Raw genomic sequence first — 144,179 nt, 5'->3', positions numbered from 1 at the left:
AAAAGCTTTGATGAGTTGCACAATTCAATGACTGATATGCCTGTGCCAACTCTTCGGAATGGAAAACCGGGTATTCTATTCCCGGAAGAGGTAATTTCTTCCCTGGCAGAACCTTTCAAATTTGCTCTGGTTGGAAAAATTTCCGGTAATCGATCTCTAGTTCCAAATTCTGGTATTTCTGCGGCTTTTGCTAAACTGGGATTAGTTAGATCGTTTGACTTGAAATTTATGCCTAGGGGTTTTCTTGTTCTCACACTAGCTTGTGAGGAAGACTACGCTTTATTTTGGACTAAAGGCATTATGCAGGTGGGACCTCTGTCGGTCCGCTTCTCTAAGTGGACGCCAGAGTTTAATCTTCAGGAGGAGTCACCCATTGCACCTGTTTGGATCCGTTTCCCGGGTCTTCCCCTTCATTTGTTTTCTAAGCAAAGTCTCTTTGCTTTGGCTAAAATTGTGGGGAAACCGGTGAAAATGGATGATCATACTGCGGATTCGACTCGGGGTGCATTTGCTCGAGTCTGTGTTGAAATTAATGTGATGGAACCGCTGGTCAAAGAAGTTTGGGTGGGTTGGGGTGATCATGCTCAAGAAATTGAAGTCATTTATGAGCGCATCCCTGGGTACTGCACGGATTGCAAAATGCTGGGTCATTCGACCAGTGTTTGTTATTCCCATGGCAAAAACCCAAAACCCGTTCGTCCTAAGCCTGCTGACCGTGCTACTGGTCAGTCTCCCATTTCTACAGAGCCTGCCCCACCAGGGGGTGTTGCTCCTGCTTTTAATTTGGGGACCCAGCCTCAGCTTCAGAAAATTGGCACGGGTCCCCGACGTAGAGGGAGAAGGAGGCCAGTTCGGCAGGTTCTTCCCAGGAAGAATCCTCTTGAGTTGAATCCTTTTGAGGTGCTCTCGCATGAGCAGGATGCGGAGCCTGATCCTGTTGGATTACATTGTGTTGATACGGATCCTCCACGTGGTAATCTGGAGGATGCTGGTGTTGGGACTTCTGGCAAGGATCAATTGGAGTCTGTTCTTGTTGAGGGTGTGATCCTCAGTGATGAGGTTATTGATGGAGGGTTACAGTTGGGTGATTGTGTGGATGGTACTGGGGTACCGTCTACTTCTGAGTTGCCTGTGTTTGGTTCTCTGGGGCCTTGCACTTTGAATCACAGTAGTCATTCCATCCCCTCTGTTCCTTTGTCTCCTGATGATGCTTCCTCTGCGGTCGAGGAATTGGTTGCTAGGCAGGGGCCTTCTGTCAGTGAGTTGGTCTTCCGGCTGGAATCTGCTGGAGATACTGATCCGGAATTTGATCGGCATTCTGAGTCGGGTGATGGCTCTAGGTCTGAAATTCGTATTCTAGATGCTGATATGGGGGATATTAAGAAAAGGAAGGAGAATGCTTTTCATAGGTCGCGTAAAAAGCGACAGGGCGGTTCTGGTGCCCATTCTCCATGAATTTTCTCATATGGAATGTCAGGGGGCTCCGGAGCTCGGAGTCTCAACAGAGGCTACATGCCCACGTTAAAGAAAAGAGAGTCAAGATCTTGGCTATTTTGGAACCCATGATTGATCTTGATGTTCGTTTTATGACTCGTCGTTTTGGTTTTTCTCGAGTTGTATCGAACTCATCGGGTCATATCTGGGTTTTTTTTGCTGAGGATGTGATGGTTGAGTGTCTCCTTGATCACCCTCAATTCCTTCACTTCCGGGTTTCTGCTAGTTTTTTGCCTACCACTGTGTTTTGTTCCTTTGTATATGCTAAGTGTGACTACATTGAGCGCAGACAGCTTTGGACTTCTTTGCTTCAGGTGAAGCCTGATCAGGGTCCTTGGCTTGTTGGTGGCGACTTTAATGTAGTTAGAAATTCGTCGGAGTGTTTGGGTTCTTCTGGTGGGCGGTTGCTTCCCATGGAAGAATTTAATCACTTTATTTTGGATTCTGGGTTAGTGGATGCTGGTTTTGAGGGGTCTTCGTTCACGTGGACGAACAAGACCATTTGGAAGCGTCTGGATCGGGTTTTTGTGTCTGTTGATTGGGGTGACCATTTTCATTCTATTCGTGTGGAGCACCTCATTCGGACAGTCTCTGATCATTGTCCTCTTTTTGTGTCAGTCCCGGTTTTTGCTAGTGGGCCGAGTTCTTTTCGCTTTCAGAGCATGTGGCTCAGGCACCATGGGTTTTTGCAGACGGTGCGGCTTAATTGGAATTTGCCGTGTCATTTGAACGGCATGCACCGTCTTTTTGTGAAATTGAAGCGCCTCAAGAGTCATCTGAAGTGGTGGAATAAGAGTGTTTTTGGTGATCTTTTTGCCAAACTTGCTGAGGCAGAGCAGGCTGTCCGGGTTGCTGAGGCAGTTTGCGAGGCTGATCCTTCGGATTTGCATTGGACTAGTTTGTCCAATTGCAATGATGACCTTGCTCGGGTTACCACCATGGAGGCGGATTTTTGGCGGCAAAAGGCCGCTTGTAGGTGGTTAGAGGATGGTGAGAGAAACACCAAACTCTTCCACAATATGGTCAAGAAAAAACGGGTGGCTAATAAGATTTTTCGTATTTGGGACAATGGCTCTTGCCTTACTTCTCCTGATCTTATTCAGCAGTCAGGGGCCGCCTTTTTCCAAAACCTGCTTACTGGGGACCCTTTTGTGCTTTCTTGCCCAGATTTTTCTGACTTCCCCTTGGTGATCTCGGATTTGGAGAACGCCAATATTGCTGCCCCCCCTTCTTTGGAGGAAGTGCGGGCAACTGTTTTCTCCATACATCGTGCTAGTGTGGCGGGGCCTGATGGTTTCTCTTCGGCTTTCTTTCAGCATTGCTGGGAGATTGTCCATCAGGATGTTTTGGATGCGGTTCTTGATTTCTTTCGGGGTAGTCCCTTGCCACAGGGGTTTACTGCCACCACGATCACATTGATTCCCAAAGTCATGGGTGCTCAGGCTTGGTCGGACTTTCGTCCTATCAGCTTGTGTAATGTGACCAATAAGATCATTTCCAAACTTTTATATTCTAGATTGAAGGTGGTGGCGGAGAGGCTTGTTTCGTGGAATCAGAGTGGCTTTGTTCCAGGGCGGGTGATTTCGGATAATATCCTCCTTGCTCAAGAGCTTACTCATAGTCTTTCTCTCCCCACCCGTGGGGGCAATGTTATTTTGAAATTGGATATGGCCAAAGCCTATGATAGGGTCCAATGGTCTTTTCTGTTGGATGTTTTGAGGCATTATGGCTTTTCCGAGCAGGTTGTGTCGTTGATATCTGCCTGCATTTCTCATTGCCATTTTTCAGTTAATATCAATGGTTCACTCACCGGATTCTTTGGATCCACTAGGGGTCTCCGGCAGGGGGACCCTTTGTCCCCTCTTCTTTTCATTCTGGGGGCTGAGTACCTTTCGCGTGGGCTTGATCGTCTTTATCGTCAGTATCCTGCGATTAGGTACCGATCTGGTTGTGATCTCCCTCTTTCCCACCTGGCTTATGCTGATGATTTCATTATTTTTGCCACTGGTGGGACTCGTGAGATGAACAGTCTCATGGCTTTTTTGCATCACTATGAAAACTGCTCGGGGCAGTTGGTGAATGCATTTAAGAGCGCCATTATTTTGCCTCCGAGGTGTTCTGGTCGTACTCGTTCCCGTCTCCTTCGTATCACTGGGTTTGGGGAGGGTCATCTTCCTATCAAATACCTCGGAGTTCCTTTGTTTCGTGGGAACAGAGTTTGCTCTCTTTTTGATCCCCTTGTGCAGATGGTGAGTAAGAAGTTGGAGGATTGGGAGCTTAAAACTCTTTCCCCGGGGAGTCGTATGACACTTCTTAGGAGTGTTCTTCTATCGGTTCCCCTTTACATGTTCCAGGTAGTCCAGCCACCTCTGGCAGTTATGGAGAGGCTTGAGAATGTTTTCAATGGTTTCTTGTGGGGGTCCAGACCCTTGGATAAGAAATGGCATTGGGCGAGGTGGTCTCGTGCATGTCTTCCTATCTCTGAAGGGGGTCTTGGGTTTCGCAGGCTTAAAGATATTGTGGAAAGATTTTCCATTAAATTATGGTTCCGTTTTCGTCAAGGTTCATCCCTATGGGCCAAATTCATGATGAGAAAATACTGCCAGTTGGTGCATCCAGCTTGTGTTTCATCTGTTGGGTTCATTTCTCCCACTTGGCGTCGTTTGCTTAAGATTAGGCCTCGTGCTGAATCTGGCATTCGATGGAGAGTTGGGATGGGAGATGTTAATTTTTGGGATGATATCTGGTGTGGGGATGTTCCATTATCTAGTCAGTTACAGGTCAGGGGGGATCGAGGTGTCCGTGTTTCTCACTTTATTTCAGATGGGGTTTGGGATTTTGATTCCCTTTGTTCAGTTGTTCCTCCCTCTGTTGTCGAGAATATTGCTATGATCCCTATTGCATTGGGTGAGCCCGATTTGGCTCTTTGGGTGCATAGTTCTGACGGTGTTTTTTCGCTGAAATCCGCTTGGGAGCTTGTCCGCCTGAGAGACCAAGTTTCTGATATATTCACTCCTTGCTGGGGAAGTTGGCTGAGGCCTACTATGTCTTTCTTCCTATGGAGGTTTTGGCATCAATGGCTTCCAGTTGATGATGTTCTCCAGCGTCGTGGCTTCGAGTTGGCGTCTAAATGTCAGTGTTGTGAGATGCCTGAGACATTCACGCACATTTTCATTGACAGCCCTATTGCCAGATCTGTATGGCATTTTTTTGGGGCTGTTTTTCATGTCCGTATTCCCCTTACTAGTGATTTCAGACTCTTCCTCAGTGCTTGGAAGAGGCATCCGGGGTGGACACCTAGAGGCCACGTGAAGGAGTTTTTGCCTTTCATTGTTTTATGGTTTCTCTGGACAGCTAGGAATGATGCGAAACACCGTCACTTGCACATTTCTGGGGAGACTGTTAAGTCACAGATTTTGTCCTATTTACGTCTCGCTCACGCTGCGTCTACTGTTAAGCCCATGCACTGGCGTGGTGTTTTGCAGGCTGCGAGGTCGCTAGGGTTTTTTGTGGACATGCGCAGGATTCATAAAATGGTGATTGTCCGTTGGTTGAGACCGCCGGTTGGGTGCTTCAAACTGAATGTGGATGGGAGTTCGAGAGGTAGTCCTGGAGATTCTACTGTTGGTGGTCTTGTTCGTGACTCCTCTGGTCAGGTGCTGGTTTCTTTCAGTGAGTTCATTGGAGTTGGGACCAATATCCGAGCAGAACTTTGGGCTATTTGGAGGGGTCTTCTCATTTCTTCTGATCTTCATTTCTTCCCTCTTTGGATTGAGACTGACTCTCGTATATCTCTTCTTATACTTCGCTCCCGCCGGTGTACTTGGGGTCTTGAGCATATTGTTACACGGATTCTTTTGCTGATGAGGGGGCGTTCTGTTCATCTATCGTATATCTACCGGGAAGGGAATTCAGTGGCGGATGCATTGGCGGCGAGGGCTCATTTACTCAGGAACTATACCTTAGAGTTAGGTCCTTCCCTACCTAGTGATATCTCCATCCTTGCCCGTTCGGATCGTTCCGGGCTCCCTTACCTCAGATATAGATACTCTTAGCCATTTGTGCCCTTTCCTCTTTTTGGATCTCTTTCTATATCACATATGTCTGGTATATATATATATATATATATATATATATATATATGTATTTTATTGCAGGTTTTTTGCTCTGGGAGTTTGTTTGTCATTTTCATTTGCTCTGTGCTTGTGGGTCCAGACACTGGCACATGATGTGTTTGTCCTGATTGGTTCTGGGTGGGCTACAGCACTCTTTCTGTTTGTGCTTATCCATGACTTATTCCTGGTTCTTGGCGGGCGTTTACTGCAGGCTTCTCCTTGCCCGCTGCTGATGTTATTACATAGATGTTTGATGGAGGTTGTGGTGGTTCAGGGGTTCTATCTGGATGACCCTCTGCATTGTTGCGACTTTAGTCAGACTTATACTTCATGGGCTTTATCACTTTATTCGCTTGCTTCAGATGGCGGATCTTTTGTGTTCTGGCTGGATTGCGATCTTCTTTTTGTTCTTTGATCGCCATTGTACAGTGGATTCCAGGCCAGGTCTTCTTTTGACTGGTGGGCTTCATACCGTTATCAGATTGACTTACCAGGGTGATAGCTTCAGGATGAGAGCTTCTGCTTGGTTTCTGTTTTCATCTCACAGCTATCATTTTGATTTCCTCAGTATGTGGTCTTTAGCGCTGCTTGTATTTGTTTAGTTTGGCGCTCTTTAGTAGTATTCTAGGGTTAGTTTTGCGTTTGTCTTTACTTCCCTAGATTGCTTTGTTTTTCTAGTTTCTATTACTTTAGCCTTTTTGAGGAGGTTTCGGTTTTTGCCACCTCTTCTTTTAGGTTTTTATTCTGTATTCTGTATTTTGTTAGGGTTTATTTTGTGGATAAAAAAAAAAAAAAAAAAAAACCCTAAACCCTAAACCCTAAACCCTAAACCACCATTTTGCCCCCAAAAAATTTTCTCTGAAAAAACACACATTAGTAGGTGCGAAAAAACACACTAAAATTGGCACTATTCACGCCTTAACTTCGCCGACCATGCCGGAGCCGGTTCCCGGCCGGTTCACCGGACCACCTGAATTGTCTTCTCATGGCGACAAACATATCCAAAAATCAGCTTCTTCGGAGGTCATTTTCCCAACCAAATCGACGGTCAAAGTTCCTCAAATTCCGGCCGATTTTTCGATTCCGGCGAGTTCAACTCTTCTCCGATCAAATAATATATCAATGGATTCGTCTCCTCAAGGCGATGCTACTGTCCAAAATTCAGCTCAATCGGAGTCCGTTTGCCTTTCCGATTTAATGGTCAAAGTGCCGACGGCACTGTTCACGAAATCGCCGTCCGCGATTTCTTCAATTCCGGCCGACTCCGATGTCATATCTCCGATCAAGGACCCGATCTGGAATACCCATGGACAGACGATCAATATGGTACCTTCCCCGTCGCCTATCGTTTCGCCGTTCACCGGCAATTTCAGATCTACGTTCACGGTGGCGGGAACCCTAGGTGCGCAGGCTTCTATCGGAAATTACTCCGGCACGGCGGCGTCTTTTTCTAATTCCTCTTCACCACAGACTATACTGATGATGGGTAACACAAATATGCAACCAATTTCAGAAATGGATCGGTCAATCAAAAACGCCCAATCCGTAGTGAGTCAACCCATTTTTCCCGAGTTTCCGGTTGATTTCGCTGGTTTCTCGACCGGTTCTTTTCGTTTCTCCACCGGTTCCGTGCCCCTGCCACCTTCGCCGGCCCACGCCTCAGCTCCGACCGGTCGCCGCCGAGTCAACTCGGTCGAGTTGCCGAGCCAACCCGCCATCAAACCTCTACCGACCTCTCGTGCGACGTCTTCTGGCAATCCAGGTAATTTTGTTACCCCTACCGTATCTTTTAAGGATGCTCTAACACCTCCCTCGCCCCGCTCTATTAAAAAAAGTTTTGATGACGTGCGTCACGGTATGTCTGATATACCGGAACCCACTTACGTCAACGGGAAACCAGGTATTCGGTTTCCCGATTCTGTTATTTCATCTCTGGCCGCTCCCTACAAGTTTGCCTTGGTTGGTAAAATCAATGGGAACCGGTCGATTGTTCCTAACTCCTCTATATCTGCGTCTTTTGCGACCATCGGCTTCTCCCGTCCTTATGATTTAAAATTCCTTCCTCGTCGCTTCCTTGTCATTACTCTTTCTTGCGAGGAAGATTATGCTCGCCTCTGGTCACGTGGGTCCTTGCATTTTGGTCCTCTCAGTGTTCGTTTTTCCAAATGGACCCCTGAATTCCAGTTCCAAGAGGAATCTCCCATTGCACCTGTTTGGGTCTGCTTCCCTGAACTCCCCCTTCACTTATTCGATAAGACTAGCTTATTTGCGTTAGCAAAAATTCTAGGGAACCCAATAAAAATCGATGATTTCACTGCTGATGTCTCCCGAGGTGCCTTTGCTCGTGTTTGTGTTGAACTTAATGTTTTGGATACTCCAATCAAACAGGTCTGGGCGGGCTGGGGTGAACATACTTTAGACATAGATGTTGTGTATGAAAAGATTCCAGAATACTGTACTGACTGTAAGATGCTGGGTCATTCTACTTCTGTTTGCTATTCCCATGGCAAGAATCCTAGGCCGGTTCGTCCCTCCCGATCCTCTGCGTCGGCCTTTCATCCTAACAAAGAGTCAAGGGGTTCCCAACCTGAAGATCATCCTTCCTCTTCTTCCCCCCCTGTGGTTCCCGGTCAGAAGGATGGTATTCCGTCTTCCCATGTGATCCCTCCTTTGGGTCCTCAGGCTCCGGCAGTTCCTGCTGTTAGACGACCTCGTCGTCGTAACAGAAGAACTGCCCAGCATGTCCCTAACATTTCATCCCCTGCTTCTGGGAATGCCTTCGAGGTTCTTAGGAATTTAGAAGAAGCTGATTCCACTTGTTTTCTTCCTCCTGATCAGTCCCCTCAGACGGTCGCTGAACACCTTTCTGATTTGACCCCAGTTGCCCCTTCGCCCCCCCGTGTCATTCCTCTCCCTGTTGCCAATGACACTTCGCTCTCTAGCCCTGCCCAGTCATCCCTCTCGATTAAATGTGCCCCTCTAGCTCAACCACGGGCCAAGGAGGTGGAGGAGGAGGATGACGTTCTTTTTACTGACTGTGCTGAGGATCTTGGTTCCCCGCATATCAGTGCTCCATTGGGCGTGATTCGCACTTCTCTTTGTGTGGAGAACCATAGCAGTCATTCCATTCCTTCTAGTCCCTCTACTCAGGATGATGTTTCCTCCAAACTCCTTGAGACCTTAATTTCCCAGCAAGGATTAGTCTCCTCCGAGATCAGTCTTTTGGTTTCTGAGTCAGCCCGGGATCTTTCCCTCCAATCTCCTCGCGGCTCTGCATCTTGTGATGGCAGGGATTCTGTCGATCTTGATAGGGACTCTGACATGCCTGACCACACCAAAAAACGTCAGTTTCAACAGCTATCTGATTATGCAGTTAAGAAACGGCACCCTTCTCGTGGCCGTTCCCCATGAATTGCCTCATTTGGAATGTCAGGGGTCTTGGGAACCCGAGCTCCCAACAAAGGCTCCATGCCTATTGTTAAGAAGCATCGTGTCAAAATCCTAGCCATCTTGGAACCAATGATCCCGCTTGATCATAGTTTCATGTCTCGTAGGTTGGGGTTTCGCAGTGTCATTTCTAATATTTCTGGTAGCATCTGGGTCTTCTCTTCTGAGGATGTTCAGGTTGAGTGTGTCTTTGACCATGCTCAGCTTTTAAACGTCCGTGTTTCTTCTTCTTTTCTCCCTATTTCTGTCCTTTGCTCTTTTATCTACGCCAAGTGTGATTACATTGATAGGCGCGATCTTTGGGCTTCTTTGCTCCAGATTAAACCTGACATGGGTCCTTGGCTTGTTGGGGGGGACTTCAATATCGTTCGTGATTCCAGTGAATGCCTTGGTTCTTCTGGAGGGCGTCGCCTACCCATGGACGAATTTAATGATTTCATTCTTCAGTCTGGTTTAGTTGACGCTGGTTTTGAAGGTTCGTCCTTCACTTGGACGAACAAAACCATCTGGAAGCGTCTGGATAGAGTCTTCGTTTCGACTGATTGGTGTGATCATTTCCACTCTATCCGAGTCCAGCATCTTCCTCGTACTGTTTCGGATCATTCCCCCCTCCTTATCTCCACTCCCATCAGTGCTCGTGGGCCGTGTTCTTTTAGGTTCCAGAGCATGTGGATGAGACACCACAATTTTCTTCAGACGGTGCGCTTGAACTGGCATAATCCTTGTCATCTTTCGGGTATGACTCGGCTTTTTGTCAAGCTCAAGCGACTCAAGAGTCACCTCAAGTGGTGGAATCAGGATGTCTTTGGCAACATTTTTGATAAAATTTCTGCTGCTGAGTCTGCTGTGAAAATAGCGGAAGTTGCTTGTGAGACTGACCTTTCTGATTTACACTGGACTCGCTTGTCCAAGTGTAATGAAGATCTTGCGAAGGTTACTGCCATGGAGGCGGATTTTTGGAAACAAAAATCTGCCTGCAAATGGTTAGTGGATGGTGAGAAAAACACCAAACTCTTCCACAACATGGTCAAGAAGAGGCGTGTGGTTAATAAGATTTTCCGTATTTGGGAGGATGGGGTGTGTCTGACCTCCCCTGAACTCATCCAAAGTTCTGGTGCCGCCTTTTTTCAGAACCTGCTTAATGGGGAACCTTCTGTTCTGAGTTGCCCTGATTTTTCTGATTCATCCCTCTGATCTCGGATTCAGAGAACCGCCATCTTACTTCAGACCCTTCTTTGGAAGAGGTTCGTGCTGTCGTCTTTTCTATCCACAGGGATAGTGTTGCGGGACCCGATGGGTTCTCCTCGGCTTTTTTCCAGCACTGTTGGGACATTATTCAGGATGATGTTCTTGATGCGGTGTTAGACTTCTTTCATGGGTCTCTGATGCCCCTGGGTTTCACTGCCACCACCATCACTTTGATTCCGAAAGTTGAGGGAGCTCATTCCTGGACTGACTTTCGTCCCATAAGCCTCTGTAATGTCACGAACAAGATCATCTCGAAGTTGCTCTATTCGCGTATGAGCAAGGTTGTCGAGAAGATCATCTCTCTGAATCAGAGTGGCTTCGTTCCTGGCAGACTTATTTCTGATAACATCCTTCTTGCCCAGGAACTCGTTCATAGTTTCAATCTTCCCTCTCGCGGGGGTAATGTCATCATCAAGTTGGATATGGCTAAGGCTTATGACAGGGTACAATGGCCTTTCCTCCTCCAGATTCTCAATAAGCTTGGCTTTTCGGATACAGTTGTCAGCATGGTATCGGCTTGCATTTCCCATTGCAAGTTCTCTTTGAATATCAATGGCAATTCTGCCGGCTTCTTCAGTTCTTCCAGGGGTCTTCGTCAAGGAGATCCCATATCTCCGCTCCTCTTCATTCTGGGGGCGGAATATCTCTCTCGGGGGCTGAACCGTATTTCTCTGCATTTTCCGGATTCTCGTTTTCGATCGGGGTGCGACACTCTGGTTTCCCATTTAGCCTATGCTGATGATTTCATTCTTTTTGCTAATGGGGGGACCCGTAGCATTCGGCGCATTATGGATTTTCTTGGGCATTATGCCAACTGTTCGGGACAGATGGTCAATGTCTCTAAGAGTGCTATCTTTCTTCCTCCTAGCTGCCCTGCGAGTTCTCGGCTTCGGCTTCTTTGTTTGACAGGCTTTAGAGAGGGGCAGCTTCCCACCATATACCTTGGAGTCCCTCTTTTCCGAGGGAATCGCAAGTGTTCTCTTTTTGAGCCTCTTCTTAAATCTGTTATGAAGAAATTAGAAGGTTGGGACTCCCGTACCTTGTCTCCTGGGAGTCGTATGACTCTTATTCGTAGTGTGCTCCTTTCCCTCCCCATCTATCTCTTCCAGGTGATCCAGCCTCCTTTGGCGGTCATCGAGCGACTTGAGCTGATTTTTAATGGTTTCTTATGGGGGTCTCGACCCCTTGAGAAGAAATGGCATTGGGCCAGATGGTCTCGTGCTTGTCTCCCTGTCCTTGAAGGGGGCCTCGGGTTCCGCAAGTTGAAGGACTTGGTCGATGGCTTTTCGATCAAGTTATGGTTCAGATTCAGGCAGGGCATTTCCCTCTGGGCGAAATTCCTCCTGAATAAGTATTGTAGGACTGAGCATCCGTCTTATGTCCCCATCCGTGGGCTCATTTCTCCTACATGGCGCAGGATGATCCATATTCGTTCTAGGGCTGAGTCTGGCATCCGTTGGCGGATCGGCACCGGGGATTTATCCTTCTGGGATGATACCTGGTTCGGTGATGCACCCCTATCCTCTCTGCGTCAGGTCTGTGGTGCCCGTGGTGTTCGTATCTCTTACTTCTTTTTGGATGACGGATGGGATTTTGATAGGCTCTCTCTTGTTGTTGGCCCAGTTCTTGCTGAGGATATTACTCTGATCCCCATTGCTTGTGGTGAGCCAGATGTTGCTCGCTGGATTCTGAGCCCGGATGGTGCTTTTTCTTTCCGTTCTGCCTGGGAGTTCGTGCGTGCGAGAGCTCCCATTCAGGATATTTTCACCCCCTGCTGGGGTAGCTGGCTGAGACCCACTATGTCTTTTTTCCTATGGAGATTTTGGCATAAGTGGCTTCCTGTTGATGAGATGCTTCAACAGCGTGGGATTACTCTGGTTTCTCGGTGTCATTGTTGTGACATGGCAGAGACGTTTTCCCATTTATTTCTTGACGGCCCGATTGCCCGTTCTGTGTGGCATTTCTTTGGGGCCATCTTCAGGGTTCGTATTCCTCGAACCCTTGACTTCAGTTTGTTTTTCAGTGCTTGGAAGAAGAACCTTAACTGGTCACCTGGTGGTCATGTGAAAGAGTTCCTCCCCTTCATCGTTCTGTGGTTCCTTTGGACTGCTAGAAATGATGCCAAGCATAGACAGTTGCATATCTCTGCTGCGACTGTTATTTCCCAGATCACGTCTTACCTTAGACTGGCTTTTTCTGCTCATATCATCAAGTCTAGCCATTGGCTGGGCTTCTCCCATGCTGCCAGTCTCATGGGCATCTCGGTTCGTCATCTGAGAACCCGAAAAATGACGATTGTCAGATGGCTTCGTCCCCCGGCGGGTTGTTTCAAATTGAATGTGGATGGTAGCTCTCGTGGCAACCCCGGTGATTCTTCTGCAGGTGGTATTGTTCGAGATTCTTCAGGCAGGACCATCCTTTCCTTCACCGAGTTCATTGGTGTCGGGACCAATGTCAGAGCAGAGTTGTGGGCCGTGTGGAGGGGTCTCCTTATCTGTACTGATTTCAGTTTTTTCCATCTTTGGATTGAGACCGATTCCATGATTACTATTCAGACTCTCAGATCTAGGAGGTGTAGTTGGATCGTGGATCACATTGTTACCAGGATTGTTTGTCTTTTGAGTGGGCGACATGTTCATTTTTCCCATATATTCCGCGAGGGGAACTCGGTGGCGGATGCGTTGGCATTGGAGGCTCACACGTTCAGGCGATTTTCCCTAGTTCTAGGACCCTCCCTCCCTGACCATGTTTCCGCCCTAGCCCAATCTGATCTCTCTGGGCTCCCTTACCTCAGAGCCAGATGATTCTAGCCTTTGTTCCAGGTTGTAGGATTTAAAAAAAAAAAAAAAAAAAAAAAAAAAGAAAAAAAAAAAAAAATCGGAAAAAAAAAAAAAAAAAAATATTTATTGTTTGAGTGCGTGAGTGTGTGGGTGTGTCTGTGTGCGAGATTTCGTGTGCGCCATCTGCGTATTTTGCTTACTGGGTGTGTGCGTTTTTTTGTTTGTGTTTCGTGTGCTTTTATTTTCTTAGATGTGTTGCTTCATTGGATGAGCTTCTACACCCGATTCATCTACAGTGTCTGGGTCGATATTCTTGATCCTACTGTTGAGCCATTCTCTGGACTTGGAGTTACTATTGGTTTACATTGTTGGAGTGTTGTCTGCTTGCTCCTTCTGGTAGGTCTATCATCTCCTGGATTTATCCGAGATTTTTCAGAGGTTTTACAGTACCAGCTTTCCGGCTTCAGCACCTTCTTTGTTGGTGATTATCTCTACACCACTACTGCTATCTGGCGAGCGTTCTCTGCAGGCTTCTCCTTGCTCGCCGGCCTTTTTCTTCTATGATTCTCTTGATGCGTGTTATAGCAGCTCCGGATGATTTATCTCAGTGGTATTTCTGGCCCCGAGCTACATTTATATTACTTTTTGCGGTTTCTTGTTGCTTTATTATTATGCGCTTTTCCTAGGGTTTAGCTTTTGCTGATGTATTTGCTACCTTAGGCTTTATTTGTTGTTATTTGTTTAGTCGCCTTTTGGAGAGGTCTTGGTCTGGTCCCCCTCTTCATTTAGGATTTTATTTTTGTACTGTTTTATTTGGTGGATATATACAGGTAGGGGTCCGCCTAACCCCCCCGCTTCCGGCGGTGCTTTATTTAAAAAAAAAAAAAAAAAAAAAAACCCTAAACCCTAAACCCTAAACCCTAAACCCTAAACCCTAAACCCTAAAACCCTAAACCCTAAACCCTAAACCCCCCGCATCCGGTGGTGTTTTCCGGAAAAAAAAAAAAAAAAAAAAACCCTAAACCCTAAACCCTAAACCCCTAAAACCCTAAACCCTAAACCCTAAACCCTAAACCGTATATCATACATTTAACGATTATTTTGAAACCAAAAACCATTTGACCCCAAAAAATTTTTCTCTGAAAAAACACACACTAAAAGGTGCGAAAAAACACACTAAACCCGTCACTATTCACGCCCACCCTGCCGCCATGCCGCCGCCGCCGGATCCCGGCCGGCCAACCACCCCACCTGAAGCGCCTCCTCACGGCGACCACCCTGTCCAAGTTTCAGACCGAATGGAGTCCGGTAAAGCCTCCTATTTTCCAATCGAAATATCCCCATTTCCGTCCACTTTTTCGTCGGCGCCGTCCACTGCTCCAACCGGCGCCGAACACCCACCACTAGACTCGCCTCGACCATACGGTACGTTTGGTACCAGCCCCACCTTCAACAACACCGTATATTCACCGCAATCTCCGATCAAAGTCCCGCCTGTACTGTTCACGAGCTCGCCGGAGTCATTTCCTTCGATTCCGGCCGACTCCGACAACCTTTTTGAAAAAGGGCTCCCGATCTGGAATGCCCACTCTGAGACGAAGCTTTTGCCTCAAGAATCAGGCCCAATGGTGTTCTCCTCCGGCGGGAATTTTAGATCTACGATTTCTGGTCCAGGCTCGCCGTCACGTCACCTTCGTCTTCAAATTCCGGCGCCGTCACGGTGAGTTTTTTCAATTCCTCTGGCCAACTTCATCGTCCAGTCATGGGTAGATTTTTGCCTCCATCAATTTCCGGTTTCCGGCCACCGGTCGGAAACCCCCAATTTCTAGGGCAAACTCGATTTTACTCTCATCCTTTGATGCAATCGGCCCCTCTGCTGCCCGGTTCTAGTGGATTGAAGACCGGTTCCGTGATCTCCTCGCCGTCGCCGATCTTTGGTACATCTCCGGCGGTCAACTCGGCGGTCAACTCGGCCGGGTCAACTCAGCGAGTTGACCGAGTCAACTCAACAGTCAACAACTCGGGTTTGGCTTCTAATTCTGATTCTCGTGCGACTAAGACGTTTTCGGTGTCATTTAGGGATGCTCTGGCTCCTACTTCCCCTCGCTCGGGGAAGAATGGCTTTGGAGATGTCGTCAATGCTATGGAAGAAATGCCCCCACCGACTCTAAAGGATGGGAAACCGGGTATTTTATTCCCGGATGAGGTAATGTCTTCTCTGATCGAGCCTTTTAAGTTTTCTTTAGTTGGGAAGATTTCTGGTAATAGATCCTTAGTCCCAAACTCGGAAATTTCTAAGGCATTTGCTCGTTTGGGATTGAAGCGATCTTTTGATTTGCGGTTTTTGCCTCGGGGTTTTATGATCCTCTCACTTCATTGTGAGGAGGATTATGCGTTTTTTTGGACGCGTGGGCAGATGATGGTGGGACCTCTCGGGATCCGTTTCTCCAAATGGACCCCGGAATTCAATCTACAGGAAGAATCTCCCATCGCCCCTGTTTGGGTGCGTCTCCCAGGTTTGCCCATTCACCTGTTTAACAAGAAAAGTCTTTTTGCCCTTGCTAAGATTTTGGGCAACCCGGTGAAAATGGATGACTTTACTGCTGACTCCTCTCGGAGCGCTTTTGCTCGAGTCTGTGTGGAGATGAATGTGTTGGAACCACCCGTTAAGCAAATTTGGGTGGGTTGGGGTGATCATACCCAGGAGATTGATGTTGTGTATGAGAAAATACCTGGGTATTGCTTGGATTGCAAGATGTTGGGTCATTCGACCGACGTTTGCTATTCTCATGGTAAAAATCCTAAACCTGCTCGATCCAAGCCTGCTGATCGAGATCCTCCTTAGCCAGAGGCCCCTCCTGCTCCGGCACCTCCTCAGGGTGCTGTTCCTGTCATTGTCCCGGGACCACAGCCCCAGCTTCATGTCAATGGCCACGGTCCCCGACGTAGACAGAGACGGAGGCCTGTTCGTCAGGCTCTCCCGAGGGATGATCCTCTTGCGTCGAACTCTTTTGGAGTTCTTTCCCATTTGCATGAGACAGAGGTCGGCTCTGAGGAGCTTGGATTAGGTGTTCCTGATCCCTCTGTCGTTTTGAGTTCTCATCAGGAGGCCCCTATTCCTGACCGCCCTGAGGTCACGGTGGCTGATGACGATGAGAGTGTTCCTTTTGTGGACTGCGTGGATGACCTTGGGTCTCCACGCCCGGATGTGGTGACTTTGTTTGTCCCCCCGGAGGCTTGTGTTGAAAATCATAGCAGTCACTCGGTCCCATCTTTTCCTGCATCCCCTGCTGATGCCACTTCTATGCTGGACGAGTTGATTGCTCGACAGAGACCCCCTACTCTCGAGATGACCCCCAGTCACATGTCGGCTGATGATCCTGATCAGGATTTTGATCGACATTCTGTGTCTGGAGTTAGCTGTGGGTCCGAGTGTAGTATTTTGGACACTGACATGTCCAACCCCAGAAAAAGACCTCAGGATGATGGTCGGCGATCGCATAAAAAGCGATCGGGTCCTTCTTCCACCCGTTCCCCATGAATTGTTTGATCTGGAATATCCGGGGACTTCGGAGTTCGGAGTCCCAGCAGAGGCTTCATGCCTTTGTGAAGGAGAAACAGGTTAAGGTTTTGGCTGTTTTGGAGCCCATGATTGATCTGGATCCGAGATTCATGACTCGCCGTTTGGGGTTTTCTGGAGTCATTTCTAATCTCTCCGGTCATATCTGGGTATTTTTTGCTGCTGATGTGAGGGCGGAGTGTGTTTTTGATCATGCTCAGTTCCTTCACATCAGAGTCTCTGCCTCTTTCTTACCGACAGAGATATTTTGTTCTTTTGTCTATGCTAGATGTGATTATGTCCAGCGTAGGGATCTTTGGGCTTCTTTGCTTTTGGTTAAGCCTGTTTTGGGTCCCTGGCTGGTTGGGGGCGATTTTAATGTCGTCAGGGATGCGTCTGAGTGCTTGGGCTCCCGTGGTGGTAGGTTGCTACCCATGGAGGAGTTCAACAATTTTATTATTGATTCTGGTCTTATCGATGCTGGTTTTGAGGGGTCTTCGTTCACTTGGACGAATAAGACCATTTGGAAGCGGTTGGACAGGGTCTTGGTTTCTGTTGACTGGGGAGATCATTTCAGCTCGATTCGGGTTGAGCATCTCGCCCGTACTGTCTCGGATCACTGTCCGCTTTTGGTTACCGCTCCTGTTTTTGCCCGTGGGCCGAGCTCGTTTCGCTTCCAGCGAATGTGGGTTAGGCACCATGGTTTTTTGCAGACTGTGAGGCTTAATTGGAATCTGCCATGCAGTCTGAGCGGCATGCCTCGGCTTTTTGCCAAGATGAAGCGTCTCAAGCATCACCTCCGGTGGTGGAATCGGGATGTTTTTGGTAACATCTTTGATAGACTCACTGAGGCTGAGAGGGCTGTTCGTTCAGCTGAGGATGTCTGTGAGGCCGACCCTTCTGACGCGAATTGGACTTCCCTGTCCGATCGCAATGAGGATCTGGCTCGTATCACCGCCATGGAGGCGGATTTTTGGAAACAGAAAGCGGCTTGCCATTGGCTTGAGGATGGTGAGCGGAACACCAGACTCTTCCATAATATGGTGAGGAAAAAGCGTGTGGCGAATAAAATTTTCCGCATATGGGAGAATGGGGTTTGCCTGACGTCTCAGGATTTGATTCAGCAGTCGGGAGCCTTGTTTTTCCAGGATCTGCTTACCGGGGAGCCCTCTGCGCTCGATTGCCCTGATTTTTCGGGTTTTCTCTCGGTTATCTCTGCTGTGGAGAATGACGGTATTGCTGCGATTCCCTCTTTGGACGAGGTCCGCGCGACCGTCTTCTCTATCCACCCTGATAGTGTTGCTGGCCCTGATGGCTTTTCTTCGGCGTTCTTTCAGCATTGCTGGAAGATTGTCCATCAGGACGTTTTTGGTGTTGTTCTTGATTTTTTCCAGGGCTCTCCTATGCCTCAGGGCTTTACCGCCACCACGATCACTCTTATTCCCAAAGTCGAGGGTGCACACGCTTGGTCGGACTTCCGTCCGATCAGTCTGTGTAATGTCACGAACAAAATCATCTCGAAGCTGTTGTACTCTCGATTGAGGGATGTGGTGGAGAGACTTGTTTCCCCGAATCAGAGTGGCTTCGTTCCGGGTCGGATGATCTCTGATAATATCCTCCTTGCCCAGGAGCTCACTCACAGCATTACTCTCCCCTCTCGTGGTGGTAATGTCATCTTGAAGTTGGATATGGCCAAGGCCTATGATAGGGTCCAGTGGCATTTCCTATTTGACGTTATGAGACATTTTGGTTTTTCAGAGCGTGTTGTGGCTTTGGTCTCGGCCTGTATTTCCCATTGTCATTTCTCTGTGAACATCAATGGCTCTCTCTCGGGGTTTTTTGGTTCCACCAGAGGCCTCCGGCAGGGCGATCCATTGTCTCCCCTTCTCTTCGTTTTGGGGGCGGAGTATCTCTCTCGTGGCCTTGACCGACTCTACCTGCAGCATCCTGCGCTTAGGTATCGTTCTGATTGTGATATTCTGATTTCCCACCTGGCTTATGCTGATGATGTCATTATTTTTGCCAGTGGTGGGTCTCGTGGTATGCAGCGCCTTGTCGATTTTCTACATCACTACGAGAACTGTTCGGGGCAGCGTGTGAATGCTGCCAAGAGTTCTTTGATTTTGCCTCCGAGGTGCTCTGAGCGCCTCCGCTCCCGGATTCTGCGCATCACCGGGTTCGCCGAGGGCCATCTGCCCCTCAAGTACCTCGGAGTTCCCCTTTATCGGGGTAATCGCACATGCTCCCTTTTTGAGCCCCTCCTACAGTCTGTTCGTAGGAAGTTAGAGGGTTGGGAGACTCGGACCCTCTCCCCGGGTAGCCGCATGACCCTGATACGTAGCGTGCTCCTCTCCATGCCGATTTATCTGTTTCAGGTGGTTCAGCCACCTCTGGCTGTCATGGAGAAGCTTGAGCGGGCCTTCAATGCCTTCCTCTGGGGGTCGAGACCCTTGGAAAAGAAGTGGCACTGGGCCCGGTGGTCCCGGGCTTGCCTCCCCGTAATTGAGGGGGGCCTTGGATTCCGCAGATTGAAAGATCTCGTGGAATGTTTCTCTATTAAATTATGGTTCAGATTTCGGCAGGGATCCTCTCTTTGGGCGAGATTCCTTCTACGGAAGTATTGCCGGCTGGATGCTCCTGCCTGTGTCCCCGCCCGTGCTTCTATTTCCCCCATTTGGCGTCGTCTCCTCAGGATCCGCCCTCGCGCGGAGCCTGGCATTCGCTGGCGAGTTGGTCTCGGAGATGTTTCCTTTTGGGATGACACTTGGTTTGGGGACGTTCCTTTGTCCTCCCGGTGTGTGGTCCGCGGGGGCCGTGATGTTCGGGTCTCTCATTTTCTGTCTGAGGGGTCCTGGGATTTTGATCGCCTTTGTGCGGTTGTTGCTCCTTCGGTTGCCGAGGAGATTGTTTTGATTCCTGTTCTTTCGGGAGACCCTGATCTGGCCTGATGGATCCATAGCTCCGATGGTGCTTTCTCTGTGAGATCTGCTTGGGAGCTGATCCGTCAGCGTGCTCCGTCTTCCGATATATTCCGCCCGTGCTGGGGGAGTTGGTTGAGGCCTACCATGTCGTTCTTCCTTTGGAGATTCTGGCATCAGTGGCTCCCTGTTGATGAGGTGCTCCAGCGCCGGGGTTTTGCATTAGCCTCGAGATGTCAGTGTTGTGATATGGCTGAGACATTCACACACATATTCATTAGCAGCCCGGTTGCTCGGTCTGTCTGGCACTTCTTTGGCGCCGTGTTTCGGGTTCGTATTCCCGACACTGAGGATTTCAGTTTGTTCCTCAGTGCGTGGAAGAGAGACTTGGTCTGGTCTCGGGGGGGCCATGTGCGGGAGTTTCTCCCCTGCATCGTTCTGTGGTTCCTCTGGACTGCGCGGAACGATGCGAAGCACCGTCACCTCCCTATTTCTGGGGAGACGGTGAAGTATCAGATTTTGTATTACTTGCGTCTTGCCCACTCTGCGTGTACTGTCAAGCCCAGACATTGGCTGGGTGTGTTTCAGGTGGCGAGATTGCTGGGTATTTCGGTTGCACTCCACAGATTCCATAGGACGGCGATTGTTCGCTGGCTGCGACCGTCGTCCGGGTGCTTCAAGCTTAATGTGGATGGGAGCTCGCGTGGTATTTCTGGGGACTCCTCTGCTGGTGGTGTTGTTCGGGATGATTCCGGGAGGGTTGTGCTCTCATTCAGCGAGTTCATCGGAGCTGGGTCTTCTCTTCGGGCTGAGCTTTGGGCGGTTTGGAGGGGTCTTCTCCTTTGTTCTGATCATTCTTTTTTCCCTCTTTGGATCGAGCTTGATTCTCTGACTTCTATTCAGCTCATTCGTTCCCGTCGATGTTGCTGGGGTCTTGATCACATTGTATCCAGGATTCTGGTCCTTTTGAGGGGGCGGTCTGTTCATATTTCGCATATATTCCGGGAGGGTAATTCGGTGGCGGATGCGTTGGCGGCGAGGGCCCATACCCTTAGGCACTTTACCTTAGAGTTAGGTCCCTCCCTCCCTAGGCACATTTCCATACTTGCACGTTCGGATACCTCCGGACTTCCCTACCTGAGATATAGATGTTCTTTGCTGTTTGCAGCCCTTCCCTTCACTTGGATCCATTTCTTCTGACTTTCTATATATATATATATATATATATATATGTTTATTTTTTCTTTGCAGGTACTGTTCTTTTGGGGGGTTCTCTTCTCCCCCGTCTTGCCAGTCTGGTGTGAGTGGGTCCAGACACTCGCACACTACATGTTTGGTCTCCTAGGGATTGGGTGGGCTCTTGCACTTACCCTATTGGTGCTTTTCTTTGGCCCTCTCATATTCCCTGGAGCGCTATTTCTGTTTGTGGCTCTCTTTGGTCCATTTCTGGTTCCTGGCGGGCGCTTACTGCAGGTTCTCCTTGCCCGCCGTATCAGTTCTTTTACAGGAGTTTACTGGATGTCGTGGTGGTTCCAGGGATTATTTCCGGACGATCCTCTTCATTGTTATGATACCTTCGTCAGATTTATACTTCAGATGCTGGATCCTTTTTGTCCTAGCTGGATTGCGATCTTCATTTTGCCCTTTTATCGTCATTGGACAGTGATTTCCTGGCCAGATCTTATGATCACTGCTGGGATTCATACAGTTACCTGGTCTCAGATTAGCGTCGTTCTGACAGACCGGCTTCTTCAGGGTGATGGTTCAGAGATGAGAGCTTCTTCATGGATTCCGCACTCATCTTACAGTTATCATTTGATCTTCTCGGCGTGTTGCCACTTAGCGCTGCTCGTATTTGATTAGTTTCTGGCGCACTTTTTGTCGTAGTCTAGGGTTATTTTGTTTACGTATTTCTGTCCCTAGGCTACTTTGTCTTTATGTTTCCACTGCATTAGCCTTTTCGAGGAGGTCTTGGTGTAGTCCCCCTCCTCTTTTAGGTTTTCTTTCTGTTGTTACTTTTTATTTTGTGGATATATACAGGTAGGGGTCTGCCTAACCCCCCCGCATCCGGCGGTGTTTTCCGGAAAAAAAAAAAAAAAAAAAAAAAAACCCTAAACCCTAAACCATAAACCCCAAACCCCAAACCCCAAACCCTAAACCCAAACCCCCAACCCCGAACCCGAAACCCGAAAGCCTAAACCCTCAACCCTGAACCCCGAACCCCGAACCCCGAAACCCCAAACCCTAAACCCCCAACCCCCAAACCCTAAACCCGAACCTCCGAACCCTAAACCCTAAACCCTAAACCCAAAACCTGAACCCTAACCCCTAACCCTAAACCCCAAACCCCAAACCCGTCATTTTCAGGCTTTAATTCCGGCGTCGTCCAGGCGACTTTCTTCAATCAAACTTCCAGTTTGCTTCGTCCAGTCATGGGTAAGAGTCCTATGTCTTCAATTGCGGAAAATTCGATCGGAGTTGAAAACGCCAAAATTTCGATTTAAAATCAAATTCCGAACACTGTTCACTCCGATTTACCCCTGCCGCCACCCGGTTCTTCTTCGGTTGGTTCCGGTTCTGTGCTTATCTCGCCGGTGCCGTTCCACTGTGGTGCTTCGTTTGAAAAGTCAACGGCAAAGTCAACAGTCAACACTTTGAAGTCAAACCCGCGCGCTCGGCCAGTCAAATCTGCTATTCAAGGTACTTCTTCAGGTTTTTCTGGCCCTTTTGCTACTGTTACACCACCACTGTTATTTCGCGATGTTTTGGCCCCGTCGTCCTCTCGGACGACCAAGAACAGTTTCGAGGATGTTCGTGGGTCGATGGATAAGATGCTTGCGTCGTCATTTAAGGACGGTAAGCCTGGCATTCACTTCTCGGATGAAATTATTTCATCTCTATCTGCTCCGTTTAAGTTTGCTTTGGTCGGTAAAATTTCTGGCAACCGATCGATGTGCCCAATCATGCTATATATGTGGCTTTTGCCAATTTCAGTTTTGGGCGACCGTATAACTTGAAATTTTTTCCAAGGGGTTTTCTTGTGATTGTCCTCTCCTGTGAGGACGATTATGCTCGTCTCTGGACCAGGGGCAGTCTGTTTATCGGTCCACTTGGTATCAGACTCTCCAAGTGGACCCCGGAGTTCAATTTCCAGGCAGAGTCTCCACTTGCCCCGGTTTGGGTCCGAATTCCGGAGTTACCACTCCATCTTTATGACAAGAAGAGCCTTTGTGCTCTTGCGAAGCTTTTGGGCACTCCTATTAAGATTGATGATCACACAGCAGATGGTACTCGGGGGGCCTTTGCTCGCATATGTGTTGAGATCAATGTCTTGGAGCCCCCTGTCCAGTCTATCTAGGTGTCCTGGGGCGATCACTTACAGGAGATAGCGGTTGTCTATGAGAAGATCCCAGCTTAATGTACTGATTGCAAGATACTGGGGCATGCGACCGCTGTTTGTTATTCGCATGGAAAGAATCCCCATCCAGTCCGGACCAGGCCTGCTGGTCCTGTTCCCCCGACTCAGGTAGCGATCGTGGGCCAGACACACCAGGAGGGTGTGGCCCCTGAGGTTGTTAAGGGTCCTCAGGACCCGAATCCTGAGCAGTTTGTTGGCCCTATGCGTAGGAGGAGGAGGCGGGCTGCTCCTCATGTTCCTCTTGTGAGAGCTCCTCCTGCTGGTCATGTTGTCCCGGCGGGTACCTCGAACGCTTTTGATGTCTTGTCACCTTGGCAGGCGGAGGCGGAGAGAGGTAGTGATTCCATAGTAGTTGGAGACAATACTGATGCTATTTTTCCTTTGGGGGATGTGGGAGCTGGTTTATCTGGTGATGCTCCCTTGGAGCAGAGTTCTCCTGTGGGTGTTGATCTTGCTCGTTCGGGCACTTCCCCCATTGAGGTGCTCCCTTCGGGCACGGTTGGTGTGCCTGCACAGTCTCTATGAGGATGACCCCGGTGCGGGGTTTGATAGACACTCTGCGTCTGGTGTTTCGGACATTGATATGGCCGATGCGAAGAAGAGAAAAAAGTACGTTCTTGAGGATTCGTCCAAGAGGCGACAGGGTGATCCTGATGCCTATCATTTATGAATTGCATGATATGGAATATCCGGGGACTTCGGAGCTCGGAGTCCGAGCAGAGGCTTCATGCCTTTGTGAAGGAAAATCAGGTTAAGGTTCTGGCTATTTTGGAACCGATGATTGAGTTGGACCAGAGATTTATGACTCACCGTTTGGGCTTTTCTAGAGTCATTTCGAATCTCTCTGGTCATATCTGGGCTTTTTTTGCTGCCTATGTGCGGGCTAAGTGCGTTTTTGATCATGCTCAGTTCCTGCATATCAAGGTCTCTGCATCTTTTTTGCCGACTGAGATTTTCTGCTCTTTTGTTTATGCCAGATGCGACTACATTGAGCGTAGAGATCTTTGGGCTTCCCTTCTTCTGGTTAAGCCTACTTTTGGTCCTTGGCTGGTTGGGGGCGATTTTAATGTCGTCAGAGATGCTTCTGAGTGTTTGGGCACCCGTGGTGGTAGGTTGCTACCCATGGAGGAGTTCAACACTTTCATTTTGGATTCTGATCTGGTCGATGCTGGCTTTGAGGGGTCTTCGTTCACTTGGACGAATAAGACCATTTGTAAGCGGTTGGACAGGGTTATGGTTTCTGTTGATTGGGGTGATCATTTCAGCTCCATTCGAGTTGAACATCTCGCCCGTACTGTTTCTGATCACTGTCCGCTTTTGGTTACCGCTCCATTTTTTGCCCGTGGGCCGAGTTTGTTTCGCTTTCAGCGTATGTGGCTTTGGCATCATGGTTTTTTGCAGACTGTTAGGCTCAATTGGAATTTGCCTTGCAGTCTGATTGGCATGCCGCGTCTTTTTGTCAAGTTGAAGCACCTTAAGAATCACCTCAAGTGTTGGAATCGGGAAGTTTTTGGTAACATCTTTGTAAAATCACTGAGGCTGAGAGTGTGGTTCGTTCTGCTGAGCTTGCCTGTGAGGCCGATCCTTCTGATTCGAATTGGACTGCTCTGTCCGATCGTAATGCGGATCTGGCTCGTGTCACCACCATGGAGGCGGATTTTTGGAAACAAAAAGCTGCATGCAACTGGTTAGAGGATGGTGAGCGGAACACCAAACTCATTCATAACATGGTTAAGAAGAAGCGTGTGGCGAATAAGATATTCCGCATATGGGATGATGGGGTTTGCCTGACGTCTCCTGAGATGATTCAGCAGTAGGGTGCCTCATTTTTTCAGCACTTACTCACTGGGGATCCCTTTGTGCTTGATTGTCCTGATTTTTCAGGGTTTCCTTCGATGATTTCTGATGAGGAGAATTATGGGATTACTGTTACCCCCTCCCTTGAGGAGGTGCGTGCGACTGTTTTCTCCATTTCTCCTGAAAATGTGGCAGGCCCTGATGGCTTCTCTTCGGCGTTTTTCCAGCATTGCTGGGAGATCGTTCATCAGGATGTGTTGGATGCGGTTTTAGATTTTTTTTGAGGCTCCCCCCTGCCTCAGAGCTTTACAGCCACCACGATTACTTTGATCCCAAAATTCTAGGGTGCTCGGGCTTGGTCGGATTTCCGTCCGATCAGCCTTTGTAATGTCACGAACAAAAATCATTCCTAAGTTGTTGTACTCTCGTTTGCGGGTTGTGGCGGAGAGACTTATTTCTCTGAATCGGAGTGGCTTTGTTCCGGGACAGATGATTTTTGATAACATCCTCCTTGCTCAGGAGCTCACTCATAGTCTCACTCTTCCCACTCATAGTGGTAATGTTATTTTGAAACTGGATATGGCTAAGGCCTATGACCGAGTCCAATGGCCTTTCCTTTTTGATGTTTTGTGCCATTTTGGTTTCTCAGAGCGGGTTGTGGCGTTGGTCTCGGCCTGTATTTCTCATAGTCATTTCTCCGTTAATATCAATGGTTCTCTTTCTAGGTTCTTTGGTTCTACCAGGGGCCTCAGGCAGGTAGACCCATTGTCCCCTCTTCTCTTCATTTTAGGGGCGGAGTATCTTTCTTGTGGCCTTGACCGACTCTACCTGTCTCATCCTGCTATCAGGTACCGTTCTAGTTGTGATTTTTTTATTTCTCATCTGGCTTATGCTGATGATATCATTATTTTTGCTAATGGTGGGTCTCGTGGGATGCAGCGTCTTTTAGTGTCTGCATCACTATGAGAATTGTTCGGGACAGCTGGTGAACGCTATCAAGAGTTCCTGGATTTTGCCTCCGAGATGCTCTGAGCGTCTTCGCTCTAGACTTTTGTGTATCACTGGTTTTGTGGAGGGTCATCTGCCCCTCAAGTACCTCGGAGTTCCATTGTTTAGGGGCAATAGGTCGTGCTCTCTTTTTTAGCCCATCTTACAGTCTGTTAGTAGGCGGTTGGAGGGTTGAGAGATTCGTACTCTTTCTCCGGGGAGCCGCATGACCCTCATTCGAAGTGTGCTCCTCTCGATGCCTATATATTTGTTTCAGGTTGTTCAGCCTCCGTTGGCTGTCATGGAGAAACTTGAGAGAGTCTTTAATGCCTTTCTTTGGGGGTCTAGGCCCTTGGAGAAGAAATGGCATTGGGCTCGTTGGTCTCGGGCTTGCCTCCCTGTGGAAGAGGGGGGTATTGGCTTCCGCAGATTGAAAGATCTTGTGGACAACTTCTCTATAAAATTGTGGTTTCGGTTCAGGCAGGGTTCTTCCCTTTGGGCCAAATTTTTGATGCGGAAATATTGCCTCTTGGCGCACCCAGCTTGTGTTTCTTCTCGTGGTTTTATCTCTCCCAATTGGAGGCGTCTGCTTCAGATCCGGCCTCGTGCGGAGAGTGGTATTCGCTGGCGTGTTGGTCATGGCGAGGTTTCATTTTGGGATGATTGCTGCTTCAGGGATGTGCCTCTGTCCAGTCAGACTGAGGTCCGTGGGGATCGTGGGGCCCGGGTTTCCCATTTTCTTTCTGAGGGAACCTGGGATTTTGACCTCCTTTGTTCAGTGGTTGCTCTCTCTATTGCGGAGCAGATTGTGTTGGTCCCGATCCTTTCGGGAGAGTTGGATTCGGCTCGTTGGATCTATAGCTCTGATGGTGCTTTTTATGTCAAGTCTGCTTGGGAGTTGATCCGTTTGCGCGCCCCGATCTCTGATGTTACTCGCCCTTGTTGGGATAGTTGGTTGAGGCCTACGATGTCATTCTTTCTTTGGAGATTTCGGCATCAGTGACTCCCAGTTGATGAGATGTTACTTATTGTTAAGCTGAATAATTACTCAAAACTACTGTAGAAGATGGAAAGAAAAGGTTAGGCTTGTGTAAGTTCTGAAAGCAATCGTCTTTCTTTTTATAATAGAATTGAATCTGGAATATAGGGAATAATTAGTGTATAGCCTTCATCATTAGAGAGAGAGTAAATATTTTGATGGGACTATTTTTAAGTTATTTTATCATTTAATTTCGCTTTTTCTTTATATATATATATATATATATATATATATATATATATATATATATATATATATATATATTATAATATTTCTTTACACATGTATTATAATATTTATTTGCATTAATACGTATATATATAGTTAAACAATTATATATATATATATATATATATATGTGTGTGTGTGTATGTGTGTCAATAATTATATAAGTGTGTATGTATTTATATTTATATTATGATAAATATTGGAGTCGTACCAGGAAACTCTTTTTGCGCTTCCCTTGTCATCAGCTTCTTGCCTTGCACACCTATTCTTCTCTTTCTATAATTTGAATGAAAACACGTAGCGCTTAGTGGAAAAAACAGCAATCAATATGATTTTGAGGTAGAGTTGAGATAACAGCACACCAAACAGTAGTAAACCAAGAAAAAGGTGGGGTGAAGTCATTTGCCTGAATGCATTGAAGGTATAGTTTATTGAATGTAAGGAGATTTTCGGTGACCATGGTGTATATTGGTGTATTCAGCAATGACATTGCGAACCACATGAGTAGTGTCTAGCATTTGAAGCTTTCTTTCCTTAGGGATCTTGCTCATTTTGTTTCGTGGAGGCTACATCTTCTTCCCAACGTCTCGCGCAGTGGTTTTTCTCAAAGGATATCTTCTAGGACTGGCAGAGGGTGGCGCTGGGTCAGAAAGCTCCTCGTTGCAAAGGAGCACCATGGTGGCGGAGGGGATGTTTGAAATTTCTGAAGGTTTTCTGAAAATTTCCGGAGCCCTGTCCTCACTCTATATCACTCAATTGCGGTTATAAATGCTTTGCTTTCTCGGTAGTGGCGATCCATTTTCTTTTTTTAATTAAACATAAACATTTCTTTTCTGTGCACAAGGTGTTTATTTAAGTAGTAAAATTAATTTATGTATTATTGATTAAATGGTAAATTGATACATAAATTTTTGTTAATGCTCTAACCAATTACGATATTTGTTAACTAAAAACGGTATTTTGTCTTTTATCATTCGAAATACACAGATAATTATTGTTTTAAATTAAGCATATTTTTATATTATATTTTAGAAGCAACAAAATTTGGTTAAAATTTTGATTTCATAGTTTTTATTATATATATTTGTGATAGTCAAACTTGGATTAATTTTATTTATATGGACTTATATATGAATAATTATGCGTTGTGGGTTATCTATTAAGTTAAGTCCTAAATAGAGTGATCAACTAAGATTTCAGGTTATTGGGCTTTAATGTATCTAATAAGTTGTAGAGATATAAATGTAACTTCTGTTTTTATAATGGGCTAAAATAGAAATATCAGAAGAAAATGTTAAAATATTATCTATATATATGGGTCATGCTCCCCAGATCATGTTTTATCACGTTTCCTATTCTTTCTCCATTAAGAAAATAGTTTAGAAGAGAAATCTAAAAGATTCTCTCAAGGAAAGAGCGCATTGTTAAAGAAAATATTATTTCCAAGAATTTTGGCGAATGACAAAAACAGACAGCTCTGCGGTTCATATGTGACATACATCAGTTCAACCGCTCAGCTCAAATGATGGACCTGTTAAAGCTCAAAAAAGTCTCAACCGCTTATTTCAACCGGATCATTTAAGAAGGACCATTTATTGCTCAAAGACATTCTCTGACCGGCTTAATACATTCAAAGTATTACACCACCTTGAAGTCAACGTATATACATCTGTTCCAAGATTGATCCGCATTAATGAGTCATCCCAAAGAAAGGAGACCTAGTATAGACTTCATGTTTTGATGCTAAAAACAGTTACAATAAAAGGAACTCCTCAAGAAAAGCACTTCAGAACGATGTTGAGCAAAAAGGAGATTAAATGCGTCCATTAAAGAACATTTAATGCTCATAAAGACGAAAGCGACACATCTGTTCAAGAGTTTCAGGTTAACGTTGCTATGTCCTTTCCGAGCGTTAAGAAAATCGTGTATATTAACGGAAGAGTATGCTAGCAGAAACTCTCTCGATTCACAACCGTATAATCACAGCTTGCTTGCATACTTGAAAAGATCTCAGAGCACTTCTAAAAGTTTACATACTTCTTCGCTCAATCAGCGTGCTTTGAACAGAAAATTATTTGATCATCTAAGGATCATTTTCGTGCTACTCAAACCAACTTGTTTATTCACATCAGTAACCTTTTGGTTATTTGATCAAGTTTTGGTATATGGTGAACTGAGTGTTCTTAAATATCCAGAAGTGTAAAGTGATCACTAAGAGTTCCAAAACAAGCAGTGTGTTAAGTCTTGATTGGATTGGGCTGTTGCAAGAAGTTTGTAAAGCCAAAGTCTTTTAGTGTAATCCTTCCTAGAGAGGAAGAAGGGGTGACGTAGTAGTATTCATTCTCCGAACATCCATAAAAAACCTTGTGTCATTTCACTTTCAGAAAACACTAACATTTCAGTATTTACTTGTTGATTAAGCCTGTTAACGTGTTTGAGCTTCACTGAATACTGTGAACCGTTCTTCCGCACTTAACAAGTGGTTCACATTTTCAACCGTTTGAGAAGAATAATTTAACCGCCTAAAAATCGGCATCGTACATCCCTAACTTCATCTTCTACCGCCCTCGACCAGTCGCGCAACCAAGAGGTCAGCTTACCGGTGGAGGTACGTAAAAAGTCATCTGAGGAAGCAATCTTCCTCAGAGTCCTCTGCTCTTTTAAGAGTAGGGATGTAAAGGAGCCGAGCCGAGCCGAGCAGTAGCTGGCTCGGGCTCGGCTCGTTTCATTATTTTCTCGGCTCGAGCTCGTTACGAACCTCGGGTTTGAAGCTCGGGCTCGGCTCGTTAATGGCTCGTTTATCTTGTTTAATGAGCCTGGCTCAGGTTCGCCAATAGCGACGGGTTTTGATTAAAAGTGTCGCTAATAGCGACGGGTATTGACACAAACGTCGCTAATAGCGACGGGTATTTACTAAAACGTCGCCGATCTGGATCGGCGACGTTTTTCTTAAACCGTCGCCGATCTGATCGGCGACGTTTTTCTACAACTGTCGCAAATAGCGCTAGTTACAGACATCGTCGCCAAAAAGCGACGGTTATTTTAGACCGTCGCTATTATAGCGACAGTATGTCAAACATGTCGCCATTAGCGACGGGTTTTATAAAACCCGTCGCTAATGTCGCGACCGTTTGAAAAAAAAACCGCCGCTAAATGTTTTTTTTTTTAAATGTTATAATTATTTAAATCTGAAATAAAAATATATTGTGATGTATAATCGAAAAAAAATTAACAAAATTTGAGAAATGTAATCATATTATTAATCTGCAAATAATAATACAAGTGTTTCATACAAAATAAATCAGCCATGTAGCGCTACATCTCCTCCTGTGATGTTGATTTAAAATGAATCAAATTGAATTTTCTTAATGTAACGTTGATGAGAATAACGAAATTTAATAAACTTACGTGGAGCAGGCGGGATCGCGTGTCAATGAAAGATCCATCTGCATGTCGATGTGTGTGAACGTATAGCTCCATGACGTTGAATCTCTGCCATGTCGTGCTCGCTAAAATAAATTCAATAATTGTAAAACATTAACATTTATAATTAATGAAATATATATTTTTTCCAAAGTGCAATTCAATAAATGTCACGAACATCGTCGCTCGAATATTGAACTTCTTCTATTTCACTTTCAGTTCAAATCAATTTCGTTGTCGTACATAACATTAACATCGACTAGATTTTGAGACGATAAAAGAAATTGAGTTGAGATGTCATGTCGCTGATATTTCCGTTTTTTTCGCCCATCAACCACTTAAATGAGCCGAGCTCGAGCTCGAGCTCACGAGCCAGCTAAACGAGCCAAACTCGAACTCGAGCTCACGAGCCAACTAAACGAGTCGAGCTCAATTTTGAGCTCACGAACCTATTATCGAACATGTTCACGAGCTAACGAGCCGAACTTCATTAATCTCAAGCTCGGCTCAACAAAATTTTCGAGCCCAAAATAAGGCTCGGGCTTGACTCGATAAGCTTAACGAACGAGCCCGAACGAGCTTTTTAACGAGCCGAGATCCGAAAAACTCGCGAACAGCTCGGCTCATTTACATCTCTATTTAAGAGCAAGAGGAGGTAAACGTCATCATCAGAGAAGAAGTATGATGCATCAGCGACATAAATAAGTTGCTGATACTTCATCAGAAGTGCCATCTCCTTAGAGTTAGCACCTAGTCCTCTCTCAAGAGAGGACTGAAGCTCCTGGACCCTTGTCTAGACCGCCAGCGTCTTCTCGAAAACGCTATCTTCATAAGCAGCTTTGTGGGAAGCTATCATTGATTCCATAAATTCTTTCACAAGATCTGGCTCACTTGAACCGCCTGCCTTCGCCATCTTGATATATGTTGTTTGTGAAACTAACCCATCTACGTGTATTTATAGATGAAAGGGTCTCTCGCATATGGACAGACACTAGGAGTTAAAGAGGCTTTCTGTCTAAGCCATCGACGGTTTATCATCCAGGATTAGTTTTTAATCCACATGTTTAAGGGAAAAATGGTTAAGCCATTAATTAAATAGACTTCTCAACCGTTTCCTTCTAACTACATTACTCATGCGGTTCATCTTACTTGGGCACGAGACTTCCACGTCATCTCGTAAAAATTACGCAAACTTTTCGACTGCCTCTGATTGACGTGATAGCTTTTACTTTTGAAATTTCAAATAAATTATTTTACCGCCGCTCAAACTTTTCAAAATTTACAAAATTCTCTTCACTAACAGTTCTCCACGTGGACTGACTGGTGATCATCTGAACCGCACATGTATACTCTACATTTGCAACCTCATTTTTACCTTGCTATTGCAACTCTATCGCATATTCATCTAACTTGCAGGTACTAAATTCAAACACTCTCGATAAATCAAGAAAATGGCTACCTCAATTGCTCAGAATACAGTCGTTGTTAACTTCGCGTCCATATTTTTCATGCCCAACAAATCGATGAAAGCCATGTTTCACACGATCGAACACTCTGGGCTTCGCTCTTTTCTGGGCTGCAGCTTCAACCCCTCCGACACACTACTGAAGGAATTCTTTGATTCCGCACATATGAAAAACGGAGAAATTGTTTGTTCCGCTCAAAACAAGAACCTTCTGTTCACACAAAAGATGTTTGCTGAATTGTTCAGCCTACCCACAGAAAGAATTACTGATTTCTCCTCACTACCAGTCGGAAATATTGACATCTAGCGTACTGCTTTCTCAGACATAGACTCTCCCATTTCTCATCCAACTTGTCAAAAACGAGACTTAAAGATTGAATTCAGAGAGCTGGCAGATATCGTTGCCAAGTGATTGCTTGCCAAAGCCGGTGCTTATGATAAAATCACCTTGGAGAAATTTCTTGTTATGGCCACTATCTCATCCAAATTACAAGTAAACTGGTCTGATGTTCTCTTCAGGATATTGGTGGCCATGATCAACAAAGAAAATCAATCGCAAGGTTATGCGGTTCAAATATGCCATATGCTGATTGATGTCGGGGTTCAACCGATTGATATGATATAGGTTGGCAAAACTAAGCTCTTCAACTGGTATCGGTTGAAAAATTTATCCAAAAGAATCGTCCAGCTGAGGAAATAGTCTCCATCAAGACTGAAACCGGGGAAGAGTTTGTAAAACAAAATAAATCATCCCAAACTGCTTCAACCACCAAGGAAACCAAGAGAAAGTTGATTCTAAAAACAAGCTCCGATGATGAGTCCAAAGATGACGTTCCAGTTGCCCAAGTCTTTAAAAAAAAGAGAACTGCTCAACCAGCAAAGATCAGACTGGTCAAGCATCTTTCTGCACCGCTCATTCCCGCCCCAATCCCTGCAATCTCAGTCACTAAATTGAAAGGAATTCAAATTACAGAGACATAGATTGAGTCATCTTACTCTAGAGTTCCCATTATTCTCTCCTCAGATAAGGGCAAACAGGTGATGATTGTTAATCCACCACAAAACAATGCAGTTCATACGGCCATAATACTCACAAGCGAGCGTGTAAATGAGGCTGTCCTGAAAAAGATAAATATGTTTGATAAGTGGGTTCAATATCGGACTGCTGTAACTTTTGATTTGCTACTTCAAATCAGAAAAATAAAAGCAGCCGCTAAGCTTGAACGGTCCATTTTGGAATGGACAGAAACGACTGATATTCAAACCGCTCTTCGTCGACGAGACTTTCTGGAACTTCAAATGAATGAAAGCACTCTCCGAATCATTATACAGTTGAAAAGACAAAATTTTGATCCTCTGTGTCCTACGGCTAAGGATGATTCGACAGTCATCTCTCAACTTGAGATGGACGCGTTGTCACTGGCTATGAGAGTCGCTAAAATGCGACATGATCTTAATCTCCCAGCTGTTACAGATCAAACAAAGTTAGACTCTCTGATGGACATTCATGAAGATCTGAGCTCAGAACAGTGTCAAGCCATCCCTACTAAAAAGGATTCTTCTTCTATTTCTCCCAATACAAGCACTAAACCCTATTCACCAGCACTTACCGTGCCAGCTCAACAGGGTGATGAAGAAACTACTACGCCTCTTTCTGGAAAAATAACGCCTGAAGACCTTCCAAGTGCTGAAACACAAAGTCATCAGATTACCACTGACATTCCATCTGAGTCTCCAACAATCTCGGCCATGGATAAGTATACCCAACTGTCTCCACTTGATCCTTCAGCTGCTCAAACAATTTCCGTTGATGAGGCAGAGAAATTTTTATCAGACTTTGATAAAGTTGTCACCTTTCAAGATCAAACAGTCTCTTCACCAGGTTCTCACACCAAGGAATTGAATACAACTCAGCTGAACATACCTTTGGTATATCCAAACTCTCCTTCAACAAGTTCTTCGCCCGCAAAGCATGAGGAACCAACTGAAACCAACTCTAAAATCTCTGCCTCCACTGAGGATATTGATCAGATCATTGAGAATATTCCAGCTGAACTTCATGAATCTGAACCATCAAAATCTATGGGTAAGAACTCTTCCTCTCAACTGGTTTCTTTCCAAGACAGATCACTATCCGAAGAAGGACAACATGAAGAAGAAGCTCTAGAAGAAAGTTATTAGCAACATATTCTGACTGAGTTGATCATTATGGATAAATCAAATTTGACTCTCACTCAAAAACAATTTGATCTCGAGGAAGACTTTCGATCAGTCAAGTTGGCTCTCCGCAATAATCTCTCCACCATGGAAACAAGTTTTTCTCTCAAGCAAGCTAAACACAACTCTAAACATCTTAACATGTGCCTTGGTCTTTCGGAGCAAATGACTCATCTTCAAACCAATCTAGAACAACGCCTCGATGCCCAAGGTGCTCAGCTTGCAAAAATTATGACTTTCCTCGTTCATGGGGATGTCAAAAGGAGGAAAGAGAGCGGCAGATGGTATTTCAAGAAGCAGAATTGTCTGTAATGAAGGAACTACATGAGTCAAGAGAAAAGGTAGAAAGAGCAAAAGCTGGGGAACAAAGTTCAGGTTCAAATAAGGGAAATTAGTCATCTTGAATATTGTGAGATATTTTGAACATTGTAATTTCATTCACTTAATGAAATACAATTCTTTAAAGTTACTATGCTATATAGTCTTCCAACTGGGTTTTGCCATCACCAAAAAAGGAGAAATTGCTAAAAAAAATATTATTCCCAAGAATTTTGGCGAATGACAAAAACAGGCAGCTCTGCGGTTCATATGTGACATACATTAATTCAACCGCTCAGCTCAAATGATAGACCGGTTAAAGCTCAAAGAAGTCTCAACCGCTTATTTCAATCAGATCATTTAAGAAGGACCATTTATTGCTCAAAGACATTCTCTGACCAGTTTAATACATTCAAAGTATTACACCACCTTGAAGTCAACGTATATACATCTGTACCAAGATTGATCCGCATTAATGAGTCTATCCAAAAGAAAGGAGACCAAGTACAGACTTCATGTTCTGATGCTAAAAACAGTTACTATAAAAGGAACTCCTCAAAAAAATCACTTCAGAACGATGCTGAGCAAAAGGGAGATTAAATGCGTCCATTAAAAAACATTTAATGCTCATAGAGACGAAAGCGACACATCTGTTCAAGAGTTTCAGGTTAACGTTGCTATGTTCTTTCCGACCGTTAAGAAAATCGTGTATATTAACTGAAGAGTATGCTAGCAAAAACTCTCTCGATTCACAACCGTATAATCACAGATTGCTTGCATTCTTGAAAAGATCTCATAGCGCTTCTAAAAGTTTACATACTTCATCGCTCAATCATCACTCTTTGAACAGAAAATTATTTGATCATCTAAGGATCATTTTCGTGCTACTCAAACCAACTTGTTTATTCACATCAGTAACCTTTTGGTTATTTGATCAATTCTTGGTATATGATGAACTGAGTGTTCTTAAATATCCAGAAGTGTAAATTGATCACTAAGAGTTCCAAAACAGGCAGTGTGTTAAGTCCTGATTGGAGTGGGCTGTTGCAAGAAGTTTGTAAAGCCAAAATATTTTAGTGTGATCCTTCCTAGAGAGGAAGAATGGGTAACGTAGGAGTATTCATTCTCCGAACATCCATAAAAAACCTTGTGTCATTTCACTTTCAGCAAGCACTTACATTTCAGTTTTTACTTGTTGATTAAGCTTGTTAACGTGTTTGAGCTTCACTGAATACTGTGAACCGTTCTTCCGCACTTAACAAGTGGTTCACATTTTCAACCGTTTGAGAAGACTATTTCAACCGCCTAAAAACGGTTGAAATCACAGTTTTACAAGAGAAAATTTGAAAGAGTTCATTCACCCTCCCCCCTCTAAACTCTCTCCCGATCCTAACACGCATAGATCACATTCTAAAGAATTCAGGATTATGGCTTCAGATACGCTTTCACTTAAGTTTTCAGCCAAATTCTTAATGATTTAGCATGATGGATTCTATGGTTTATGGATTTTCCCAAACAAGTGGTATCAGAGTTACTCATTCTTGAATCATTGAGATTTTTTTAAAGTTTTGAATATTATCTGGATCCAGATCTGGAAAAGAAAATTTTTTTTAAACATTTTTTATATAGTTTCAGATCTGGAAAATATTTTGATATGCTTTTAGATCTGGAAAATATTTTGAATGAAAACCAAATCTTTTAAAATTTCAGTTTTGATTGATAATTTTAAGGATTTGGTATAAGATTTTGATTTTCCTTCCATTTTTGTTCGACAAAATATTTTAGAGGAAAATCGAAAAATTCGGGTAAAAAAAAAGTACGGATTCGAGTCGGGCCGTACAGAATTTCGAAAAAAAATTTTAAAAAAAAAACATTATTTTTTCCCGGTTCAAGTTTGTTCGGTTAAGGTTAAATATTAAATTATTCAAATAATTATAATTTTATATGTATTTTTTAAAATAGATTAATTGATATAAAATGTCAACAAAGTGACATCTTTATGGAAATTAATTTTATTTTGAAATAGAAAAAAATTTTGGTATATATGATTTATATGGACATTAATCTGCCCAAAAGATATTTAATAGAATTACATATGCACTTGTGGTGGTAACATGTGATAGTTGTTCGATTTTTCACGTGAATAATAAATCGGACCAGAGGAAGATTGTTATTTGACATGATAGTTACTATCAGTATTTGACTGCTCCACCAGGATATCACTTACAAGTTAATCTTTTGTCCAAATATGAAACATTAATGCAGTGCTCGATATTATGTTTATGGGGTTTACGTTATTTGAATTTATTGATTATTTTATTTGGATATTTGGTGGAGCGTGTATATTTGGTTTTTTGTTCTCTATTAAGATTTGACTCATGCAAATATTTATTCCAACATAAATTTTATTTCTATGTTAAATGGCTCAAATGTTAAATCTTGGCAAGGAAATTTATTGATAGTTCTCTGAGTCATAGATTTGAATCTTGTAATAAAGGTTCACTCTCCTCCCATCATTACATATAAGAGTACATCTGAAGAAAAGAGAGAGTTTGAAAGGTGGGAGAGGTCGAATCGCATGTGTATGATGATTATGAAGAGGGTTATTCCATGAACATTCATGGGCACAATATCTAATGAAATTGCTACGGCTATGGCTTTCCTTCGAAAGCTAAAAGTGAAAAGTCTGAAATTGGTACGCTTTTAGCAAGCCTGGTTTCAATGAGGTACAGGGGTAAGGGCAAGATCAGTGAGTACATTATGGAAATTTCTCATCTTGCTTCAAAGTTGAAAGCACTGAAGCTTAACCTCTCTGAGGACTTGCTGGTGCATCTGGTTTTGATATCTCTTATTCCTCAGTTTAACCAGTTCAAGGTGAGCTATAACTTTCAGAAAGAGACTTGGTCTCTAAATGAGCTCATCTCGTACTGTGTTCGGAAATAGGAAAGGTTGAAGCAAGACAAGACAGAAAGTGCTTATTATGCATCTACCTCGAAGGATAAAGGAAAGAAAATGAAGGATAAGAAAGCTGTGGATACAAATCCTCCGAAGAAACAACAGAAGTATCCCAGTGATTCTCAAAGTTCTTGTTTTCTTTTCTGTGGCGATGATGGGCATATGAAGAAGCAGTGCAGTAATTATCACGCTTGGCGTGCTAAGAAAGGTATGCTTCTGAATATGGTTTGTTCTGAGATTAATTTAACTTCAGTGCATAGACACACGTGGTGGATAGATTCTTGTGCGACAACTCACATTAGTGTGTCTATGCAGGGTTCCCTGGTTTTCCAAAAAACCAAGTGATGCTGAAAGAGTTATTCTTTGGATGTTATTGCTTCATTTAATGAATCCCTGCAAACAAGCAGAGGCACTAAAAGAAAATTAACCAATGAGAATTTAGCTGTGTTATGACACAAAAGATTGGTCATATATCTGAAAAGAGAATAAGGAGACTTGTGTCAGACGAAATTCTCTAACATTTAGATTACACAGATTTTATTATTTGTGTTAGTTGTATAAAGGGAAAACAAGTCAACAAAAGGAGATTTGAAGCCAACAAGTGTTCAAGCATCTTAGAACTTATACATACTGATATTTGTGGACCATTCTCTTCGGCTTTTTGGAATGGTCAACAATATTTCATAACGTTCACAAATGATTTTTCAAGATTTAGCTTCATTTATCTCATTCATGAAAAGGCACAGTCATTGGATGTGTTCAAAAATTATGAAGCTGAAGTTGAAAATCAACTTGGTTTAAAGATTAAAAGTGTTAGATCTGACCGTGGTGGTGAATACTATGGTAGATATGACGGTTCATATTAACAACGTCCATGACCTTTTTCTAGATTACTAGAGGAATGTGTTATCGTCCCACAGTACACTATGTCGGGTTCGCCCACTATGAATGGTGTTGCTGAAAGACGAAACAGAACGCTCACCAGAATCACTCTGGGGAGAAGCACTAAAGACCGCAGCATATATCCTTAACAGGGTCAAACTAAGACAGGGATCGAAACCCCTTATGAACTTTGGATGGGTAAAAAGCCTAGTCTTAAGCATCTGCACGTTTGAGGATGTCCAGCTGAGACAAGGCCTTCCAAGCCTAGTGAAAAGAAACTGGACTCAAGGACGATCGGCTGTTATTTTATTAGATACTTTGAAAGATCCAGGGGGTACAAGTTTTATGATCCCACAAGTAACTCAATTTTTGAGTCAGGAAATGCACGGTTCTTTGAGGATGTTGAGTTTGTGGTGGGAGATAAAGTCAAGGATATTTTCTTTGAAGATGAATATGTAAATATTCTCATAGGTGTCTTGGACATTGATCAGGATCACATTCCTCACTTTGACCAAGACACAATACAGGAAGACATTATTATAGATCCTCCCATTCCAGATTAACATACTCAAGCACCTCCAGAACATGTCATTAAGGAGATCCACTAGAGAACGGAGAAATGCAGTGCTAGATGATTACATTGTATTTCTTCAAGAACATGAGGTAGACATTGGATTGATGGAGGATGATCCTATTAACTTCCGTCAAGCCATGAAATGTTCTACTCTCTCAAAAGTGGAATGATGTCATGAATGAAGAGATAAAGTCCATGAAGGACAAAGACGTGTGGGATCTTGTCTCATTGCCTAAAGGTACGAAACTCATTGGTGGATATTTAAAACAAAGAGAGATTCGAAAGGCAATGTGGAAATATATAAGGCTCGTCATGTCGCTAAAGGCTTTACACAGAAAGAAGGCGTTGATTATAAAGAGACTTTCTCTCTGGTTTCTTCGAAAGACTCATTAAGGATTATAATGCCTTTGGTAGTACATTTCGATCTTGAGCTTCATCAGATGAATGTAAAAACCGTGTTTCTAAATGGTGACATTAATGAAACGATTTATATGGTGCAACTAGAAAATTTTGTGTCCAAAGACACAAATAATATGGTTTTCAAATTAAAGAAATCTATCTATGGGCTCAAGCAGGCGTCTCGACAATGTTATTTCAAATTTCGTTAAGTGATAATCTCGTTTGGTTTTGAGATGAATATGATTGATGATTGTGTGTACCATAAGTTCAGTTGGAGTGAACATATTTTTCTGGTTTGATATGTTGATGACATTCTGCTCGCTAGAAACGATATAGAGTTGTTGTATGACACCGAGAGATTTCTAGCTAAGAATTTTGAGATGAAAGATCTTGGTGATGCATATTTTGTACCAGGTATTCAGATACATTGGGATCGTTCTCAAGATATTCTTGGATAATCTCATAAAGGCTATATCGAGAAAGTTCTCAAGAGATATGGGATGCAAGATTGTAAACCAACAGATACCTCTGTGGTTAAGAGAGACAAATTTAGTCTCAAAAATGCCCAAAGAATGATTTTGAGGAAAATAAAATGAGGAAGATTCCTTATACATCTGCAGTGGGGAGTCTGATGTATGATCAGGTTTGTACATGTCCAGATATTGGGTACCTAACAAGAATGTTAGGACGATATTTAAGTAATCCAGGAGTGGAACATTGGAAAGCAGTCAAAAGGGTTTTACGATACCTACAAAGAACAAAAGATTACATGCTCATATATCGGAGGTTGGATCAGCTTGAGATCATTTGGTATACTAACTCCGATTTTGCTGGATGCCAAGAGAGTATGAAATCTACGTCGGGCTACATCTATCTCCTTGCTGGAGGTTTCATTTCCTGGAAGCGTACTAAACAGTCACTTATTGCCTCTTCCACCATGTCAGTTGAGTTTGCAGCATGTTATGAGGCATCCAGTCATGGAATATGGCTGCAAAATTTTGTCACGGGACTACGCATTGTTGATGGCATTGAAAGGCCACTAATAATACATGGTGACAATAAATCAGCAGTCATATATTCCAATAACAACAGGAGCTCGACGAAGTCAAAACATATTGACATCAAGTTTCTGGTTGTTAAAGAAATAATTCAGAGTGGAAAGTAGTCTATTGAGCATATCTGTAACGACCCATTACGGGCTTTCCATAGGCGTCGTATGGGTTACTCATAGAACTCTTAAGCCCATGAACTTAAGAGTTCTATGAGTAACCCATACGACGCCTATGGAAAGCCCGTGAGTGACACCACAGGGTGGGCAAGCCCATTGGGCCTACGGGCCAAGTCACAAGATCGGGATAGCCTTGGGCCGATTGGGGCAGTGGGCCGTATGGGCGGTCCACTGGGCCTGTAATGGGTCGTTACAATAAAAGGCGCCTTTTATTGTAACGACCCATTACAGGCCCAGTGGACCGCCCATACGGCCCACTGCCCCAATCGACCCAAGGCTATCCCGATCTTGTGACTTGGCCCGTAGGCCCAGTGGGCTTGCCCACCCTGTGGTGTCACTCACGGGCTTTCCATAGGCGTCGTATGGGTTACTCATAGAACTCTAAAGCCCATGAACTTAAGTATGTGCCTCCCCAGGATCGAACCCAAGATCACATGGATATATAGATACTTGGCACAATCCTGGATGTGATCTTGGGTTCGATCCTGGGGAGGCACATACTTAAGTTCATGGGCTTAAGAGTTCTATGAGTAACCCATACGACGCCTATGGAAAGCCCGTGAGTGACACCACAGGGTGGGCAAGCCCACTGGGCCTACGGGCCAAGTCACAAGATCGGGATAGCCTTGGGTCGATTGGGGCAGTGGGCCGTATGGGCGGTCCACTGGGCCTGTAATGGGTCGTTACAATATCGGTACAAACTCCATAGTTATGGATCCGCTTACTAAGGGACTACCACCCAAACAGTTTCATGAGCACACTACTAGTAGGATTGTTATGTCAATTCAGGAAATTAAGTTTTAGTGGAAGTTTGTTATTTTAAATGATTTTCAGTTGTAGACATTTTCAGTTACAGTTATGTAAATTTATTTTCTGCAGAAATAAATTTCAAGTTAAGTCACACTCTGATTATGGTTTAAAGTTTGATCTCAATAAGTTTAAGGGAGGACCAGTTGGAAATAGGCATGTTACGCTTACAATGCATGAAATTTCCATGCTACAGATCCACTTCATGATCCATGTCATTCATTCATGTTGGCATATGTGACTATTGATGGGTCCAGTCATCTTGAGTGTAGCGAAAACTGCTTTGATCCTATGTTGATGTGATTGATGGACCAAATTGGTTATAGATACATATCAGAATGACAACAATTTTGAGCTCATAAAGCTATTTTGACAAACACAATTATAAGGTTGCACATATAGCCCAAGTGGGAGACTGTTGGATCAATTTTATTTATATAGGCTTATATGTGAATAATTATGTGTTGAAGGTTATCTATTAAGTTAAGCCCTAAATAGGGTGATCAACTAATGTTTCGGGTTATTGCGATTTAATGTATCTAATAAGTTGTGGGTCTTTAATATGTAGAGACATAAGTGTAATTTTTTTTTATGATGGACTAAAACATAAATATCAAAATATAATGATAAACATTATCTATATATATGAGTCATGGTCCCCAGATCATGCTCTATCACGTTCCCTATTTTCTTCCTCATTAAAAAAATTGTTTTGAAGAGAAAACTAAAGGATTCTCTCAAGGAAAGAGCGTGTAGATCTAAAAGATCAAGACACGTTCTAAAGAATTCAGGATTATGGTTTTATGTACACGCTTAAGTTTTCAGCCAAATTATTAGTGATTTAGCATGATGTATTCTGCGCTTTATGGATTTTTCCCAACAAAACTCTCCAAGCCCATTCCCCAACGCCCAACGCATTTCATACACGATTAAAAAAAAAACAAGAAAGAAATAATCAGAAATAGAACACTTTCCCCAAACTTATTGCCTCTCTCGCTAAGCTCCATCTATCACCATTGTCGTCCTTGTCGTCGGAAAATATCTCTCTGAAGCTCGTACAAGTCATCCCAAGTGGTCCCTTATTCGATTTCGGTCCGAGGAGTGAGAACTGAACTTGTCGTTTCTTCTTTGTTGATGCCCGAGCTTCACTCGAAATTTCCAGGTTTCTTCTTCGTCGATTTAGGGTCCTTTTGGATGCTAGCGTTACTCGGTTTCAACTTCTATTTGTAGAATAAGAATCATTCCCTCCTCCTTATATCCACTCCCCTAAGTGCTCGCGGGCCGTATTCTTTTCGGTTCCAGAGTATTCGGATGAGACACTACAATTTCCTTCAGACGGTGCAATTGAACTGGCACAATCCTTGTCATCTGACTGGTATGACATGGCTCTTCGTCAAACTCAAGCGCCTCAAGAGTCATCTCAAGTGGTGGAATCAAGATGTTTTTGGAAACATATTTGATAAACTCACGGAGACCGAGTCCGCTGTGAAACTCGCGGAAGTTTTTTTTGGAAACATATATGGTAAACTCACTGAGACCGAGTTCGTTGTGAAACTCACGGAAGTCACTGCCATGGATGCAGATTTTTGGAAACAAAAAGATGCCTGCAGATGGTTAGAGGATGGTGAGAAGAACACTAAACTCTTTCACAACATGGCCAGGAAGAGACGTGTGGTCAATAAGATCTCTCGTATCTGGGAGGATGGGGTGCGTCTGACCTCCCTTAATCACATTCAAAGCTCCGACATCGCCTTCTTCCAAAACTGGCTTAATGGGGAGCCTTCTATCCTGAGTTGTCCTGCCTTTTCTGATTTCACCCCTCTGTTCTCGGACTCAGAGAACCGCTGTCTCATTGCCGACCCTTCCTTGGAAAAGGTTTGTTCTGTGGTCTTCTCCATCCACATGGATAGTGTTGCGGGACCCGATGGGTTCTCCTCGGCTTTTTCCAACACTATTGGGACATTATCCAGCAGGATGTTCTCGATGCGGTGTTGGACTTTTTCATGGGTCCCTGATGCCCCAGGGCTTCATCGCCATCACCATCACTCTGATTCCGAAATTCTAGGGGGCTCAATCCTGGACCGACTTTCGTCCCATCAGCCTCTGCAATGTCACGAACAAGATCATCTCGAAGTTGCTCTATTCTCTAATGAGCAAGGTTGTCGAGAAGATAATCTCACCGAATCAGAGTGGTTTCGTTCCCGGCCGACTTATCTCTGATAACATCCTTATTGCCTAGGAACTCACCCATAGTCTCAACCTTACTTCTCGCAGGGGTAATGTCATCATCAAGTTGGATATGGCTAAGGCCTATGACATGGTCCAATGGCCTTTTCTCCTCCAGATTCTGGTAAGCTTGGCTTTTCGGATCCAGTTGTTGTCATGATATTGGCTTGCATTTCCCATTGCAAGTTCTCTTTGAATATTAATGGCAACCCCCATCGGCTTCTTCAATTCGTCCAGGAGTCTCCGTCAAGGAGACCCCATCTCCCCGCTCCTCTTCATCCAGGGGACGGAATATCTCTCTCTGGGGTTGAACCGCCTCTCTCTGTAGTTACCGGATACTCGTTTCAGATCGGGGTGCGACACCCTGGTTTCCCATTTAGCCTATCCTGTTGATATCATTATATTTGCTAATGGCGGGACTCGTGGCATCCGGCGCATTATGGATTTTCTTGGAAATTATGCGAATTTCTCGGTCAGATGGTCAATTCTTCCATGAGCGCTATTTTTCTTCCTCCTATCTACCCTGCATGATCTAGGCTTTGTCTCCTTCGTCTCACTGGCTTTAGAGAAGGGCACTTCCCACCAAATACCTTGGAGTCCCTCTGTTTCGAGAGAATCGCAAGTGTTCTCTTTTTGAGCCCATTCTCAAAGCTGTCTGGAAGAAATTAGAATGCTGGGATTCCCGTACCCTGTCCCCAAAGATTCATATGACTCTTATTCGCAGTGTGCTCCTTTCTCTCTCAATCTATCTCTTCCAGGTGATCCAGCCTCCTTTGGTTGTCATTGAGAGACTTGATCCGATCTTCAATGGCTTCTTATGGGGATCTCGACCCCTTGAAAAGAAGTGGCATTGGGTCAAATGGTCTCGTGCCTACCTCCTCTTCTCTGAAGGGGGCCTCGGTAGATAGTAAGGCTGGTAGATAGTTGGTAGATAGTTTCTTGATCAAGTTATGGTTCAGATTCACGCAAGGAATTTCCCTTTGGGCGAAATTCCTCCTGAATAAGAATTGTAAGGCTGAGCACCCATCTTATGTCCCCATAAGGGGACAAATTTCTCCTACGTGGCGCAGGATGCTTCAGATTCGGCCTAGGGCAGAGCCTGCTATCTGTTGGCGAGTTGGCACCGGGGACTTATCCTTCTGGGATGATATCTGGTTCGGTTACGCACCCCTATCCACTCAACATTAGGCTCGTGGTGACAGTGGCATTCTCATCTCCTGCTTCTTCTTGGATGAGGGATACGACTTTGATAGGCTCTCATTGGCAGTTGGCCCAGCTCTTGCTGAGGATATTACCATGATCCTTATTGCTCGTGGTGAGCCCGATGTTGCTCGCTGGACTTTGAGCACTGATGGTTCTTTTTCTTTTCGGTCTGGCTGGGAGTCCGTCCGTACGAGAGATCCCACCCAGGATATTCTCACCCCCTCCTAGGGTAGCTTGCTGAGGCCCACCATGCTTTCTTCCTCTGGAGATTCTGGCATAAGTGGCTTCCTGTTGATGAGGTGCTTCAGCAGCGTGGGGTTACTCTGGTGTCTCGGTGTCAATATACCGAGACGTTTTCCCACATCTTCATTGACGGACCGATTGCCCGTTCTGTGTGGCATTTCTTTGGGGCTATCTTCAAGGTTAGTATCCCTCGAACCGAAGACATAAGTTTGCTTCTCAGTGCTTGGAAGAAGAACCTAAACTGGTCACCATGTGAAAGAGTTCCTCCCCTTCATCGTTCTGTGGTTCCTTTGGATTGCTAGAAATGATGCCAAACATAGACAGCTACATCTCTGTCGCGTCTGTCAGATCACAGATCACAGATCACGTCTTACCTCAGACAGGCTTATTATGCTCATACCATCAAGCCTAGCCATTGGCTGGGCTTCTCCCATGCTGACAGTCTCATGGGCATCTCGGTGTGTTTTCTAAGAACCCAAAAATTGACGATTTTCAGGTGGCTTCCTCCCCCAGCGGGTTGCTTTAAATTGAATATGGAAGGGAGCTCTCGAGGCAATCCCGGTGATTCTTCAGCAGGTGGCATTGTTCGAGACTCTTCAGGCAGGATGAGTTCATTGGCGTCGGGACCAATGTCAGAGCCGAGATGTGGGCCGTGTGGAGGGGTCTCTTTCTCTGTACTGATTTAAGCCTTTTCCCTCTTTGGATTGAGACCGATTACCAGATTTCTATACAGACTCTCAGATCTAGGAGGTGTAGGTGGCCGGTGGACCACATTGTCACCAGGATTGTTTGTCTTTTGAAGGGCGACATGTTCATATTTCCATATCTTCTGTGAGGGGAACTCGTTGGCGAATGCGTTGGCACTGGAGGGTGGTCTTGGCTTCCGCAGATTGAAAGATCTTGTGGAAAACTTCTCCATTAAATTGTGGTTCAGGTTTCGGCAGGGCTCTTCTCTTTGGGCGAAATTCCTTTCACGGAAGTATTGCCAGATTGAAGCTCCTGCTCTCCTACTTGGCATCGTCTCCTCCAGATCCAGCCTCGTGCGGAGTCTGCTGGTGCATTGGCCTACTTTAATAATTGTTGTATCTTATCCCTATAATGTCTTATAATTAAAAATTTGTCGTATCGTACTCGATACAATACCGGTACCCATATCCATGCAACATATTGCTTGAGTTTTGTTCGGATTTCAAAGTCCTCTTTGATTAGTCGTAAAGCTAATTAAAGAATACGTTCGTCCAACCCTTCATGTTCGATTTTTTCTAACGGAAAATCTATAGTGAATCCACGACGAACAATCAGGAGTTCGTATAAGAAAATTCATGGCATGCAATCGTAATTGATGTTCTTATCTTAATGTGTATGGAGCACTGTTGATGCTATTATCTGTGGTGCGCTTTCGATTCTATTATCTATGGTGTACGATACGCGCTATCGATACTTTTATCGACTGCATATAGTGCACGATATCGATGGAATTTTCTATAGTGTGCATTGCACCCTGTCAATTCCTGTGATTTTCAACTTTTAATTTTATAGCGTGTGCACAAGAGAAAGCTGATTTGTGCGTTGTAAAAAATCGTTTTCGTTATAGTGCTGTCAAATTTCTTTTCTGCGATCTCATTCACCAATATCATTTACATTTTTGCCCTTGGGAAATGACCTTTATCGTGGGACTCATTTATTGGTTGAATGAAGCGTTATCCCTCCAAAGCAAAGGCGGGGAGATTACTCTCTGGGTGTGCTTGAAATCAAACAGAGCGAATATGGCTTCCGCATATTTAAACCTCGCTGGATTCATTGCTTTTGTTCCCAAAGTACCCACAACCGCCCATTTTCCTACACATCTGTTTCGTTCAAGAACTTGTTGGTTCGATGGGATTACGGTTTCCACTTCAAGATGTCAAGCCAAGTTTGAGGAATTCCAAGAAAATATCAAGGATGATGACGCACAGCAACTGTTGATTCCAGAACCCAATGATGCAGAGGAAGAAGATGACAGGTGAAAAAATAATAAATTTTACTGTTCTTAAATGGTTGGCCTAGGTAGATGGGAAGGGGGTGAATTATTGCTTTTATCGCCCAAAATTGACTTTGTATACTAGATTATACAATTAGTTCAAGTACATAGCATGATAGCAAGGAGCCATTACTATTAAATCCTTAATTTAAAATGCATGTAAGCTGTATCTGAGTATGTGACATGTTATAGTTTTGAGGCATTACAACTCACCCTCTATCAAAAAGGATTCCGTCTCAGAAATCTAAACAATGGTGCTTAGCCCAAATAAAAACATCATAAATATCTTACACATTTTCCGCTTACAATCGTACACATATTAGCAGTACCTAGAAAATAAAAGTATTGCTTGATACATACTATACGTGTCAGCTGTGTGTGCATAGCTTCTATCACAAACTGCTCCCTTTAATTCCAAGAGTCATATAATTAATTCTCACAATATTTCTTTAATGCCATGTTATTGTCCCAAATAATGGATCTCGTTATGGTGATTTTTGGGTGAAAAAGTGAGGGATTGGAGGCATGTTGAAGAGAGAACCGTACAATCTCTCTTGGTCTTGAGGTTTATTATGAGCAGAACCTGATATCTCGTGACAACTATTGTTGTGGGGAAAATATCTCATGCTTTACTTCATCAAAGAGTGCTGAATAAATACAAAAAGTTCCTGCGTGCAAAATAAAAGATAAACCCAATCTCCTAAGACCTCTTCCTATCTAGAACACTATCCCTTTATTAAAAAATTCAAACAAATCAAAAGATAAACTGATTAAATTAAACAAACTAAAAGATAAACACAAAATGAAATTATTGTCAAGATATCCATCAGCTTGGGCTAGCCATGGGCTTCGTGGCCCATTACACGTGTGTGAGCATCTATTGGTTTGTCTCAGTTTAGCCCTGGCCTAAGTTTATAGAGAGAATATGCAAGTAATATAAAGTAATAGTATGAGATTAGATATAACCACAAGAAGATAATTCATGTTGTTATATATGCACAACTTAGATATAATTAGAATAGGTTGAATTTGTTCTTATTGGATTCTTTCTTGTTTTGTCATACCAAAATTTTTACTTGTATTCTTAGGTTGAGTAGTTTCATTCGTATCTATTTCATGCTAATGTAATTAACTGAAAGCTACTGTCTACTAGATTCACGTCATATTTGTAGCCTTACGTGCAAGGAGATGTAAAGACGTAACATTTGTTTCATTTAAATTTTGTTTCAGTTGCTTGCCTTCTGATTTGGAGGGTGCAGTTCAGCAGTCTGGCCAAGCAAGCGCTGAGTTTGTTTCTTCGGGAGGAACAAGAGCTATAGTATGGATATTAGGACGTGTCAATTCTGTTAGAGTTGTTTTTTCCTGTTTGAAATATTTTATGGGTTTGTTAGTTGACTTCAGTTAATCGCGTTTTTGTTAGTGTGTGTGTCTTGGTTTGGGTGGTAGGGGGGATCATGCACTTAATTTATGCTATTTCATGGTCTTACTAATTATGAAACTGTTAATTTCAAAAAGATTTGATGCTATGATTTTTTTTTTTTACTTCTATTCTTTAGGTTGAATTATTAATTCCACAGTTGCAGTTTCTTGATGATGAAGGGGCACAAATTGAACTTTGGGAACTGTCAAAGATATTCTTGGATACACTTATGGAAGAAACAAGATGCCAGGTTTGTTTCCTTTTTGTAGTACTTGCAGGGAGGCTCTTTAGGGATGAACATCACCATCAGCACTTCCGAGGGTTGAAAGATAGTATTTTGAAAGCTAGATCATTTTGAAGACTTGAGAACCTGGGTGGTGATTAATAACGTGCATCGATGTTGTACCTGAGTATTTTATTCTTCTTATGTTTATTTAGTTCAATTTGGTTATATAGGAATGTGAGGGTTAGCTTATTCTATCAAAAATAATCAAGAAGATCATGATGTAGTATGTAGCTCCTGCTTTGGAATATATATTTTTTATTGTAGTAAGTTCAAATATAATTTAGGCTATTGATAGTAAAAAGCTCTTGGTTGTAGAGGGTTAAAGCTATATTTCCAGATGCCGGTGCTGCTGCTTTGCTAAAGTATAAGTGGAAAGATGCTAAATTTTGTTTCTCCGGGTAAATCTTTACCTAGATTATTTTTTTTTTATAGGAAACAATATTTTTATTATAATAATAGACGTGTTACAAAAGTAGCGGATGAGTAATCCGCAAAATATTTATTACTACGACAGTATCATCATGACCATACATACTTCCAATCTTTACCTAGATTTCATTTCTCTTTCAAGAATAGTTCCAATTATTATCTGATTATGAATTTCATATAATCATTAATTCTATTTTTGACTTGAGGGTATTCTAGCATAATTGTTTCTGTTGAGTGCTAGCTTAGACTAAGGTAAGGAGATTGAGTAGTTTCTTGAGAGTGGGGCAGGGTAGAGGAATATTTTCTTCTTCCTTGTTTTAATGTTCATTATAATCGTGTTTCTTATAAAAAAGATTATCATCTTGTTTTAAAGAATTTATTATCAATATCCTTCATATTTTTCTTTACTGCCTATTTTGTGGTCGTATCAACTTCCCTCTACCCTGTGGTCATAAAAAGATACATCATCTGCATGTATAATAAGTTAGCATATGATGTACGATGAATTTCCAAAGTATTACCACTTATCTCTAAATTAATATTTTTGAACTCTGTCCCGGTGAAGTCCTTTGTGAAAACAGCAATCATGGTTTAAGGATTATTCTATCAATTGCACCAAACAAATTATGGTTTACCCCATAACTACTGTTTTTTTCTTAATATTTTCAACCAAATTTTTATATGCAAAAGTGCTCTCGAAACCAGAATAAAAAAACCCTAATTAGGTCTCGCTGCTGTAGCTTATCGCCAAACTAAATTACTTGCTTTAATGGCCTAAATACTATTGGTACTATAAAAAAGGCTCATATTTATCTTTACTAGGAAAGTGCATGTGCATCGCACGTTGGTGACTAACAATTGAAAATATGGTTACAAAATGGGAAAATTGCAATTTTAGTCCTGAAAGTTGGCCTGATTTGGGTTTTAGTTATGTAACTTGTCAATATTTGGTTTTCATTCAATATCTCAGATTTTTTTTTGTGTTGGTTATTTTTTTGCCAAAAAACTACAAACCCCATCGAATATTGTTTATTTGACACTTTGCATATTTCAGTTTTCCTGAATCAGTATTCATCTAACATTTCATCTCCAGATTTGTGCAAGTGATTGCTACTAAGTTGCTGCATGTATTTCTGAAATTTGTTGCCAAGAACCCGGCTACCTGACATAAAATATTTAAACTGTTTTGTAATTCTTCATCATCTGTACTATCCAGTTTAGGTGATAGGAAACCTGTAGATAATGAAGATGAGATTGTTGTGATGGTTGTTCCCGATTATCAGATGTTGGAATATGTTGAAAGAATTACATCCGACATCTCAAATGTTTCGGTACGACTGCATTATCATTTTTCAATTGTATTTGTGAATGAATTTGTATGTAAATTAGTGACATTAACAATTGTTGTTGGACAACCTTATTATGTGGGAGTATATTTTGTTGTAATTTCTTATTTTTTTGAGGTGTTTTATTCGAAATGTAAAGAATATATTACTGAGACCTTTTGTTGGAATACTTTTTGAATTATATTGTTAGCCTAGGCCTCTCATCATGTGGAATCCACGCCTTATTAGTGAGGATGTTGGAGTCGGAATTAATGTTCGCCGGTTACGAAGGGACTTTTTAAGGTATTTAAGTTCTTGACTCTAAATTTATATTATAAAGCAGTAGATTGGTTCACGTGGAATTTTTACTCAAATCTTCAGAAATAAATAATCTATTGTGTTTTTTCTACCTCTTTTTTTGCTTTTGAACTCCATTTCTTATTCAGCATCTATTGTTGCTATTATGTATTAAAATTTTGTACAAGCTGAGAAGGTCTCACCAAAATCAGTTCATTATAAAAGGTCGAGTCGGTTATAATATTCAGATGAAATTCATGTCTTTTATTTTCATTTTTTCATAGTTTTCTACATTTGTGCATTTGTGGTGGTAGAGATGCAATTTTTTTTGGGTTATAAACTTATAAAGCATGTAATATATATTGTGTTCATATTAATGTATTATATCATTTTGCAGCACTTTTACTGTAGTCTACTCAATGAAACCTCTTCCATCTGGTGCTGTGTTTCGATGTTATCCAGGGTAAGTATGTACTTCAATTTAATTATTTAGGAATTCCCATCGAAATTCAAGAATTTTGGCCCTCACTTCTACGAAAATCTTCCGTTGGAACCTTTATGGAGACTTGTAGAGTTGTATTGAAACTATCCTATGGTGGTTTTGTTCGATGTCAGACGAGCCACCCAAATATTACAAATTTACAAGGGCCATTTAGTTATTATCTTCATTTCCTTCTTTCAAAATTAGTAAATTGAACTAATTTACAGAATCATTTTATAACGTAATTTGCTATATAACCTAAAATTTTGGTATGCAGAGTATGAGACAACTCATACCTTCATAATACATAGGACTCATTAGTCTTTTAGTTTGATAGATTTTCGTGATGATTGGGCTCTCTCCCATCAGATCATGGAAGGTCTTTTTTGATGATGAAGAGCGACCCAACAGATATATTCTCGCCAAGGAACAGATAAGCCGTCCTGATATAGAAGATCTCGAGGTTGGTTCTCCTTTGAGTTGTACTCTCAATTAAATCAGTGTTATATTCTTAGCAAAAGGATACACCAGCATAGATTAGCTTGAAAAACACAATTTCATGTGTATGAACGACTACAACCTTACTTTAACAGAAGTTAAGAAAATGCCATTACTTACAAGGAGGAAAGTAACAAGAAATATAATAATCTCAAGCTTCTTTAGAAAAGATTAAGATAAAGAGTTTATGTTTTCCATTCATTTTTTTTGGTGATACGAGGGTGTGAGGAGACAAAAGCAATAGTCGAGGAACAAAACCAAATGAGTCCTAACAAATTAACTATCCTATGTGAAGGAGCTGACATCCGGATGAGCTCCTATGTTTTACAATCGTATTCCCTCTCTCATTTCTTATGAAACACGAGGATTACGTGTTTGTTACTATCTCCGTTCTAATTTAATGAGCTTCATTTTCTTTTTCGGTTGTCCCAAATATATAATTCAATTTCTATATTTAGTTGCATTTTTTCTTGTTTACTAGTATACTCCTATTAACCAGGTTTTGAAAATGTGCAACTATTTTAAAAATATAAATTAAATAGAGATAAAATAAGAAGTTCGTATATAAATTGGTTTTCCAATGATTTTCTTAATCTGCATGAAAAATAAATAACTCTATATATTTGAGATGGAAGTAGTAAATAAGTTTTAATATTATCTTTCAGATTCATGTCTATATTCATTTTTGCATGCACGAAACATTTGGTTTAGATCGAGATTCATTAGACATACACTAAAATAAGATTTTTGTTGCTTTTGTTTTGTGTCTATGCAGATAATATTTGGAGGAGGAGAAGAGCCAGAAAATGGAACATCATCCCTTTTTAATCATGCAGCAGGCATCTTCTCCTCAATAAATAGATTTATGAAAGTGATTTCGAGATAATTTTATCTTCTTATCTTCAGTTGTCACGTTTGCTACTGATTGATGGCAGTTCCACAACGCCATATTAGCTCTATGTGTATCTTTCGGCAAAGTTTAGCCAAAGTTTTATCGTGTTTATGCACAATTTTTTTGATTCAGTTCCAAAATCTTTATGTACAATTTAACTACAGTTTTACCGTGTTTATGTTACATTTTCTTGTTTGAGTTCCAAATTTGTAGTTCACGTCTGTTAGTGGAACTACGCAAGTAATATTAGAATTTGGTCAGTAGTTGTATAACCTAAATCTTTTCGGATTTATCAGACATAAATTCTCTACCTACTTATGAATCATGTCTAAAAGAAAAATTGATCAAGACTCTCTGTAATGGAAATGTGGAACGTGAACATGGTGTATTAGATTTAATCCACATAGACGTTTGTGACCCGTTAAGTGTTAGCACAAAATATAGGCAATCTTACTTTGTTATATTTACTTATGACTATTCGAGGTATAGGCATATCTATTTGATAAGACACAAATCTGAGGCGTTTGAAAAATTGAATGGTGTATCTTTACTTATGACTATTTGATCTGATCGAGGTAGAGAATACTTGTGTACTGAATTCTTGGATTATATAAAAGATAATGAAATTCTCTCACAGTGGACTCCACTAGCAACATCAAAATTGAATGGTGTTTCTGAACTTCATAATCGAACTTTGATAGACATGGTTCGATCTATGATCGGATTCACTGAATTGCTTACATCGTTTTGAAGCTTTGCACTTGAACCTACGGCAATATTGTTAAATAATATCCATACAAAAGCAATGGATAAAATACTATATGAGATATGAATGAGAAAAACTCCCAAATATTCCTAATGAGAAAAATTCCCAAAATTCTTACTTGAGAATATAGGGATGTTATGCTTACGTAAAGCAGACAGTGAGAGACAAATTAGATAGTAGATCTATTTTATGTTACTTTGTGGGATATCCAAAGAATTATGTTGGATACTATTTCTATCATCCACCGGAAGAAAAAATGTTTGTTTCAAGAAATGTCACTTTTCTAGGGAATGAATTTCTATTAGATAGAAAATGTAAGATGATAGAACTTGAAGAAAATTCAAGATACGCACTCCCTCAACTGTAGAAGATGAACCTAATATCCATCAGCCAATAGCTGAAGTTTACGCACTTAGAAGGTCTGATAGGATTATTAGTCCACATACTACATATACGCTTATTCATGAACAAGATCATGATAAGCCTTGTGATGGATGTGATCCGATTAACTTCAAATAAGCGATATATGATAGTAATCTATATACCTATAAAAGTGTGGATGAAGGGCATTGTTTTCCAATTGTGCAATGACATAATTAACCTTCTATTCACACTTCAAGATTAGAATGTAACTCCTACATTAATTTTATCAAATAACTCATCTTTATACTACATTTAAATGTTTTATCCTTTTAATTCTCTCTACATGTTTTTCCAATGATTTTATTGTAATAACGGTGAAGGGCATTGTTTTCCTATCATCCACATATTTATATGTACATAGAATGAAATAATTTTTTTAAAATGAAATATGACATAATTAAATATTATATGAAAAATTGATAAGAGAAAAAAGTCATCTTTACATATATTGATTTATTTATTATTTTAAAATTTATTTAAAAAAAATTAATAGTCATCAATATTAGTCTACGAAAGATCGATATATAAAATTTATCATCCATGATATAGAATTGTAAAAATAAAAAGTAAAAAAAAAAATAAGAGGTTAAATTAAATATTATGAGTTATATTTTACTGTCAATATTACTATTTCATTTGTATTAATATTGTTTTTATGAGTTAGTCATAGTGATTTTAAATTGATAATTATTTGTCTTTAGTACGCTTCGCTTTTGTAGATTATGATTTATACATTGGTAAAATACATAATTTGGTTGATTTTTAGGTTATTATGATTTATACGTTGTGTTTGAATATATAATTTTTTAAAAAAAAATTTGTTTCAGTTCATTTTGTTCTATATATTATGTTCATTACAATTTATTATATAACATAAAATCAACTGCTTGAATTTTAATTTGGAAAACAATTTTGAAAGTAAGTTATATAAGTTCTTATAAATCGTCTAATATGATAAGAAATTAAGCTCAGATAAATAACAAAATAATTCAAATTATTTTTTAGAAAATCTTATTTTTTTTAATTTTTATAATATAATTGAAATTACGTGCAACGCACGTGCATCATGCTAGTTCATCCAAATGACTTGAAGCCATACAGTCTGAAATGAACTATATGCATTCAAACAAATCCTCGAAATTAGTAGATCCACATAAGAGAATTGTTCCCATATGATGCAAATGAATCTACAAAAGAAAGTTTGGGGCGAATGGAAATGTATTGACCTTCAAGGCAAGGCTGATTGCAAAAGGTTACACTCAAAGGCAAGTAATTGACTGTGAGGAAAACTTTTTAACCAATTGCTATGTTTACGTCCATTAAACATAGCAGATATGTTATGACTATGAAATATGAAAATTGAACGTAAAGCGTCATTCCTCAATGGAGACATTAAAAAAGATATTTATACGTCACAACATGAGGAATACACATCAGTAGGAAATAATCATAAGATATGCAAACTTCAGATATCAATATATGATCTCAAGCAGGCGCCAAGAAGTTGGAATCTCATATTTGATGGCACTATCAAAGAATTTTGTTTTGCTAAAAATCCGTAGGAACCATGTGCGTACAAACATGGAAGAAACTGAAAACTTGAAAAGATTTTCAAATGTAAGGACTTGAAAGTTATTTGTATTTATGCTTATAAATATAAAGAAATAATATACTAGATCATAGAAAATTTTAAACATTGGAGAGGGACGGATGGACCGTCCCACTGCCACCCCTATGCTCTCGATTTGGAAGCATTATATCTTGATAATTAAAACAAAAAGGATAGTTTGCATTCTAGTTTTTCCCTACTTATTCTTGTGTTTATAGGGTATTAACTCGATACACTTGTAGGCGGCAAAAGAATTCGAAACAGAATTGAAGAAGGATGGCAGCTCCTCTGCAGAGCAACCTACAGAGGAAGCTGCAAGTGCCAGTGAAGAAGAAAAGGAGAAGAAAGGCACAATTAAAATAAGTTTTTTTTAAACATACATAATCTCATTTAAGTACATTTTCAAGGATAAAGTATATGACCTTAAACCATTTATCTTAGTTGTGAAGAAAAAATATTTTAAATATTTATTCATCCGAACATAAATATTAATATAACTACACCTATGCTAGCAAGCTCAACGCACCTATAACACTTTCCACCAATAACCCATGTCAGTATCTGTGAGTCCAAAACTCCATATAACATTTGTCGACACTAAGCAACACAGGCTTTTAAGTCCACAAATCACAACATTCCAAGGCCGTCTCGAAGTCCTTGAAGGCATAGATTCAGTGTTTTCTGTACACTATCAGCGAGAACTCTCAATCTTCCCTGATTACTATCCCCTGAGGAAGACCCAATCGATTCCACAGTTCTGGATATTCTCTGTCGACATTTATCCCATTCATCGACCTGCAACCAGCATGCACGGCCACCATGGCTTCCCTCCATTCCAAGAAAAGTTACGGAAGGATTTTCACTGAAAGAATATTTCAATATCAAGGAAACACAGTATGGCAACCAAGCAGCACCACCTGCAGCATTTACGTGAGGTATGTGGGCATGATCAAGAACCACCGTCAAAGCAAAATCGACAGAGTTCTGTGCCCTATCGTAAATAATATTGCTTTTGGGTAAAGATGAATTTGCAGAGTTCATTTCCCTATTAAGTCCCATATGATTCTCGAGACAGAGCTCGATTCGAGATTTTTGAGCAGGGGATACATCAGCTCCTTGCCCTTGAGCCAATCCTTTCTTCCACGCAATGAGTTTCAGAAATTCTCTCAAAACTGATATTGGTAGAGTCAATAGAGTAATGAATGAAGCTACCCGAGAAGCATCATATGGCTCTGATGCAACACGACGACTAAAGTAGTCGCATATCTCCCCTATTTCAGATTGAGTTAATTCCTCTTGCGCAGTGACAGAGTTTGGCTGCTGTTGTTGAGAATGATGAAACCGTTTGACACTGATGACTTGGAGGAGGAGTTGAACTCTGTGGACACTGACGGCAAACACATAACCTCTGCAAAAATATTTTATCAAAACTAGAAACCTCTTCAACAATTCATAAACTTACTTAACTAACACTGAAAATAAACTTTATAATGCTTCAGGCAACATTTTCTTCTCTGCTAACTTTTGTGCGTCGAATGTCTGCGTTATCTGACAAAAATAAATATGCAGGGTTCCACAGAGAGTAATTCTTAAAAGTTAAAACGCGTCATTTTATTTTATTATCAAAAAACCTGAAATTGTAACATATTAGGACCGAAACTTAGGTTACCTTTGGAATGAAAATACTTGGATTACTCGCAAGAGCTAAAGAAATTAGTGGTTAACCAATCAATGGTTTCCCAAAACTAATGTGTCAACCACCAGGAACATCGGATGCTGTAAAATATATCTTCAACACGATGAAGAAAAACTACATCATACAAGTTGGGCATGTTATTCAAACTATGACAAATGATACAAGGGACATTTTTAAGCTCCCCAAAATAAGAAGCTTCTCTTCCATTTGACATGAAAGATATTTTTATGTAGTATGTATAGTGGGGAAGACAAAATATAACTTGTCATCTTACCCAACAAAGAAGCGTAGGGCTGGTTGTTCCTGGTCCAAATTCAATAATGCACCTTCATTATCCTTCAAAATGGAACCGAGGATCTCTTTCAAAAGGTCTGGTAACTGTGCAAACAGCCACAGGACTCCAAGATACTTGAGAATACCCCTAAGAACTTTTTTAAGTGCCACAAGTGGAACCCATCCACCACCATATCCTCCATCATCACCGAGTCCAATTATTGCAGTATTCAGCTCTCCTCTAACATGAGCCGGTACGCCAGAACCAGGTGACCTACGTAAAGGGTTAACCACAGATAAATTCGATTGTCCCGGAAGAGCGTTTCCAATGCGGTTCAGAGCAGCTATTCCATTTCCTGTTCGAGAAATTGTCGCAGTATTTGTGAGGTTGGTTCTGTTTGCAGGTGAAGCTGGAAGTTGCGGAACAGAAATGGGATGGGGATTATTTGAATTTAAAATCCCAAGTGCCTGTTGAGCACCAGGAAAATTAGAATCTATGCCATTCAGTTCCTGAGCAACATGCTCCATGATAAACGGTCGAAACTGGGGACATGGAAGTGATCCTCCAACCGGTTGACCAACTTTTGGAGGAGTAGCTGGTTGCAACCAGACCTGATCTCCGGCAAAACACCGCATATCAACTGAAAATTTTTTACGATATATGATCCTGATCCAGTATGGGCCTCGCAGAACCACGGAAACATCAATAGGTAAAAGCGAACTAGGAACAATGCCAGGACCACCTCTCCCAGCAGCAGCAGCAGCTGCTGCTGCTGCCAACATAGCAGCTGCATGGCAGTTTTGAGTTCCAACAGGACCTGATGGTGTGGGTACACCGGTATTAATGCCAAGCCCAGGTGAAGATTGATTTGTATTTATATTAGAACTGCTAGGCAGTCCCAAAGAAGGCACATAACCACTTTGCTTTGTAGAAGTAGATGGTGCAACAGTGGGAACCCCAGAAACTGAAGCAGCTCGTGCAGGCCTCGTAGCAGCAGCAAGGGCATTCAATGGTCCGGCGGTGAGCCGAATGCAATCCAAAAGGGATGCAACTTCCCCACCATTTACAAAATCTTCTAGAAACTGTGGAAAAATAAAGTTCATTGAGAATGTACAGTAATTAGGGCCAAAGAAAGTGACCCATTAGATACGTTGACATGGATTAAATATGACAGTATGAACAAATAATCAAGCATTTCAGTAAGCCTCAAAAAACGTTTGGCAAACTTAGCATCCGAGCTAAGGGGTCATATTCAAAGAAACATTTACATCAGTTTCAATATCACATGCAAACCTCCCAAAGCCCTAAATAAAGGCTGAATATATTGACAGAACCAAAAGTGATAGCAATTGCAAAAATGCCTTCAAGAATATTTCATCTCATCTAGTTTCTACAACATCTAGCTCTTTCTTCTTTTTGTTTATAAATTTATATTCATCCCCTTTTCCATTAGTTATTGTCTCTTATCACCTTCAAATCATTCAGTACATTTTCTTTCATGTGAACATATTCAGATTCATTCCTTTTCCTTTAGCCCTTGTATCTTTGTATCCTTAAATCATTATATTAGATTTCCAGTTTCAATTTAGCTCAATACTTTCAATCATTATCAAAACACCTCATTCAATCTCGTACAGTGAAGCTCAGAAATGTCAAAAATAAAATTATTAGGGAGTTTGCAAATGATAAAAGACCAAAGTTGGTGATAGGACTGTAAATGAAATGGGCCATAAAAATAATGATAGGGATTATATGTAATGTATATTCTAGAAGAGGGAGTAAAGAAGCACATGGGGCGAGAATATAAGGAGTGGAGTGAGAAGTTAGTAGTTCACGTTTTCTGCATATTGCATTTGGTGACTAGCATGAGCTAGGGTATTTGCATATTTGTCACAAAGCTTGCCTCTGGGTATTAAGTCATTTATCATATTAATATATATCCTTTGATTTCAACTAAAATCTCATCGCACTCAAATTAATCTAGTGTGGTTTTTCTTGATTCATAACAGTCCATGACACATTGGTCAACCTGCCGGATTTCCACCCCGGCGATCATGGCATCAAAACGTTCGGAAGCTAAACTAGAAGCTCTGTAGCAGATGGTGGTGGTAGACAGATTCACCAAGTATGGGCATTTTATCTAGTGAAGCACCCTTTTTCTCCCAGAGTTGTGGCAGAAGTATTCATAGAGAAGTGGAGCGTCTTCATGGAACCCCTCAATCTATAGTAAGCGGCAGGGATTCTTTGTTTATTAGTCATATTTGGACCGAATTTTTCAGACTATAGTCCGAGTTTTGGTACAATACCTCGTACCAATCAGCCACAGGTATGACTCCCTTCGAGGTAGTTTATGGAAGGAAGCCTCCAACGATAGTTCAATTTGTGCCAGGAGAATCGCTAGTGGCGGCTGTGGCACAAGATTTGAATGATAGAGATGAGCTGACACAACAATTGAAATACAACTTAAACAGAGCACAACATTGGTTAAACATGCAATGTCCATCGAAAGGAATTGTCATTTTAGGTTGGTGATTTAGTTTATGTGAAACTTCGTCCGATCAACAGCAATCTACCTGTAAGAGGATATATCAAAACTCAAAATGAGTTCTGCCTACCGCACGGAAACGGACGGGCAAACCGAATTTTTCAGACTATAGTGTACTAAACTCAAAATGAGTTCTGCCTACCACACGGAAACGGACGGGCAAACTGAAGTATTAAATCGATGCACCGAGACATACTTGCGATGTTTTGCAGGAGAACAATCTCATAGATGACTTCATTTGTCCGAGTTTTGGTACAATACCTCATACCAATCAGCCACAGGTATGACTCCCTTCGAGGTAGTTTATGGAAGGAAGCCTCCAACGATAGTTCAATTTGTGCCAGGAGAATCGCTAGTAGCGGCTGTGGCACAAGATTTGAATGATAGAGATGAGCTGACGCAACAATTGAAATACAACTTAAACAGAGCACAACAATGATTAAACATGCAATGTCCATCGAAAGAAATTGTCATTTTAGGTTGGTGATTTAGTTTATGTGAAACTTCGTCCGCATCGACAGCAATCTGTCTGTAAGAGGATATATCAAAAGTAGGCTGCTCGCTATCGGGCCATTCCGAGTTCTTCATAAGGTGAGAGCAGTGACGTATAAATTAGAATTGCCAACAGGTTCCAAAGTCCACCCGGTATTCCATGTCTCATGCTTAAAGGGGGCTAGGGGAAAACAAAGTGAGGGGATCAAGTTACCAAATGAGATGGAGGTTGATCTGGCCATTGACTATGAGCCTGAACAGATCATGGCAAGAAGGTACAAAAAAAGGCCAATGAGCAAATTCAGCAGGTTTTGGTGAAATGGAAAGACCGTCGAAAAGGCAACTTGGGAAGATTTTTTTTTTATAAGAAACGATATTTTATTAATAATTTAAAAGCGTCGTATGACTATTTCATCCTCATCAGTTCGTCGTCGTGAGAGAATTTTTCAAAAATGCTCTCTACCTTCCGCTTTCCTCATCATCGATTTCCCTTCGGTTTCCCTAACTGCATCCCAATAATTAACCCTTTTGTTCGCATCAGCCTCTCGGGTCCATCGCCGTTCACCGGTCGCCGATAACTAGGGTTACCTTTTGTTCATTATTCCGTGCACACCTAAGCGCTTTCTTTTCTACACAATATTCCCCTTATTTCGCGTGTGGGTTGGATCTTTGGAGCTAACTATCATTAACACTTTACTCGTTAGCTATTGTCTTCAGAAATACATTTACCTAGAATCTTCGGCGCCTGTTCGATAGTTGCATTGACTCCTTTCGCAACTTTTCGTTTCTGGGTATGTGTCCACACTGGGCCAATAAAAATTACTAGTATTTATAAATGTGGGCCAAAAAAATTTAATAGTATTTATAAATATAAGTGGGCAAATTGTTTTTAAAAGCCCTCTAAACAGATTAGGGTCAAAGCATATGGCAGGAGACTAGATTCTGTGGAAAAGCTGTGTAAATTCGTGAGTTGCGAAAGGAGGTTTTTCTCTCTTTTTTTAGCATTAAGCTAACTGGATTGTTGATTGGATTTTCACAGTTGATATCTTCTGCCTTTCAAAGATGCCGCCAGTTGGAATATATTTGCAGATTATCTATTTACCTCAAGCCCTAACCTCCTTCAGTTCGAATCTCTAGGGGCGAAGAGGGATTCAATAATTGATTAACTTTAATTACGTGGAGTTAGGTATAAATTCAGAACTTTTAATTTTATGCTTTAATTTTCATTTTATTTTCTTATAATTTCAAAAGTGGTGTTTGTTATCTTAATAGTTGTTCGATGTTGTTTTCCCCTATTTAGTGTGTTTTATTTGTTCCTAATTTGCGCCTGTAATACTTTTATGTAATCTATTGGTTGTTATTTAATACCGTGGTGATAGATATTGATTATGATTTATTTGTTGATAGCTTTGTAATTGTTTCAACATTGTATTTTCCCATCATCTTGGCACATTTTGTGAAGTAATAAACTAGTAAAACACTACATAAAAAAATATAACGACTTTTAAAAAAAATCAATGCGAGTTGTTTTAAATATATATATATATATATATATATATATATATATATATATATATATATATATATACAGCTAAACATATTTTTATTTTATTTTATCAGGAAATCAATATTTACAATGCATAGATTTTTTAAATAAAAAGATCCAGAACCAGAAGTACAAAGCATTGGAGATGTTAGGGGAAGAATTTGATTTCTCACAACTACCGGCAGATCCTGGACTTAAGACTCCAATTTGTGAAATAATGTTAATATTAGGGATCAAGTTCGAAGGGCATATTTGCAAAAAGGTCTGTGTCAACCTTCAGGCTATGAATTTCCAAAAAGAAAATTTGGAGTAAGCCAATGTAGACGGTTCAATCCTTCATGGTTTAATGAATTTGGTGATTGGTTGGAGTATAGTGTAGAAAAAGATGCCTCATATTGTTTGTATTGTTATCTCTTCAAGACAGCTAAGGGAAAACAAGCGGGAGGGGAGGCTTTTGTTAATGAAGGATTCACAAATTGAAAGTGTAAAGATAGGTTAAATATTCATGTTGGCCAGCATGACAGCGAACATCATAAAGCTCGAATGAATTGTGAAACTTTGATGAATCAAGATGAGCACATTCAATCAGTTTTGCACAAACAGTCAAAGCAAATGCGGAATGATTATCGTATCCGTCTCAATGCTTCAATTGATTGTTTTAGAGTTTTGTTGCGACAAGGGCATTCATTTTGAGGTCACGATGAAACTGAAAGATCTCTTAATCCAGGTAACTTTCTTATCCAATTAGAATTTTTAGGTGCTCATAATAAAGAGATTAATGATGTGATATTGAAAAATGCTCCTAAAAATTGCAAGTTGACATCACCTGATATTCAGAAGGACATAGTGAGTGTTTGTGCCACTGAAACGATTAATGTTATTATCAGAGATGTTGGTGATTCATTGTTCTCTATTTTAGTTGATGAATCTCGTGATGTTTCAACAAAGGAGCAAATGTCAGTTGTTATCCGTTATGTGGATAGTAGTGGACATGTAAATGAACGCTTTATCGGGATTGAACATTTTACCAGTACTACATCACTCTCACTTAAAGCTGCTATTGATAAGATGTTTTCTTTTTTTTTTTTGATAGGAAACTAATATTTTATTAAGTTAATAGTAGTTTAGGTTACAACTGAAATGGATAAGACATCCATAATACACCTACACACTAATAATGCATATGAAGATTAAAGGTAAACGAAACGCCAATCCCTAACTAGATATGATAAAAGTACATGATGAAACGCTGGCACTGCAGTCGTCCATTTTGCTACGAGGAATCTTATCTTCTCCCATAAATCCTCTGGGGACTGTTCTTTATCGGTGAAAATTCTGTCAAGGTTTTGATGGAGCAAGTAATATGCAGGGTAAATTTAATGGTTGGGATTCATTTTTAGAAAAGGTTCACCGGTTTTGTGAGCAACATTAAATTGATGTTCTCAAAATGGATGATATGTTCACACGTTGGGCACCACGTGGTCGTCCCCATCGTAATCCACCAGAAGTGACAAATTTGCATCATTATAGTGTGGATTTATCCTATGGTGTTATCGACATGCAACTTCAAGAGTTAAATGATTGTTTCTCAGAGGGTACAAAGTTACTCATTTGTGTAGCTTGTTTGTGTCCACAAACTTGTTTTATGCTTTTGACAAGAAAAAATTGATGCAACTAGTTGAATTTTATCCACAAGATTTTTCAAGATTTGATCTCCTCACACTTGATGATCAACTTGAAACTTATATATGTGATATGCATTCAAACAAAGCATTCCAAGGATTGAAAGGACTTGGTGATCTTTCAGAAAAGTTAGTTATGTAAAAGAAAAATACAGTGTACCCATTGGTTTATAAGCTTTTGACATTGGCATTAATTCTACAGGTAGCAACGGCGACAGTAGAGAAGGTTTTTTCTGCCATGAGAATTGTGAAAGACAGGTTGCGCAATTGTACAAAGGTTTCAAAATATGAAGACTCGAAAAGAACAATTGTAAAGTAGTTATTTTGTGATGTTTTATGATTAAAACAATTTTTTTTTTGTTTTATTACTTATAGCATATCTTAGCCTATACTGAATAAAAATTCTAGCTCCGCCCCTGATTGTCAAGGAATTCTCAGAGGCTGAACCAAACTCCTTTTGATCATGGAAGAGCCCCAATCAGAATTACACGCACTCAACAGCCAGATAAGAATGAAGAATGGGCTTACCGCCGAGGATTGAAGAAGATCACGGAGGCCAGTGGTAGGAAAAGAATAGAAAGTAACTGGAATGAAGCCCTTATGCATAGTTGTCAAAGGCGATCGCCTCTCGCCTCAAGGCGAGAGGCGCCACCAGGCGCGGGTGTTACGCCTGGGGCAATCCCAGGCTCAACATTTTACAAAGGCGAGCCCAGGCGCGCGCCTGGGCTCGCCTTGGAAAGGCTCTCAGGCACGCCTTAGGCACGCCTTTGTAATATTAACTTAAAATGTAACTTCTCTGTTTTTTTTTAGTATTAACTTAAAATGTAAAAGGCCGACCTCAACACCAAACCCTAGCAGCCCAGTTAACAAATTAAATAAGCGACAAGAGCTTTGCAAACTGCAACAGAATTACAACCAACAACGCGACGACAGTTGGATGATGGAAGAATTTTAATCAAGTTACTTATTATTATGAACTTATTAATTATTTGTTGCTTTGTGTGACATTGTAACTTAATTATTTCATATTTTAATATATATTAATCTAAGATAAATATTTTTTTTTTAAATTAAAAAACGTGCGCCTTGCTTCGGTAAGGCGCACGCCTCGCCTTGCGCCTTGCGCCTCAGGCTCCAGATCCCTTGTGCGCCTCGGCGCGCCTTGCGCACTTGACAACTATGCCCTTATGTCACTAAAGGAATAGAAGAATCTTTGATGATGTACACGATTCGGTTGATCAGATATGGGAGAAAATAAAATTCAGAATTGCATCTTGGACTGCGAGCTTTAAAGAATTTGGGCACTTAAGTATATCGGATTTAACTAGGGATTGGCAATTTTTATTGTCGGCAGAATAGGTTTATAAACATTTAGCTCACTTTAGTGGAGTAACTATGTAACTATCGCGGATCACTCATCCGCTTTCTCTTGTAACTTCTACTTATTTTAATATAATTTAGTCTTTCATCAAAAAAAAAATTACATCCGTTTCAAGCTAACAAAGCAGTTTGGTGGCCTGTATACCCAAAGGAATTTTTTTATTATCTTAACTTGAAAAGAGGATTTTTCGACTATGGAGTGGCTTTAGATTTTGAGGAATGGAGGCAAAATATCAACTCTGCGGATACGGTTTACAAGTGTTGCAACAGCTGGATTAGGATTTTTGGATTACCATGGAACTTATAGTCGCATGATAACTTCAAAGCGATCGGGGTTCAATGTGGGGGTTTGGTGGAGGTAAGCGATGATACGATACTTTTCCGAGACTTAGGGACAGCCAAGATAAAGGCTAAAGGAACAAAAGATGGATTTATCCATAATAGAATGATGATACTCTTAAACGGCGAAAATACGGAACTTACAATTAGCATTGAATCCTTCGATCTAGAGGCTTACGAGATTTGCGAAAAACAAACTTACGCCCAAGTCGTGGTTAATGGCAAGCAGATTGTGGCAGGGTGGGGAAACTCAAATATTTGCAAGAACATTGAAGATAATGAAGAGTCCACATATTGTCACAAGGAAATGACCGAAGACGTGCATGGTATTAAGTCTACAAACATAGTAGAAGAAGGGACATCAGAAAAGAGCTTGCCGGCAGTCCAACCGATGGGAAGAAAGGTGGAAAAAATATTACAAAGAATTTCACCAAAACAAATCGAGGAGTTCAGAAGATCTCTCATCCATTCTATATCCAACGGAGAAACTGAGGACATGGACCAAAGAAATGGTGATACTGGACCAAATACTTTATTGCATACTTACGAACAGAGTTACTACAGAAGAAGTAACAAAGCTACTAAGAGGATACAGAACTTACTAAAGACAGAGAAAGGTTGAAGGCTGATGAATTGAACAGGGAGGATTTAAGTAAGACAGAGGAAATCGATCTGGATGCCAAAGAAGTACTACATTTCGATGAACTAGATGACGATCTATTGGACGATGGATTTTACTCTACAGAGTCTGGTAGCCAAATATCTTGTCAGTCGGAGCCTTTGGCAAATAACGATACAGATGAAGTGGACATTCAGAGGTTGTTTTGACAAGAGGAAGAAATTTTGCCCCACAAAGAGTCTTTTATTCTTGAAAACACTAATCTTTTAGTGGGCAATGTATTTTTCTGTTTCCATTCATCGAGTCTCAATCATTCATTCAAACTCCATTCTATTCTACATGCATCTTTCTCCGTTCTGGGGTTGTCTAGTGGGTTATTATGAGGGGTGCAATCAGGAGTACATGGCAAGCCGGGTTCCGAGAGAGAAACTTCCATAGGGAATGAAGTGGAGGTAAATTTAAACGCCATAAGGAAATTTCAGGACGTGGGTTCTAAATCTACAACTGAGGAAAAACTCAGCAAGTCAACGGGCAAGTTAAGCAGAGAACTTGGTAGGCTGAAGTGTGGGATCAATTACGAGAAAGGATTGACTTCGAAGGGATCGAATCGGTTGATATGAAGATTTGCTCTTGGAATATTAGGGGGAGGCCGGCGAAAAGGAGGGAAGTAGTACGTACGGTTTTACGTAAGGAAAATCCAGACATTGTTGTGGTGTTAGAAACTAAGAACATTGCAGTGGATCATCGCTTCGTTGCAAGTTTATGGAAATCAAGATTCGTGGATTGGGTGAGTTTACCGGCGGAAGGAAGATCAGGAGGTATTCTAGTGATGTGGGATCCAAGTGTGGTCTCGGTAAATGACAATCTGATTGGGAATTTTTCGTTGTCTAGTGAAATCCAGTGGAAAGGAGAGACTAAATGGTGGTTCTCGTCCGTTTAAGGCCCATGCAAGCCAAGGGATAGAGATTTATTTTGGGATGAACTAGCAGGTTTGTACTCCATTTGTGGGGACAAGTGGTGCATCGGAGGAGACTTTAACGTGGTTAGAAACTTAAGCGAAAAGATGAATAGCACCTCTTACACCACAAGTATGTACTGCTTTTTATAATCTGATCAAGGAATTGGGTCTACAAGACCTCCTTTACTAATTGCAAAGTTCACTTGGTCAAACTCCAGGGCCAACCCGATATGTTGCATATTAGACAGGTTCCTTATCTCAGGGAGTTGGAAGGACATTTTCCCCACGATCAGGCAGACGGTGCTGCCAAGAATTACTTGGGATCATTACTCGATTGTATTGGACACTACGAAGTTAAATGAGGTCCAACTCCGTTCAGATTCGAGAATGTTTGGTTGATGCACAATAAGTTTAAAGAGCCAGTCGCAACATGGTGGAACAGTGGGAACACTCAGGGGTGAGAATGATACAAAGTCATGAAGAAACTAAAAGAAATCAAAAAAAAGGTTTCCAAATAGAATAAAGAGGCCTATGGAGATGTAGATGTCAGAATTACGAAGCTGCAAAATAATATTACACAGATGGACGCGAGAGAGGCGGGGGGAATTGGTCCGACAACCTACATGAGGAGCGAAGAGAAGCAAGATGTGAGCTGGAAACTCTGTCCATTCGTAGGCTCCAGATGGAGAGTCAAAAAACGAAAGTTAAATGGATGAAAGACGGGGACAAAACCTCTAGGTTTTTCCACTCCTTATTGAAAAACCGAAGAAACAGAGCAATGATAGATAAGATAGAGTTGGAGGATGGGTAAGTGATCTCAGAAGAAGTAGAGATTGAGAATACAATCATCGGTTTCTATAAACATCTCTATAAAAAATCGGAAGGGGATGGAATGGGTCTTGAAGGGTTGGAGTGGATGCCAATAGATACGATTGAGGCTGAACAGTTGGAACAGCCTTTTTCGGAAGAGGAGATCAGAGGAGCGGTACTCAAATGTGATGGTCCGAAAGCTCCAGGGCCAGATGGTTTTACTTTGGCTTTCTATAAAAAGAATTGGGATACGATTAAAGCTGATCTTATGAAAGTGTTTGTTGAGTTCTTTGAGGGAGGAATTGTTAATGGAATTAAGTATGAAACTTACATTTGCCTTATCCCAAAGAAACAAGATGCGATGAAAGTTAAAGACTTTAGACCAATCAGTCTAACTATGAGCTTGTATAAAATTTTGGCAAAAGTGTTGACGAACAGATTGAAGAAACTAATGAACAAAACAATAGCGGAAAATCAGTGCGCATTCATTAAAGGAAGACAGATAACGGATTGTTGTCTTATACCCAACGAAGTTGTAGAGGAGTATAGAAGAAAAAAGAAAAAATGATGGATACTGAAAATTGAATTGGAAAAGGCATATGACAATGTGGATTGGAGATTTTTAGATTTTGTGCTTCAAAAGAAGGGGTTTGGGGAAGTGGAAGAAGTGGATTAAGGGATGTGTATCTAATGTCTCGTTCTCGATATTCATCAATGGAAGACCAAGGAGAAGTTCAAATGGGAAAGAGGCCTCAGACAAGGAGACCCCTTATCCCCTTTTCTGTTTAATTTAGTGATTGATGGCGTGGGGAGATTGGTAGATAAGGCTAAGACGGTAAACGTTGTGAGAGGACTTGTGGTCGAGAGAGATAAAATATAAATTTCACACATTCAATTTGCGGATGATACTATGTTACTCATCCAAACTGAGAGACATTTGATGGCTGTGGTGGAACTACTTAAATTGTTCTGTAATAAATTGGGACTGAAAATCAACTTTGAAAAAAGTGTTGTGTTGGACTAAAGTACTCGGACGACGAGGTTGACGGGTTGGCGGTAGCAGTTGGGTCCAAGAAAGAGCATTGACCGATTAAGTACCTCGGGGCACCGCTGGGAGGGAATCCGAGAAAAATGGAATTTTGGGCACCAGTGGTTTCAAAAGTGTCATATAAACTGGCAAGTTGGAAAAATGCATTTCTATCAAGAGGCGGTCGATTAACATTGATTAAATCCGTGTTAAGCGCGCTGCCAACTTACTTTATGTCTCTCTTTATGGTACCGAACCGAGTGGCGAAGCAAATGGAAAAATTGATGGGAAATTTTCTGTGGGACGGAGCCGATGGGAAGACGCATTGCCATGTTGTTAATTGGGAACAAGTGAGTGAACCAAAAGATATAGGAGGTTTAGGATTGGGTAGTATACGTCTGAGAAATATGGCTCTGTTAGGGAAATGGTGGTGGAGATGCGCGGTAGAAAAAGATTCTCTGTGGAAAAAAGTTTTGGGAAGCATTTATGGATTTCAAGATAATGGGTGGGATGTAAGGTTGACAAGGAACTCGACCTTCAAAAGTCCTTAGAAGTTTATTTCTCGATCTCATACGACTTGTCATCACTTGATTGGTATGGTGCTTAAGGGGGGAAATCTCATTCGATTTTGGGAGGATAGGTGGGTGGGTGAGTTGTCTTTCCAAGAGTGTTTTCCTCATCTTTTTCTTCTCTCATCGTCCATTAATAAACCGATTAACCATTTCTATTCCGTCATTGTTATTCAAGGTAATTCAATCATTGAGTGGGATGTGTGGTTCTGAAGAGGGTTAAACAACATCGAGTTGGGAGAGTACACCACTCTTTTAGGGGTTTAGACTCAGTAAGGTTGTGTGTGGGTATGGTGGACGTTCGGGTTTGGTTAGGGGAGTCCTCTGGTGTTTTTTCTGTTATTTTTCTTTACTCTTCATTCTTTTTGATTAATATTTTTCCTTTTTTCCCTACTTCTCTAACATCTGGCAAGTACCAATCCCACATAAGGTTAAGGTTTTTTCTTGGATAGTGGCTATGAGAAATTGCAGACTTGTGACAATTTGCAGAAACGACGGCCGGGCCATTTATTAAATCCTCAATGGTGTAAGTTGTGCAAGGAAAATGAGGAAAATCAAGATCATCTTTTGTTACACGGTTCTTTTACGAGTTGTATTTGGATCAAAGTTATGCAACACTTGGGCTTCGAGTGGAATTTTCCAAGCCGATCGAAAGACATGTTTCTCATGTAGCTGGGATTTCTCAATGGAAAGGGCCTTAGGAATTTTTGGTGCATCATTGTTCATTGTATTTTGGTCGACATGGATGGAGCGCAACAATCGAATTTTCAATGACAAAAAAGACTCGTGGGAGGAAGTATGGGAAAAGATCAGATTCAGAGGGATTGGTGCTTTATTTGCTACTGAAGAGTTTGTAGTTTATTCATTGTTGTAGTGTATTGTGAATCGTTCATCCACTAGCTTTGTAATCCTAACTATTATTATAATAAAATCATAGTTTCCGATCAAAAAAATAATAATTTAAAAGATGTTAATAACAATAAGTGGACTAGTGATCCACCGACTACAAAAACTACACAAGATCATTGCCCTATCAATGACACACAAAAGCCCAATCTCTCAATAAATCTGAGATTGACACGTTCTGAAAATCTTCATGAGCCCAAATCCAAGTAGCAATTTTGATTTTGAATTTTTGATTTTATCTCGGCACTCGACACTGTTTTCTTCCGTATTTTAAAAAATTCTTCGACTTCTCTCTAACCTCACCGACCAACATATGTCGTGAACCACCCACTGCTTATGGTCCAGTGTTCCCTCTCATTCAATTATAATTTCTCATTCCTCAAAACCCTTCGAAAATGCAAGTCCCGTGATTTGGAAGACAACAGATTGTCAAAGTGAGCAAAATATGATATAGGCATTTTATGAACCGCGGAAAGCTTAAATAAAGACGGGTAAAGATCTCTAAAGGAAGAATCCACCTCCCATCTGTCTTCCCAAAACCTAGCCTTGTTACCTCATCTAACCTTAATCCTCACTAATTGTTGAAAAGTCTGGTAAGATCGGGAAATAAACTTCCATGGGCATCTCAATGTCACATTTCTTGCTAAACCCGTATCTCAATCATTCTATTGTAACCTGTATTTACTCACTATGATCTTCCACAACGTCCCACCTTCTTCATAAAACCTCCACTACCATTTCCCCAACACAGCCTAATTTCTCAAAACAACATTCCCAATACTTAATCTTCCCTTATCTTTAGGTTTGCACACATGTTCCTAGGCAACCAAATGACTATGTGCATTACCATCAGCTCCATCTCAAAGGAATTTCCTTGAAATTTTCTCCATTGCATCCGCTATTCCCTTTGGTACGCTAAAAAGAGATATTGTTTACCAAGGCTACTAATTTCCAACTCAGCCTCGAGGACAAGGCTGTTTGGGAGAGGGAGGATATTGATAGGGCTATAAATGAAATGGGATATAAAAATAATGAGAGGCCCATTATAGGTAATGTATATTCTAGAATAGGGAGTAATGATATGCATGGGGCCGGAATATAAGGAGTGGAGTGAGAAGTTAGTTGTTCATGTTTTCTACAATTTTTTTTTATCGGAAACTAGAATATTATATAAAAATATTGAAGATTACAAAGTCAGTGGATGAGCGATCCACAATATAAAACATCTCTTATTCTCTTTGCTACTCACAAAATCACTAGCAGGAAATAAAATTTCAATCCCTAACTAGGTCCGATACGCTGATATGCTGAAACTGCGGTATGTTGATCGTCCAAATCGCCACTCTGTATTTGATCAGCTCCCATACTTCTTCCCACGTGTCCTCTTTGTCCTTGAAAATTCTACTGTTTCGCTCCATCCATAATGACCAAAAGATACAATGTACCACTAAAAACCAAAAAATCTCAAGGCCATTCCTTCTGAGGAACCCCGGTTCCAAAATGAACATGTCTTTCGCTCTGCTCGGGAAAATCCACTCGAAGCCCAAGTGTTGCATCAATTTGTTCCAAATATGTGTGGTAAAACAGCAGTGCAGTAGGATATGATCTTGGGTTTCCTCATTTTTCTTGCACAGGCAGCACCACTGCGGCGATAACACAAAGACCGGCCTTCGTTTCTGTAATTCATCAGCTGTCTTTAACTTCCCCAGAGCCACAATCCAAGAAAACACCTTTACCTTAAGTGGTATCGGTACTTTTCAAATGTAAGAGTAGTACGCGAAGATAGGGATCGAGTTAACTGGGAAAAAAGAAGAATACAAAGATGAAACCGAGAAGACACCAGAGGGTTCACCTAGCCAAACCCGAATATCCACTGTTCCCCACCTAAAAGAACGCTGAACTCTCCCAACTCAATGGTGTTTAACCCTCTTCTACACCTCACATCCCATTGAATGTTTGAACAACCCTGAGAGATAGAGACCGAGTAGAAATGATCAATTGATTTATTAGTAGAAGTAGAAAGTCGGAAAAGATGAGGGAAACGCTCTTTGAAAGACAACTCTCCTACCCACTTATCCTCCTAGAAACGAATCAGATTCCCCCCTTTGAGAACCGTGCCAATCAAATGATGACAAGTCGTGTAAGAACGAGATAAACTTCCAAGGGCTTCTCAAAATCAAGTTCCTTGCCAACCTAGCATCCAACCATTATCCTGAATTTCGTAAATGCTTCTTAAGACTTTTTTCCACAAAGGATTTTGTTCCACAGCGCTTCTCCACCACCATTTACCTAAGAGGGCCATATTTCTCAAACGTATGTTACCCAATCCAAGACCTCCCCAGTCTATCAGCTTGTTCACTTGTTCCCAACTGACAACATGGCAATGCATCTCCAAGTTTGGCACCGTCCCATAGAAAATCCCTCATTAACTTTTCCATATGCTTTGCCACTCGAGCCGGCACCTTAAAAAGTGACATAAAGTAAGTTGTCATCGCACTCAACACCGCTTTGATCGATGTTAACCTCCCTCCTCTTGATAGAAATGTTTTCTTCCAACTTCCCAATTTTTTTGACATCTTTGAAACCACTGATTCCCAAAATTCAATTTTCCTTGGATCCCCTACCAACGGTACCCCCAAGTACTTAATAGGTCACTGCTCTTTCTTGCACCCAATTGTTTCTGCCATCCTTTTAACCTCTTCATCCGAATAATTCAGTCCCGAGACAACGTTTTTTTCAAGATTAATCTTCATTCCAGATGGTGTACAAAACAACTTCAAGAGTTCCATCACTTCTATCAAATGTCTCTCAGATTGGACTAAGAAAAGAGTATCATCAGCAAATTGAATTTGTGAAATTTCTATTTTATCCTTCCCAACCACTAGTCCTTTCACAACGAATTCGGCCTTGGCTTTGTCGATCAACCGCTCCAATCCATCAGCCACTAGGTTAAAGAGGAAAGGAGATAACGGATCTCCTTGTCTGAGTCCTCTTTCCCTTTTGAACTTCTCTCGCGGTCTTCCATTAATAAAAATCGAGAACGAGACATTAGATATGCATCCCTTGATCCACTTCCTCCACTTCTCCCCGAATTCTTTCTTTAACAGCACAAAATCTAGAAATCTCCAATCGACATTATCATAAGCTTTTTCCAAATCTACTTTCATTACCCATCCTTTTTTATTCTTCCTTCTATATTCCTCTACAACTTCGTTAGCGATTAGGCAGCAGTCCGTTATCTGTTTTCCTTTAATGAACACGCACTGATTTTCCGCTATTGTGGAACTCATAACTAGCTTCAATCTATTCGTTAATACTTTAGCCAATATCTTATACAAGCTCGTTATCAGACTGATTGGTCTAAAATCTTTAATCTTCTTTGCCTCTTGTTTTTTGGAATAAGGCATATGTAGGTTTCGTTTGTAATTCCATTGACAGTTCACGTCTCGAAAAATTCTTCGAACACTTTCGTAAGATCCGGTTTGATTGTTTCCCAATTCTTGTGATAGAAAAAAGCCATTGTAAAACCAACCGGCCCTGGCGATTTGCATCAGTCACACTCGAACACCGCTTCTTTGATCTCATCCTCCGAAAAATTCACTTCCAAATGTTCTGCCTCGGTCGAGTCTATTGGCTTCCATTCCAACCCTTCAAGGCTCGGTCCATGTCCTTCCGATTTTCTGTTCAGTTGTTTTTAGAACTCGACTATGTTGTTCTCTATGTTTACTTCTTCTGATATCACTGACCCGTCCTCCAGTGCTAACTTTTCGATCAATGCCCTGTTCCTTCGGTTACTCAATATTGAATGGAAAAACTTAGAATTTTTGTCCCCGTCTTTGAGCCATTTGACTTTTGTTTTTTGGTTATTCATCTGAAATCTTCGAATGTACAGATTTTCCATCTCACCTCGTGCCTCCCTTCGCTCATTTTGTAATTCTTCAGACCAATACCCTCTGCCTCTCTTGCGTCCAACTGTTTTATTAAATTCTGTAGCTCCGAACTTCTTATATTCACATCACCGAATACCTCAATGTTCCACTTTTTTTATCTCTTTTTTGATTTCTTTGAGTTTTTTCATGAACATAAATCCCTCCCACCCCTGAGTGTTGCATGTGTTCCACCATGCACTTACCATATCTTTAAAGTTGTGGTGCATCAGCCAGGCATTCTCGAACCTGAAAGGGGAAGGACCCCATTTCATCTTCGTTGTGTCCAACAAAATGGGGTAGTGATCCGAGGTGATTCTAGGCAACACCGTATGTCTGATCGAAGGGAACAATTCCTTCCAACCCCCTGAGAAAAAAAACCTGTCTAATCTGCAACATATTGGGTTTTCCCCGAAATTTGACCTAGTAAACTTCCCATTCAGTAAAGGAGGGTCATGGAGACCTAACTCCTCGATTAAAGTATCGAAGCAGTACATGCTTGCGGTGTATGAGTTGCTATTCATTTTTTCGCCCAAGTTTCGAACCACATTGAAATCTCCTCCCACACACCACTTATCCCCACATATTGAGTTCAAACCTGCTAACTCGTCCCAAAATAAATCCCTCTGTCTTAGCTTGCACGGGCCGTAAACTGCTGTGAACCACCACTTCTTTTCATCTTTCCACTTGATTTCGATAGACACCGAGAAGTTGCCGATAAAACGCGAAACCTTTAGAGGGAGAGGTATTATCTTGTTTCCATTCATCAATTTTTAATCACTCATTCAAACTTCATTCTATTCTACTTGTGTCGTTCTCTGTGTTGGGGCTGTCTAGTGGGTTCTTAGAAGGAGGGCAAAGAATGGTGGATGACAAGTCGGGTTCCAAGGGAGAAATTTCCATAGGGGCTGAAGTGGAGATCAAATTAAGTGCCGAAAGAGAGATACCGGATGTTAACCCAGAATATAAATGTTGGGAAGGAGTCAAGAAATCAACTAGTGTCTCAAGCAGATAATTAAACAGGTTGAAGTGTGGGATTAATTATGAGAAAGGCTCGACTTCGAAGGGTCCAAATGCATTGTTATGAAAATTTGCTCTTGGAACATTAGGGGTGGAGGGGCAGCAAGGAGGGAACTAGTTCGCACTGTTATACACAAGGAAAAAACGGACATCGTGGTGCTTTTAGAAACTAAGAAACAAGTGGTGGATCAGCATTTCGTTGCAAGCTTGTGGAAGTCCAGATTCGTTGATTGGGTCAGTTTACCGGCAATAGGGAGATCAGGGGGTATTTTAATGATGTGGGATCCTAGAGTTATCGTGTTCAGCGATAATTTGATTGGGGATTTTTCGGTTTCGGACTTTCGGTTGAGATTCGGTGGAATGACGAGATCAAATGGTGGTTCTCAGCCATTTACGGACCATGTAAGCCAAGAGATAGAGAATTCTTTTGGGACGAATTAGCGGGTTTGAACTCTATCTGTGGTGACAAGTGGTGCTTGAGAAGAGACTTTAATGTGGTCAGAAACACAGGCGAAAAGATGAATAGCACCTCAAATACCACGAACATGTCATGTTTTGATAATCTGATTGGGAAATGGGTTTACATCAGTTTTATTGAATACAAAGTAAACATGGTCAAATTTTAGGGGCAACACGATCTGCTGCCGCTTAGACAGTTTCTTTATTTCCGGGGGTTGGATGGATATTTTCCCCACGTTCAGACAGACGATGCTTCCCAGAATTACATCGGATCATTACCCAGTAATGTTTGATACCACTAGGTTGAGATAGGGTCCTGCTCCGTTCAGATTTGAGAATGGTAGGCTGTCTCACCATAAGTTAAAAAGAATCATTTTTGTCTTGGTGGAACAATGGGGTTAGTCAGGGGTGGGAACGATATATGTTTATGAAGAAACTCAAAAGAATCAAAGTTGAGGTGTCCAAATGGAATAGAGATGTCTTTGGAGATGTGGATGTCAGATACACGGAGTTGGTTAACAAAATCAAACAGTTGGATGAGTTAGAGGCTAAGGGAACTTGGTCGGATATTCTTCATGAGGAATGAAAGGCGGCAAGGTATGAACTGGAAGTTCTGTCGATTAGAAGGTTCCAGATGGAAAGCCAAAAAGCAAAAGTGAGATGGTTGAGGGATGGGGATCAGATTTCCAACTTTTTCCACGCTTTACTGAATAATGGAAGGAATAGATCAATGATAGACAACGTGCAAATGGAGGACGGGTATGTGGTTACAGAGGAGAAAAAGATCAAAGAGACCATTATCGGTTTCAACAGGAATCTTTATAGGAAATCGGATGGTGATGGGGCCATTAGATAGGCTTGAAGCTGAGGAGTTGGAGATCCCATTTTCGGAGGAAGAGATTAAAAAAACGGTGTTCGAAACCGATGGATCCAAAGCTCCAGGACCAGACGGGTTTACATTGGATTTCTACCAAAAGTGTTGGGATACGGTCAAATCGGACTTAATGAACGTGTTTGCTGAAATTTTTGACGGGGACATTGTTAATGGCATCACAAACGAAACTAACATTCGTCTTATCCCAAGAAACAAGAAACTGTCAAGGTTAAATACTTTAGACCAATTAGTCTTATAACGAGCATGTACAAGATTTGGCAAAAGTCTTGACAAACAGGTTGAAGAAAGTTTTGAGCAATACAATAGAGGAAAACCAATGTGCATTCATTAAAGGAAAACATATTGTAGATTGTTGTCTTATCGCAAATGAATTAGTAGAGGAATTTAGATGGAAAAAGAAAAAAAGATGGGTGCTTAAAGTTGACTTGGAAAAAGCGTATGACAATGTCGACTAGATATTTAAGGATTTCGTGTTACAAAAGAAAGGGTTTGGGGTTAGATGGAGGAAGTGGATTAAGAACTGTGTATCCAACGTCTCCTTTTCGATCTTTATCAATGGACAGCCACGAGGGAAATTTAAAGGGAGAGAGGGCTTAGACAAGAAGACAATTATCTCCTTTCCTGTTTAATCTAGTGATTGATGGTTTGGGGTGGTTGGTAGACAGGGCTAAGACTGAGAACGTATGAGAGAGCTGGAAGTAGAGAGAGATAAAATAGAAATTTCTCACATCCAATTCGCGGACAATACCTTGTTTTCGTCCAATCCGAGAGGCATATGATGGCTTTGGTGGAAATACTAAATTCTTTCGGCATCAAATCAGGTTTGAAAATCAAAATGGAAAAAAGGCTATGTTGGGATTAAATTTTTTGGATGAAGAGGTCGAAGCTTTGGTGTTAAAGATTGGGTGTAAAAAAGAGCAGTAGCCGATTAAGTATCTCGGGGCACCGTTGGGAAGCAACCGAGGAATCTTGAGTTTTGGGAACCCGTGGTATCAAAAATGTCCAAGAAACTGGCAAGCAGGAAAAAAATGTTTCTCTCAAGAGGAGGACGACTTACAGTGATAAAGTCGGTGTTAAGCGCGATGCCAACATATTTTATGTATCTCTTTAAAGTGCCAATTCGGGTGGCAAAACAAATGGAAAAATTAATGTGGGATTTTCTGTGGGACGGAGCCGATGGGGAGGCGCATTGCTTGGGATCAAGTTTGTAAAACTAAAGACAGGGAAGGTCTGGGCTTGGGGAATATTCGTTTGAGGAACAAGGCACTTCTAGGGAAATGGTCGTGGAGATGCTACCCGGATAACTTTTCTCAGAATATTAATCGTATTTTTTCAGCATAAGCGACAATAAGTTTGTCTTCAGCGTATAATGTGCACTGCTGTCATTTACTTTTCTTACTCTTATTTATTTTCATTATTTCATCATTGACATAAGGTGTCTAGTTTTCATTGGGTCGCCAAACTTAAGAGTTCAAGAAAACATATAGGCAGTGAGAGAACAGCAATTGCACTACCTTGTGCTTCGGACCCCCAAAATTAGTAACAGTATATTCTGGCATTATTCTAAAACATCGAAATATACATGCATTACAGAGGAAAAAGAAAAACAGCAGGCAAGTAAATTTATATACCAACCATCCAAACAAAAACAGAAACAAACCTTAGTATGAGGCCAATGTTGATCAGGAGAAACATGCATCGTGCAGCCTTCTTTGTTAGTCTCCCATTCAACAACAAATCGAGCAAGGACACCAGATCCAAAACTAAACCACAAACTCATTAGTCCGACAGCTTCAATCCTAAATGTTCTTCTTGTCATGTCTGAAAACTTCTCAGAACCCTCCATTAAAGTTTTCATTCCAGAAGGAGCTTTGACTTCTATGTTTGTAATGCTCTCATCAAATTTCTCATCAGTCCTTGCACCCAGTAATTTTCGCATTCCAAGGGCAAAATTTTTAGCATTTGAAAGCCTTTGTATATCAGCAACTAATTTCTTAACACTATCAGGCTCTACTGAATTGTAAATCAACAGTACACCTTCTGAATCATAACGAATGTGAGAATCCACGTCAGATGTATTAGCAATTCGAACACCATGACCCCATGTAGTATTATCATTGCCTTGTTGAAGCTCCCACAAATTTTTAAAGTGTGGGTCAATAATTTTGACATCCCAATACAAGCTTCCAGGTTTACCCAGCCGTAAGCATATGCATTGCCAAGTGTCACCTCTGGCAAATGGCAGGCGAAACCACAAGTTTGAGGATGCACTCCTCAGACCCACTTCTTCAACATAGGGAATGTCCAGAGCATCCATCTGACTAGTCAATCGGGCATGTTTTATACATAGTGAACAATGCCTCACTATATGAAGGAGAATTGATACATAAACACTAGGGGAGGCATTGCCTTTATGTGCTTCTACTATAAGATTTGCAAAACTGTATCCTTCAGTTTTACTGGGATGGACACATGATATGAGAGGCTGTCTTGGAGGCAACTGTTGATGAGAAAGTCCCATGGTTTTCCTTCTTTTGTTAGACCCTTCAAGATATTGAAGTGAGGGTACAGATTGCATCATAGCTGAGATAGTACGCGTTCTATGTGTTTTCTCATGCCGACAAACGCTTTGCAGATTTGAGTTTGCAAGAACAGCGGACTCCACAATTGGAGCTGAGAAATAAGATGTGTTTATATACCGGGGATGCAGAATCCAATTATGCCACTGAGTTAAGAGCAAAGGAAAAAAAAAAAAGAAAAACAAAGTTAGAATCTTACATACTGGAGAAGCAACCCATGAGTTGGATCCAGAAACTAAAAAGTTTCCAGACACTCTGTGCTCATTAGATTTGAAACTTGATACAGAAACTGGATGGACAGAGTGCCGAGGTGGAGATAAAAGTTGAGCAGAGCATTGTCCAGACACAGTCACCTGATCCTCATCCAGGGAATAAGCACCCAAACCACCAGAGTGCGTAGACCTGATAGCAGGTAAATCCTGTTCAGACTTTGAGACTGGTAATTTCTTCACAACCTGGCTTCTTCCCAAATTTGTACTCATTAAATTTATTGAACCAGACTGCACAGAGTTCTTAAAGTTGGTGGCACTGATTTGTGCGATTGATGCTCCATCCCAACTAGGGGAGGACATTGCAGCTTTAATACCGTAAGGATTTTTAATACCCGATACAAAATGGGATGCTGGAGGAAGACCAAATGTCGAATAAGAGTCTTGTCCATTTGACCCTTTTTCAAGCTCAAAAACCTCATCGACAATAGAGGAGAAAGTTATGGGATGATTGGACCTAAGCATGGAGCCATGCAACGTAGAATCAGAGAGAAGACCATGTATAGCAGTACCATTGACATTAACATCATTCTCAATGAGGCTCAAATTGAGCTCATCAAAACACATGTCCATCTGACAAACATCCAAACTTTTAACACGAGTAACATCGCTCATGTCACCAAATGCCTCAGTTTTCCCTGTAGAATCCAACTGCGCTTCTATTAACTTGAGACAAGGTTTGAATTCCTTGTCGAGTTGCATTAACAAGAAGTAAGAACTACCACATTCTGGGAATCCCATGAATAATGAATTCGAACCATCCAATTTATTGCTAGGCAATTTCACAGAATTAAAACCATGTTCAAATACCTACAAGAATAAGTCAACATGCTAAAGTTAGCCATATCACATTCAAGCTCCTCTAAAGTACCAAAGAGTGAAAGAAGTATCCATGTGATTGCTTCTCCTTGCATTTTACAGCACAATATTTCTTGAAGCATAGTTATTAAGGCCCAAGGTGCAATAAACGCACAGGTGTCCAGAGCCCTAGGCGCAAGAGGAGGCATGTTCCATATCGAAGAAAGGAACACGATATATGATTTTTACAATGTATTTCATAATAATAAAATATATTTTCTAGACAATTAAAAAATAATGTAGGAGGATTTTGAGTGATTTTGGAATGGGGGATTTAGTGTTTAGGGGGATTTACTGTTGACGAACTAGGGGCTTGAACCTGGGGAAGGAAGAGAAGACTCTTTGATTTTACAAAGAAATTAGGATTTTATTGTTGCAAAGAAGAAAGAGGAATGCTAGAAAGAAAAGAAAGACATCAAGCTGGGTATAATTTAAGACAACAGGTTCCTTAAATTATCGCATGAAAACAAGGGAATACATATCAAGTCAAAGTTGAAATAGAGAACTTTGGCAACTTCCTTAAAAGTGATTTGGCATTCCATATTGCATGACCAATATAGAAAAAGAAATCCTTTTTAGAAAGGAGAAGTTTAATAATACCTCAAGGCCCAAAAGCCTGCCAATGCATGCAAATAAGTGTAAAATACTATTGCTTCTCAAGTTGATAAAAGTTTTTGCTGCAGTCATACTTCCCTGGTTCAGTGCCTCTTCACACTCCATTAGAGCCTTTGGTGATATAATATTTTTTGACGACTGAAAAAGAAAGCGACCCTTCCTGCAAGGAAAAGGTACAATCTAGGACTTTATTTTTATAAAGGAAAACACCAACAAAACCGTATCGATGAGATTTAATAAATGTGTAGTCTTTCTAAGTCTAATTAATACATCACCAAGGGAAACAACACCCATAAGGGAATACTCAACAGCGAATGCATCAGATAGAAACGAAGATTGCTGTGAATTATAAAGACCGTTAACATCTTAATTACTTCAATACAATTGCAAAAACTAACTTCAAACCCCAAATGCAGTGTTTTAAAATCTGGCCTAGGCGCTAGGCCCCGGCCGACCGCACCGAAAAACCGCTAGCCGGCCAACCTAGGTGGCAGGGACGCCTAGGCGGCCCTAGGCACCGACTAATCGGCCTACGCGTCCTAGGCGCTGAGGAGTTTTTTGAAAAGTTTTTTTGGCTTTTAAATTAAAGCCCAATTAAAAAAAAAAAGAAAGGTAATTCTTTTAAGTCCTAACCAAAGTCCAACAAGAAAAATGATTTGTTCGTTTGCCCTAACACATCAAACTTCATCTTCATTTGTGATCTAGAGTGAGAGAACTTCACGAGAATATTTTGCATTCCAAGAAGATGATAATCACAATGATGATATTGAGTTTGTATCCAATAAAGAACAACTTGCAGAAAACTATGCAAAAGAAGAAGTGGAGTAAATTTGTGATATTCCATTAGTTGTGTAATTTTGAGCGCATTTTAAATTTGATATTATTTTGTTGGAGTTATAGTATGTGATTTATTATATTGGAATCTGCCTAGGCGGCCGACGCTCAATTAGCGTTTAGCAAATTTTAGAACCTTGTCCAAATTACATATTTCTTACTGTAGAAAGAGGATGATTTAATCGGAATGAACAAATTGATGGTTCTTGATGAAGTCACTATTCAGTAGTAAGGCTCTACAAATTGTGGCTCCATGGTGTTCACTGTTCAGCCAACAAAATGATACAACTATGGCGCAGAACGTATTGGAGTGCAAAATCACTAGACATCAAAAGGCATGAGAGTAGTGAGAACTGAATCCAAAAATTTGAATGATAAAAATCTTCACAATGGGAGGTGAACTTCAGGTTAAAAGAAAATTGAAATCTGCCGCCGCAATTAGAAGATTCTTAACTACATCTAACCTAATTACATTTATTGATAGTTTATTAATATATTAATATTAATATTAAAAAAATGAGCTGTGGTCGTTCATTGTGTATGTCGGCCAGTTTTGTTGAAGAGGAATAGAAGGGTTTTTGACAATCAAGAAGATTCGCTTGAAGATTGTTGGGACAAGATAAAACTTTGGGTTCCATGGTGGATTTCGAAGAATGTGGAGTTTAAACTTTTTCGGTTCCATATTTATAAAAAGATCGGAGTCTAATATTATGTTAATATGATTTCGATTTTCACCTTATCATGTGTGGACCTTTGGGTCCGCTTTTGTAGTTAAAATCTTTTATTAATATAATCTTGTTTCTTATTTAAAAATAATAATAATAAAATGAGCCAGCAAAATCAAGCCATAATTCGAGCTCTAACTCGAAAGAGCTTGACATTTAGCTCTAAAACAACCAACCAAGCTTGATATTAAATTCCAAATCAAGCCAAACACGACAAGAAAATTTCCATCATAGTAAATTATAATAACTGTGGAAAAAAGGCACCCAATAGGAAAACATTAGATTAAAGTCCATAAAATATTAACATCTAAAATTCTAAGGAGAAAATATCACAAGGCAAAGATGTTCTTTAATTAACAAAGTCCTAAAAGAGAAAAAAATACACATATAAGGATATAACTTCAAGGGCAGAAATATAAAACCTTATGTTTATTCCAAGGGTGAAATATGAAGAACCATAAGCACGTACACGAAGAACTTCCGGACAATCATGCATTCGCACATCAGATGCTTTATTTTGCTGTCAAAAAAGGTAATATAATGTTCCAGTATTCATAAGGATAAAGATATGTCAAGTGGACAACATTGGTAACAAAGCAAACAGAAAAAAAAAAAAAAAGAAACGTCGCCATAGGTGAACAGTTTATGTCGGAATTCGATATGTGAGCACAAAAGAAAGAAAAATACAAGGTAGGAAACTCACGTGAGATTTAATAGATGCCAATATATAAACTGGCTGTTGTTCACAACACACAAATCAGTACTTTCAAAATACATAATAAATGCATGACCTATCACTTGACACTGACCTTATAACACAATACAGAAAATATTTTAAGGGTGTTGCCAAATAAGAACAGAAAATAGAAAATAAATTGCTCAGTTGTCAAAAAACATGGCATGAAACTAAATTGCATGGTTGTCAAAAAACATGGCATGAAATCAAGTTCGAAAAACTTAACACAAAATGCTAATGTTTGTTGTGCAAGATGAACCCATCAATATTTAATAGTCCAATAACACAATATGACTCGAGAACGGTATAAGCACTCAAAAGGATTTAATAACATGAGGTTTAGATACTTCTACTTACCCTAATATCACCCTTATGGCCTTATTGCCCTACCAATCAGACCTTGTTCCGTTCTTTGTTGACCCTCCGAAAAGATGGAAAAGATCAAAAGAACTTTTAAATAAAATAATTAATAATATTACAGAATTTCAGGTAACAGTTCCCCGTTAAACTGAACATTTAGGTTATGTTGTGAATACCATTCAATTCCCATACTTATTCATGTCAAAATTGATCTCATTCCTACTTTATTCAATTACGGCATACAAATCATGCGATAATGTTGTGAATGGAATGAGCATTTCCAGCATGGTTGTAATAATAATTCTTATAATATTAACAACTGCAACAACAGGAACAATAATAAAAACTATAATAATAATACTTAAACAATAGTAGTAATAATAACAATGACCATAATAATAAGAATAATATAATAGTAAATAAAGAAACGATAATGACAATGATAATAACCATCATTGCTATAATCATCATCACTGCCAACCACCGGACAACAGCCAACGTGGTCGCTCTCTTTCAATTCATCTTTTTTGTCATCTAGCTTCTCCTTTTCCTTCATTCCTTTTTTCGCATGCTCTTCCGGTAAGGGATTTTAGTACCAAACAAACTAGATCCAAATAACATCTATCGGAAGACACATAAACTCGCCGGAATATCCAAATATAGACATTCTCTCGCCGGGAAAAAACCACTTATTATCACAAGGAATTTGTTAATATATCGTGGGAATTGTTGTGTGTGACTCTTGGGAAGCAGTTAAGAGAAATAATGAAATATTTCCATTTCAAGCCAACAAAGCAATCTGGTGGCCGAACAACGAAGAGGATGCATTCTTTTATTTTACATTGAAGAGATGTTTTCTGAAGAATAGGGTTACCTTGTCCTTTAATGCTGGAGGCAACAAATTAACTGGGAAGAAGAGGTGTTTGAGTGTTGTAATAGCTGGGTGAGGATATTTGGGATACTTGGGACTTGTGGTCGACTGATCTTTTCAAAAGTATAGGAGAGCAATGTAGAGAGGGCTGTTGGACATTAGCCAAGACACCATACTACTAAAAGATTTGTCGGCAGTCAAAATCAAAGTTGTGGGACTTGAAGGTGGATTCATCAATAGTTCCATGTAGATCCTAACCAGATGGTTATCCGCATTGTTGTCGATTCAGTCAACATAGCAACGTACGACATTAATGAAAAAAAATCTTACGCAAAAGTGGTGGTCAATGGAGCTAGAGTGATTGCGGGTTGGGGAAGAGCAAAAGATCCCATTGGTATGGGTAGTGATCTTGCATCGAGCGTTGATACTCACAAGACAGATACAGTGGATCCAAAAAATTATAAACCACAAGACGACGAAGGAATTACTGGACACAATCAGAAATGTCAGGACTTGAATATGGAGAACGAGTGTGACTCGAAAGTTTCTTCTGAGGAAGTTAAGTTTGGTAAAACGTGTTGTTGAGGTGTATCAATAATGTACAGGAACGTGCCAAGACCGTAACAGAGCAAAAGAGAGTGCAAGAAAATGACATCGGGAGAACGAACTTGTGAATCGGAAACTTCGTTTGGAGGTCGACAAGTTAAGATTCTTAAAAAGCTAAGTCCTAAAGGTGTCGTTGAATTCAAGAAAGTTTCTATCGAATCAATGAATAAAATTGCGACGAAAGTGGTACAATGTTCCAATCAAGAGGAAGAGAGTAGGAAGAATGGACGGAAGTTTGAGATTGTTTATAGTAGGAACAAGTTGAAAGAACGTAGTGGTACAGTTCTTTCAAGAGATGGAGATGTTCCAAAGAATAATTCCCTGAGGAAGGGAATAGAGATGCTAGATGGAGATGGCGGTAAATGGGAGGATCAACTAATCAAGGATGTGATTGATGATGATTCAGATGAAAGTGGTGACTCTAGTGAATTGGAGTAATATTTCAGCAAGTTCGGATGAGTCGACACCAATCTCTTGGGATTCGAGGACCTAGGAGGCATTTTTGTTTCATCCCCGAGCAAGGAATGCACTTTACCTAATCCTTCTTATTTGATAACTCTTCATTCTCTTCTGTTGTCAGTCTCGTCGGTGGGTATGGCAGGAGGGGAAGAGGTTACAGAGGAGAGTGGTATACTACATTGGGTGAAGAGTCAGGTTTATCGGGGAACATTTTCTTAGGGCCTGAATATAGGACGATCTTAAAAAATGAAGGGTGGGTCTAGAGTTGCGGAAGATGGGCGTAGAGAAAGTGGAGTTATTGAATGGAAAAGAAAGCATGAATGATGGTAGAAAGGAACAATTTTGAGAAATGTTCGTCAAAATCGGATGGTACAGTGAATAGATGAAAATATTTTAATGGAATATTAGGGTGGAGGTTCAGCTACGCGTAGGGGATTGATACGTGCAGTTTTAGTTAAGGAGAGGCCAGATTTGGTTGTTTTGCAATAAATCAAAAGAGAAAAGGTGGACAGGAGATTTATTGCTAGTGTGTGGAAATCAAGGTTTGTGGGGTGGGTTATTTTACCAGCAGTTGGTCGGTCATGGTGTATTTTGGTTATGTGGGATCCAAGGGTGATTTCAGTTCATGAAAATTTGATTGGGGAATTCTCGGTCTCGGCCCACATTCAAAAGGATAATAATAACGATTGGTGGTTTACGGTGGTGTACGGTACATGCAAGCAACGGTTGAGACAATTTTTGGGATCAATTGGCAGGATTGAGAGTCTATTGTAGAGATAGTGCTTGGGGAGAGATTTTAATGTTGTGAAATCATTAAGAGAAAAATTGAATAGCCGATCCCATACATCGAATATGTCTTGCTTTGATTCCTTGATACAGGAATTGGAGTTGTGCGATCCATCTTTACCGAATGGAAAATTCACCTGGTCAAATATGAGGGACTCACCCATCTGCTGCAGATTGGATAAGTTCTTGTTCATGGTGGGATGGGCTGAAATTTACCCATGTTGTAGACAAACGATTCTTCCAAGAACTACCTCGGATCACTATCCAGTTATTTTGGTTCGGAAGAGATTAAGTGAGGACCATCGCCTTTTAGATTTGAGAACGTGTGGTTGAGGCACAAGAGCTTTAAACCATCAGTCTTGTCGTGGTGGAATAATGCAGAAAACTCAAGGCCGTGAAAGGAGACATTCAAAGATGGAATGAAGAGGTTTTTGGGTTGGTCATGGTGGAAGTGAAATTGACTAGGGTTGGCAAAAATCAGAAAATTCCCGACCCTTCCCGACTTCCGACCCGGTCCCGACCCAAAATTTTCCCGACCCGATTGGTCGGGATTTTTCCCGACCCGCTCAGAATCGGGAAAGGGATCGAGAATATAGGCTATACCCGACGGGATTCTCGACCCGACCCGAATATATTAATAATATTTTTATTAGATTTTTAAAAATAAGAAATCCCCACTTTCTGAGTTTCTGTACAAGAAAATCACGCATCATCAAAAATTTTAATAAAAATAAGAAAATCAGAAATTTTAAAAATAGTCATTTTTAGAGAGATATGCTCTCCCCTCTCTCTAGGGAAAATGGCGCTTCGCTCGATTCTCTGTTCTTTTTGTTCTCGGTGATTTTTGGTTACTTTTCACTTCATTTCACTGTATTTTCGTGATATTTGGTTTGCACCCTAGCTGATTGCATGTGGACAGCATGAATCGCGAACTACAGTAAGATTTCGATTTTGCTCACTATTGCAGCTTAAGTGTCTGTTTTATGGTCTCATCACTTGTCTGAAACTTCCGGCCATACAAAGGAAGGCTTTGGTTAGGTGATTTCACCAACGTGAAAAGATTATCTCGGACGACCTTTCCCCTCCATCGCTGCTCCGTGAACGTCGACTTCGTTCTCCAGCCAATGGCATAAGTTGGTCGCCTCGACGTGGACTATTAGCCGGTGACTTCAATCACTGAAGCTGGCTTCCGTACAGAGGCCAATTTGGATTATTTGAAAACATAGGGTTTTTTTCATCTAATTTTTTCATCTAATTTTGGTTGAATTTCGAAAATTACACAAAAATTAAAACCTGAATTTTTTACAAAGTGCTAAATCGTATGAAAGCATATGTAAAACTCTCTTACACCAACCATAAGAATTTATTCATGTTTACATAAGTTTGACTCGTGTGGGCACCAATTTCTTTTTGCATGCTGCTTTAAATTATTATTGTAACTCCCCTAATTACGTAAATTCTTAAGCACCTTTTGACTGTATTTTTTTACTCTACTTGAATGGTCTTTGATAGGATGTCTTTTGGTTGTGATGGATTTTCTCTCAGGTGAAGATTAATTCTTAAGAGCTTGGGAAATTATAAGGCTTCTGATTTGGTTTTCTCAATCTCCTCTTTAATTTATAATACTTATGTACATACTACACACTATGTGATGATTTGGTAAGCTATTGCCTCACCAACTAGATAATCAGACGCAAGCCCCTCCTCGGGAGGATTCCTCCTTTTGCTCAATGAATTTTTTAAAAAATATTTATCGGGATTTTGTCTCCCTCCCCGACCCTATCCCGAACATTCGGGATCCCGAACATTCAGGTCCCGATATTTGCCGGGTACGGGATCGGGTATCTTTTTTTATTCCCAATTCTTATCTGGACGGGGATCGGGTTAGGGGGTTACGGGACGGGTCCCTACCCGATCCCAGCCCTAAAATTGACAGAGTTGAGAGAAAAATCAGAAGGTTGGATGAATCAATGAGTGAGGGGGCGAGGATTTGAAGAAGTATCAAATGAAAGCAATGAAGCAAAATGGTTGTTAGTAGAAATGATGTAACGAAAGAATCAGATTAATAACAAAAAAAGAAAGGTTAAATGGATTAAAGAAGAGGATCATAATACAATTTTTTTTCGCTCGTTTTTGAACCAACTGATGGTGATGGTGTGATGCACACAGTCATTTGGTTGCCTGGGAACATGTGTGCAAACCTAGAGATAAGAAAGGATTGCGTATTTGGAATATTGTTTAGAGACACAAGATTATGTTGGGGAAATAGTGGTTGAGATATTATGTGGAAAATGGGACGTTGTGGAAGAAGATCATGAGAATGGTTGAGAATTGAGAGCGGGTTTAGCAACAAATGTGACATTCAGATGCCCATGGAAGTATATTTCCGGATCTTACCCGACTTTTCAACAATTAGTGAAGATTAAGGTTAGAAAAGGTAACAAAGCTAGGTTCTGGCAAGGTTGATTGAAGGGGTATATGATATCCAACTGTGGAATGGGGATCCCTCTAGTCTTTTCTTAGTTAAATCTTTCTTTGTGTCATTATTTCCCCACAGTAGTTTTCTTGATTTTCCCTATTTCTATGTTATTTGGACGGTTCCAGTTCCAACAAAGATGCGTGTATTTTCGTGGACAGGGATTCTGGGTAAGTTGCCGACCTCGGAGATGATGCAAAAGAATTGGCCCTCATGTGCCCAAATTGGTGTGTGTTATGTCGCGGTGAGAGGGAAACATAGGACCATATGCTCATTCACTGCGCATTCACGAACGGCTTGTGGGCTAGAGCTTTAAAAGAATTGGATTTGGTTTGGGTGGTGCCAAAGTCAACGAAAAATTTATTCACTATGGATCTGAGACGGCAACTTGGCAACAGGGGAAGAATTTTTTGGAAAGTGGTGGTTAACAGCATATGTTGGTCGATGTGGTTAAAGAGAAATCGAAGAACTTTGAAAAAAACGGAAAAAAACAATGTAGTGCTGGGATAAAATCAAAATCAAAATTGCTACATGGATTGGTGCTATGAAGATTTTCAGAATGTGTAGTCTCAGATTTATTGAGAGATTGAGCAGATTCCATTCCTAGCATCTACTTTGAAATATCGCTTATTAGACTGGAATCGAGGAAGAATAAGTGTTCCTTCTTTCTCGTTCTTTATGATACAATCATCACAAATGGTGAAATGGTAAATTTATACCTTTGATTTCTTATCCTCATTTTCATTCCAAAACTAATTTCATTCTTACGTTATTACATTCCTACATATCTATCTAGGCTTAAGTCTCCATAGCCATCGAACTAAGCCAGCAGTTATCACATGCTTAAAGGAAACAACCACTATGGAACGCTGGAATCCAAACTATTGGTTCTATCAGCTAAGGACATGTTCAGGTCCAAATGGAGGTACCTATCGTTTGTTAACCATGTTCAAATCTTTATCAGAATAATATGCTTAGCTGCCAAATTTTAAAGGTGGGTAGTGCCTCGAGATTCTATGCTTTCAATTGAATTGATATCCTTTTACTGTATAATAAGTCGAAAAAAACTAATACAGAATTATAAAATGATGAAGCGGCAAGAGAACTTATATTAAACTAATAAATTTATCGTGAAACGCTGAAACTTATGCACTGACCAGATATATCACACAAATGTGTTGCATACCATCGTGACACTAAGATATGATAGGTTCAACAGTTCAAACATCAGCTTATTTTGTTCCTGTAATGGCAGGAATTTATCACTTCAACAACAACGGTCCTTCAGTCGTAATTAATTCCAAACATACAAGTCCTCTTTCATGCAAGAAATAAGTGATGAAAAAAACATTGACAACTCAATTTATGATACAGATATATTTCGATTAGAAAATATTTTGCTCGTATATATTACCTTTTCACAGCCGATTTGATTTATATTCACATGATACTGAAGTTGGACATCTCCTGGAGTTTGATTGATCCTGTTATCCTTATCTAGTTCCTTAAATATCTCAAGCAATCGAGTATATCTATGACAACTAATAGCTCTAAGCAGCAACATCTCAACATCAATGCAACTTTGATCGAGAGAAAAATCTGCTTCTTTGCCAGTTAGAGGATCGATCACAAATACACTATGCAGACATTTTATCTGCAAATCAGGACCAGGTTCGATTTTCAAGAACGGGCATGTTCCGCCATCAGATGTTCCAGAGTTTTTATCAAGTTCTAACCAGTATAAAACTTTCAAGCCAGGAGTGCGTAAACCAGCCGAATCAGCTTCTCCATCTAGAGTAATCTGAGAGGAGGTGGCACTCCCTCCCTGTCCAAAAGTACCATCATATATGAGCTCAAAGCGAATTGCATCCTTCCACCGGTCTTGCCGAAGTGCTTGCACTTGCCTTATAACAGTGTCCATAACGAGAGCAACACAGAGCTCATGAAGAATTGAATATAATGTTGAGAATGGATTTTCTGTTGCAGCCATTCTGCGTTCCAAATCAGCTCCAAGGGCATGCCGTCGTGATTCTTCAAGCTTCACAACCCCACTTCTCTCGCCAACAAGAAGCTCCAAATGTAAAATCCTCCACATTGACAAGTGCCCCCGATAACCAAGTGTTACAAGGACTTTAAATTCACCATCAACACAAAGCAAGGCCACACCGTCAGAGACCTTGACTTTGGTGATTTCTTTAGGAACTGAAATACCTAACAACTTAGACCTGACAAGCATATCGAGTTTCTTCAGTGCTGGAGCTTGCTGATCCTCGTTCAATATGCTCTGAGTACCCATATCTTCTACGCATTTTGGTAAATGCTGATAGGTTCCAGTGAGAAGAACCTCAACGGCAGAGGGTATATCATAAATTGGAGCACGAGATTGTTGAAGCCCCTCATGCATGAAAAACAGTGAATCAGCAGCTTGAGTGAAGCAAGTATCATGACTTGACAGAGTTGATGCAAGTTGTTGACAATATTGTATCAAAGGAATCTGCATTGAACAGAAGGAACAAGTACATGAAGAAAGGTTTTTTCAACATACCTTTACTTTTCCTTTGTTAAAGAATAAAAGAAGTATAAATACCATAAACTGAACAAAAGAAAAATCGTAAGCAATTTTACATTTTAAAAAAGCTTGGCAATTCAAGAATGTATCACCGGAAGAGTACCTATGATGAGATGACCATATAGCACTGCTACTTGAACTGAGGAAAGGAGCGGGCACCATTAATTAAGGGGAAAAACTTTAACTCAAATTTCATATCAGTAAAAGAAGCAGTGGCCTTCTAACAAAAAAGATGTTAAGGTCATAAACCAAGTAAGCACAGTCCCAAGAATAAATCTGTTCTTCATATAATATAAGTTTAGTGGCCGCCAAAGTCTTCTTGGTGTGTTAAATATAAAATTCTAAAAATACGCACACCTTTTATGTCTTTGGCCAAAAAACCATTCCTTATGTGTGTATGTTTCCCTCATTGTGGCACTTATCCATTTCAAATATTTTCTCATAGAAAATAAAGACAAGTTCTCTCCCTAGCCTTGCTTTAATATAATTTCTCCATATCCTAACTCCTAATTGATAATTAGAAGAAATTTTTAATTTCTATTAGTTTAGTTTTTCTCTTTTTCTTTTATTTTCTTTTTATCAGTGTCAGTTATCAATTTATGTATCGATTCAATATTAAATATATTTTCATCAATCACATTCATTAATTTAAGCAATTACGTACTAACCTGTTTTGAACAGCATATGTTGCCAAATAGTCCTGAGCTTGGAGTTTATTATCGCTTGAGCTATGTAGTGCTCTTAAAAACTTTTTTTCTGAAGTATCGGAAATAGATACGACTCACCGATATACGTTTCGGATACGGCAAAATCCGTGTCATTGACTTTTTACAGGTTTGACCAATTGGATATGTCTGAGACACGGCTAGGCTTCTAGATATGTTTCGGAAAAAAATGATTTTTTTGTTTTTCCTTATTAAATCACTAATCTGAAGTTGTACTTTTTAGATATTTACATAAATATATATATACACACACACAATATATATATATATATAAATATATACATATATATATATAAATATATATATATATATATATATATATATCTCTACAATTTTAATTTTTAATACTAAATTTATATAAATATATATAATATTTATATATATTTTAATGAGTGTTGTATCTGTATCATAGTCATATCTTGTTTTATATTTTCAAAATTTGTCGTATCTGTATCGTATTCGATACAATACCCATATCAGTATCAATGCAACACAGCGCTTGAGTTTTGTTCGGATTTCGAAGTTCTCTTTGATTAATCGTAAAGCTAATTAAAGAAAATATTCATATTTGGAATCCAATTTTTCCCTAAAAGTAAAAGTGATCTTCTCATTTTATAATATTTTATATTGAACAAAATTGCTTATGAATTTCTTCAACCCATCCAAAAGTTTTTCATCACCATTCTTATTGCCTGCCTTCTGTTTGCTAACTTCTTTTACTTTTACCGCTGTGGTTCTTCACCCTTCTTTCATAAGAGCAAGTCATCAATTGCTTCACATCGTATACTCAGTATATTCTAAAGTTTTTCTATAGGAAACTATATTATATTAATTAACTAGAAGCAATAATAAAGAAAGCGGACAAGTTATCCGCATAGAAAAAGAGAAAAAAGACAAGCTCTGGTCAAATCAACAGCATATATAAGTACAAATCCTCCCTATATTCTAAAGCTCGTCCCTTGTTTAATGATTCAAGTGCCCAAGACGAAGACTGCCTATTTCTCAGAAAGTTGCTCTTAGAGATTTAAGGGACGATGAACAGCAAGTATGTTTTACAGCAATTGACATCCAAAGTGCAAACACAAATCAAGTTCACAACCTCAGAAGAACAACTTCGCCGAGGTTGGAAGCCAGAGATTATTTAAAACTCGACAATCTAAGTAGCATAACCAAAATGTATGCTCAAAAGATGGGTCAGATCAGAAGCATCCCTTATTTTTTCGTTTGTACTTGTTGTCTGTATTAATGAATTTGAATTCTTAACCTCAAAAGGCTAAGATATAAAATATAAAGATGTACTTTTAACTACTAGAACCAAAATCTAGCATACCATAGCAGACCACCATACTTGATATATATGACCATACTTTCAACTGACCTTAAACAGAAATAACTAATCTCCACAGAATAGAATAAAATGCAATTCTAAAGGAAAAAAATAGAAAGCAAGAACATCAAACCTACAAGAACACCAGTCCACGAATTCAATGAACTATTGCATATCTTCGACGAGAACGTATAAAAAACACATGAACCAAGACTATAAGAACAACCTGTTGACACCACTTGGAGAGGACATTGAGACGAAGCATTCGCTGCTGCGTTTTAACAATGTATTTGAGGATCATTATCTTCTTCTCGGAGTCAAAGAGCTCCGAGGATTTAGATTTATCCACCAATTCCTTGAGCGACATGTACGACTCCTCGGCAGCACGTCCAACCAAAGAGGCGAAATCTACCGTCTCTTGCCCTAACTCCGCCATCGTATTTTATTCCTCGCTGCACCACAACTAACTGATCGAATTCATTTTCCAATCGGAGTTAGGTTTTTCCAGGTTGTGGAATTGGAACCAAGGTGACGTCCGGCTGGTTGGTTTTTATTCGGTTTCCGTTCCGTGAGCAATATTATATTACTAATTACTAAATAACAAAATATATTTTAGAATGACAAAATTAACATTATCATAATAAATTTTATAATTTCAAAGTTGTTGTTTGAGTTCATATTTTTTATCTGTTCATGTGTCGATAGTGCTTGCATGATTTATTTATTTTTATCTAATTTTATATATTATATAATATGATAATTGAGCCCTTAATTGGGTAAGTCATGTCAAATATCAATTTTTAAGGTTAATCGAGTGATACTAATAATTTTATTGAGATTTATAAAAATTATTTATATAATTATCTCGAATTCATTTATATAATTATCATATTATATAATATATAAAAATAATAAAAATATTTATTTGATTTTAATTTCTACCTACTAGAATATATTTATAAAAATCATTTATAAATTGAAGGTAATTAAGTCATTTGAGTGTATTTTATCATTAAATTAAAATTATCACACCTAATAGATTGAACATTTTATCTTTCTAAAAAATTATTTATCAAAGGTCCATGATATTATGATGAGCTTTTTAAAAATGAACCAAACATGAGATAAGAAAGATTATTTATCAAAAAATCCAACCTTCTCGTTGAAGTGGCTAATGTGTTTTTCATTCGGAGTTCTGACATTTTCGAGGTGATCTATAAGCTCAAGGAAACTGACCAATGAAATGAGAAAACTACTGGCTTATTTATCTGTCTCAATGATTTTGTTCTCAACACTTTAAATCGCTGCTTGATATGAAATATGTGTTTGATGTCACATGGTCCTTTCTTGGAACTATTTTCAGTATGTCACTGGGAACTACTAAGTTTGGCACCTGGGTTCCTAATTGCATCGTTCTATGTGTTTCATGCATGTTGAGGATGGAAGTATTTATTCCGGTCTCAGTATTTGGAGCTAGTGATTACTGTATCCCAACCAAATTAATCCAATTTAATCAAATTAATTAATGTGTGGTAGCGTAAGTAAGTAGAGATCTTTTCCGCAAGGAAGTTACTATTTTATTATGCTAAAATTTAAAACAATAAAAATTATTAAAATGACTTTCTTAAAATTAAATACTAACAGGAGAACAAAAATTAATTTCTAACAATAAAGTAATAAGCATGCAATCAAAATTGAAATTACCAAACAATCAATGGAAACTAACCTTGCTTTAGGTCAGCTCCACCATTGAAATTTCATAACTTTATGCAATAATATCAATTTATATTTGGATAACCATCCTTGGAAATTTAATTCATGCATTGTGTTATTATTAGCTAAATAGAAATATGTGTTCTAATTAACCCTTATAAATTAAACAATCTAATTCAAGCGATAAAGAATCAATTTAATTATAACATAAGAAACTAACGAAAATGGCAAAACTAAGGAGCACGAGCGCAGTTACAATTGTTTGCATTTGATATAGCCGATTGTTTTTCCCTAAGAATTAATAAATTCAAGAACAGAATTTTTTTTATGGGAATCGAGATTATATTAGTAAAAGATTTTAATTACAAAAAACAGACCAGAGGTCTATGCAAGGTAAAGTAAGAATCATAATTATATTAACATAGTATTAGACTTCAATCCCTATATAAATATGAGATCGAGAACATTTTAAACTCCATAATCTTCGAAATTCTTCATGGAAGCCTGAATTTAATCTTGTCCGACCATTCTTCAAGCCAATATTCTTCATTGTCAAAATCCTCATGTTACTCCTCAACCAAACGGACCAACATAAACAATGAACTACCAGAACCCAAAAAAAGAAAATTATTAATATTAATCGTTTCACAAGTTAGAGGAACCAATCAATTACGAATTTAATATCTAATTTAGCTGTGATTTTATTAATAAAAGCTAGTTAGCTAGTCTATCAATTAAATGAATAAGCAATAATCATGAAAATAATTGATACTACAAAGAATTCATGTGTAGCTCCGGCCCCGTACCTTCTTTATCCTTCAGGTTCTCTACCTCCATACACATAGCCTTGCTTTTCATCCATGTCAAATATGCTACCAAGCTTATTTTCTTTTCAATCCCAACCTTGAATTGTGCCTTCTCATCCTCCATTTTGATACTTATCCTGACATAAAACAACACGCTGCTTAGCTCAGTTCATAAACTTTAAATCCTACTTCATTGCAGTGTGACACCAGCGTTTTGTAACTCATTCAAATGTGTAACTTCTTCCGCTGTTTTGACTCGATTTCTTTACTTTCACCTATAGACAATAAAAAAATAACGATTAGGAACTATAGAATCAATTTATAAAATTAAAATTCGCCTATAATTAATCTCAATTATTTCAATTAAATATATTGAAATATGAACGCATCAGTATTACAGCATGCATTGATCGATGTGCTGTGCTTGGTATTATACATTAATCATTGTAAAGAAACTAGATATATTTTGCATGAAAGAACTATTGTAATACCTACACTTGTGCTACAAGTTGAACTAATATGAATATCCCCACCAGGATTAAATTTAAATGTAAACCAACTGTCTAGATTAAAACCCTTGAATTATAAATTTTTTACTGCTACACGGAGCTCTTGAAGTATAAGCTGTTATGACGGCTATACAGAGCATTTAGATCCACAGCTCCAATTGTTGCAACCTGGAAACTGTGTTATTTACCCAAGAGCTCTATATTACATGAGATAAATAACAAGTGCTTTGTGAATGCTGCAGTCTCTCATGATGAACTTGGACGCTTATATTCGGATGTTATTTTTCCTCTGTAATAGGTGGGCTGGATTCATCAAAGGTAGAAGATATGGAAACCGGTTCGTCCGTAGGATCATCTGCAGAACAGTCAGAAGATGATGCAGTGGAGGGGGAAACTGAAACAACTCAGAATATGGACCCTGCAGACTAAAGCGTGTAAGAAGGTCAGCTTAATCTTTCAGTTACCCGATGTTTTACTTAAAATACTGAAGTTAAGTACTTTACCTGGCTATTAGCCTTTCAGGGCATCATTTGACGCAGAACAAATTAGTTTAAAAACTCTCCACCCATTCAGAAAACACCCAAGTGAAATTGTAATATATTTTTCAATCATATTCTTTACCAATCATATCTTACCGTGTTTCCATGTTTAATAAAAAAGAAAACATTTTATTAAGAAAAATAGCAAATCTTTCCTGTCTCATTCAGTATCAATTATTTAATTAATTCTATGTTCGATTGATGTGGACCCTATAACTTTAGTATATGTTCTTGTCCTATCCAAGACTTACTATTTTGCATAAACAGTAAAGTTTATTGTTTTCTCATGTGTGTTTTCTCACTATGTTCTGTTTTTAATTTGTCTATGGATATTGGTTTGGTATTTTTCAGTTATTATTTTACATTTGCTAATGTTTCAATTTTCTTTTTTCAGATCCAAATAGAATATTCCTTGTGATTATGCAATATAAGTTCCAAGGAAAAGCATGAAGTTTTGTTGCATTTAATGTTCTGAGTCGAAATCATGGTTTGCTTGCATATAAATTATAATCGTTGGAAATACACCACTACTTTGCTACACAAGGATTTGATACAAATAACCTATCTAGATTTTTGAATTCTAGAAACTATCTGATGATAAAATGGACTAAATTTACATGAAGAAACATCACATTTTGAAGAAAAATGAAAAATAACCATCATGGTGTATATAGTTTGGACATACATAATAGCACTTCAATCTCAGATTATAGCTTCGTGACATAAATGTGCGAGAGGGAGAAATTATAAGTTTGTTGATTAAATTGTTATGCTGTATGTAAATGACCTTTGGGTCTGTGAAATAATTTCCCCTTTGGAAAGGCATCATATTTTTGGAGATGCACTCTAAAACATGTTTGTTTTCTCTCCTTTAAGCTTGTGAGAATGCTAAAAATATTCAATGCTCAATAATGTTGTTGATAAGAATATGAATATATGATGCATAAATGTTGTACCTGTAATCTTTTAAACGTCAGTTTAATCAATTCAGAAATAAGCCATTGAATTGCTAAGTTGCCCATGTTCTGAATATGGTAAAATCACTGCACAAGTGGTGAAAAACTCAGAGCTTATTTATTGTTATTTTTTTGATATCAAGTATGGCTAAGGTCGTGATCTGGTTTCAATGGAAGTTCTACCCTATGATTACTTTGTTTTCTTTCTTCTTTTTTTCCGATTTTCTTTGGAATGCTTTCGGATAGAGAATCAGCTCGATGCTCAAGAAGAAGGAAGCAGGCCCATTTGACCGAGCTTTAGACACAGGTATGTGTTACTGTGATGCAAATTTTAACAATTATCTCCCTCTAATTCTCTAGTTAGATCTTGGTTTTGCGTCTCCAAAGGTTACTCAGGTAGGAGTTAAAAACTCGTCTTTACTGAAGCGCCTTGCAAACATAAGCCAGAGTACGATGAAGCAGCTGTTGACATTAGAGTTTTGAAAGCTGATGTTGAGACATTGGAGCAAAGGTAAGTTAGTAATTAATGTCTAAGATGTTGACTTGCATGGAAGATCTGGTCACTTGATGTGAGATTGCTAAAATTCTAAAAAAATTCCATGAGCTTATGGGATTAAGTATTGTTTCCAAGTATTAAAAGATGTTCAAAATAAACTTCCTATAACACTAGGCTCTTCAAATACTTCTACCATTTGGCTGATCGTGAGCTGGCTTGCAAGCATGAATTCCTTCAGTTTTGAAAGTCTTGAATTGAAGATCTCTCTTATTGCAACAATTCAGATAAGCCTTGACAACTTCACTGGACATGTAAAAACTTCCGCCTATATAAACCAGAGTTTTGCTTTATCGCTTTCCTCGGCCTTTATAATGACTTTCCCTATATCCATGAGTAATGGAATTGGTACTTATTTTATTCTCTCAAGTCCTGGTCTTCAAATTTTATCGATCATTTTGTTACTGTGGTCGACTCGGTGTTCGGGATTTAGCAGAAACGTTCAGATAAATGTAGATTTCATTGGACTTGTTTTGTTTGACAGGTGAAAATGGCGGTAGAAACAGTTAAAAGAGTTACTGGATTGAACCCAGTATTACAAGCTATATCTGAAATGTCTACAATTGGCATACCGTCGTTTTCTGGCAGTCCATCTAATGCATCAGCTGATGCAGCTGTGCCAGTGCAAGACGATCCAAAACAGCATTATTGTCATCACGCCTCTTCTAGTAATCACTTAATTACACAAGATTGTTTTATTCCAACAGCAGAAAGTGCTGATGCTATCATCAGTTGAGGATCGGAAGAAGTGTTTCTATGCAGAGAGTAAATAGTTTGGAACATCTGCAGAAGCGGATTCGTGGGGGAGCAGGTTCTTCTGGAAGTCAAGGGGCCGGTGTGGTTTTTAGTTATTTAAATATTTTCATATATTTGGATTCCTGGTTTGTCTTCAAACACTTGGTGAATTAAACCCACAATCTTACCTTGACAATGTTGGTGATATCATTTATTTAAAATGCTTAATGTTGACAACTGTAACCATAACCGAAAAAAAATGTATGCAAGCACTCAACTACTAGCTATTAATATTAGTTTGAAGCATCCAATTACGGGGGGAAACCAAAAACTCCCTTTCAGGCTATTTTTGTTTAAAATCAAATATCAAGAAACACAAGTTTCTCAAGCAAACTGACGCAACACATCCCTTGACTTGCTACTGTCGTTTCTTTGACTTCTTCACCGGAGGGGTCACAGAAATATCTTCTTGATCTTCGTCGGAGGATGAAGAGACTTCAGGAGGAATGTTGTGTGTGGTTATGAAGTCCTTGAGTATGGTCATGCTGCGTTCCTTGATGGAAATTAACTGGTCGGAGACGAGTCCCCCCATGTTGGCCTGAGCAAAGTATGTCTCTGACCCAAGTTGAAAATGGACTTGAATGCATGGGGTGGGGATAGTTTCAGCATCTACCACTTGAGCTTCCATATCTTTGAAAATATATTTTTTGAGAAAATGAATCCCCAACCAAATCATTCATAAATAATAAAATTTCTGGAGAAAAAGAAGATCCATACCTTTGCACTTGCAGAGAGCAGAGCGAACCACTTCGATCAAACGGCGCCTGCTCAAGCCAAAAGACGAATGAGGGTTTGTTTCATTTATATTTGCTGTAAGCCCAACTAAATCGGCCCAATCTTTTTTTCAAAAATTAGCGAGTAAATGATTGTTTTAAAAAAGTAAAAAAGGAAAAGCTAGAATTAACACACCAACACCTTTGCCCGAGTAAATGATTTTTTTTTTTTAAGGAAGAAGCTAGAATAACATACCAACACCTTCGCCTTTTCTAATCTAAGCAGAAGAATGACCGAATCTCTGCCATTATGGTCTTTCCATGTTCATCATTTTCAAGGTTGGGTGAGAAAATTCCGCTCGTAATACTAAAAATTGGAAGGTTTATGTTAATATTTTATGGGTTTTTTGTATCATTAATATGTTCTTCTCAAGTATCTAATCAGGTCGATGACTGGAATGAGAAACCGTACGTTGGAATGGAATTTAATTCGGAATAATCTGCCAAGAACTGCTATGATAGTTATGCTAGGCGGGTTGGTTTCAGCTCACATGTTGGTCAACACACTCGTACTAAGCCTGATGGTGTTGGGGGGAATGGATTTAATTTCGAAATATTATCATGGTGATACGTAAGGTAGAAGATCAAATTAAAGCATGGTCACTATCATATAAGACTAATACAAATTTCATTTAGATACCAAATTACATCAAACAGCGGGTCAAATTATGCGCTTGAAGATTTACTTGCTGCTTTACATATCCTCTGCGTGGTTCCTGGAGTAGGCTGCTAACCCACCCACATATGTTGCCTCAATAGAAGCAGAAGCTTCCACAGCAAATTCGTCCCATGACTTAACAGATAAAACCACAAAATCTGCCATTTTACCAGGAGAGAGCGACCCAACATCTTCATCAAGGAAGCAAGCCCGGGCAGCTGAGATTGTGTACCTGATAGGAGATTATCATACACGAAAATTAACGAATTAACCCGGGAAATATAAGTATGACCGAAATTTCATTTGCTGTTGATTAATGAAATGGCCAATGTTGTTGACTTGTGGGGGCTGATTCCAACTGACATTTCTAAAAGGTCCTATGGTACATAATCAAAAGTGGATAATTAAAGTTACATCTGACCTGATTAACTTCAGCAAAACGTAGGACTCACCCGTTCAACGCATCATTCAAACTAATGCGTTCCGATGAAATCCAAGCATTCTCCCAACCAGGAGGAACTCTTTTCATTGCCGTCTGTATGCTCCTCAAAGGGTTGATGTCTGCAACCTGAAATAAAAGAGACCTACTGTTGGAATCTAATTTATTTATCACAAACAACATATGGAGGACACAAAAACGAAATGGGAAATAATCCTTACTGGCCAGTCAGAGCCAAGCGCCAATTGCCCATTGCCAGTAAGGAGAGAATGAAATAAATATGATCCTCCATTAGCTCTATCAACTCCAAGTTTTTTTCTAGCAGAATCAGCATCATCCAACAAGTGATCCGGCTGTCATATTTAAGAATCAGGAGGCGCGCTATAGAAGTATCGACCAACATATCAGGAAACAAACTTCTCGTTTTGGGGGACAGACAGGAGTTGGGAGACAGGATCAAGGGAGGTCTCAAAACATTTTTTAATGTTTGCAAATTAGGTTCTGTGGTCGCAACTAATTTATCAAATGGTGCTTGGTCTGATAAGTCAGAAAGCCGAAAGGTATCACAAAATGAGTGCACTTCACATTTCTTGTAAATGATAAATAATATTTTGAAATTGTGTGCAGGGACGAAGCCACTAAAGGTTCAAACACTATAACAAATAGTATGACATTTAAACTCCATTATTTGAAATCCTTACTCTTCCATCCCTATTTCTGACCCAATGCAACTTATATTTGGATTAAAACTGTCAACTTTCAAATAGCAGATCATTGCATACTTGGGATACAACCACAGAACAAAATAAGCAAGCTTCTCTGATATTGAGTTATAATGTCACAAAGCAATCCAGGAGAAATAGAACCTGCACTGAAGCAACAACTTTTTGATCGCCAAACTTGGCAGCTGTTCCAGGTGCCAAATGTTGGGCATGCTCAATCTGAAATAATTACTAGCAGTCACCATACCCAGCACTCAAACCACAACCAACATAAAAGCTAGAATTAAAAGCATCAAGCTAAGAGGAAGACGAGTTTCAACTCATGAGAACTTTAAGACATCAGTAAATTGAATTCCACTAAGGTTTGGACTTTGTTTGGACGCCACTTGAACACAACAATAACAAATCTTGATTGGTTTGATTTGTTTGCAAGACTTAGAATTTCTCATAAGTTTTGTCTGAAAACTTACGATTCTATTAATGGAAATGTCTAATTCTTGTATAAATTCATTATATATGAATGGGGGTAACAAAAACAACACAAAGGACTTAAAATATGCCCGGATTATCCCATAAAAACTGAACAAAAAATTAAATATGAAAGCTAAAAAAATTTTAAAAAAAATTTTGAGGCCAATATAAATTTCCAAACAATAAATATCCAACGACTTAATAATTTAATTTGGAACTTGAATTAAGTTAATTTTTTGAAATTAAGTTAATTCACTTGAACTTCCAAACAAAATCTTTCCATTGTTGGCTTCTGTTGAAATTATTTATAACTCGATTTTCAATAATATTGTTTTTTCCGATTGTTGAGTGTCAAAGCTTTTGACTTGTTTTCCATCGCAGTGCCTGTGGATCATATTGAGGGTCGCATCATTAAGTCCCCACACTCATCTCTCAAGTCACCCTCCCTGTACGCGACTGGCCAGTCAATGGCACACCCAACGTGTCAGCCCTCAATGCTACACCCGCCTGTCCCACCATTGGTGATTTTCCTCCCCATCATGGTGGCAACAAACTGCTTGTTTTGTGTTCTCCTCCCTGCAATCTTCCCTCCCAGCCAATTGAGATTCGACCCAATACTCATCCAGCCGTGTAACACCACCAACTATGCCCCCTCCCCAAAGAGAAATGTTACTAGTATAACAAACCACCACACCCCCAAAGAGAAATGTTAATAGTATAACAAACCACCACACCCCCACCCCCCAACCCCCCCTTACTCGCCACCTTGTCCTGTCCCCTAGCTTTGCTGGCTCACCCCCACTCTTCCCCTCCTCCTCTCCCTTATCCACAACCCCTGTCGCCTAAACCCCCATGCTCTAACAAGAAAAGAGAAAAACTACAGTAGAATTTACCCTAAATCTTCGATCCCTCATTCCATTCTTAGATGCTACTGACTTGTACATGTCTAAGATCAAGCCATTGGCCCTATCACCTATGGCATGAACGGCCACCTGAATGAGACAAAAAATCATCATTAGAGTGTGAATATCTTTATAATAAACTCTGGGGAGAATGACATTAATACAACAATAGAGAACACCTGAAGGCCATATTTATCAGAAGAGAGTGTCATGTTTTGTAGCACATCAACATCTACCACTTGTAGGCCATAATTGAGTGGTTCATCAATGTATGGCTACAGAAACATAAGAACATTCTGAAAATTATACTCGTAAAAAAAAGAAGAAGCTCGGTGCCTGGTTGCACAGTCTAAGAAAAGTACTTCAGTGATGAAAAAGTTGAGTTTAAGATTTCAATACGGAATTTGCAAATGAAAGTTATCACTCTCACCTCATAAAACAGTGCACTATTAGATCCCAAAGATCCATCAGCAAACGACTTCAAACCACCCAAGTAAATCCATTGGCTGAGCTTATGACCTGCTTTCTTTACAAGTTCCTTCAAAGAACGGCAGCCTCGGTAATAATAACGAAATAAGATGTGCCATTTGATTAAGGAGATCAGAAAAACCATACACCCTTCAACAGTGCTTGATGCTATAAGCATTCGTAGCTCCAAATACTTCATATGGTAAAAACTACTACTAAAAAATTTGATTGTGCAATGAGACTGAGTGCAACTCATGGTTTAACGCTAACCTATACTTTCTTGCTTTTGTAATTCCTTCGTTCCAATTATGCTCCAAGACAACATTAAATTAATATGTATAGCTTAATATCTGGTAGTGTATATTGTATACCGTAATAAAAGTAATAAAGACTGGTAGACATTTCATGAAAGTAAAGCTTGAGAGTGCTTGACTTGCACACCATATGTTTCGATATACTTAACAAATGACTCAAGAATCCAGGACTTCATTCAATTTTGACCTAACCATGAATGGATAATATTATTCACCGACTTAAGAGGAAGTGTTTAAATGAATATCATTGAATTTGTGCAGTTTTAAATGGATGATCTAACTCGATTATGATTAAAAGTTTATGCCACATCCTAGAACACTACAATCGACCCACTTTGAATATAAACATCCTTGTCTCAAATCTTTCAAGATATAGAACTAAGCCATTACAAATTGGAGCCAAGATCAATAAATGTACTAGTCTATTGCATCCAGGCCCACATACAAGGCTACAAGCAGGTTACCGATTCCATGGATTCACTTCAAGCTCATTTTACTTTGCAAAAATTGTTAACCTAGACTTGTTAGAGAAGCTTATTACACACACTTAGGTGCTAACATTATGTCAAACTATTATTTACAAAAGCAGTGTGGATTAATTACATAAAACATGTTTCTACAGGGACATCGAAATAGTGGCACTTCAAACTTTGGTACAAGCCAACCTAATGAATTCTCAGACTCAAATCTGATAGATAGTTAGATACAAACATTAAATCCCAAGGTCTATTTGAACATTATTTCTACACTTTAGATAACATCTAAATGAAAAAGCAAACGTCAAAATCTTGTGTCTACCTCTCAACTCATAAGTTCATATCCAGTACAACATAGCAAATATCAAGGATAAATTCACTTATTTAGCATGCCAAACTACAGGTTTGTTGCCATGCTAATTAAAGAAAATCAACCAACAGAAACTGTAATCAATAGAGAATTACTTGTAACCGTGTCCACGTCTCCACTGGGAAATACAAGCAAACTCTGATCTTCATCTTTCCTAATGAATCAGCCCATCTGTAGACATCTGTCGCACAATAGAACAAAAAAAAAAACTGATGCAACGCCGAAAACAATTCGATATATCTTCTGCAAAACAGGCACAGGGCTGTATCAATTCATTCTCCTTTGCATCAAAATAAATACTGATTTAACTTTAAAGCCTTATATTTCAATAAATTTTATCTGAAAGACCCATTTATACTTGCTGATACAAGAAAACAAAAATCTTAACAAATTATAAGTGGAACCTGACAAATCTTCCCATGAAAGCTCTGGTGATGCACCTGGAAAATATCGCCCAAAATCAACAACTGTGGTCACACCTCTCATTAAGGCATAATTGCTAGCTCTCAACAGAGCTTCCCTCCTCTCCACTGTTGAGACTTCAGGGATGCAGGAAAGAACAAGCTTCATTGCAGAATCAATCAATAAACCAGTCGGTTCTGCATTTCATGATAAAGTGGCATGAGAATCCAATAAAAATCTTTTCGCTGTTCCAACAATCAAAGATGGAAATGGAAGTTTCAGAAGTAAGAGGGAAAGTTGTTCTCAGAATAACATTAAAGGTCTTGTCAATTATATTACCAAAGCTTTCATTAGAGAGACATGTAGAAGAGAGCCATACGCCACAGTGAATTTCTTGATCATGTTGGATGGGAATACACACACCAACTAAAAAACCTCTTGTGCACTACAAGTTGAAAACATTGTAATTTTATTTTTAACTCGAGGTATTATCCACAATCCCATATGCTACAGAAATTGATAAAGCAAAATGAAGGACTCAGAGTCACAAAACCACGCAACAAGCAAATACCCAGAATATTTACAATGATAAAAAGTTTACCAAGTAAGATAACTCAATTGCTCTACCTTTTCAGCTGCCTCGCAAAGGGACAAAACAAATATATTTTTGATAGGCAACTGTTACAGCTTTACGTGCATGCTACTCTAGTATGTTTTATTTCTCTTTGTCCGTCTCTTTCTCAAAATTTAATCTTGCAAAGTTACAAACCATTAAACTAGATTACAGAATTAACAAATAGACCATTTCTGAGGAGCAGGGTAAAAAATAATAGGTTTTCACCAGTATCCAGTATGTTTGTTGTTCTATAGACCTAATCAACTCCAACGTAAAAGTTGGACCCATCAGTAAAAAGGCTGACAGCCAGTTCAGCTGAGGTTTCACTGGTAACGCTACTCAAAAAAAATAAACTACGTGACATAAATACTGTTCCCTGAAAGATGACTCAAATCAGGAATTTTTGGTGGAGTTTCAGAGCCTAAAAGGATAACCTCCAAAACTCTTTCTAATAACAGCACCACCATCTGGATCCAATGTGCTATTGGATATTCCGGCAATTTTTAGTGCTAGAGAGTTAGCCAGGCCCATGTGACCATCCATTCTTGTCAGCCACACCTGCACAAAAAAATATCTAAAACTACTTCGAAGTTCACCGAAGCACAAGAAGGATGTGATTCAAACTTCTCACAGGATTGTGAGGAGTAATGTCATCAATCCAGGAGGTCATTGGCAACTCTCCTCCCCATAGATCATTGTTCCAACCACCACCCAGCAACCATGAGCCGCGTTGCATATCTAGTATATTTCAAACCACCATATCAGAAATGTGCTCAAAATCTAATACATCAAACAGTACCAAAAAGCTGTATAGGTGGAAATAAAAGATAGTTAAGCCGATGTCTTAGGTAGGAAGTACCAGAGTGCTATCAATTTCAATGGTTAGGGATTATTGATGTCAAGAAAAATCAGATTAAATGGGCAAAAAAAGAAGCAGCTTACTTGATAATGCCTCTTTGATCTTATAGACAAAATCTCTTTTACTGACCCCACGGAGTTCCACTCGAGCCATCTGTTTCAAACTTTCAATTTTCTAAATCAAATCCAGCACAAGATATGATCAAGAAACACCATATAAGTTATGGTATTACGACAATGTATGCTGGAGAGCAACGCTAAGCTTCTTTAAAGCCAAAGGTGGAACCCGTCGAAAGGCAAAAGAGTGAAAACCTGTAAGCCTCCAAAAATCAAGTGCACATGTGAGTCGATAAATCCAGGCAACACCACCTTCCCCTCCAGATTCAATGTTCTGGTCTTCAATCCAGCCAAAGCCTACATTCAAACACATCAAATAATGAGACAAAAAACTCAGAAGAATGGTTTACCTCCATCACGAAAGTTCAAATAATGTGGAGAAAAGAATGGTACAGTGGGAGCCAACGAGTTGGAAACTCGGGGATGGAAAGGTTGACTCACAGGATTAGAAAGAGCATAAACAGTTGAATAAAATAAATGAAGAGAAGCACAGACCATAAGACCTTGATAGCTAGAATGAAATTCATGAGACGATTGTTACTGCAAACAGAAAATAAACCTTAACGGAGGAATAGTTCCCGGTTCTGAGAATCCGACCGTTGGCAATGGCCATCGAATCAGTAAAAGGCAAAAGAACGTCGCTGGTGTATATGGTCCCATTGGTGACCAACAAATCCGCCACCTCTCTCCGACGCAAGTGCAACCCGAATCCTGCAACACCCTAGGAATAAATAAACTATCTCCGAAAAAAGAAACACAGAAATTTCAAATCAACATTGACATTAACTAGGCAGAAAGAAGTAGCGGTTGAGTGGAGGAAGAAGCACGGCGGAAAAGAAAACCACTACCACCGCCGCTCGTAGATTGTTCATGACGAAGATTCGTTCTCCTATACTTTTTTGGGTTTTGGCATAACCAGTTAATCCATTGGTCCCAGTTTCTAACAAAAAACGGTTCGATAATTATTTAAATAAGTTACAATTCACCGAATATGATCTAATAAAATATATAATCTAATTATTAATTTAATTAAAATTTATTTTATTTTTCTCTCGATAAATATAATTTGAAATCAAATCATATCGAACCATATAAATTTTGATGTTAACATTTATATCCGAAGTTTAAAATTCAGATTTCTATTTCTTTAGTTTGAATTTATTTTTTCAATTTAAACCAAAATTTGAACATTCTTAGTGAGATAAGTATTTTATGACATATATATATATATATATATGTATATATATATATATATATATGGGAAATATTATATGTAAAAGGTAAAAAAAATTATTATTATTTTATTTTAAAAAAAATTATGATAATAATAATAATAATAATGATTTATTTATTTATTTATTTCCATGTAACCAAATAAATATCAAAATCTTTATTTTAATTTCTTCAGTTTCGTCCTTCTAACATTGTTCTCTTTATAATATTAATTATTTATCAAATAGCGGTTGTATTTTTAATGAAATGATTAAAAAAAAAATGACAAAAAGAATGATTGAAGTAGATAATGATAAAATAATATTATGTTTGGTATGATTTTTAAGAATGAGATAAATAATAATCTTTTGATGAATTGATAAAATCACCCTTCCAAGTTTGTGGCGGTGGTCGGCGGCGGCGGCAGTGGTGATTGGCCGGCCGGCCGGAAGCTGCTGCGGCGACGGCGACGGTCCGGCTATCGGCCGGCGGTCGGCCGACAGGAGGAGGGGTGGTCGGCGGCGGCGGCAACGGTCGGCGACGGTCGAAGATCGGTCGGCGGGAGGCGGCAGTGGTCGGCGACGGTCGGAGGTCGGTCGGTGGTCGGCAGTCGGCGACGGTCGGTGTAGGGAAATAGTGGTGAGTTTGAATTTAGGAGAAAGGCAAAATTGGAAAAATAAGATGGATTAAGAGTGAGATAAATAATCTTAAAGAGTGAGAAGTAATTATTATATCACACCTCATACAACCTAATCATTCATAGGAGGAATAGACTTGATTAAATAATCACCCGTACCAAATATATGATTAGATGGGTTAAAAAAACTAAACCCACCTAATTACCCCTACCAAATGCCCCTAAATGTAAAATGAAATCAATAGTCAGTTTAATGAATATTTAAAGCTATACTGTACTTCCGTTTTTAGTTTTTTTTTTTTAAAAATATATTGAAATTAAAAGGTTATTTTTCTCTTGGTAAGCTATGGGCGGCATAAAAATAATTCTAAGATTCAAAGAGAAAGCTACATTATGTGGAACACAGCATTAACCATTTACCTTTGGTTTCAATTGATAATAAAACTTTGGCCGATGTGTTCAACAAGAAAATCACATAAAAAAATGTCACAAACTGTATTATCCTTCGAAATCTACCTTCCAAAAAAAGACTAAAAGAACATATTGAAATTGCAACCCATATTTGTACATAGGCTGCTGCGGTATTTAAAGGCCCCAAGGCAGTTTCTTCCCTTTCACCATATATACAACCCATGGAAGAAAAGTTATTTGGCTTCAAGGCCTGCGATTTCATACCTGATTTCTTCCAAGCATTCATTTATGGAAACCACAGCATCTTGAACTCCTTTGATCGCCTTCTTGAGAGAATTATCATACTCGGCATCAGCCTCAGCCTCTTCCGTCCCAGAAGCTTCAGTTATTTTCTGAATATGCACACATTCGTGTTCTGTTGACTGCCTAAACCTGCAATTCGCATGGTTTACCAATCGTTCTGATGGACAACCAGCCTTCTTCAACACTTGAATTAGAGCTGTCTGTAAGCAAAACACATCAGAGAATATTTGCAAAAACACGATTATCCTTGCATGATAACTGGTAAGACAAGTGCTACATATCTAAGTAAAAATATTAATTTGAGTTTCACCATCCGAAAATAGGAAATGTGTCTTGGAATATCAACTGTTAAAGATAAGCATGGATGACAAGAAAGCAACCAAAGTTGAAAGACAAAAGCTCAAACTCAGGATTATGTTCTATTATTTTCAGTTCATGATAAGTGAGGTGGGTAATGCGTCTTTAACATGTGGTCTTCAAGATATATAATCACTTGACTTTCCAGATCATGTTAATGTAATTCAAACTGTGATGTCCTACATCCAGCGAGGGACACATGTTCTAAGAGATTAACATTTGGGTTAACATAGACTAGTTTAGCAATTTGATTGATCATTCCTTTAAAGCAAAACCTACATGAAAAATAATACCTAGCGGATGACAATGCGTCAAGTCTTGCTTGCATGCCCACCACTTGGCTAACCTTGATGAGCTAACTTTGAGGTACCGAACTATCAACATGACGATTGTTTATTTAGTCCCAAAGGAAATCAATTTTTCATTAAGCAATGGGTCAAACTTCTAGATGACTAATGGCATAATTGACCATTGACCAAAATTTATTTATTTTTACATAATTTTCAAGTTTAGTAGTTAGCATCTTATAATGGGCCACGGGCTCAAATTTAATTATTTTAACCTGTCTTGTAACGTGTAGCAAGTTTTCCTATATGTACACATGTACAGGCGAGATTTAGTATCATGTCCATGTATTCTTGGATTTTAAAAAGATTTTGTGAGTTTCCTTAATATATCTTATGCCTCCTATGTGGTCAAGAACTTATTGCGGGGAAAGTCCTCCTACTATTTGATATTTAACTTATCAGCTCGTGTATCCACATGTGTGGGTTGTAGCATCCACGTTCAACACCAAGGTTCTTACAACTTTAAGTAAAGGGTTAATGTCCATTTTAATGCATGGGCTTAGGTTCTTACTCATTATGCAAGTAAAAATTCAAAACTTTCTTTACCTGGGGTGATTTTAGTTACATGAATTATTGATGTGTCCCTTCAAAATATTGCTAGGGTTTGCATCACCCGGGGTCCCGGACAACCCTGATTTTAAAAAATCTTAAAGCATAGACACGTGTTTTCTAAATCTATGAAAGTTTTATGTACATGTTTCCATATGTACATAGTATTTTGGAAAATGGGTATGTTCTCCCGGTTTTAAGATCTATGGAATTTATCAACTATGCAACTAGAATGAATTATCGACCTTCCATGCACTCCACCATAGGCGCTATCAGAAGAGAGGCATTTGGTTTTCATTAGTTACACAAACAGCCTTTCCTTTGCCCTGGAGAACATAAAAGAGCGATTGGACCATTCTCAAAATAAGTTCCATTAAGTTTATGTTGGGTCATTTGAAGATGGGATGGGTTTTGTGTTTGAAAATCACATCCCCGTGCCCTTGAGGGAATCTGGCATGGTCTAATTCTGAGCAAAGAGTGTGAAAGATAATTCTCCTCTCAAGTTTGTGTGGATGAAGAAGAAAAAAATATACAGGCAGGATTTCCCTTACTTTGGAAGAAACATTACAAAGAATGAAATAATCCCTATAACGACTTTTTAGCATAGAGTACAAGGATACAAAGTTAAAATGTGTAACTAAAAGGTGTAAAAGCATCATTGCAAGCACACATATACATGCTTGACATAAAATGTATGCAAAGCACATTCTAATAAAATTGTTCCGTATTTTCCCCGCAAAAAGCAAATGCACTCAACGCCAGCATACCACATAAAGCCACCATCCACAACAGTGGATGGCTTAAATAACAGGTATTATTGGTTTCGATATGCTAAGTTTTCCTTCGCTTAATACGTGAACTCAATCAAATAACCATAATTGTCTGGCTGTAAATACGAGTCGAATAATTAATCAACAAAATAACAAAAGTCAATTGCAGCGATGAAGACATACTGAATGCAGCTTATCTTTTTCTTGTGCTTGAACAGATCTAAGCAACTGAGCTAGATCTTCTCTGCAGCAATCTGGGTTCATAAATAGATATTCTATTTCAAGAACCTGCATAAAGGAAGCAGCTTTACAAAAATAAATTGTGCGGACGACATCAAGAAACTGAAATAAAACATTTCCCAGATGGATTGGAACACGTTAATCGGTAAAGTTTGATCTTTTCCGCAACACTATGGGCTGAATCGCAAAATTCTTGAGCATTCCTTATCATAAGATTACTGACCTGTTTTGAGCAATCGTTGAATTCAACAGTAATCTCACTGCAAAGATGTTGATAAGCTAATTCACCCCCTGAAAGCATATAATCTTCGAAGCCCCTGCCATTCAACAGTAATATGTATATAAAACCTGCTTTCATAGCAGATAAATTATTTTAAAAAAGAAAGTCTCCCTGGTTAGGGATTTTGTGCGGTGGAATACCGTTTGAGGCGCGTGTAGACAAGGGATCGGCGGTGCTGAACAGCGAGGAATCTGCGAAGCAAGGAAACGATTGAGTTGGAAGCTTGCTCTGCAATCTGAATCTTGTGGCTCTCTTGCTCTTGTTCTTGTTCTTGTTCAGTTTCTGGTTCTGGTAGGGGGGATATACGGACCTTCCGCTCGAAATCAAAATCCTCCATTGAATTTGAAGGCGAGCAAACACATTTGGATGTTTATAATTTTTTGAGAGAATATATATATATTTTTTATATAATATCCTCACGCCAGTGCTTGTATATTATACATATACCGATGTTAAATAAAATAGCTTATAAACCCAATCGTTTGCAACGAACCCATCAGCAAATCGCAGAACACATCGCCCACGTTACCTGGTCACCAGCCACAAACAAAGAAAAAATGACACAATCACCGACGACCATTCTTCGACCTTTTTACCTACTTATTTACAAAGCTATTATGATTTTATGAATATGAAATACTCATGTATCGACTACCCCCTTATCATCAAAATGTGGCCCATCAATACCAATTTATGAAACTTCCCGACAACTTGCATATATGTATGATTAGACTTATCAAAATGGGTTACATTCGATCTATAATATAAAATAAATGAGTTGATTTATATTAAATAAATATTAATTCTTATATGTTTTTTGTTGGATGATGGTAGTTAAATATAATGAAAAATTATTAGCATATAGCTTGTGCTATTTTTATAATATAATAGTGTTGGGATAAACTAATTATTTACTGTTTTCTATGATGTGTAGTTTCGCTAATTTTTATCTTTAATTTTTTCTTATTATTGTCTTAAGAACTAAGAAAATGTTTATAGATTCATCAGAATAATTTAAATTTAAAAAATACAATTATATGCGGTAATAAGATATTTGAGATATATATATATATATATATATATATATATATATATATATATATATATATAATCATCCAACTAGTACGGAGATGAAGATAAAAATTAAATACCCGGTAAGGACGTGAATAAAGATGGATGTGAATATAATAAACAAGGATGATGACGAGGATATGAAATCATATCTGAATCCAACCATTTCATCCCTAAGGTCAACCCGTCTCAGTCTGCCAAAGTACATGTAAAATTAGTTTGGTCATCGGGTTGATCCGCCCCACCATCTAAAATAAGTGGGTTGGGTTGATAATTTTCCAACCCGTCAGAAACACGACCGCCACACCATGTCTACGACGGATTGTGGATAGATCCACCCCGCTAGCTCGTTTAAATATATCTATACATGGTATATGGGCTTAAAATTTTTTTTCCTCCAAATCCAATGAGAGAGTGTTTGAATCAACTTATAAATTGTTCAAACCAACTTATAAGTTTTTTGAGTAATTGTTTGACATCTTATAAGTTGTACAAAACAAAATATAAGTTGTTTAAGAGCTTATAAGTTTTTCAAACTTATTTGATAAGTTGATTTAAAAAAAAATGAAGTATCTCAATTTGAAAAAAATATTATTTGAATGACACCATATGTGGAACAATTTAAAAGAAATAGTAGTTTTGCAATCATCGTCGTCCCTTTGACCTCTTCATGTTTTTTTTGGATTATGCATCGATTTTCGGGATAATAGTCATTTTCGTCTTTATTGTTTATCGCTTTTTCTATTTCAGTCTCTCTTCATTTTTTACAGCTTAATTAATCTTTCAAATACGTTGACCAACATCGTGTGCCTCTCACATGATCACTTCTTTGTGAAGGCTGTCGATGTGACAGATAATACCATGCGTGAGTTGTTTAATTTATTTGGTGGAATTCAGATTTTATGTATTTAACGGGGCTGTTCTTGAATTTTTCAGAGTTCTGGAGATTGCCACCTGGGTTTGTTTGGATTTTCCGGTTTTAGATACTTTTGTTTTATTCTGGTGATTATTTTGGGATTCACACTCGTGAATTTTATGCCTTTCGTTTGTTACATGCTGGAGTGGTCTTTGATAATCAGATCATGGCCTCTCCATTATTGATTCACGCACCTTGAATCCTTAATATTCCTTCTCTTGTTGATTTTCTACCGACCGCAAACCTTCTTTGGAATGGATTCGAATTCCCTGGTCGAAATAAATGAAAATTCTGATAGTTCCTAACTTTTTACAATATTTATCCTCCCACCGAAGTATATAATCTATTCAGTTGATTCACTCGAGGATATCAGGTGGCCGCTATGTCAGGGATATGAACTTTAGTGATCTTAGATCACAGTCGGCAGTGAGACACAGGTCGAGGGGTGCTGGTTCTGATCTTATTATTATTAAATCATAACCGGATTGGTCCCAAGTGGGTTTAGCACCTCCTATAAAGAGATTAATGACGATGACGCCAGATTAATTTATATAAATGATCCTGGAAAAAGCATGATAAGTTTGAATATGCGGGGAACTTCATTACGACTGGGAAATATTTTATCTTGACTTTTTTGCCGGAATTTGTTTGAACAATTCCATCGGGTTGCATACATATACTTTCTTGTGATTGCCATTCTCAATCAGCTTTCCCAGCTGGCTGTTTTTGGTCGTGGAGCTTCAATTTGGCATTAGCCTTTGTTTTGCTGGTTACAGCCATTAAGGATGCATATGAAGACTATAGGCGGCACCGATCAGACAAGATTGAGAACAACTGATTGGCCTGGGTGCTGCAAATAAACAGTTTCAGCAGAAAAAATGGAAGGACATATGGCTTGGTGATATCATCAAAAGTTATAGGAATGAAACTATTCCTTGTGACATGGTACTACTCTCCACGGGTGACTCTACTGGAATTGCTTACATTCAGACTACAAATTTGACGGGGAGTCAAATTTGAAGACACAACATGCAAAGCAAGAGACACGGACGAAAATTCTCGGGGAGGAAAGGATCAGTGGGTTGATCAAGTGTGAAAAACTCAACGGAAACATTCATGGATTCCATGCAAATATGGATCTCGATGGAAAGTGTATTTCTATTGGGCTGTCAAATATAATACTACGGGGGTGTCAGCCGAAGAACACTGATTGGACCCTTGGTGTTGCAGTTTATGCTGGTAGATAGACCAAAGCTATGCTCAACAACTCAGGAGCTCCATCAAAGAGAAGCCGTCAGGAGTCTAATATGAACCCGGAGATAGTTTTGCTCTTTCAATTTTCCTTGTTCTGTTGTGTACCGTAGGATGTGTTGGCCATGGTTTTTGGATAAGAAGACATAAAGATGAGTTGGATCTAATACAATTTTACCGGGAAAAGGACTATTCAAAACCTGAAGTTGAAAATTACGGCTACTATGGTTAGGGAATGGAGATATTCTTTGTTTTTCTCATGTCAGTTATTGTGTTCCAAATCATGATTCCCACGTCGTTGTACATCTCCATGGAGCTTGTACGTGTTGGTCAGGCATATTTTATGATCCGTGATGACAGGGTGGTGGATCAGTCCTAAAACTCAAGCTTTCAGTGCAGGGCTTTGAATTTAAATGAAGATTTGGGAAATATAAAATATGTTTTCTCTGACAAAACTGGTAGTTTCACTGAGAATAAAATGGAATTTCAATGTGCCAGCGTTGGGGGTTTAGACTTCAGCAATGGGGAAACAGACTCTGAAAATGGGCAAATAGAATGTTTAGTTCAAGGTATTATATAAACAAATTGCGTCCATGCTCTTCGTTCATGTGCATTTCTCTTACTACTTTTCTTTGTATTCCATGACAATATTCTGTATCATAATATGCCAACTAGTTTTGTTATAACCATATTTTCTGTTCTTTCGTCATTTGGTTTCAGTTGATGGGATTGTTTTGGGGCATAGTTGAAGGTTAAGATTGATTTGGAGCTCCTGAAATCGTCAAAAAGGAAATAACGGATGAGGGCAGGCTTCTTTATGACTTTTCGTGGCATCGGCAGCTTGTAACACCGTTGTGTCTCTAACTATGGAGACATCTGATCCTGCTGTTATGGTCGTAGAATACCAAGGGGAGTCTCCAGATGAACAGGCATTGGTCTATGCTGCTGCATCCTATGGTTTTATGCTCATTGAAAGAACTTCAGGCACATAGTTATTGGTATTCAAGGGGAAAGGCAAAGGTAAATCAAAATTATTTCACAATTATTTTTTCCCGCTGTATTTGCTATTGCAATCATGGGTTTCCCTTTTGTTTTATAACATGACATCTATGGGTATGTTTGCTTATGTTTCAGGTATTTTTGAAAATACTTTCTGAACATGTATTTTTGGGAAATGAATTGGGAAATGTGATGTATGCTGGTCATATTTTCTGATGGAGTCCTTGTCTACTGTAGATGTTTATGCCATGTTAAAGTTTATTATGTTTATTTAATTTTTAAGTATTGATAAACATAAAAATTGTACATTAATTAAATGTTTTATAATATAAATATATAGTTTTTGTTTTATTAAATTTTTAAATATTATATGTTTTATAATAAATTTTATAAAATATAAGTTGTTGTGTAATTATAAGTTTTTACTATTTTTACAGGTTCGATAAAACAAGAATAACCTTGGCGTTGCAAATGGGATTAAGATGATTCTTGGACCTGTAGAAAGTTGATGTTAATATCTACAATATTGGTGGCAAGCATGAGATAAAAATCCTCTCACAATTGGGATCAAATTAAGCAACAATTAAAGTTACCGAAGGAGTGGCAGTTTTACCATGCTCTAGTATTTTGACCATATCTCTCAAACTACTTGGTCAAATATTCTGAAAAAAATACCACAACTAGACAACTCAATTATCCACATGTTTCATTTTATGTGAAGAAGAAAATTCGGAGAAGATGCTTGTCAAAAGTGATGTGCAATATAATATTAATTTCTTGGAACACCAATGAAGACTTATGTGTAAAAAATAATATTTTATTTGTGGTTGTCTCCCCAAATTTGGCTATAAATAGGGGTGCATTGTAATGTATTGAGATATCCCTCATTCTATGAACAAATCTTTGAGTTCATAATATTTCTCTCTATATTTTTCTTTTATTTCTTCATTTAAATATAATTAGCATGTTAATTTCATATTCAAAGTTTTACACTTTGAATAATGAATAGCTAACTTCCTAAAGTTGAGATGATAAGGTGAAGCTCTTGGCATGATAATAAGGTTATTATAAGGTAAGAATCTATGTTTTATATTATTTAATCATTATTTATTGTTTATGTTATATTTATTTCTTTAAGCATTTTTATACCCTACTTATAAGTGGGAGTTTTGATTTAATGTTGCTATATGTTACACTAAATTCTTGGAACCATTTAAATGTTAGTTTGGTATTACCAACCATTTAAAATGGATGCCTTGAGTTATTATATATAAATATATTATAATATTAAATTCTTGGAACCATTTAAATGTTAGTTTGGTTTTACCAACCATTTAACTTGGATTCCTTGATTTATTATATATGAATATATTATAGTATTAATTTATTGGTACCATTTAAATGTTTGTTTGGTTTTACCAACCATTTAAAGTGGGAACCTTGATTTAGTGTTTACAAATATATATAGCACAATAAATACTTGACCACATTTATAAGTTTTGGTATATATTATGTACTTATAAGATTATAATTTATAACATAATATAAATATGATTATTTAATATATTGGAACCATTTTATTAAGTGGATTTCAATATTGTTCGTTAATGTTAACTTTATTAAAATACCAAGAGTGGATCCTTTAATCTCAACTACTTAAATTTAAATTTGAACAATTAAAATTTACCCATTAAAGATTCAATTAAAATTAAAAAGAAACAAAAACAAAAACAAAAAGACATTGTAGTGGACTTGTAATTACCTTAGCTTCCCTGTGGATACGATATTCGGACTCACCGAATTATACTACTTGTGGACAACCTGCTCTTGGGAGTGCAACAATCAAAGTCGCAACAAGTTTTTGGCGCCGTTGCCGGGGAAGTATAATTTAATTTCAAGTCTATTTAATATTGTTTAAAGTTTATTTTTCTTTTTATTGCTTTTGTGTGTTTTTTTTTTTTTTTTCTTTTTGTTTTGCATTTGCATGAGCATTTGGTCACGTACACTTAGTGGTCGACTCATTCGAAATAACCCTTTATTTTTACAAAACATGGCGGAAGAACCCATCCAAGAAAATGAAGATGAAATTCAATCTCAACATGATCATGATAGACGAAGAACACTTAGAGATCACATGAATCCTACACGTACTAGTGCACCTTCATGTCTAGTTTTTCCCCCTGATGCATCTCATTTCAATTTTAAGCCTGGTATTATCCAACTTTCATGGCTTAGATTCTGAAAATCCATACATGCATTTACGAGAGTTTGAAGAAGTGTGCAACACATATAATGATCTAAATTGTAGCATGAACACCATTCGCCTTAAGCTTTTTCCTTTTTCTTTAAAAGATAAAGCTAAAACTTGGCTACAAAATCTTAGATCGGGATCCATTCGAACTTGGGATGAATTGCAACAACAATTTTTGAAAAAGTTTTTTCCATCTCATAGAACAAATTCTTTCAAAAGGCAAATCATCACTTTCACTCAAAAACAAGGAGAAACTTTTTATCAGTGTTGGGATAGATACAAAGAATTGCTTAATCTTTGTCCACATCATGGTTTTGAAATTTGGAGAGTTGTTTCTCAATTTTATGAAGGCTTAACACCTAAAGATAGGCAAATGGTTGAATTTATGTGTAATGGAACATTTGAAGATAAAGATCCGAACGAGGCAATTGAGTATCTCGATTCATTAGCTGAAAATGCTCAAAATTGGGACACTATAGGTACAATCGAACCATCAAACAAGATTCAATCTCCTACATCTGGTGGAGGTATGTACACTCTCAAAGATGAACATGATCTTCAAGCTAGATTTACCTCTTTGGCAAGAAAAGTTGAGGCACTTGAATTGAAAAAGAATGGTCAATTAAAATCTGTTCAAGAAATTGTGTGTCACATCTGTGATACAAGTGATCATTTTACAAAAGATTGTCCCACTTTGCCCTCTTTTAAAGAATGTCTCCATGAGCAAGCCAATGTTTTGAACAATTTCAAAAGGCCAAATTTTGAACCATTTTCTCAAAATTACAATCCAGGTTGGCGAAATCATCCAAATTTTAGTTGGAGGAATGATAATGCTGCACAATTTCCGCAACCACATTTTCAAAATCAACAAAATTTTAAAAATTATGCACCTTATGTTCCTCCGCCGAAAAGAAATTTGGAAGATACATTGAATTCTTTCATTGCAAAGCAAGAGTCTATCAATACTCAAACTGCTCAAACCATGACAGACTTGAAAGATACTCTTGCTAAATTTGCATCTGCACTTAATGTTCATGAAAAAGGTAAATTTCCTTCACAACCTCTGCCTAATCCCAAGGATCATCATACACAAATTGGAACTTCTGGAACTCAACCGATGGATCAGGTAAAATCTGTTATTACCCTTCGAAGTGGTAAGGTTGTGGAAAAATCCATTCTTGAACCTTGTGAAGATGATGATAAATCAACTCCAAAGGGTAAGGAAGTGGAACCCATAACTTGCGAAGAGGAGGTTCAACAGACAGTGTCACCACCATTCCCTCATGCATTGAAAAATACAAAAAAATCAAATTTGAATTCTGATATATATGATATTTTTAAACAAGTAAAAGTTAATATTCCTTTATTAGATGCAATAAAACAGGTACCATCATATGCCAAATTTTTGAAAGAATTGTGCACTGTGAAAAGAAAATTGAATGTGAAAAAGAAAGCATTTTTAGCCGAACAAGTAAGTGCAATCATTCAAAATAATAATGCTTTGAAATACAAAGACCCTGGTTGTCCTACTATTTCGTGTATTATTGGAGAACGAAAGATTAAAAAAGCCTTGCTTGACCTTGGAGCTAGTGTGAATTTACTTCCATATTCAGTTTATCAAGAACTCAATCTAGGCGAGTTAAAACCTACTTCGGTAACACTTTTACTTGCTGATAGATCTGTTAAAGTGCCAAGAGGTATGGTAGAAGACGTGTTGGTCCAAGTTGATAACTTTGTATATCCTGTCGATTTCATAGTTTTAGATACACAACCTATTGAAGCTTGTAATGCAATTCCTGTAATTTTAGGTCGTCCATTTTTAGCAACTTCTAATGCTCTTATAAATTGCAGGAATGGAATAATGAAGTTGTCATTTGGTAACATGACCTTGGAGCTCAATGTTTTTAATCTTTGTAAGCAACCACATGACAAAGGAGATGAAAGTGAAGATGAAAATCTTATTGAAACTCTTGTGGAAGAAAACATTCAAGAAGGGAGTACTCGTGATCAATTAGATATTTGTTCAATTGAAACTGTTAAAGAAAATATTGAAATTGATCTTGACGATTTTTTCAGGTATCACTCGTTACCAGGATCAGAGAAAGAATTTGATGAAAAATATGAGAACAAAGACGAACCACCAGTATTGGAGTTAAAACCCTTGCCAGAAGAATTGAAGTATGCATTTCTTGGAGAAGATGAAACATATCCGGTGGTAATTTCTTCCAAACTCTCAAGTAATCAAGAAGGAAAAATGCCACCGCAATGGAGTTCCCAAGATAAAAGAAAATTTTTGAATGAGGTAAAAAACTTTTATTGGGATGATCCGTATCTGTTCAAGTATTGTCCGGATCAACTTTTTCGACGTTGCATACCCGACAATGAGGTAAGTAGTGTCATTAAATTTTGTCATTCAGAAGCATGCGGGGGACATTTTTCTTCAAAGAAAACAGCTGCAAAAATCTTGCAGTGTGGATTTTATTGGCCCACTTTGTTTAAAGACACCCACGAAATCTGCAAGATCTGTGAAAATTGTCAAAAATTGGGTGCGATTTCAAAAAGAAACATGATGCCTTTGAATCCTATCATTGAAATTGAAATATTTGATTGTTGGGGAATAGATTTTATGGGACCTTTTCCACCGTCGTTTGGATACTTGTATATTTTAGTTGCAGTTGATTATGTTTCCAAATGGATAGAGGCAATTCCATGTCGAACAAATGATCATAAAATCGTCATCAAATTTTTGAAAGAAAATATTTTTAGTAGATTCAGAATTCCTCGAGCTATGATAAGTGATGGGGGAACTCACTTTGTTAATAAACCATTTGCTTCATTAATGAAAAAATATGGTATTACTCACAAAGTAACAACTCCTTATCATCCTCAAACAAATGGACAAGTTGAATTAGCTAATAGGGAGATAAAGCAAATTTTGGAAAAAACTGTTAACTCAAATAGAAAAGACTGGTCTCTGCGACTTAATGATGCACTGTGGGCATATCGAACAGCTTTTAAAACATCATTGAATATGTCTCCCTATAGGTTGGTTTATGGAAAACATTGTCATTTGCCTGTGGAATTGGAACATAAAGCTTATTGGGCGATAAAAACTTTAAATTCAAGCATGGATGATGCCAACAAATTGCGTAAATTGCAACTTAATGAACTTGATGAACTCAGAAATGATGCGTATGAGAATTCAAGGATTTATAAAGCAAAAATCAAATCATTTCATGATAAAACAATTCTTAGAAAATCTTTTGAGATTGGTAAAAAAGTTTTGCTTTATAATTCTCGACTTCACATATTCCCAGGAAAATTACGATCAAGATGGACAGGCCCATATGTTATAAAGCATGTGTATCCTTATGGAGCTGTGGATATTGAAAATCCTAAAAATGGTGATGTTTTTAAAGTGAATGGACAAAGGCTTAAACCATTTTTGGAAAATGAAATCTTTCAAGAAGAGTTTATTTCCCTTTCTGATCCTTGATTTTTTTTTTTTTGTTGCATTTGATTATTGTTTGTTTTTATTTCAGGTTTTCTTAATCTTTTTATTTTCCCGGTTAAATGGCGGATAACGGTACTCCGTGACTCTCATAGTCGGTTAAATCAGTTTCCCACAATTGCTGATACAAAAATTTAAAAAAAAAAAAAAAAAAATCATTTCTTTTCTTTTCAAAATGGATGAAATTCTCTCAAAAATTTGTAAATATTTTCCCTCTGTTTCTGAAAATGTTCTAAGAAAAATTTATGCAGGAAGGTGTGAAAGATTGAGATTACTAATGCAAAAAGGAATTCCAGAAGATATTCGTCTTGTAATAGAAGCTAAGGTCCGATTAGGAGGAGAAGTTCCACAATCATTGCTTATTCGGTATTTGCCTGGATTAGGAAAAAGCACTTATGCGAAAAAACGAAGGGCCAAAAGTTTAGGGGTTTGTCATAAGTGTGCAAGATGGACTTGTGACAAACGATGCAGATCTTTGGGATGTGTTTCCAATAACAGAGAAGATAAAATTGATTTCATTAAGAATGGGCTGAGTAAGGAGTCTTTAGATAACATCTTATTGACTCTTGAGACGCATTCTAGTGGACATGTGCATATTGAACTTCTCCGTTTATGGAAACAATTTCAAGATGAGCGTCATAGTCTTGGGAATCTGACTAAAAAAGACCCTGTTTGCCAATTTATAAGAAAATTGGATGGGAAGCATATCCTCGACTCATAGAAGGCGTTGAAGCCGTTTCTGGACGTAAAACCAGAGGAAAATTGTGAGCCACAATCACACTACTGTTTATAAGCATGTGTGTCATTATTTTTTTACTATTTATTCTGTTTACAGCTGTGACCCATAGTTTTGTCATGATAACATATTACCCCTATAAAATCTCTCATCTTTCTTTCTACTTTCGCAGAAAAAAAAAAAGGAAAGTAAAAACATGACTGGATCCTCTGCACAAACATTGAAAAATATTTGTGTATTTTGTGGGTCGAGTCCTGGAAAAAATGAAGTGTTTGTAGAAGCAGCGAATAATCTTGGAAAGATATTGGCTGAGAGAAAAATTCACTTGGTATATGGGGGAGGTAATATTGTGTTAATGGGATCTGTTTCAACATCTGCTCATCTTGGAGGTAGTCAGGTATTGGGTATTATTCCTATAGCTTTAGCTGAAGGAAATATTACAGGTGTTACGATTGGGGAGGAATTAAAAGTTTCTTCTATGTATGAAAGAATCACTCAAATGATTGAAAATTCTGATGCTTTTATCGCACTACCAGGTGGTTTTGGTACATTAGAAGAAATTTTTCACACTGTTTCTTGGGCACAACTTAATATCCATAATAAACCCGTGGGCTTGTTGAATATCAATAATTATTATGACAGTTTGTTGACATTTCTTGATAAAGCTGTGGAACAGAATTTCATTTCAGAAAATTCACGACGGATGCTCATCTGTGCTTCGACTGCCGATCAATTAATTGATGATTTGGAAGCTTTTGTTCATAAGCCTGATCCGATGATAACAAAGATCAATTGGTCGCAATCAAGCAGTAAGAAAAGGAAGTTGGATAATTGATTCAAAAGTCGTGGATTGGTTTGCGTTTGTTTCAGTTTGTTATCTTCAATAAAGTTCCAGGTGATATCTCTTTCATTATGTACTCTTTATTAATAGCTATTTTGACATTAGGGACAATGTCATATTCTGATTGGGGGGAGAACACATATAAAAAAAAAAAAAAAAACAAATTTAAAAAAAAAATTAAATATTATTTTAAAATAAAACCATGTTTATTGTTTGTACCTTAGTAATTTTTTGCAAAAATGTCATACATTACATATTTGAAAGATTTAAATTAGAACATGCATTAATCTATTTAAGAATGTTTAAATTTTATTTGAAAAAAGGTCATTTTTAATATTCTGATCAATATAAAAATATGATTTATGAAATCTTTTTGAGTGATTAACCATTGTGATAAAATTAGGTAGTAAAGTATATGGCCCAAGATATACCTTATAAGAGTGCCTAAAATTTTTGAACTCACACATATTTTGTGAGTGAGTGGAGAGGACTGAGAAAACAGCTTTCGAGCCTTTATTGATCATGAGAGAGACTATCTATTGTTTAGATCTTGAGTTCTTATTTTGAAAAAAAAAATATATATATATTTCCTGAAAAAAAAAAGAAAAATACAAAAAGAAAGATGTTGAAGATCTATGTAATTTTTAAGTTATATGCTGCGACCCATTTTTCTCTCATAAGAATAAAAAAATAAAAAAAAAATAAAAAAAGAAAGAGAGAAATACATTGTACAAATTAAATAAATATGTGGTCAAAAAGCATAAACTTAGTCTGATTCCATGATGTAAAAAAAAAAAAAAATCAGGAAAAAAAAATATAATAAGAACAACTGGATTTTAAATCAATTGATTTTCTATCTTTTGATTAGTTTGGCTCGTTTGTCTGTCTGCATTCTGTAAACCATTTTTCTGAGCATTTATCTGTATTCCAACTCCATGAGAGAAATCGTTGCCATAAATTGAAACATTTATTAACCTGTGAGGATATGGAGTTGAGACTCTTACTAGGAATTTCTGAAGGCCGTGTACATTTAACTACCTAAAATAAGCTTTGAATTAATCATCTCAAATTATTTCATAAATTATAATTATGATGATCTTGATATAACTTTGACAGTTTTCAAATTTTATTTAAACACTTAGATAGTTCTGATTACATTTCTATTTAAATTAATCAATATGTTTTGTATTGCTATTAACGCTTAAATTGCTAGGGACTAGCAATAAGCTGGTTGGGAGGTGTGATAAACATAAAAATTGTACATTAATTAAATGTTTTATAATATAAATATATAGTTTTTGTTTTATTAAATTTTTAAATATTATATGTTTTATAATAAATTTTATAAAATATAAGTTGTTGTGTAATTATAAGTTTTTACTATTTTTACAGGTTCGATAAAACAAGAATAACCTTGGCGTTGCAAATGGGATTAAGATGATTCTTGGACCTGTAGAAAGTTGATGTTAATATCTACAATATTGGTGGCAAGCATGAGATAAAAATCCTCTCACAATTGGGATCAAATTAAGCAACAATTAAAGTTACCGAAGGAGTGGCAGTTTTACCATGCTCTAGTATTTTGACCATATCTCTCAAACTACTTGGTCAAATATTCTGAAAAAAATACCACAACTAGACAACTCAATTATCCACATGTTTCATTTTATGTGAAGAAGAAAATTCGGAGAAGATGCTTGTCAAAAGTGATGTGCAATATAATATTAATTTCTTGGAACACCAATGAAGACTTATGTGTAAAAAATAATATTTTATTTGTGGTTGTCTCCCCAAATTTGGCTATAAATAGGGGTGCATTGTAATGTATTGAGATATCCCTCATTCTATGAACAAATCTTTGAGTTCATAATATTTCTCTCTATATTTTTCTTTTATTTCTTCATTTAAATATAATTAGCATGTTAATTTCATATTCAAAGTTTTACACTTTGAATAATGAATAGCTAACTTCCTAAAGTTGAGATGATAAGGTGAAGCTCTTGGCATGATAATAAGGTTATTATAAGGTAAGAATCTATGTTTTATATTATTTAATCATTATTTATTGTTTATGTTATATTTATTTCTTTAAGCATTTTTATACCCTACTTATAAGTGGGAGTTTTGATTTAATGTTGCTATATGTTACACTAAATTCTTGGAACCATTTAAATGTTAGTTTGGTATTACCAACCATTTAAAATGGATGCCTTGAGTTATTATATATAAATATATTATAATATTAAATTCTTGGAACCATTTAAATGTTAGTTTGGTTTTACCAACCATTTAACTTGGATTCCTTGATTTATTATATATGAATATATTATAGTATTAATTTATTGGTACCATTTAAATGTTTGTTTGGTTTTACCAACCATTTAAAGTGGGAACCTTGATTTAGTGTTTACAAATATATATAGCACAATAAATACTTGACCACATTTATAAGTTTTGGTATATATTATGTACTTATAAGATTATAATTTATAACATAATATAAATATGATTATTTAATATATTGGAACCATTTTATTAAGTGGATTTCAATATTGTTCGTTAATGTTAACTTTATTAAAATACCAAGAGTGGATCCTTTAATCTCAACTACTTAAATTTAAATTTGAACAATTAAAATTTACCCATTAAAGATTCAATTAAAATTAAAAAGAAACAAAAACAAAAACAAAAAGACATTGTAGTGGACTTGTAATTACCTTAGCTTCCCTGTGGATACGATATTCGGACTCACCGAATTATACTACTTGTGGACAACCTGCTCTTGGGAGTGCAACAATCAAAGTCGCAACAAGTATATATTTAAAATATTAAATTATAGTGTTTTGGATTAGAATTAGGATATAATATAATAACAGAATTATTGTTCAGGTTGTGAAAAATTGATTAAAATAATGATTATACTGGAAAGCTGAAAGTTTAGTCAATATGTCTTTATGATTAAAAGTTTGAAATGATGTGTGTACTTTTGTTTGTGTTTTCTGGAAATGAAGAAATTCCTGGAAATGATAGACGACATAAGTATTCTTTTCAATTTTCAGCCCAGGAGTATGTGTCATATTGTTGGAAGCTTAGTGTCTTCGAGATGAGAAGTTGCTAATTGACTGAGAAACAAATTATTATTTGAAATTACATTTGAAAGCCTATGAGATAGGGAGATACTATAAATAAGATGTATTCCATCATATATGGACTAGTCTACTGTGACTGTTTTAAATGTGCTTTTCATACCATGTTCTTCATTTGTAGCATTCCTGTTTGAGCTCATATCATGTTTTAATATTTTTGTTTTTTCATTTTTTAATCTTTGATTGTTTGCTTTTCCTATTCATTTTGTTACATTAAACATTTTAAGTATATATTTATTTTAATTGTGCTGCAGTTTCAGTGACTTGGGTTGGCATGCGTTTGACAATGATTGAAAAAGAATGTCAGTTATATTAGTTTTCCCTGATAAGACAGTAAAGGTGTTTGTAAAAGGAGCTGATACCTCCATGTACAGTATCATAGATAGGTCGTTGAACTTGAACATGGTAAAAGTGACTGAAGGGCATTTGCACTCTTATTCCTCAAAGGGCTTGAGAACACTTGTTATAGGAATGCGGGGTATGTGTGCATCTGAATTTGAGCAGTGGCAATCATCTTATGAATTGGCAAGCACAGCCTTGATAGGGAGGGCAGCTTTACTTCGCAGAGTTGCCAACAACATCGAAAATAATCTTAGTATTTAGGTGCATCAGAATCGGAGAAAAATTGCAGCAAGGTGTGCCAGAAGCAATCATGTATTTGAGAACTGCTGGTGTAAAGTCTGGGTTTTGACCGGAGACAAGCAAGAAACAGCAATTTCAATCGGTTACTCTTCTAAGCTCTTAACAAGTAAGATGACACAGATAGTAATAAACAATAACAACAAGGACTCGTGTAGAAAGAGCTTAGAAGATGCTTTAGTTATCTGTAGGAAGTTCAAAATTGATTCAGATGCCACGTGTAGGAGTCCAGTAACCGGTGGAAGTCAACTTGCATTAATTATTGATGGTACAAGCCTCGTCTATGTTCTGGATACTTAACTTGAAGAACAGGTAGTGATTTGAAGAATGCACTAATCTCTTGTCCCTTTCCATGTTCTAAACTGCATTGCCATTCTTTCCTCTCTCTCCCTCTCTCACTCACTCCCACATGTAGAAAATAAATATCCTTTTGTCATCTGATTTATTTATAAAGCAAATGTTCTGTTATATTGTGTTGTCGGGTGGCTCCATTGCAAAAGGCTGGAATTGTTTCCGTGATACAGAATAGAACGGCTGACATGACCCTTGCCATTGGTGATGGTAAGCATCATTATATATCTGCTTTAGGTGAAACAAGCAGTTTGGAAACGGGCATAGAGAAAGAAACTTAGTGTGCCATGTGGTTGAGATTCTAATGAATTATACTTTTTCTTGACACAGTGATTAGGTGCAAATGATGTTTCAATGATCCAAATGGCTGATGTGGGCATTGGAATTAGTGGACAAGAGCTGTCATGGCGGCTGATTTTGCAATGGATCGGTTCAGATTGTTGGTCCCATTGTTAGTTCGTGGACATAGGAATTATCATTGGATGAGCTATATGATATTGTACAACTTCTACAGGAATGCTGTTTTTGTGCTCGTCTTATTCTGGTGAGTATCCTTTGGAAGATCAATTGTCCCTTGCGCAGTTGTTAAATTAAATTATTTATTAATATATTCAGTGAGTATATGGATAGCAGTTACCTATTATCTGGGATCAGGTTTTATCTGATCTTGAATTTAGCTTCTGAAATTGAGTTACGTCAAAGAACTAATGTAAATGAAATTGACAAAGTGAGTTCTATTTTCATCTTGTAATGAGTAGAAAATGTTAATCCCCTACCTGTATCAAAGTCTTAATTAATTTTTTTTTTTTGTAGATTGTTCAATTATATTGATGTTAATACATGAATATAGTAAGAACAATTTACAAAAATATTGGAACCACCCTAGCATAAAAAGAAAATTTCTAGAAACATGGGTTTTTAACCAACACCACCTCACTTTTTTTTCTTTCCAGGTATATGCTCTTCATAGGTTTCACATTGACAACTGCAATCACCGATTGGAGCAATGTCTATTCAGTTATATGCACATCTTTTCCGACAGTCCTTGTTGGAATTCTTGATAAGGATTTAAGTAGAACCACTCTGCGGAAGTATCCTCAACTTTACACGGCTAGACAAAGACAAGAAAGTTAAGAGTGGGAAATTATTCTGGGTAACAATATTGGACACATGTGGCAAAGCGTGGCTGCCTTCTTCGTGCCTCTTCTGGTTTATTGGGGTAGCGATGTGGATGGTTCAAGAATAGGTGATCTTTGGACCATTGGAGTGGCAATATTGGTGAATATACACTTGACCATGGAAGTAATCCGGTGGCATTGGGTAACTCACGCTGCCATTTGGGGATCTATAATTGCTACCTTTATTTGTGTCAGTTGTTATCGACGCACTGCCGTTTCTTCCTGGATATTGCTAAATCCACTTTACTACATCAGTATCGTGTAGATAATTCCATGATGCTTAGATAAGATAAATTGTGGATGTTGAAGGGTTCTTCTGCTTGCCATATTTTGCATTCTTGCATATTGGATTAATCACTAAACGTTTGATTATATATTTGTTTTCAATCAACTCAATATATGACATATAATTGGCATGATGAGCACTTTTTGTTTGGCCTGAAGCTTCGAGGGTGGGGTTTTTAGCAAGTTCACATGTAGTTTGAGTGTACATTGCACAAAATTTGAATCCATTTGCGGACCTTGCTCTGCCTGGGGGAATGGGTGGTATTAATGGAAGCTCTTTATTTGGTTCCAAACATTGGCAAAAGAGGGGCTCTATTCGAGTTTTGGGTAATTTAATTTCCCCCGAGGATCGTGTGACAAAAAACTTGGCTATGTTTAACCTTAAACCCTAGGGCCAACCATTCATGATTTGGCACTGAGCATATTCAGATCTTTATGTTCCTCTAGATATATAAAGTTCTCTCAGTATTTAAAAACATTTCTGTTATTTACTTGATTTATCATAATACTCCAACATGTATGACATCTCCATAAAGAAGCATATAGGCAACATCAGGATTTCATGATCATCAGCCACCTGCAAGAGCCGTTGAAGATTTTGAATAAATTTTGTTGCCATGAAAGATGAATTTGAGTACTGTTCTCTATCATTTGCAGGGCCTTCTTTCATTTTGCCAATAATAAATTGTTTTGGGCGTGCTTGGTTGGGGACACGGTAGGTGCGTTGGTTCCTCGTTTCGTTGTAAAAGTATTTGTTCAGAATTACAGACCCAAAGACATTAAAATCGCCAGAGAAGCCGAGAAAAATGAAACTTCAAGGGAGGAATCACACGATGCACAGATAGAGATGAGCCAGATTTTTTTTGACTAGGTAGATGGGCTGTATTCACTTTTTGTTGTAAAATAGCTTCAATTCTGTAGGCCACTGTTGAGATGATCTCCAGCTTGCCTGCCAAGTTGCGGTCTCTTGCAACGGAGGCTATAATTGTACATGCTTTCAATAGAGAAATAGTGTTAGTTATTTGTAAAGGAAAAAAGGAGTTATTTGTACAAAATGTACACTTTTTTTTTCCCTTTTTGAAATAACGAGTGATGCCAAAAGTTGCAAGTCATAATGTGAACCCACACAATGGATTAGAAGAAGAGATGAGTGAGTTTTTGGGGATGGCCGATTTAATTTCTTAAATATCGTAACAAACCTCTCTATTTTTTGTTTGTCATTCGACTATCAATTTTTATTATTATTATTATTATTATTATAATTTTATTACAACGAGTCTTGAACACGAGAGCTGTGTTACTATTTGTATTTGATAAACTTCGTGAGATTTGGACAAAGACCAATGTGACTACTATCAGTTTAGTTATAAATAAAAGTTACTAATTGGATGGATGCTGTTGTACTATATTTTATGAATAAAATAATCATGATATGGAATTTTAATAAACAATAATCGGAGTATAATTAGCTTGGGATGGTGTTTTATACAAAATTTCACCTTTTTTTCCCAATTTAATTTAATAAATTATTGTGTATTTCTTCTTTTTTAGTTGTTAACTCAACTTCAAATAACAGATGTTGATTTCTATATTCGGGAAAAGTGCACTTTTAGTCCTCATACTTTTATATCAAAACACTTTTGGTCCCTAAACATTTGAATGTAACAGTTTTTTAGTCCTTATAAGTTTTATCCTTGTCATTTATTTTATGGTTATATATATATTTTCGGGGACTAATTTATTAAATTTTATGAACCAAAATTAATCCTGAAACTCTCATTTGTATTTTAGTTTTAAATTTTTTCCCAAATTTTTAATATAAAAATAAAATATAAAAAATCATTAATATTTTATTTTAAAAATAATTTTGATTGCTTCATTTTAAAATAATATCCTAACATCGTAATTTTAATAAGTTTGAAGTTATAGTAATTTTATCTTAAAAAAATAATATTCTTATTTAAGAAAAATCAAAATTATATTTATAAATAAAATCTAAAATTTAATAAATGAAATAACAAAGTTTAATCATGAATTTTTTTATTTAAAACGGTTTATTGTATAATTTTTTAATTAAAATTTTAATTAATTTTGAAAAGTTTATCTAAGTTTTCTTTGTGCTAATAATTTATATATAAAATTAATAGAAATTTTTTTCATATATATAATTAAAATATATTTATATTGTAAGCTTCTTTATCTTTGTTAAAATTTTATTTTTTTCAACTTTTTAAAAAAATTTTGGGCCCTAAAATATGATAATATAGTCCTTATCCTTATATTTAAACATAAAATTAAAAGTGATGACTAATTTTGTTATAATTTTAAAATTTTAAGGATTAAAAATATTAAGTTTAAATGTTTAAGAATCAAAAGTGTTTTAGTAAGAAAGTACAAGGACTAAAATGTATTTTCCACGCTAAATTCGTTTCTTTTTCTTCTTCTTTCTTAAATTTTTTTCCCCGGTGGTCCTCATCTTCGCCCAGATTAGCTTCAGGCTAAAACCCTAGCAAAAGTTTGATTTTCATTGTTTCAATTCGTTACATGTATCAGCAGTGACTTGATTAATCGTATTGAAGGTGGTTGTTAATGGACTGTAGACTTATCTCTTTGCGTCAGACCTTTATCCCCTCCAAGATTACTCGATCTCATCCAAGTAAGTCCCCTACAAATGGTATGTGTTCTCGGTTAATGTACATTAACTTTAATTTCGACTCCTTTGACTTTGAGCGTTTGAAAGGTGTACCGACCAATTGAACTGTTCGGAAATGTTGAATTTGCTTTTTACAGGTGAATTTGCTCTAACTATGCTGCAGGAATCTCAGGGGTTAGATTGGTTGACAAACCGCATATTTTTTACCTTAAAATTCCCATCATTTGCATTTGTTGGATTCGGAATCCCCATCTACCTGCTGGTAGCGGGTTCATAATTATTATGGTAGCAGTACTTGGCATTTATATCGTCACTTCATAGATATGTTTTTTTAAAATCTCAATTCACGCTCGATTCTAAATATTTCATTTGTTGTTTTGGGTCGATGTGTTCCTTTTTATTTTTTATGTTCACACACACTTCCTGTCAATGACTTCATGCATCTAGTCATTCCCTCTTTTTGTATCAGGGATTGATTATTGAAGTTAGGAAACTGAATTTTGTATATGAAATCACTCTCTGCTTAAGTGGCATATCCTTGTTGTAATCTCTCGAGTTAATGCCCTGATGACCTCATACTAACGAATATAAGACACAATCATGTTATAATCTTCGTATCCTTGATGGTGTCCACGATGCACATGTGCGTTGAAGCATTCTTTGGACGAGAAAAGACTGTAATCTGAGAGGGCTATATTTCTGGATTGGTGGACGTTATTGTATACAGTCTGGAGTAACATGGATTAAGTGTATCCCATATAATATTATAACATGCAGATTGTGCAATTTTTTATAAATTTTCTCTGTGATAAAATGCATTTTTTAATCAAGGTAATAAGTTTTCTCGTATGTATGATATTGACATAGCTGTATAAGATTGTGATTTTATATCGTACTTTCAGTTATATGATCTGTATCCCATTTCTCTTTTATCTCTTTTTGCACTTACTACAGGATTTTTCTCGCCCACTTTGAATTGTTCGATGAAGACTTATAAGCTGTCAGATCTGACTAGGACAGAGGTTGATAGCCTCAAAGCTCGTCCTCGAATTGATTTTTCTTCTATTTTCGGTGTGGTGAGTCCTGATGTTGCTGCGCAAGTTGGCAACTCTTTCATTGAAATGTATTTTCCTGTTCTTCAGATTTTTCTGGGAAAAACGTGTTTCATAAATATCATGTTAACCTTCTTAGCTGCTAAACTTGAATTTCTCTGACGTGGCTGCTAAATCAGGTTCAGCCCATTGTTGATGACATCCGAAGCAGAGGCGATGCAGCTGTCAAGGAGTTAGTGCTTCGTTACTCCTTCATTCTGATATTGCTTTAAATTTGTTGTCAGAAAATTGGCCATGCAACATACCATTTGAAACTTCCATCAGAGTAGTTTTGGGGGGACGGGATATTTGAGGGATCATTATGGTTGGAGAAAAATTGCGAGCACACATTTTTTGATTGGGTAGTAGCATAAAGAGTCGCTTTGATTTGACTTGGTTTATAGAGTGAATGATTTCTAAGCTGCCTCAGTTTCAGAGGGAAACAATAATTATAGTGTAGTATTTTACTTGTGTTCTACAACCAATGACAGGTTAAATTATCTAGATCATGGAGTTGTTTTTAATTATTGGGGCTAATCTCTGAATTTGATTGAGATTTTGAAAGAAAGATTAGTATGAAAATTTTAGTAAATCCTACCTAATTAACTTAACACAATTATCATTCTGGTACAAGATGCTTAATGGGTATCTGTCCAAGAGCCAAGAGTTTATAACATTTTGTTTTCCTGTGTTGGTAATCTATACTTCTAGGACCGATAGTTTGATCTTGGAAAAGCAATATTTTCTATAAAATAAAAAATTGGAGTATCCTAATTAGCTCTAGGATTCTCGTTCTGCTAAGAGTGCAAAAATGAATAATAAAGATCCTGATAAGAGCCTCGGAACCAAGTGCCTCCTCATGTGTATGTTCCCATGGGTTCTTTAGTAGAGGATTGTGGCTCTTGCCAACTCTATTCTGGTTTTCTTTTCTTTTTATTCTGCATCTTCGTGCCTTATGAAAGAAGTCATGGAATACAATTGTTTCTGCCTTTTCTAAAATGAGATGTTTGGCACACTTTGGACAATTGCAATGATGATTAAATTGCTTATATACTTTTGACAGCTATACAATTCGGTTTGACAAAGTAAAACTAGACAGTGTAATAGAGAATGTCAATGATCTTCCAAATCCAGTGGTACATATCTTCTCATCGTGTTCAAAAATGGATCATGCTACTCTTTTGTGTTGTTGATTGTGAATTCACATTGTGCTAGTACTAACAGTTGCTTCTATAATTAGCTCGATCCAGCTGTTCAAGAAGCTTTTGATGTGGCCTATGATAACATTTTTGCTTTTCATGCTGCACAAAAGCCAGTTGAAAAAATTGTTGAGAACATGCAAGTAAGCCATGCGTGAGTCAGAATGTTGTTCCACCATGATGGTGTTCTTGGAACATTTGGGCCGTAACTGAGTACAAATTTACAGGGTGTTAGATGCAAAAGGGTGGCGCGAAGCATTTCATCTGTGGGTCTTTATGTTCCTGGTGGCACTGCCGTATTACCTTCAACTGCTTTGATGCTTTCAGTTGTATGTAACTTCAACTACTACATCTGTTTCATATGAAAGTTTCTCGAACTATTGTTGTGATTGTATCCACTTTGCTGATATGGTTTTCCCTAAACCAGCCTGCTCAGATCGCTGGATGCAAGACCATTGTGCTTGCAACTCCCCCTGCTCAAGATGGCAGCATTTGTAAAGTAATTGGCCTCATCTTAAAGTATTATAAGGTTGCTATATATTGCTCACTAGCCATGGCTTGTCTTGTCTTGTAGGAGGTTGTTTATTGTGCTAAGAAAGCTGGTGTAACTCACATTCTTAAAGCTGGGGGTGCTCAGGTCAGAAGCAGTATATATTTTAGCTGTATGTATTATGTATTCTCACTAAATACGCTTTGTGATGCTTTGAAATTTGATGTGTTACGTTCAGGCAATCTCTGCCATGGCATGGGGGACTGAATCTTGTCCCAAGGTACCACATTACTATATTCATTTTATTAATATCACATTCTTGACTTTAGTGAACACGGAGAAAGATATACGGGCCTGGAAATCAGTTTATCACAGCTTTGAAAGTAGGTTGAGAAGAAATACATGCCCGGGAGCTTCACTACTAGCGGTTTTACAACAATTTTATTTTACTTTGTTTCAATGTTTATATGATTATTCAGCACCACTGTTTATGTAGGTTGAGAAGATATACGGTCCTGGAAATCAGTATGTCACAGCTGCAAAAATGCTTCTGCAGGTATTCTTTGATGTTGACGGCTAAAAAATTATTGCTTTGAATTTTTTTTTGTGTATTATATTACTTACAAAGTTGTTAAACTGTCATCCTTGCTCAATAGAACAGTGAGGCTATGGTTTCGATAGACATGCCAGCTGGACCATCAGAAGTGCTCGTCATTGCTGATAAACATGCCAATCCTGTTCACATAGCTGCAGATTTACTATCACAGGTGCTTGGCAATTTATAAAATACAACATTCTTTGATTGTACTTATTATTGTATCTGAATAATCATCATAAATTTTTGCTGCCTCAATTGTGGTAATTTTTATTTTTTATTTAGTGAAAAACATAATAGTTTTGTTTATATGTTGACCAAAGAAAAGATTCAAATAAGTTAGAGATGTTACCTAAAACATATTATGATAGCAAATTCAAGGTAGAGTAAAAAGGGAATTTCACTTTTTTTGTTGCCATTTATGATGTTTCAAGGTAATTACATAGGAGATCCTTTTGTTAACTATTAGCTTAACTATGATATGCTGTTATGTTTTTCCGATTGTTCAATAGATGATGCTCTCAATTGTAGGCTGAGCATGGGCCTGACAGCCAAGTCGTTCTTGTAGTTGCTGGAAATGATGTGGATCTAACTGCTATTCTGGATGAAATTAAAAAGCAATGCCAAAGCCTTCCCCGGGGAGACTTTGCTTCAAAAGCACTAGGTCATAGCTTCACTGTTTTTGCACGTGATATGGTTGAGGTTTGCCTGGGACTTTTTGAATATATATTCTTACTGTACAAAATTGTCCTTAAAATATTCATACATCATCGGCTGTATAAAGTTTGAACATGATAGGTTTTATTGGAAAAAAGTCAAGGCTGTCAATTCCACAGGTTTTAGGAATTATAGATAGTGCATGGCAAATTATTTTGTTGATGTTTTTACTTAATTCTGTCAGGTTAGGCCTTAATACTTTTTTAGTCCAAAATTTACTATGGCTAAATTGCACCTCTTTGCTGCACTCAGGCAATTGGCTTTTCTAACTTGTATGCACCGGAGCATTTGATCATCAATGTGAAAGATGCTGAAAAGTGGGAAAGTTTAGTCGAGAATGCAGGTTATTGCTATGCATTTCCTTTGTTCTGTGTCTTCTGGTTTTTGCTGGTTGTATCATTTGCATGGTACTTCTATTACTTCTATTGCTACCATTCTAATTGTTATTGGTGCATAAGTATTGGGTACATGTTACAAAGGTAGATCAAATTTGATGTTACTTCCTTGTAATAAATTTGTGATAGTTTTATTGTGATTGTGATTAATGAATACTATATAAGATTCCAAGACTATATAATCATAAATGTGTGCTTTCCGCGATCTAGATTGATATTTCACCAACAATTTTTTAGACGAGAACTTATTGAACTTACATGGTTTATACTCCATGCAGGTTCTGTATTTTTGGGTCCATGGACGCCCGAGAGCGTGGGAGACTATGCAAGTGGTACCAATCATGTTCTTCCAACTTATGGTTATGCACGGATGTATGGTGGAGTGTCATTAGATACCTTCTTGAAGTACATCACAGTACAATCACTGACAGAAGAAGGGTTAAGGAAGCTCGGGCCTTATGTAGCAACCATGGCTGAGGTAGAGGGTCTGGAGGCGCACAAGAGAGCCGTGACCCTCAGACTGCAGGACATTGAAGCTAGACAATTATCAAATCTGAGATAAGTATGTCAAATTCCTTATGTTTCTCTGTACGATTATCAGCTCAGGACAGACATCTTTAAATTGTTTGATCGTTATAATATATTTTTTTTAATCTTGATGGTGGATAACAATGTCGTATCTTACTGGGTAGAAATTAATTCACCCGAGAAACAAAATGTTGACTAAAATTTGAACGATGGTAAGACCAATATGTAGTAAACCATTGGGGAACTCCATATTTTTCAGGTTACTTTGATTGCTTTGATTGCACTGTTATGAGATCGCTTTTTTTAATCAAGAATTTTTTAAATTATGGTATAGTTGTTATGAGACAGTATGAATTGTATATACTAACAAAATAATAGTGGTTGAGGAATTAATCTTGCAGGCATAGATCAATTTAATAATGTTTTGGGTGTTTACAATGCACGTGTAATAATGCTGCTCTCTTGTGAAATGAAGATTAAGAAAAACCATATAGTGAGGATACAAGAAACACACTAACCCTGAAGAGTGAAACACGTTATATTTTGTAGCTAAACCTGTAGGATGATATTTTGTTTAAAAAAAATATGGTTGGAAAATTTCAAAATATCTTTATAAGGAGTTTAAAATATATTTTCACCGATGTATTTTTTGGGTATTACATATACATAAAAGTAGAACTTTTAAGCTATTTCTGGAAGTTTAAGAAATGATTTGTTATGGAATATCTGTGGGGAAACTTGTCTCAAAACCCAAACTAATATAAACATGAGGTATAAAAACGATTTGTCACTCCCCATCAAACTTTGATTTTTCAAACTAGCAAAATTTGGAAATATTCAAAGGCAAGCGTATAACTGTTTTATGACTAAAATCTTATATTATAATTGCATAAAATACAAACATCGCACGACATAATTAGTTACATTGATGTCTACTACAAGTTTACAAAGCCTAATACATAGATATTCATAGTACATGAAGTGGGGTTTCTTGATTGTTATTAGACTCTTGTTGAAGCTGTGCTGCAAACTGCAAGTTCCATATCACATCTTCAAGGGAAGGCCTGTCACATTCTTCATTCGATAGGCATCTCACACAAACCTCTATTACAGTCTTCAGTGAATCGTCTGAACATTCCTTGCTAACCGAAGGGTCAACCACACTCTTCCGACCCATCGCGTCTGCTGTTAGGCTCACTGATAACTGCAGAATTTACGTTTTCAGAAACGTTAAGACATCTCTACATTTGCTTCAATACTAGCTTTAAATATAATTGTTTTTAGTTCAGGGGGCGCAAATTGAAAATTTACGGCTTTATTGCCTGCCACTCACATAGGATTGAAAATTGAAGCATGTTTGTTATTATGTGATACATATTTCAAGAATTCTATCTCTATATGTTTCTCCTAACTCCGAGGTAATGAAGATGTTAGTTAACTCCGTCTACCCAATTTTAAGGCAAATAAACTTACAATGTCTCTCGAAATATGCACATCATTTATGGAAACAATTGCTCGTCCAACTACCATTTCAAGCAATATTACTCCGAAGTCGTAAACATCATTTCTGGCCTCACAGTTCAATCTGCGGAAAAAAGAAAACGTCCACAATAAAGCTTTGTTTGTGCTTAGAAAAAGGGGACAACAGCAGAAGACTAGTGAACTAATAACAGAAACTTACATTGATCCCATATTTTCTTTCGATCCACAGGGAGAAATTCCAATCTCATCCTAAAAGCAGAAAAAGGAAAGAAATAAAAAAATAACAAGCCACAATTTTTCACGGTTGATGCAGAATATACTTGCGAAATTGATTTAGTTCTTTAGTGATGAAACATAATGATACGTGATTATTATATCAGAAACAGATCTTGACCTACCGACTTACGATTCTCTGCCAATAATGGTAAATTGTATTTACTGATCTTCACATGGAGATTATGGTCCAACAGAATATCGGTTATCTTCAGTTGATTCAAATATACACCAGGTGTAATCCATGTATGAAGAAACTGGATACCCCCTGCAACCTCTATTGCAGCAGCTATTCGTTGTGTCCATGTGAACTTTTGTCTTGATTGTACCTCTATTGAATGGGTAGTAATCAGAAAGATGGTTTGTCTGATTTAGAAAATGCATTTTATTTCAGATTAGCTTATGTTACCTGAGACATATCTTCTTAATGTACCATCTGGCACATACTCGAACACGAGAAATATTCTGCTGAAACTTGAGTCATTTTGACAGCAGTCAAAGCAGTGGCCTATTGCACTGACTAGATGGCAGTGTCTAAGTTTCTGAACCAACTCAAGTTGGTTTGTATAGCTCTGAACACTATGTCTTTTTTTCACTTTCAAAGTTCTTATGGCGACAGTAGTCCCATCTGTCAGCCATCCTTTGTATACCTGATTTCAGGCAAAAACAGATGAGGCACGTTGTACTGATCCCTCGTCCCAATTAGTGTGTAACATGAGTTGTGAAAAACACAACTATCTCGCTAACAAAATATAAGCTTCACTTGATGCATTAACAATGAAAATGGTAACGGGAGTAACCAACGGATGTATCCCATAAGAGATACATATGACGAGAGCAAGAGAGGAACATTACTGGAATAAAGAGGTACCTGCCCATTAGAACCCTCCCCGATAATATTGGTTGCATTGAAGTTATTTGTAGCCTCCTTAAGCTCATCCAGAACAAAAGTTCTATAAGGTGGGATGCCTAGTGCTCCCAACTTCATTGTTTCAGAAATGTATCCTGTCAACAAATAGTATATTTGATGTCCATGCAAAAAACGCCCATATTTATAATATTTTAAATAAAAATGGAAATCATGGGATGATTGCCATTACATTGATACCCACCCCAATCAAACAGTGGTCTGTCGAAAGAATTTATAAGGCGTACAAGGCTAAACAACATATTACTTTTGCAATTTGTGCTTGATTATTCTTGTAAAATAAAGGACAAATATAAAGTTACTGTAGCAAAACCCATAGTAAAGAATGTCACTTGCGCAAGCCTACGAAACCAGGGCATGATAAAGAAAATGTTATTAGAACACAGCTGCCTCTAAAAACTTGCGGGCCAGTGTGCTCATGCACAGGAGGAACCACCTCATCTTTTGCAAGCCACCTTTGGAATTCCACCGTTGGTGGATTGATTTATCAGATCGTGAAGAGGACTCCATATTTTGCAGGAGGTGAAGGTACTACCTCTCTTGTTTTGGTTTGTGGAAAGAGCTTTCTAGCAAACTCATGGTAGATAATCTCGTTTGCAAGCCCATGGGTCCGGGTGTGGCATGTGCAGGCTGCAGCCCTCTTCTCCCTGCCCTTGAACTTGAATTCCGTATACACCAAGTTTTTCACAACAATAGCGTTGATATCAAAGCTGCTTTATAATGTTAAAAGGATGCTATTTGATAAACGAGGGGAAAACATTATAAAAGAAAGAGAACACTTCACTCACTTGCATCCTTGAGCAGCTGAAGCATATTTCCAGGCAATATCCTATCTACCACCAATCTTGTGTGCGAAATCTTATTCAAATTCCTGTGTAAAGCTTCCCTTTTCACAAGCAAAAAAGCCACACCAAAAATTGCCATTGTCCCAACAACCCCTCCAACCATACTCGATGCAAGAACCACTCTACTGTACGGCGTTTTCTCCGCTTTTTTATGAGGTAAAATTCTTACTGCCAAAGCTTCAGTATGACAGAACGGTTCAACATGCTGCTGTCTATATTTTCTGCATAAACAATTCCCACCATACAAAACAACACTTTCTTTAGAATCATATCCCAGACAATCTGGTAATTCCCCTGTTAGACGATTTTCGGACAAATTCAAGAATTTGAGTTGTGCATTGCAAGGCATGTCGTGTAAGAGTTTTCCAGTGAATCTATTTCCACCGATGTTTAAATAAGTTAACGATGGCACTGTCAAAAGTGATAGCGGAAATGGCCCTACAAATTCATTCAAAGAGATATCCAACTTTTGTAACTGATAACAAGAACTCAATTCATCTGATACTGGAAACTGAAACTTATTTTTCTTGAGTACTAAAGAAACCAACTTTTTGGGAAAACTAGCGGATTCAGGCCCAAGAAAGTTGTCTTCTAAATCAAGAACTTGAAGATTTACCAACTTGTGGAGTTTTGGCACAAGCCCAGTCAGATTATTCTCAGATAACACCAAAATCCTCAGATTTACCAAAGCAGACAGTGCATTTGGGAACGATCCATTTAACGAATTGTTCCTTAAATTCAAAACACTCAATGCTGGTAAAAGTCCTAGCCATTCAGGTACGTTACCAGAGAACCTGTTGTTATCCATGACAAGGGTCTGTAGGCCTTTTAAGAATGAAATCTCTGCAGGAATGGGGCCATCAAAAGAATTTGAACTAATGTTAAGTATTTCCAGGGAAGATAATCTCCCGATTTCTGAAGGTAATGGCCCTCTTAGACCTAAAGATACTAAAGACAACACTTTCAAACTGGAGAAACCAGCTAGATTTGAAAACAAGGTGGAAGTAGAAAAATCTTCAACCAGATTTGGGAACCATCTGTTTCCAGTAAAATGGAACTGCGTTATATTGTCTTCATAGCAAGAAAGAGTGAGAATTTGGGTTGGTTCTGAGTTGCAAAACTCTGGATTATCATTCCACCCGCTTAAATCTGGTGGGAAGTTGAATTGATTCTTGATTTTCAAAAGGGTCTCAAATTGTGAAGGTTGCAACTCCTCTGAGTAATGGAATATCAAGAAGAGTAGGGAGAGGAAAGGTAAGGCAAAACGTCTCGGTTTATTCATTGATGCTACGCATGAAATGGACAGAGTAGCATTTCTTGATACTTGAATCCACCGATTTTCTTGATTGAACATTTATAAGTGCAACATATATCATTTGATGTCCAAAATGATATTAAAAAACTGTTTATCTGATGAGGACTTTCTTAATGGTCCCAACTAATAATTCTCATCAAAAACCAGAAAGAAAATGGCTGATTTTGCTAAGCAACCTCTCTCATTGCATAGAAAATTGTTTGCATAAGGTTTTCTGATGGAATCATGTGAAACCAAACCAAAACTTATTTCCAGCGTACGTATTATGATGTATAACAGTTATATGGGATGAAACGAGGCACTCATAACCTGTCCATGAACTTATAGTTAAGCATTCAGTAGTTAAGTACGTGTATGCAAAGTAGTAATTAGATGTCCGTTTATAGGAAAGGGACATTTGCTCTGAAAAGTATTTTCCCGAGGAACGAGATTGAATGACTAAATACAAGTGTCCAAAACAAATTCACATGCAGGATTTCCTTTACATTGCATGTTGGGCTGACTAAATATTTTGTTTGTTAGTAACAAAAAAAATAAGGTATGTACTGTTTGTGATTCTTTTTCTATATTATAGATTCAGTTTTCCAAGTGTTCTAAAAATATCGAAAATTTATTTTTAAAGTGGTTTATGTTGAGCCATAAAACTTGTACATTCGGCTACAAACAAATGTGTCACGGGTGTCCTTTTTCATGGCCAGAATTGCCCACTGAAATTATTCACCGTAAAAGAGGGTGCTACTTTAACTTCTTAATTAATCTGTGAGTAAGTCTTTTGCGAGACGATCTCACAGATTTTTATCTATGAGACCGATCAACCCTACCGATATTTACAATAAAAAGTAATATTTTTAGCATAAAAATAATACTTTTTCATGGATGATCCAAATAAGAGATCTATCTCACAAAATACGATCCTTGAGACCGTCTCACACAAGTTTTTGTCTTAATATGTTGCCTTCTTATTTATTGGTTACTTTTAAATATGTTTATTTATCTTCTTATTCATATTTTTAATATATGTGGTTATTAGTATTTGGTTTTTATTATGCTTACACATTTTACAATATGTTATTTTTTTATCTAATTATTTAGTTTTTTTATTTAGCTTTTCATTATTTAAATTAAATTAATTAAAGTTTAAAAATAACTTAGTATTGAATTGTGTGAATTTTCTTTGGTGTCTTATTAATTGTTTTTTCATGCTCTCATTAATTATTTTATGCATTATTTATTTGTTTTGTCATCACACTTTATCTTTATTTATATTGATTATTTAAAAAATAAAACTATGACTTATGTGTTTAAATAAAATTTATATGCAACCAACATTTTCTGTGGTTTATATTTATAAATTACTTGAATAAAATAAGGTTAATAATTGTTGTTATATGTTTTTTTTTATATTTTTTAATTTTTTAATATGTTATCACTTTGTGACGTTTTTAGAACTTATGTGTTTAAAAAATATTTTTTGCAACTAAAATTTTTCAGATTTATATTTACAAATTACTTGAATAAAACAATGTAAAAGATCATTATGATTAGAGTCGTCAATTCAAGTTGGGTCCGTCATGTTGACCCACTCCTGCCAAACAATTTAAATGAGTTGGATTAAAATTTTGTCAACTCGTTTAAAAATGGGCTTAAATGAGTACGCGGGAGCCCAGGCGGACCGAGTAGAGCAAGCTCGGGTTGGCCCACAAGCTTGGAAGGGAAATGTTTTGCGCATTATGAATTTATGGTGATATGTATATTTTTTTTTAGTAAAAACTCTGAATTTTTGTGTTAATTCTTTTGTCTAAAATATACACGTGTGAAATCAATAATTTTATTATGAAGTGATATATTTAATTAATTGTAAAGATTTTTTTATGTTTATTTATTTATTTTGTGGGTCAGTCTTCTAACCATGCAACTCACATTAGGTTGGGTTGAGTTTAGGATTTTCAGCAGTCGAGATAGCGACCAACTCGACCTGCCCAGCCAAATGCCGGGTTTTGGTGGACCAGCCAGCCCCGTCATGGGTTGGCTTGTCTGATAGATCTAATTGTGATACGGTGTTTTAGAATTTAATCATTAAAAGTAAAATTTTTGTATAAAAATAATATTTTTTCATGAGTTGGAGGATCAAATTGGATATCTGTCTCATGAAATTCACCATGAAAAGGTTTCACACAAGTGTTTTACTTTAAAAAATAACAATGAGATTTATGTTTTTTCTCATGCGTTCATATAATTGAAGAATAAAATTTTGATCAATAAAAAGTAATACTTTTTCATGGATAACCCAAATAAGAGATCCGTCTCACAAATACGATCCGTGAGACCGTCACACACAAGTTTTTGTCAAAAATAATATGGTTAAGAACATTGATGTATTTGTCTAATCTATTATCATTGAGAGAAATGTTATTTGCACTCCATAATTTGTTTACCATTTTATCTAAATGATTGTCGATATTACCCTCCCCAAATGTTAGTTAATTCTAAAAAACTCGAAATATTGTTATTATTGCATTTTAGTTAATTCTCAAAACTTGAGATTCATTTTTTCCACATTAAGTATTATAATTATT

At 38.5% G+C, this 144,179-nt stretch overlaps 8 protein-coding genes and 2 pseudogenes across 12 annotated transcripts; 6 read left to right on the top strand and 4 right to left on the bottom strand.

Moving 5' to 3' along the window:
* Positions 1-9,035: 9,035 nt before the first annotated feature.
* Positions 9,036-10,250, top strand: LOC140824411 (uncharacterized). Its single transcript, XM_073186002.1, has one exon. It carries the CDS (start codon positions 9,036-9,038, stop codon positions 10,248-10,250), a length of 1,215 nt encoding a protein of 404 aa, XP_073042103.1.
* Positions 10,251-39,855: 29,605 nt separating this feature from the next.
* Positions 39,856-40,428, top strand: LOC140824410 (secreted RxLR effector protein 161-like). The gene has a single exon (XM_073186000.1). It carries the CDS (start codon positions 39,856-39,858, stop codon positions 40,426-40,428), a length of 573 nt encoding a protein of 190 aa, XP_073042101.1.
* A 6,185-nt stretch (positions 40,429-46,613) lies between these two features.
* LOC140823962 (uncharacterized) lies at positions 46,614-52,824 on the top strand. Its single transcript, XM_073185569.1, has 9 exons — positions 46,614-46,972; positions 48,221-48,308; positions 48,547-48,660; positions 49,012-49,094; positions 50,342-50,456; positions 50,662-50,753; positions 51,145-51,210; positions 51,598-51,691; positions 52,502-52,824. Exons 1-9 carry the CDS (start codon positions 46,629-46,631, stop codon positions 52,610-52,612), a joined length of 1,107 nt encoding a protein of 368 aa, XP_073041670.1. The 5' UTR covers positions 46,614-46,628; the 3' UTR covers positions 52,613-52,824.
* A 3,008-nt stretch (positions 52,825-55,832) lies between these two features.
* LOC140823960 (mediator of RNA polymerase II transcription subunit 14-like) lies at positions 55,833-93,930 on the bottom strand. 2 transcript variants are annotated; one of them, XM_073185567.1, is made up of 8 exons: positions 93,581-93,930; positions 90,148-91,227; positions 82,862-82,959; positions 80,866-81,040; positions 79,338-80,217; positions 78,220-79,232; positions 57,387-58,468; positions 55,833-56,824 (listed from the first exon to the last, which is right to left on the bottom strand). In XM_073185567.1, the coding sequence occupies exons 1-8, from the start codon at positions 93,788-93,790 to the stop codon at positions 56,044-56,046; spliced, it is 5,319 nt and encodes a 1,772-aa protein (XP_073041668.1). In that variant the 5' UTR covers positions 93,791-93,930; the 3' UTR covers positions 55,833-56,043. The 2 variants fall into 2 exon arrangements, with proteins under 2 accessions (XP_073041668.1, XP_073041669.1); XM_073185568.1 differs by lacking the exon at positions 93,581-93,930 and adding an exon at positions 91,406-91,786.
* A 1,916-nt stretch (positions 93,931-95,846) lies between these two features.
* Positions 95,847-99,723, top strand: LOC140824409 (light-inducible protein CPRF2-like; annotated as a pseudogene).
* Positions 99,724-100,575: 852 nt separating this feature from the next.
* On the bottom strand, positions 100,576-107,759 carry LOC140823957 (protein LONG AFTER FAR-RED 3). 3 transcript variants are annotated; one of them, XM_073185563.1, is made up of 15 exons: positions 107,599-107,759; positions 107,371-107,522; positions 107,007-107,108; positions 106,779-106,848; positions 106,468-106,574; positions 106,271-106,394; positions 105,223-105,417; positions 104,914-104,999; positions 103,621-103,728; positions 103,370-103,465; positions 103,182-103,280; positions 101,962-102,036; positions 101,317-101,448; positions 101,109-101,224; positions 100,576-100,888 (listed from the first exon to the last, which is right to left on the bottom strand). In XM_073185563.1, exons 1-15 carry the CDS (start codon positions 107,681-107,683, stop codon positions 100,693-100,695), a joined length of 1,743 nt encoding a protein of 580 aa, XP_073041664.1. In that variant the 5' UTR covers positions 107,684-107,759; the 3' UTR covers positions 100,576-100,692. The 3 variants fall into 3 exon arrangements, with proteins under 3 accessions (XP_073041664.1, XP_073041666.1, XP_073041665.1); XM_073185565.1 differs by having other exon boundaries at positions 107,660-107,740; XM_073185564.1 differs by lacking the exon at positions 107,599-107,759 and having other exon boundaries at positions 107,253-107,383.
* Positions 107,760-109,051: 1,292 nt separating this feature from the next.
* On the bottom strand, positions 109,052-112,553 carry LOC140823958 (uncharacterized). Its single transcript, XM_073185566.1, has 4 exons — positions 112,058-112,553; positions 111,861-111,954; positions 111,581-111,685; positions 109,052-109,574 (listed from the first exon to the last, which is right to left on the bottom strand). Exons 1-4 carry the CDS (start codon positions 112,252-112,254, stop codon positions 109,305-109,307), a joined length of 666 nt encoding a protein of 221 aa, XP_073041667.1. The 5' UTR covers positions 112,255-112,553; the 3' UTR covers positions 109,052-109,304.
* Positions 112,554-113,837: 1,284 nt separating this feature from the next.
* On the top strand, positions 113,838-130,046 carry LOC140823959 (phospholipid-transporting ATPase 1-like; annotated as a pseudogene).
* Positions 130,047-131,584: 1,538 nt separating this feature from the next.
* On the top strand, positions 131,585-137,027 carry LOC140823956 (histidinol dehydrogenase, chloroplastic). 2 transcript variants are annotated; one of them, XM_073185561.1, is made up of 14 exons: positions 131,585-131,748; positions 132,700-132,821; positions 132,977-133,029; positions 133,900-133,972; positions 134,077-134,178; positions 134,263-134,364; positions 134,463-134,534; positions 134,610-134,672; positions 134,764-134,805; positions 135,022-135,081; positions 135,182-135,292; positions 135,652-135,822; positions 136,090-136,180; positions 136,511-137,027. In XM_073185561.1, the coding sequence occupies exons 1-14, from the start codon at positions 131,682-131,684 to the stop codon at positions 136,792-136,794; spliced, it is 1,413 nt and encodes a 470-aa protein (XP_073041662.1). In that variant the 5' UTR covers positions 131,585-131,681; the 3' UTR covers positions 136,795-137,027. The 2 variants fall into 2 exon arrangements, with proteins under 2 accessions (XP_073041662.1, XP_073041663.1); XM_073185562.1 differs by having other exon boundaries at positions 131,637-131,748; positions 131,883-132,821.
* LOC140823955 (probable inactive leucine-rich repeat receptor-like protein kinase At3g03770) lies at positions 136,855-141,886 on the bottom strand. Its single transcript, XM_073185559.1, has 7 exons — positions 140,232-141,886; positions 139,387-139,520; positions 138,925-139,165; positions 138,641-138,846; positions 138,442-138,491; positions 138,234-138,345; positions 136,855-137,964 (listed from the first exon to the last, which is right to left on the bottom strand). The coding sequence occupies exons 1-7, from the start codon at positions 141,640-141,642 to the stop codon at positions 137,728-137,730; spliced, it is 2,391 nt and encodes a 796-aa protein (XP_073041660.1). The 5' UTR covers positions 141,643-141,886; the 3' UTR covers positions 136,855-137,727.
* Positions 141,887-144,179: the final 2,293 nt, after the last annotated feature.

The sequence above is a fragment of the Primulina eburnea genome, chromosome 2, assembly GCF_022965805.1.
Source record: "Primulina eburnea isolate SZY01 chromosome 2, ASM2296580v1, whole genome shotgun sequence".
Lineage (NCBI taxonomy): Eukaryota > Viridiplantae > Streptophyta > Magnoliopsida > Lamiales > Gesneriaceae > Primulina > Primulina eburnea.
The sequence above is the reverse complement of the archived record's forward strand: the minus strand, read 5'-3'. Positions and strand labels throughout refer to the sequence as shown.

What these genes read in the sequence shown, in the direction of transcription:
- LOC140824411 (XM_073186002.1), top strand. Translation starts at nt 9,036, where the DNA reads ATGTCAGGGGTCTTGGGAACCCGAGCTCCCAACAAAGGCTCCATGCCT.
- LOC140823962 (XM_073185569.1), top strand. Translation starts at nt 46,629, where the DNA reads ATGACCTTTATCGTGGGACTCATTTATTGGTTGAATGAAGCGTTATCC. An exon ending in CGGGAGGAACAAGAGCTATA is followed by an intron (nt 48,309 to 48,546) that starts GTATGGATATTA and finishes TCTATTCTTTAG; the next exon opens with GTTGAATTATTAATTCCACA. An exon ending in CTGATATAGAAGATCTCGAG is followed by an intron (nt 51,692 to 52,501) that starts GTTGGTTCTCCT and finishes GTGTCTATGCAG; the next exon opens with ATAATATTTGGAGGAGGAGA.
- LOC140823960 (XM_073185567.1), bottom strand. Translation starts at nt 93,790, where the DNA reads ATGGCGGAGTTAGGGCAAGAGACGGTAGATTTCGCCTCTTTGGTTGGA. An exon ending in ACCCTTGGAATAAACATAAG is followed by an intron (nt 81,041 to 82,861) that starts GTTTTATATTTC and finishes TTTTCCTTGCAG; the next exon opens with GAAGGGTCGCTTTCTTTTTC. An exon ending in ATGGGTTGCTTCTCCAGTAT is followed by an intron (nt 79,233 to 79,337) that starts GTAAGATTCTAA and finishes CTTATTTCTCAG; the next exon opens with CTCCAATTGTGGAGTCCGCT.
- LOC140823958 (XM_073185566.1), bottom strand. Translation starts at nt 112,254, where the DNA reads ATGGAGGATTTTGATTTCGAGCGGAAGGTCCGTATATCCCCCCTACCA. An exon ending in GTCTACACGCGCCTCAAACG is followed by an intron (nt 111,955 to 112,057) that starts GTATTCCACCGC and finishes GTTGAATGGCAG; the next exon opens with GGGCTTCGAAGATTATATGC. An exon ending in AAAAAGATAAGCTGCATTCA is followed by an intron (nt 109,575 to 111,580) that starts GTATGTCTTCAT and finishes TTTTGCTTACAG; the next exon opens with ACAGCTCTAATTCAAGTGTT.
- LOC140823956 (XM_073185561.1), top strand. Translation starts at nt 131,682, where the DNA reads ATGGACTGTAGACTTATCTCTTTGCGTCAGACCTTTATCCCCTCCAAG. An exon ending in GGCGATGCAGCTGTCAAGGA is followed by an intron (nt 133,030 to 133,899) that starts GTTAGTGCTTCG and finishes TACTTTTGACAG; the next exon opens with CTATACAATTCGGTTTGACA. An exon ending in TTGCACGTGATATGGTTGAG is followed by an intron (nt 135,823 to 136,089) that starts GTTTGCCTGGGA and finishes TGCTGCACTCAG; the next exon opens with GCAATTGGCTTTTCTAACTT.
- LOC140823957 (XM_073185563.1), bottom strand. Translation starts at nt 107,683, where the DNA reads ATGAACAATCTACGAGCGGCGGTGGTAGTGGTTTTCTTTTCCGCCGTG. An exon ending in GATCAAAGAGGCATTATCAA is followed by an intron (nt 106,575 to 106,778) that starts GTAAGCTGCTTC and finishes GAAATATACTAG; the next exon opens with ATATGCAACGCGGCTCATGG. An exon ending in TGAGGGATCGAAGATTTAGG is followed by an intron (nt 102,037 to 103,181) that starts GTAAATTCTACT and finishes TAATTATTTCAG; the next exon opens with ATTGAGCATGCCCAACATTT.
- LOC140824410 (XM_073186000.1), top strand. Translation starts at nt 39,856, where the DNA reads ATGAGGAAGATTCCTTATACATCTGCAGTGGGGAGTCTGATGTATGAT.
- LOC140823955 (XM_073185559.1), bottom strand. Translation starts at nt 141,642, where the DNA reads ATGTTCAATCAAGAAAATCGGTGGATTCAAGTATCAAGAAATGCTACT. An exon ending in TCAGCTGCTCAAGGATGCAA is followed by an intron (nt 139,521 to 140,231) that starts GTGAGTGAAGTG and finishes ATTTGTTGACAG; the next exon opens with GATACATTTCTGAAACAATG. An exon ending in AAAGAAAATATGGGATCAAT is followed by an intron (nt 138,346 to 138,441) that starts GTAAGTTTCTGT and finishes TTTTTTCCGCAG; the next exon opens with ATTGAACTGTGAGGCCAGAA.